General features: G+C 42.3%; 1 protein-coding gene and 1 non-coding gene across 2 annotated transcripts; one reads left to right on the top strand and one right to left on the bottom strand.

Annotated features, from left to right (window-relative positions):
- The first annotated feature begins 38,052 nt into the window (after window positions 1-38,052).
- On the top strand, window positions 38,053-138,456 carry ubl3a (ubiquitin-like 3a). The gene is made up of 5 exons (XM_078222212.1): window positions 38,053-38,745; window positions 111,799-111,907; window positions 126,359-126,445; window positions 135,783-135,860; window positions 136,732-138,456. The coding sequence occupies exons 1-5, from the start codon at window positions 38,719-38,721 to the stop codon at window positions 136,782-136,784; spliced, it is 354 nt and encodes a 117-aa protein (XP_078078338.1). The 5' UTR covers window positions 38,053-38,718; the 3' UTR covers window positions 136,785-138,456.
- trnae-uuc (transfer RNA glutamic acid (anticodon UUC)) lies at window positions 114,963-115,034 on the bottom strand. The gene has a single exon. It is a non-coding gene; the product is annotated as a tRNA-Glu (tRNA).
- Window positions 138,457-144,179: the final 5,723 nt, after the last annotated feature.

Raw genomic sequence — 144,179 nt, 5'->3', positions numbered from 1 at the left:
GTAGCGAGTCACTCTGGGTGGAGCTTAGAAACAGGAAAGGCGCAGTCACTATGTTGGGGGTGTACTACAGGCCCCCCAACAGCCCAAGGGAAGTGGAAGAATGGATATGTCAGGAGATACTGGATAGGTGCAGGAAATATAGGGTTGTTGTAGTGGGAGACTTCAATTTCCCTGGTATAGACTGGAAATCGCTGAGGGCAGGGACTCTGAATGGGGAGGAATTTGTAAAATGTGTACAGGAGGGTTCGTTGGAACAATATGTGGACAGCCCAACTAGAGAGGAGGCTATACTGGACCTGGTGCTGGGGAATGAACCCGGTCAGGTCTTCAAAGTTTTGGTCGGGGAACATGTGGCAAATAGTGACCACAATTCTGTTAGCTTTAGGATAGTGATGGAAAAGGATGAGTGGTGTCCCAAGGGTAAGGTGTTGGATTGGGGGAAGGCTAACTTTATTGGGATCAGGCAGAAATTGGCAGCTCTTGATTGGGAGAGGCTGTTTGAGGGTAAATCCACATCTGGTATGTGGCAGTCTTTTAAGGAACGGTTGTTAGGGCTACAGGACAAGCATGTGCCTGTAAAAAAGAAGGATAGGAAGGGTAGGATTAGAGAACCGTGGATAACCAGGGAAATTGAGGGACTGGTCAAAAGGAAAAGAGAGGCGTATGTTAGGTCCAAGCAGCTAAAAACGGAGGGAGCTCTGGAGGAGTATAATGAAAGTAGGAAAATACTCAAACGGGGAATTAGAAGAGCAAAAAGGGGTCACGAAATGTTCTTGGCAGACAGGATTAAGGAGAATCCCAAGGCATTTTATTCATACGTTAGGAACAAAAGGGTTGTAAGGGAAAAAATCGGACCTCTCAGGGACAAAAGTGGGGACTTATGCTTGGAGCCCAAAGAGGTAGGGGAGATCCTAAATGAATACTTTGCGTCGGTATTCACTAAGGAGAGGGATGTGTTGACTGGGAGTGTCTCGGAGGGGAGTGTTGAACCGTTGGAGAAAATCTCCATTACAAAGGAGGAAGTGTTAGGTTTGTTAGAGAATATAAAGACTGACAAATCCCCAGGGCCTGATGGAATCTATCCAAGGCTGCTCAGGGAGACGAGAGGTGAAATCGTTGGGCCTCTGACGCAAATCTTTGACTCGTCACTGGACACAGGTGAGGTCCCAGAGGATTGGAGGATAGCCAATGTGGTCCCGTTATTTAAGAAGGGTAGGAAGGATAACCCGGGTAATTATAGGCCGGTGAGCTTGACGTCCGTGGTGGGGAAGTTGTTGGAGAAGATTCTTAAAGATAGGATGTATGCGCATTTAGAAAGGAATAAACTCATTAACGATAGTCAACATGGTTTTGTGAGAGGGAGGTCATGCCTCACGAACCTGGTGGTGTTTTTTGAAGAAGTGACCAAAATGGTTGACGAAGGAAGGGCCGTGGATGTTGTCTATATGGACTTTAGTAAAGCGTTTGACAAAGTCCCTCATGGTAGGCTAGTGAAAAAGGTTGGATCCCATGGGATAAAGGGGGAGGTGGCTAGATGGGTGGAGAACTGGCTTGGTCATAGAAGACAGAGGGTGGTAGTGGAAGGGTCTTTTTCCGGCTGGAGGCCTGTGACTAGTGGTGTACCGCAGGGCTCTGTATTGGGACCTCTGCTGTTTGTGATTTATATAAATGATCTGGAAGAAGGAGTAACTGGGGTGATCAGTAAGTTTGCGGACGACACAAAACTGGCAGGACTTGCAGATAGTGAGGAACATTGTCAGAGGAGGATATAGATAGGCTGGAAATTTGGGCAAGGAAATGGCAGATGGAGTTCAATCCTGATAAATGCGAAGTGATGCATTTTGGTGGGAATAATGTAGGGAGGAGCTACACGATAAATGGAAGAACCATAAAGGGTGTAGAGACGCAGAGGGACCTGGGTGTGCAAGTCCACAGATCTTTGAAGGTGACGTCACAGGTGGAGAAGGTGGTGAAGAAGGCATATGGCATGCTTGCCTTTATAGGACGGGGCATAGAGTATAAAAGTTGGGGTCTGATGTTGCAGATGTATAGAACGTTGGTTCGGCCGCATTTGGAATACTGCGTCCAGTTCTGGTCGCCACACTACCAGAAGGACGTGGAGGCTTTGGAGAGAGTACAGAGGAGGTTTACCAGGATGTTGCCTGGTATGGAGGGGCTTGGTTATGAGGAGAGATTGGGGAAACTGGGGTTGTTCTCCTTGGAAAGACGGAGGATGAGGGGAGACTTAATAGAGGTGTATAAAATTATGAAAGGCATAGATAGGGTGAACGGTGGGAAGCTTTTCCCCGGGTCGGTGGTGACGTTCACGAGGGGTCATAGGTTCAAGGTGAAGGGGGGGAGGTTTAACACAGATATCAGAAGGACATATTTCACACAGAGGGTCGTGGGGGCCTGGAATGTGTTGCCGGGCAAGGTGGTGGAGGCGGACACACTGGGAACGTTTAAGACTTATCTAGACAGCTATATGAACGGAGTGGGAATGGAGGGATACAAAAGAGTGATCTAGTTTGGACCAGGGAGCGGCGCGGGCTAATTGTTCCTGGTTTCTCGTTTCAAGGCTTCATTCTACGATCATCTTGCTGGTGCCAGTACAGAGTGAGACTGCGGATAGTTGGGAACCTGTCTCGGGGGCAGGGGATTCATATGGTGTTCGTGGAAGTGGAAATGACTCGGGTTGGGAAGCATTTTCCGATCGGGGCCATTGTGATCTCCTGGACTCGTTTTGATCGCCTCAGGGGGTCGGAGAGGAATTTCCCAGATTTTTTTTTCCCCATATTGGCCCTGGGGTTTTTCACTCTGGGTTTTCGCCTCTCCCTGGAGATCACATGGTCTGGAATGGGGGGGTGGGGGTAAGTTAATAGGTTGTAATGAACAAAGCATCGTAGCTGTGAGGGACAGCTCGGTGGATAGGATATTGGTATGTAGATAGGCTGGAAAATTGGGCGGGGATCCTGGATTCAGGATTCAATCCTGGACCGGGGAGCGGCGCGGGCTTGGAGGGCCGAAGGGCCTGTTCCTGTGCTGTATTGTTCTTTGTTCTTTGTTCTTTGTTAAGTGTAAATGCCAGGTAAACATCATAATTCCATATGCACATAGGACTGAGGAGCAGTGAAGTACTCTAAGCTCTCGGGTATCATATGTATGAAGGCACTTTGTGAACTAAAGTCCAGTTCACAGATCAAAACACTGATGATGAAACTGAAGACAAGCTTGAATCCTCAAATGTGCAAGGAAGAAATGAGGAGATTGCAAGTTTAAGTTTCGGGACATTTTTGAGATTTGTGTTGTATAATTACTGATTTGTTTTCCATTTTTTACATCAACAATGTGCCAAAGCGATTCTACAACGACTCTAAAAGTTATTGTTGAGGTCGAATTGGTAAGAAAGCAACATCATGCTTAAAAGACTTTGCAAAATACTTTAAGAATGTGATTGGTTCTTTCTTGTGAGTGGGAATTTTTTGGGAATTAGTGAAGTATACAGTGTGGAGATCATTTTAACCTACATCAGCCAGCCACTGACAGGATCAAGAGAGGGACTGTTTTAATGTTCTATCTGCTTTTACTTTCCAATGTAAAGTCAAATCGGGCACATTGCATAACAACAACAGCTGCCACTTTCCTGCTGGTTGGAGTTGGGTTAAAATTATCCTTAAGTGTTCATTAGATAATGAAGCAGCTCAGAAACTCAACTAAGCTTCTGGGGACCCGGGTTCGAATCCCGCTACAGCAGATGGTGGAATTTGAATTCAATAAAAACTAGCTGGAATTAAGAATCTACTGATGACCATGAAACCATTGTCGATTGTCGGAAAAACCCATCTGGTTCACTAATGTCCTTTAGGGAAGGAAATCTACCATCCTTACCCAGTCTGGCCTACATGTGACTCCAGAGCCACAGCAATGTGGTTGACTCTTAACTGCCCTCTGAAATGGCTTAACAAGATACTCAGTTCAAGGGAACTAGGGATGGGCAATAAATGCTGGCTCAGCCTGTGACACCCATGCCCCATGAATGAATTAAAAAAAGAGGAACTCCCAAGCTTGAACTGACAAGTGACAGGTAACATTCATGCCACAGAAGTGTCAGGCACTAATCATCTCCAATAAAAAAAGGCCAACCATTGTGCCTTGATCCTCAACAGCATTGCCATTCCCAGGTGATCGCAGGGATATCTACTAGCCGAAAGCTGAAGTGAACCAACTTAACAGAAATGTGGTGACAAGAGCCAGGCTGAGACTGAGTATTGATCAATGTGTGATTCATCTCTTGACAGAATTTCAATCATGCTAACAACATGATTGAAATTCTACATATCTCCCAATAACATGACTACTGAATACTTAAGTCAAGTATTCCTATAGTATAAAAGGAGTACCATAAACTCTGTGGGGTTCTACACTGCCTTGTAGATACCTTGTAGAATGGTATCTACAAGGCACAAGTCAAGAATGTACTGGAATACTCACGTGGATGGGTGCAGTTGCCACTACACAGAGAGATCTCAACACCTTCTAGGACAATGCAGTGTTGATACTCCTGTCATTGGACTTAATATACATTTCCTCAACCACAGGCACACTGTGGATGGACTATCTCATGTTGCAATGAAGCAATCATCAAGCTTACCTCAAAAGCATCTCCTAGCCCCAAAACATCTGCGCTGGGAAACAATCACTTCCAAATCCCCTTTGTTGTCCTGAGTTGGACAAATATTAGCATTCCTCACTGTCAAAAATGTAGGAATTTTCTATGTAACATCATTATGGCGTGCGGCAAAAGGGGACCCATCAGCACATTCTCAGGGTAATTAGAAAGAAAAATGAAGACAGCCTAATGTGCAACCCAATTCCTAGGACAAATTAGAAAAAGAAATGCTTTCTAATTGGCTGCTTTTTTGTGAAAATAATAATAGAATGTTTCATGTCTCATGGATTAATTCATTATTTCTATATCTAACAGATATGCATCCAGATGCAAAATTCAATTTATTTTGGTAATATTGTATGTGTAATTAGTATATTGAATACATTTTGTTATACATAGCTCTTGAGACATTTAATATCTCTGTTAACTTTTTTTGAAAAATTCCTGTATTCCTCCGCGAGTTCTTCCTCTTCTATTCCTAGGAAGCTTCGTCAGATGAGACATTAATCCAAGGCCCCAACCACCCTTTCAGGCAGACAAATATGATCCATGGCTCTACTTCACAGGAGAGTGGAGAATTCCTCCACAGTGTCAGCCACACAGGTGAACTGGTCATTATCATATTTCTGTTTGTGGGATCTTGCTAGGTGAACCTCAGCCATCATGTTTCCTACATTAGAACGGTGACTACACTTCAAAAGTATTTCATTGGTTGTTAAGCACTTTGGAATGTCCTAAGGTCATGAAAAACATTAGATAAATATAAGCTCTTTTGCGATTTTTCTTTCTTTTTTGGTCCCAGTTTAACATCCTATTGATCCATTTTGTGAACTCATAGAATCAGAGAATCCCTACATTGCAGAAGGAAAGCATTTGGCCCATTGAGCCTGCACTGATAACAATCTCATCCAGGCCCTGTGCCCGCAACTCCACGTATTTACCCTGCTAATCCCCCTGACATTAAGGGCTAATTTAGCACGGCCAATCAACCTAACCTGCACATCTTTCGAGTGTGGGACGAAACCAGAGCATCCGGAGGAAACACACGCAGCCACAGGCAGTACAGGCAAACTCCACACAGGCTGTGACCCGAGGCCAGAATTGAACCTGGGTCATTGGCGCTATGAGGCAGCAATGCTAACAACTGTGCTACCGTACCCTAACGTTCCTCCCTGGTTCCCCTGATCTCTCAATGTAACTCTGGTGAAGACCTTCAGAACCCCACCCCCCGCTCTCACCCTGCCACCATTACTCCTCCCCCACTATCCAGCAGATACCTGCCAACTACACCATTTCTCCCAGTCTCCTGCCAAATTATGAAGGGAGTTGGAAGAACCCTATCGAATTTCAACACTTATAGTTTAGTTTTGCTTGGCCATGTATTTATCTTGAATATTCAATGTACAATTTTAAAAATGCTTCAAATCTGTTCAACTGAGATCATTCCCAACAACAAGATCCCATTATTTTCTATTAGTGCATTATTGATACCTTTGAAATTTTTTCTTTAACAAGATATAGGACCTGGATTCCACAGGGTCATTTACATTATTGTTACGTAAATCAGACAGAATGTTCGTTTGCTGATGCTTTCCAATACTGCAAGCAAATCAGGAAACAGTTATGCTTAGACAGCAGAGGAAGCCACAGATGCCAACAAAGACAAATCCTATTTGCAGTTAACAGGAGTGACACAATGTTTTCCGCTGCATGATGAACTTATCCTACTTGGAAACATGAAGGTCATACCACACCACCTCAGCAATTGCTTTGAAATAACCCATGGCCCATTTGGCTCACAGACAATACACAGAAAGCATTACCATCACAGATAGTCCATTCAGATACTGCAACATCCATTGGGCAACCTGGATACCCATTAAAGATATGATGAGGAAGAAGCTGGAGCACAAATCGATCTGTAAACACAACATAGCTAAACCATTCCATATCGATAGAGGCACAGAAACATGAATAATCACCTTACCACAAAAATTACAATGATCCCTTGACTGCAAAACACCTTACATGACACATGCTCCCAAGAATTCAAGATATTTTTAATTCTTTCACAGCATCTCAACATCGTTGGTTAGGCCAGCATTTTTCACTCATTTTTAATTGCCCTTGTGAAGGTAGTGGTGAGCTGTCCGTTTAAGCCGTTGCAGTCCCTGTAGTTAGCACCGCTGCCTCACAACGCCAGGGGCCCAGTTTCGATTCCAGCCTTGGGTGACTGTCTGTGTGGAGTTCGCATGTTCTCCCCGTGTCTGCACTGCATGGGTTTCCTCCGGGTGCTCCGGTTTCCTCCCACACTCCAAAGATATGCGCGTTAGGTTGGTTAGCCATGCTAAATTGCCCCTTAATGTGATAAGATGCGTAGGTTAAGAGTATTGGCGGGGTAAATGCATGGGATTGGGCCTGGGTGGGATGCTCTGACGGAGAGGCGGTGCAGACCCGATGGGCCAAATGGTCTCCTTCTACATTGTAGGGATTCTGTGTGTAGTTATACCCACAGTGTTGTTAGGTAGGAAGTTCCAGAATTTTGACCCAGCCACAATAAAGGAATGGTGTTATATTTCAAGATGGTGAGTGGCTTGGAAGGGAACTTGCAGTTGCCGGTGTTCCCATCTATCTGCCACTCTTGTCCTTCTAGACAGCAGTGGTTGTGGGTTTAGAAGGTACTGTTGAAGGAGCCTTAATGAATTTCTGCAGAGCATCTTGTTGATGGTACACACTGCTGTCAAATAGGTCGTTTTGTCCTGAATAATGTCAAGCTTCTTGAGTGTTGATGCTGCACTCATCCAGGCATGTGGAGGATATTGCATCACACTCCTAATATCTGCCTTGTAGATGGTGGACAGGTTTTGGGGAGTCAGGAAGTGAGTTCCATGCTACAGAATTCCAAGCCTCTGACCTGTTCTTGCAGACACAATGGGCAGGATTTTCAGGCCGTTCCCACCAGCAGGATCTTCCAACCCCACTGGCGGTGACTTCTTGTCAGAGATTCCCCAGTGGCGGAGGCTCTGAACAATGAGACACCCATTGACAGCAGTGGGACTGGAAGATCCTGCCACTGGCCAATGGCAGCTCGCTTCCACAAAACACACAGCGGGGGAGGAAAATCCCACCCAATATTTATACAGCTGGTGCAGTTGAGCTTCTTGTCAATGATAATCCCCAGGATGTTGGTGGTGAGGGAGTTACGATGGAAATGCTATTGAATATCAAGAGGAGATGATTAGATTCTTTCTTGTTTGAGAGAGTCATTGCGTGGCATCTGTGTGGCACGAATGTTACTCACCACTTATCAGCCCAAGCTTGGACATTGTCCAGATCTTGCTGCATATGGACACAGGCTTCTTCAGTATCTGAGGCGTCATGGATGGTACTGAATATAATGCAATCATCAGTGAACATCCCCACTTTTGACCTTAGGATGGAGGGAAGGTCACTGATGAAGCAGTTGAGCCTAATACACTATCCTGAGGAACTCTTGCCATGATGTTCTGGAACGGAGATGATTGACCTCCAACAACGATAACCATCTTCATTTGTGCTGTGTGTGACTTTAAACACTGAAGGGTTTTCCCCAAATTCCCATTGACTCCAGTTTGCTAGGGCTCCTTGATGCCACACTTGGTGAAATTCTGCCTTGGTTTCAAGGGCAGCCACTCTCACCTCAGAGAGAGTTCAGCTCTGTTATACATGTTCAGGACAATGTTGTAATGAGGTCAGCGGCTAACATTTGTCAACAAGCACTCTCACCGTTCCAAACAATACTGATGGACTTGGCAGACCACCAGACAGCACACAATCAGTTTAGACAGCAATATGAGCAGTGATCTGAAAAGCCATGAACATCTTCAAGGGACCAAATGCCACAAGTAATGTCCATTACTGATCCTGCTGTGAATAACAGGGTCAGCTCATTGACATGTTTCCTGATGATGCATAATTGCACATTTTGTGTAATATGAGAGTACTGTCTGGGGGGAGCTTGGAAATTATGTGTGCAGCTTTTGACAAGTCAGGAATGGCTTAATATGGCAGAAGCAGCCTGAAGGAACTAAGTAACAAACTATCTGCCAAACTGTGGTAAAGGTATATGTTATAAAAGGCTCATGTGAACGTGAGCATGGTTTCAAGCATAGAATTTGGCACAGAAACATAATGACGAGAACAGGGTGTTGCAAAGAGGTACAGAAGAAGAGCCAGATATTCAAAGAGCGTAACTTACAACCCCCTTAGGTGAGATGCAGCCAAGAAAAGGCAGATTGCTGTGTGCCCATGGGAGCAACCAGTTTAGAATACCATGTGGTGGGAGGTAGTGGTGGTGCTGTGTGCTAACTTGGTCCCAGAACTTCAGACCATTGAAAGAAAGGCTTCCATTCATTTAGTGTCTTTCATTACCTCAGGGCGTACCAAAGCATTTTACAGCCAGTGAAATGCTTTTAAAATGTAGTCACCGTTGTGGGAAACGTGGCAGCTGATTTTTGCACAGCAAGGAACCCTAAACAGCAGTGGCAGTGAACAGATAGTCAATTGGCTTTATAATGATGCAGGGTATGGGATAAATATTATCCAGGGCACCAGAAGAACAGCCCTGTTCTACCTCAGTGCTAGAGAATGGCTTCGGTTTAATGTCTCATCCATGAAATAGCTCACCTAACCATGCAGCACTCCTTCTCCACAGCACTGAAGTTTTATATTATCAAGATGTTTTAATTTAAGTCTCCGCAGTAGGACTCGAACCCACATCTTTCTGACTCAGAGGCAAGGGTGGTATTACTAAGACAAAGGCTAACACTTTCCGAGATCAAGTTTGATGACCTGTTGAGGGCAAACAGTGTAGCACACTGATCATATCAACATCAAACTCAGCGGTCTGGCAGAATCTGTTGAGAAATGAACAGAGTTTTATGTTTCAGATCAATAACCTTTCATCAGAACTTAGTTCATCAGGACATTATGTAATGATGGAAGCTCAATGGCCTAAAACATTCACTTTGTCTTTCTCTCCACAGATGCTGCCAGACCTGCTGAGTATTTCCAACATTTGGGCCGAGATTCTCCCATCCCACTGCGCTATAAAATCAGTGCAGCAGGCCGGGAGATTTAAGCGGGGCCCAATCCACAGGCTCCACGGTGGACGTCCCATCCCGATAGCATCTCCCAGCGTCGGATTTTCGGCCGCGTCAGCCATGGGGAGGCACACATGTTATTTAAATAGGCCTTAACATATATTTTAAATATAATTAGCAGGCCAGGGATTGAAGTCTCTCCCCACCCCCCAACCCCGCGTTAAAACCTCACCAGTCTCAGCATTTTGACAATCTGCTTGAAAGCACTATTCTCTAAATAGCCCATCTCAGGATGAGGACATTGCCTATCCTTCCTTTTCCCCAAGACAGTTGGGAAGTGTAGTTTTTCCAACTTCTCCTACCTACCTCGGGGACAGAAATCCAGTCCAATATGCCAGTGAGGGAAGTGGTGGATATCAGGGAGTGGATCAGGTGTTGATTGGATCGACTGTTTTGTCCTTAATAATGTCAACTTCTTGTTGTCGCAATGCATCCATCCAAGCCAGCAGAATGTTTTCACCGCACTCCTCACTTGTTGGGGAGGCTTTGGAAAGTCACGGGTGAGCACACAACACCCACCCAGGCCCTGTTCCCGTCACCCCATATATTTATCCTGCCAATCCCTCTAACCTACGCATCCCGGGACACTAAGGGGCAATTTACCATGGCCAATCAACCCAGCCCACATATCTTTGGAGTGTGGGAGGAAACCGGAGCACCCGGAGGAAACCGGAGCACCCAGAGGAAACTCACGGGGGGAGACTCCGCATAGTGACCCAAGCAGAGAATTGAACCGGGGTCCCTGGCACTGTGAAGCAGCAGTGTTAGCCACTGTGCCACCACTTTGCTGATTATTGAGGGGTGGTTGATAGGCTGGTCATTGGCTAAGTTGAATTTGTCTTGCTTTTTGTGGATAATGCATGCTTGGACCATTTTCCAGATGATCAAGTTTTTGCCAGTCATATAGTTATACTTTAACAGCTTAGTCAAGGGTACTGCCAACTCTACAGCCAAGGTGTGTTGGAGCCAAGGCCTTAATACACAGTCACACAGTGGATAGACAGTGGAAGCCACAGGGGGTGAATCAAAATGGCTGAAGATTGGCATCTGTGATGGTGGGGACCTCAGGAGGAGGCGGAGAGCAATCATTCATGTGACATTTCTGCCTGAAGATGGTTGCAAACTCTTCAGCCTTAGCTTTTGCACTCATAGATTGCATCCTACCTATTTTTCAAGGTAAGGGTATTCATGGAGCTTTCTCTGTCCATTGCTGTTTAATTTTCCACCGCTATTCACAACTGGATGTGGAAGAAGTTGCAGAGCTTTTGCCAGCTCCCTGGGTTGTGAGGTCACTGACCTCTGTCTATAGTATGCTGCTTCCGCTGTTTAGCATCCACATAGTCTCTGTATTGTAACTTGGCACTTCATTTTTCAGTATTTCTGCTGCTGATTCTGGCATGGTCGCCTGCATTTTCCGTTGAGCCACGATTTGTCCCCTGGCACGATGATGATAGAGTGAGGGATGTATCAGGCCATGAAGTTACAGATTGTAGTAGCATGCAATTCTCCTGAAGGTGATGTTCCACAGCATCTCATGGATGCTCAGTTTTCTGCAGTAAATCTCTTTTTTAGTGTATTTCAATTGGCAGTACTACATGCTCCAGTGGAGAATATCCTCAGTGTGACAGGACTTGGCCACTCCTGCCAATGCTGTCACAGACACAAGCATGGGTGACAGGTAGATGGATGACGACGAGCTCAAGCAAGTAATTCCCTCATTGGTTCTTTCACCTACCAATCTGGCATCTATGCTCTTCAGAGCTTAGTAGTGTTACTACTGAACCCTCTTGATGCTGGATATTTTAGTTACTCACCCAGAGTAACGTAAAATAAAGTTGTTTCTTCGTCACAAGTAGGTTTACATTAACCCTGCAATGCAGTTACTGTGAAAATCCCTTATTTGCCACACTTCAGCACCTGTTTGGGTACACTGAGGGAGAATTTAGCATGGCCAATGCACCTAACCAACATGTCTTTCAGACTGTGGGAGGAAACCAGAGCACCCAGAGGAAACCCATGCAGACATTGGGAGAATGTGCACACAGTCTGTCCGCACAGACAGTGACCCCATCCAGGAATCGAACCCAGGTCCCTGGCGCTGTGAGGCAGCAGTGCTAACCACCGTGTGGCTTTACTTCCTAAAAATGGTGTTCAAAATGGAGGAGTACTGGGTCGGGTAGGTGATAAACAGATGGCTTCCTTGCATATGTTTCACCTGATGCTAGTCACCGTTGAGAACTCCCATGACTACTCCCTCCCAGTTGTATACCACTGTGCCCCCATTCTGGGGTGGTGCCCATGCAAAAGGAATATGCAGGGAAGGTGATGGTGGAATCCGGTCATTGGCTAATGGGTGTGATTTTGTGATTATGTAAGGTTATTTTATGACTCGTCTGTTGGACAACTCTCCTCATTTTAGCACCAGTAGTCAAGATGGTAGCGACCAGGACTTTGCAGGATCATCTGGGCCAGGTGTGTCTTTGTCATGTCATGATCTGATGCCGAGTTCACAGCGTTCAGTTGGATCCATCCAACTCCACTCTTGATTCTGTTTTTGGGCACATTGATACACTTCACAAAGCAGCTAAGAGTCAACCGTGGGATTGTGAAACTTGAGTCATATACAGGCGGGGCCAGGCAAGGAGAGAGGTTTCTTTCCTTAAAGGGCATTAATGAACCAAGTGAGTTTATAACAACCCAACAGCTTTATGGCTACTTTCCAGCATCAGATTTCCAAATTCATTTATTTTTTCTAAAACTGAACTCAAATTCTCAAACAACTTTGATAGGATTTGAACTCTCTCTCTGGGGTATTAGTAACACTGCTCTACTGTAAATGTGATTTTTATGGCATGTATATTTTCTAGGCCAGTGATAAACAAAAATGTGCAAACAGTGCAAATGAAAACCAGAAATATTTTAATAAGACCTACAGCATTGAAAAAGAGAATAAATGTGTGAGTTTTTCAGTAATAGCTTCTTTAGAAACCTGAGTGTGACAAATGGCCAGCTTCCAATAAACTAGTCCTCTTTCTTTCTGATGCTGATGAACCTGTTATGCATTTCCAATGTAATTTCTGTTCTTTGTGTCATAATTACTCAAAAGGCTTTTCTATTGAACAGACTAAGGTTAAAGGGTCCAATCTCTGGTAATAAGCAGACAGTGTACAAACGTACTGTCAATGTGAGGATGCAAGTCGAGGCTGCAAGCCTGACTATCGTTCAAGTCCATTTCTGATTGTGTGATCTTTTCTGGTGGGCTTTCACACAAAGTACAAATTCCTGCGGGTACATCAACGGCATTGCGAAAACAGCTATTCCATCCTGTCCCACCTTCATCCTCCAGTTCAGGACAATCTCATTTTCTTGGCCTTTCATCACTATGAACAAAAATTCAAGCAGTATTTTTAACATCTCTATAAACCACTATCCTCTTTACAGATAGTAATCCAACTAATTTTATAAAGGTGTCAATTGACCTGAATAATCTATCAGAGTCTGTTCCACACTTCCACTGTGCTGTGGTTAAATGTTTTCTCTTGATCTCTAAATTAATTCTCATGGCAACCAGACTCGCAGAATCATAGAATCCCTACAGAGCAGAAGGGGGCTATTTGGTCCATCTGATCTGCACTGACTCTCTGACAGAACATCTTACCCTGCCCCCATCCCCTTAACCCCATGCATTTACCTTGCTAATCTCCATAACCTACACATCTTGGAACACCAAAAAGCAATTTAGCATGGGCAATCCACCTAACCCGCACATCTTTGGACTGTTGGAGGAAACCGGAGCACCCGGAAGAAACCCACACAGTCACCCAAGGCTAGGATCAAACACGGGTCCCTGGCGCTGGGAGGCAGCAGTGCTAATCACTGTGCCGAAGAGGCATAAGTGAAAAGTTGTTCTCTTGTTGTAAAATTCTCCCAGCATGCATTAGTCTGGTCAATTAGAAAATTACTTTCCATTGAGAAACCTAAGTGAAAGACTGTTCTTAAGAACTGTCCATCATGCAGACAGAAAAACATGGGAAAGAAGATGAAATAAATCAACCTGAATGATTAGATTGATGCCAAGCATAAGAGTAAAAGTCTGTAGATTGTGGGAAGAAGAGGCAGAGTTAGAGCGGAGTTCTCCCATAATTTGTCAGAATTTCAGGCTCTAATTGATAATCGGCGAGTATCTCTCCAGATACACTGCCAAGTTTTCAGACCACATCTTGAGCCATTCTGACAAAAGAAATTGGGGATGTGGTTTATGCCGTCAGTTTGGAGCCTGATAGAGCTGGCAAGGCCGACTCCACAGAAACAGGGCTCCATCTTTAACGGGCACCCCGATCAGCGCTGAAGTTAAACCCTCAACCACCACATTGCCCCTTGGCGCAGGTTGACACTGCCAGGTTGGTACTGTCAGTGCTAACCTGGCAGTGCCAACCTGTGCCAAAGGGCCAAGCCAGGGGGCAGTGCAAGGGCACTGCCTGGACATGTCCCCCCTCCCCCCGGGAGCTATACTTATCTTTGCACCGCTGGGGGTTTCTACTCGACTGATTCACATTTTTAATTAGTTGTAAATCTCATCAACATGACCGGCAAGGTTTGAATATTAATCGTGAGGAGGGATCCTGTGGCGGGGGTCCCGGGTAAAAACATGAAAATGAGGTTCTCACTCTTTATAAGTGTGATATCACCAGCAAGGGGTGTGGAAAATTGGGAAACACCATTTCGCATTTTGAATCATATTGTCTCTGTACTGTCAGCTCACGTCACTGTTCTCACTGGCGTGTAACATGGGCTGAAAATCACCCCCTTAAGATAAGTTGTGTTATAATTTCCATCTTTATCTCATTCACCCTTCTTAGGATAATCAAAACTAGACTGTGGCCATTCGGGACAATGCCTGAAGACATTCCCAGCAGGATAACTCTGTGTTCAAAGAACAAAGAGAACAAAGAACAAAGAACAATACAGCACAGGAACAGGCCCTTCGGCCCTCCAAGCCCGCGTCGCTCCCTGGTCCAAACGAGACCATTCTTTTGTATCCCTCCATTCCCACTCCGTTCATATAGCTGTCCAGATAAGTCTTAAACGTTCCCAGTGTGTCCGCCTCCACCACCTTGCCTGGCAGCGCATTCCAGGCCCTCACCACCCTCTGTGTAAAATATGTCCTTCTGATATCTGTGTTAAACCTCCCCCCCTTCACCTTGAACCTATGACCCCTCGTGAACGTCACCACCGACCTGGGGAAAAGCTTCCCACCGTTCACCCTATCTATGCCTTTCATAATTTTATACACCTCTATTAAGTCTCCCCTCATCCTCCGTCTTTCCAGGGAGAACAACCCCAGTTTACCCAATCTCTCCTCATAACTAAGCCCCTCCATACCAGGCAACATCCTGGTAAACCTCCTCTGTACTCTCTCCAAAGCCTCCACGTCCTTCTGGTAGTGTGGCGACCACAACTGGACGCAGTATTCCAAATGCGGCCGAACCAACGTTCTATACATCTGCAACATCAGACCCCAACTTTTATACTCTATGCCCCGTCCTATAAAGGCAAGCATGCCATATGCCTTCTTCACCACCTTCTCCACCTGTGACGTCACCTTCAAGGATCTGTGGACTTGCACACCCAGGTCCCTCTGCGTATCTACACCCTTTATGGTTCTGCCATTTATCGTATAGCTCCTCCCTACATTATTTCTACCAAAATGCATCACTTCGCATTTATCAGGATTGAACTCCATCTGCCATTTCTTTGCCCAAATTTCCAGCCTATCTATATCCTTCTGTAGCTTCTGACAATGCTCCTCACTATCTGCAAGTCCTGCCAATTTTGTGTCGTCCGCAAACTTACTGATCACCCCAGTTACACCTTCTTCCAGATCGTTTATATAAATCACAAACAGCAGAGGTCCCAATACAGAGCCCTGCGGAACACCACTAGTCACAGGCCTCCAGCCGGAAAAAGACCCTTCCACTACCACCCTCTGTCTTCTGTGACCAAGCCAGTTCTCCACCCATCTAGCCACCTCCCCCTTTATCCCATGAGATCCAACCTTTTTCACCAGCCTACCATGAGGGACTTTGTCAAATGCTTTACTAAAGTCCATATAGACGACATCCACGGCCCTTCCCTCGTCAACCATTCTGGTCACTTCTTCAAAAACCTCCACCAGGTTAGTGAGGCATGACCTCCCTCTCACAAAACCATGCTGACTATCGTTAATGAGTTTATTCCTTTCTAAATGCGCATACATCCTATCTCTAAGAATCTTCTCCAACAACTTCCCCACCACGGATGTCAAGCTCACCGGCCTATAATTACCCGGGTTATCCTTCCTACCCTTCTTAAATAACGGGACCACATTAGCTATCCTCCCGTCCTCTGGGACCTCACCTGCGTCCAGTGACGAGACAAAGATTTGCGTCAGAGGCCCAGCGATTTCATCTCTCGTCTCCCTGAGCAGCCTTGGATAGATTCCATCAGGCCCTGGGGATTTGTCAGTCTTTAAATTCTCTAACAAACCTAACACTTCCTCCTTTGTAATGGAGATTTTCTCCAACGGTTCAACACTCCCCTCCGAGACACTCCCAGTCAACACATCCCTCTCCTTTGTGAATACCGACGCAAAGTATTCATTTAGGATCTCCCCTACTTCTTTGGGCTCCAAGCATAATTCCCCATTTTTGTCCCTGAGAGGTCCGATTTTTTCCCTGACAACCCTTTTGTTCCTAACGTATGAATAAAATGCCTTGGGATTCTCCTTAATCCTGTCTGCCAAGAACATTTTGTGACCCCTTTTTGCTCTTCTAATTCCCCGTTTGAGTTCTTTCCTACTTTCTTTGTACTCCTCCAGAGCTCCCTCCGTTTTTAGCTGCCTGGACCTAACATACGCCTCTCTTTTCTTTTTGACCAGTCCCTCAATTTCCCTGGTTATCCACGGTTCTCGAATCCTACCCTTCCTATCCTTCTTTTTTACAGGCACATGCCTGTCCTGTAGCCCTAACAAATGTTCCTTAAAAGACTCCCACATGCCAGATGTGGATTTACCCTCAAACAGCCTCTCCCAATCAAGAGCTGCCAATTTCTGCCTAATCCCACTAAATTTAGCCTTCCCCCAATCCAACACCTTACCCTTGGGACACCACTCATCCTTTTCCATCACTATCCTAAAGCTAACAGAATTGTGGTCACTATTTGCCACATGTTCCCCTACCGAAACTTTGAAGACCTGACCGGGCTTATTCCCCAGTACGAGGTCCAGTATAGCCCCCTCTCTAGTCGGGCTATCTACATATTGTTCCAAAGAACCCTCCTGTACGCATTTTACAAATTCCTCCCCATTCAGAGTCCCTGCTCTCAGCGATTTCCAGTCTATACCAGGGAAATTGAAGTCTCCCACTACAACAACCCTATTTTTCCTGCACCTATCCAGTATCTCCTGACATATCCATTCTTCCACTTCCCTTGGGCTGTTCATTCGAAATAATTCCACAGTTTTTAGTTTTCAGCAAAGAATGAATTAAAGCTGGTGGAATGCATCTTAATTCAGCAAAATGGGATGCAGGGAGGAGGAAAGCAGAGATTGGGCAATCTTGTCCGTGCCCGCTGCCGCTATAAGTGAGAATGGAGAATTTGGCATTCCAGCAGCTTCAGCAGCATCGGAGAATCCCAGCCATGAACAAGGACAGAGAGTTACAGCAATTGTCTCCTACGAAAGCTATATTTTTATTATCTGCCATTAATAGTTTCTCATTGTGTTTGAACCAGCATAGTTCAGGTCACACAATTATATAAAATCATGGTAAGTTGCTTACTGGAAAATATATGGGATACCCTCCAGCTTATCCCTATTTCCCTGACGGCAGGAAAACAACATACTGCTGGACCACAGTTTCTCTCAGAGAGTCGCTTATCTCTGGAATTCTCTTCCTCAGATAACAGTAAGAGGTCGGGTCATTTGATGTAGTTAGAATTATAGAATCATAGAATCCCTACAGTGCAGAAGGAGGCCATTGAGCCCATCGAGTCTGCACCGACCACAATCCCACCCAGGCCCTACTCCTGTAACTCCACATATTTACCCTGCTAACCCTCTGACACTAAGGGGCAATTTAGCATGGGCAATCAACCTAACCTGCACATCTTGTGGGAGGAAACCAGAGCACCCCAGAGGAAACCCGCGCACAGACAGTCACCCGAGGCCAGAATTGAACCCAGGTCCCTGGTGTTTTGAGGCAGCAGTGCTAACCATTGTGCCACCGTGCCAACCCCAGGGGCAGAGTTAGATAGATTCTTGACTGGCAGGGGAGTCAAATGGTATCGGAGGCAGGCAGGAAGCCAAATAGGGGACAGGCTGAAGGGGCCAAATGGTCTATTCCTGTCCCTAATAGGCTACAAACTATCAGTCAAGAGTTATTTGCTATTGAAACCATATATAACACAGCAAGATATGATAACACTTAAGGCATGAATGAAAACCAGTCTACAAGTTACTATGCCCTCATTCCGATAGCCAATTCTCCTGCAAGCAATGACAGCTTTGAATGAAACAGATGGTTCTTTTCCCTGCCTTTGAAATGTCACAATCGCACGTGTTCTTGGAACCAGGAAATATTTTGCCAGAGTTAAAACCCAAAAATCGGAACTGTGATTTTATCCAAGGAACTTCTTTCATTCAGACTCATTTATTTCGAAGTAAACAAACAATGATGGTGCCCTGGCAAAGTGGGGACGATTTGCAATTGCTGGCCTCCTTCACAAACTACCACTCGATTGAGTTTCACATGAGATCTGTTCATCAAACTGCTCACAGCAACATTTCAATTAGGCCTTTCCAGTTATCAAAGCAACATATTTTGCTTACTTCTGAACATTGCCCCACTGTTAGCACACTGACCACTTCCTGTCTTCTATTCTTGAAACTTAGCAGAAATAAAGTTGCCTCTTTAACTCCAGCTATTTTCAAAAAGCTCTGCAAGATGAAGACAAATGAGAACTTCCTCAGGATTCTCCCAATTGGCTTCAGCAACTTTGGTGAAAGTTTGATGGAATTCCCAGATAAACTAAATACATGAGGTTTCCATTAATCATCTCCTAAGATGACCAATCAGGAGAACTCCCCCTCTTACTGCCCCAAGGATATTACCAGTGGGAAATTCTTATATTAATTATAAACAATGTCAAAGCTTTCAAAAAAGTAAAAAGTTTATTTATTCGTCACAAGTAAGGCTTACATTAACACTGCAATGAAGTCACTGTGAAATTCCCCTAGTCGCCACAGTCCGGCGCCTATTCGGGTCAATGCACCTAACCAGTACATCTTTCAGAACATGGGAGAAAACCAGAGCACCCGGAGGAAACCTACGCAGACAACGTGCAAACTCCACACAGACAGTGACCCAAGCCAGGAATCGAACCCAGGTCCCTGGCGCTATGAAGCAGCAGTGCTAACCACTGAGCTACCATGCCACCCAAGTTCTCAAAAAGAATGAAGAAGAGTTGGAGAAAATGGAATGAACCTAAAATTCAACAAAGTGAAAGGCAAGGAGATAGAAAAGTGAGGTTGGTACATAATTAAATATCATGCAATATTTTTGGAGCTTATTGTTCTCCTGCAGCGAGGCAAGGAGGAGCGATTTGTTGCAGGAGTGATAGGGTGAGAAATTGACCTTTAAATTACATTTTCACGGGCTTTATTTATGTTTTTTTTCAAAGTTTCAAACTGTAAACCGGAAGCGGGGTGTTCTGGGAAGGGTTTTTTTTTTGGAGTGTTTTTTTTTAGCTCGCAGGAGGTTTAAAAGCAGGCTGCACTATTCAGCGGGCAGCGGAGAGTGCAGGGAGCAGAGTGAGAGCTGAAGGGCTTTGGCTCAACGGGCTTAGGAGGAAACGGGCAGAGGCAGGGTAGGTTCTGTTCTTCGTTTTTCCAGTAATTGAAAGAAAGGGGTAATTATGAGTGGGAGGCCAGTTTGTTGCTGTCAGCGTCGGATGTGGGAGTTCATGGAATCGCCTAGCCTCCAGGAAGTCCATATCTGCACCAGGTGTGTCGAACTGCAGCTCCTGAGAGACCGCGTTAGGGAACTGGAGCTGCGGCCCGATGACCTTAGTCTAGTCAGGGAAAATGAGAAGTTAATAGAGAGAAGTTACAGGCAGGTCGTCACACCAGGGCCACAAGAGGAAGACACGTGGGTCACGGTTAGGAAGGGTAAAGGCTACGTGCCAGAGAGTACCCAGGTGGTTGTCCCCCTTAACAGTAAGGGATGGGTGACAGAGAGGAGGGGAGAGAGAAGTAAGTGATGGGATCCCCTGTGTTTGTCCCCCTCCAAAATAAGTATACCGTTTTTGATACTGTGGGGAAGGGGGGGGATGACCCTCCAGGGGTAAGCCACGGTGACCAGGTCACTGGCACGGAATCGGGCTCTGTGGCTCAGAAGGGAAAGAGGGGGACTAGGAGAGCAATAGTAGTGGGGATGCAATAGTTAGAGGCACAGACAGGCGGTTCTGTGGGCGCGAACGAGACTCCAGGGTGGTAGTCTGCCTCCCTGGTGCCAGGGTCCTGGATGTCTCTGAGCGGGTAGGAAGCATCCTAAAAGGGGCGGGTAACCAGACAGATGCCATTGTCCACATTGGTGCAAATGACGTAGGCAGAAAGAGCAGGGAGGTCCTGCGAGAGCAATTCAGGGAGTTGGGTAGTAGGCTAAAAAGCAGGGCCTCTAGGGTAGCGATCTCTGGACTACTCCCATTGCCACGTGCTAGTGAGGCTAGGAACAGGGAGATTGTACAGCTGAACGTGTGGCTAAAGGACTGGTGTAGGAGGGAGGGTTTCAAATTCGTGGATCACTGGGAAGTCTTCAAGAGAGGATGGCACCTGTACAAGAAGGACGGGTGATAGCTAAACTGGGTAGTTGGGTAGTAGGCTAAAAAGCAGGGCCTCTAGGGTAGCGATCTCTGGACTACTCCCATTGCCACATGCTAGTGAGGCTAGGAACAGGGAGATTGTACAGCTATTGCTGTACATTGGTGCAAATGACATAGGCAGAAAGAGCAGGGAGGTCCTGCGAGAGCAATTCAGGGAGTTGGGTAGTAGGCTAAAAAGCAGGGCCTCTAGGGCTCGCCTAGTCCCCCTCTTTCCCTTCTGAGCCACAGAGCCCGATTCCGTGCCAGAGCTAGGAGAGATGGGGGAGTAGCAATGTTGGTTAGGGAGCATATTACAGCAGTACAGAGGGTGGACAATTTGGAAGGGTCAGGTAACGAGTCACTGTGGGTGGAGCTCAGAAACAGGAAGGGCGCAGTCACTATGCTGGGAGTATACTACAGGCCTCCCAACAGCCCACGGGAAGTTGAGGAACGGATATGTGAGGAGATTCTGGACAGTGCAGAAAAAATAGGGTTGTTATAGTGGGAGACTTTAATTTCCCTTGTATAGACTGGAAATCGCTTAGGGCTGGTGGCCTGGACGGGGAAGAATTTGTAAAATGCGTACAGGAAGGTTCTTTGGAACAATATGTTGACAGTCCAACTAGAGAGGGGGCTATACTGGACCTAGTACTGGGGAATGAGCCCGGTCAGGTCATCAAAGTTTCAGTAGGGGAACATGTGGCAAATAGTGACCACAATTCTGTAAACTTTAGGATAGTAATGGAAAAAGATGAGTGTTGTCCTATGGGTAAGGTGCTAAATTGGGGGAAGGCTAACTACAGTCGGATTAGGCAGGATTTGGTGGCTGTTGATTGGGAGAGGCTGTTCGAGGGTAAATCCACATCTGGCATGTGGGAGTCTTTTAAGGAGCAGTTGATAGGACTGCAGGACAGGCATGTGCTTGTAAAGAGGAAGGATAGGAAAGGTAGGATTCGGGAGCCGTGGATAACCAGTGAAATTGTGGGCCTAATCAAAAAGAAAAAAGAGGCATACATGAGGTCCAGGCAGCTAAAAACAGATGGAGCACTGGAAGAATACAGAGAAAGTAGAAAAGAACTCAAACAGAGACTTAGAAGGGCAAAAAGGGTCACAAAATGTCCTTGGCAGACAGGATTAAGGAGAATCCTAAGGCATTTTATACATACGTTAGGAACAAGAAGGTTGTTAGGGAAAGAATCGGACCTCTCAGGGACAAAGGAGGGGAATTATGCTTAGAACCAAAGGAAGTAGGAGAGATCCTAAACAAATACTTTGCATCAGTATTCACAAAGGAGAGGGACATGTTGGCTGGTAGTGCCTCAGAGAGATGTGTTGACCCGTTAGAAAAAATCTCAATTACAAGGGAGGAAGTGTTAGGTTTTTTAGGAAACATTAAGACAGACAAATCCCCAGGGCTAGATGGCCTAGACACCTCAGGGAGGCAAGAGGTGAAATTGGTGGGCCTCTAACAAAAATCCTTGTCTCTTCACTGGACACAGGTGAGGTCATGATGTGGAGATGCCGGCGTTGGACTGGGGTAAACATAGTAAGAAGTCTCACGACACCAGGTTAAAGTCCAACAGATTTATTTGGTGGCAAATACCATAAGCTTTCGGAGCACTGCTCCTTCGTCAGATGGAGTGGAAATCTGCTCTCAGACAGTGCAAACAGACAGAATCAAGTTGCAGAATACTGATTAGAATGCGAATCCTACAGCCAGCCAGGTCTTAAATGTACAGACAATGTGGGTGGAGGGAACATTAAACACAGGTTAAAGAGATGTGTATTGTCTCCAGACAAAATGTTCCCTCCACCCACATTGTCTGTACATTTAAGACCTGGCTGGCTGTAGGATTCGCATTCTAATCAGTATTCTGCAACTTGATTCTGTCTGTTTGCCCTGTTTGAGAGCAGATTTCCACTCCATCTGACGAAGGGGCAGTGCTCCAAAAGCTTATGGTATTTGCTACCAAGTAAATCTGTTGGACTTTAACCTGGTGTCGTGAGACTTCTTACAGGTGAGGTCCCAGAGGATTGGAGGATAGCAAATGTGGTCCCGTTATTTAAGAAGAGTAGCAAGGATAACCCGGGTAATTATAGGCCGGTGAGCTTGACGTCCATGGTAGGGAAATTGTTGGAGAAGATTCTTAGAGATAGGATATATGCACATTTAGAACTGAATAATCTCATTAGCGATAGACAGCATGGTTTTGTACGAGGGAGGTCATGCCTCACAAATTTGGTTGAGTTTTTTGAGGAGGTGACAAAAGCGATTGACGAGGGAAGGGCCGTGGATGTCGTCTATATGGATTTTAGTAAAGCGTTTGACAAGGTCCCTCATGGCAGGCTGGTGCAAAAGGTTAAATATCACGGGATAAAAGGTGAGCTAGCTAGATGGGTGGAGAACTGGCTGAGCCATACAAGACAGAGGGTAACAGTGGAGGGGTCTTTTTCCGGTTGGAGGTCTGTGACTAGTGGTGTTCATGATGTGGAGAAGAAGGGGCTTGGAGCTCCGAAAGCTTGTGTGGCTTTTGCTACCAAATAAACCTGTTGGACTTTAACCTGGTGTTGTTAAACTTCTTACTAGTGGTGTTCCGCAGGGCTCTGTACTGGGACCTCTGCTGTTTGTGATATATATAAATGATTTGGAGGAAGATGTAGCTGGTGTGATCAGTAAGTTTGCGGACGACACAAAGATTGCTGGGGTTGCGGATAGTGATGAACATTGTCAGAGAATACAGCAGGATATAGATAGGATGGAACATTGGGCGGAGAAATGGCAGATGGAATTTAATCCAGATAAATGCGAAGTGATGCATTTCGGTAGATCTAATGTAAGGGGGAGCTATACAATAAATGGCAGAACCACCAGGAGTATAGACACACAGAGGGACATGGGTGTACAAGTCCACAGATCCTTAAAGGTGGCAGCACAGGTGGAGAGGGTGGTCAAGAAGGCATATGGCATGCTTGCCTTTATGGATGAGGCATAGAATATAAAAGTTGGCATATGATGTTGCAGCTGTATAGAACGTTGGTTAGGCCACATTTGGAATACTGCGTCCAGTTCTGGTCGCCGCACTACCAGAAGGACGTGGAGGCTTTGGAGAGAGTACAGAAAAGGTTTACCAGGATGTTGCCTGGTATGGAGGGTCTTAGCTATGAGGAGAGATTGGGCAAACTGGGGTTGTTCTCCCTGGAAAGACGGAGGATGAGGGGCGACCTAATAGAGGTGTATAAAATTATGAAGGGCATAGATAGGGTGAACAGTGGGAAGCTTTTTCCCAGGTCGAAGGTGACGAACACAAGGGGTCACGGGTTCAAGGTGAGGGGGGCAAGGTTCAACACAGATGTCAGGGGGATGTATTTTACACAGAGGGTGGTGGGGGCCTGGAATGCACTGCCAAGCAAGGTGATTGAGGCGGACACACTGGGATCGTTTAAGACTTATCTAGGTAGCCACATGAACAGACTGGGAATAGAGGGATACAAACGAATGATCTAGTTGGGCACATGAGCGGCGCAGGCTTGGAGGGCCGAAGGGCCTGTTCCTGTGCTGTATTGTTCTTTGTTCTTTGTTTGTTAGGTGGAACTTAAGAAGAAAGCTCAGGGACAGTATCTGCACAAAGACAGCAAATACAGCATCTTGACAGCATAGCAACTAGAAAAGGTCACTGAGCAACCAGGAGTTTGATGAATAGGCAATCAAGGAAGCAAATCTCACAGAAGTGACAAGTTTCAAGGGGGCAGATACTGCAGTGAAAAATAACAGAATTTTATCAAAATTAATGCACTTCCATTGAGGGTGCTGGCACAGGCTGGAAACCTGTGATAACCCCCACGAGATCCATGGGGAATCACTGATTGATCTCCCTGTGGGGTCACTGAGTATGAATTCCTCTAATATCAGGCAGCCCAGCTGAAACTCATTACCTGAGCCTTTAATAAGGCAGGCCCAGGACTGGGCCTACTGAACGTCTTGTCCCAGGCAGGTATATCACGATGGTGGTTTTACTTCACATTCTGTAAATAAACAATGTTCCTTTCCAGTCAGGCTTCCTGAGTTATTACAGAACCCATTAATTAAATGGAGAGAGATTGCAGAACTCTGAGGTACAGAGGGATCTGAATGTCCTGGTCCGTGAGTCAGGAAAGGTTAGTATGCAGGTACAGCAAGTGGAGTGTTGTTGTTTAATGCAAGGACAATAGAATATAAAAGTAGAGTTATTTTGCTACAGTTGTACAGGATGTTGGTGAAGCACATCTCATGGGGAATGACCCCAGCCAGATGGTTGACATTTCAGTAGGGGAACAGTGACCACAATTCAGTAAGCTTTTACGGTACTGATGGATAAAGATAAGTGTCGTCCTCAAGTGAAGGTGCTAAATTGGGGGAAGGCTAATTACAACAATGTTAGGCAGGAACTGAAGAATGTAGATTGGGGGCTGATGTTTGAGGGCAAATCAACATCTGACATGTGGGAGGCTTTTAGGTGTAAGTTGATAGGAATTCATGACCGGCATATTTCTGTAAGGATGAAGGATAAGTATGGCAAGTTTCAGGAACCTGGGATAATGAGAGATATTGTAAGCCCAGTCAAAGAAAAAAAGGAAGCATTTGTCAAGGCTAGGAGGCTGGGAGCACACAAAGCAAGTGTGGAATACAAGGAAAGTAGAAAGAAACTTAAGCAAGGAGTAAGGAGGGCTACAAGGGGTCACGAAAAATCATTGGCCAGCAGTATTAAGGAAAATCCCAAGGCTTTTTATACATCTATACAGAGCAAGAGGGTAGCCAGGGAGAGGGTTGGCCCACTCAAGGACAGGGGGGGAATCTATGCATGGAGCCAGAGGAAATGGGTGAGGTATTAACTGAGTGCTTGGCATCAGTATTCACCCAAGAGGACTTGGTGGATGATGAGTCTGGGGAAAGGTGTGTGGATAGTTTGAGCCATGTTGAAATCAAAAAGGAGGAGGTATTGGGGGTCTTGAGAAACATTAAGGTAGACAAATCCCCAGGGCCTGATGGGATATATCCCAGAATACTGAGAGAGGCAAGGGAGGAAATTGCTGGAGCATTGAGAGAAACCTTTGTATCCTCACTGGCTACAGGAGAGGTCATGATGTGGAGATGCCGGCGACATTTCCACTCCATCTGACGAAGGAGCAGCGCTCTGAAAGCTAATGGTGTTTGCTACCAAATAAACCTGTTGGACTTTAACCTGGTGTTGTTAAAACTCTTACAGGAGAAGTCCCAGAGGATTGGAGAATAGCCAATGCTGTTCCTTTGCTTAAGAAGGGTAGCAAGAATAATCCAGGTAATTACAGGCCGGTGAGCCTCACGTCAGTGGTGGGGAAATTATTGGAGAGGATTCTTTGAGACAGGATTTACTCCCACTTGGAAATAAGTGGATGTATTAGCGAGAGGCAACATGGTTTTGTGAAGGGGAGGTCATGTCTCACTAACTTGATCGAGTTTTTCGAGGAAATGACAAAGATGATTGATGAGAGTAGAGCAGTGGATGTTGTCTATATGGACTTCAGTAAGGCCTTTGTTAAGGTTCATCATGGCAGATTGGTACAGAAGGTGAAGTCGCACGGGATCAGAGATGAGCTGACAAGATGGATACATAACTGGCTCGGTCATAGAAAACAGAGGGAAGGGTGCATTTCTGAATGAGGGCTGTGACAAGCGGGTTCCTCAGGGATCAGTGCTGGGACCTTTGCTGTTTGTAATATATATAAAAGATGTGGAGGAAAATGTAACTGGTTTGATTAGTAAGTTTGCAGATGACACAAAAGTTGGTGGACTTGCAGATAGTTATGAGGACCGTCAGAGGATACAGCAGGATATAGGTCGGTTGGAGATTTGGGTGGAGAGATGGCAGATGGAGTTTAATCCAGACAAATGTGAGGTAATGCATTTTGGAAGGTCTAATAAAGATAGGAAATATACAGAAAATGGCAGAACCCTTAAGATAGGCAGAGGGATCTGGGTGTACAGGTACACAAGTCACTGAAAGTGGCAACGCAGGTGGAGAAGGTAGTCAAGAAGGCATACGGCATGCTTGCATTCATTGGCCGCAGCATTGAGTTTAAAAATTGGCAAGTAATGTTGCAGCTTTATAGAACCTTAGTTAGGCCACACTTGGAATATAGTGTTCAATTCTGGTCGCCACACTACCAGAAGGATGTGGAGATTTTGGAGCGGGTACAGAGAAGCTTTAACAGGATGTTGCCTGGTATGGAGGGCATTAGCTATGAGGAAAGGTTGAAGAAACTTGGTTTGTTCTCATGGAATGACGGAGGTTGAGGGGCGACCTGATAGAAATCTACAAGATTATGAGAGGCATGGACAGAGTGGATAGTCAGAAGCTTTTTCCCAGGGTGGAAGAATCAATTGCTAGGGGACATGAGATTAACGTGCAAGGGGCAACGTTTAAAGGAGATGTACGAGGCAAGTTTTTTACACCAGAGGGTGGTGGGTGCCTGGAACACGCTGCCCGGGGAGGTAGTGGAAGCAGATATGACAGTGAGTTTTAAGGGGCGTCTGGACAAATACATGAATAGGATGGGAATGGAGGGATATGGTCCCTGGAAGGGTAGGGGGTTTTAGTTCAGATGGGCAGCATGGTCGGTACTGGCTTGGAGGGCCAAAGGGCCTGTTCCTGTGCTGTAATTTTCTTTGTTCTTTGTTCTAGAGTACTGTGTACAATTTTGGTCTCATTTGAGAAAGAATATAAACATGTTAGAAGCAGTTCAGAGAAGGGTCACTTGGTTGATACCTGGAAACGGGGGGATTGTTTTACGAGCAAAGATTGAACAGGTTAGAATTGTTTCCATTTTCAGTTTAGAAGATTGAGAGGTGATTTTATTGCAACATATAAAATCTTGAGGGGACTTGACAGAGTGAATACTGGAATGATGTTTCCTGTTGTAAGAAAGACTAAAACTTGGGGGCACAATTAAAAATAAGGGGCTCCCGTTTAAGGCGGAGATGAGGAGAAATGTTTTCTTTTAGAGGGTCGTGAATCTTTGGAACTCTTTTCCTCAGAGCGCAGTAGAGGCAGGTTCATTGAATATCTTTAAGGCAGAGGTAGGTCGATTCTTGACTGAAAAGGGAGTCGAAGGTCACTAGGGATAGGCGGAATGTAGATTTGAGGCCACAATCAGGTCAGCCATGACCTTATTTGAATGGCAGAGCAAGCTCAAGGGGCCAAATGGACTACTCCTGTTCCATAATTCAAATTTTCGTAAGTTTTATCTGTGGCCTTTGCCGTGGTCCTATAACTCAGTGACAGTATGAACAACCTCCTTCTCGGTTTCCTTAGCGATCACAGAGGGTGGCATAATATTAGTCCAAAAGTGTCAAAGGGAGAATTTCTACTTAAAGGGCAAGGGTCACAATGGCTTCCTGAGATATTCACCAGAATGGAAAGGAGATGTGAGAAGGCTGTCCTCCTCCATCTGCCTCCACCCACCCCCAACCCAGCTAGGCTTCTGACTCATCCCTGGAGGTTCTGAAGTGGAGTTATTGTAATAGAAGGATGGCCAACCTCCTAAACCAAGCGTACATAAATAAAAGAGGCTGAGGAAGTGAGCAGCAGGAGTGTGGTTCCTGTAGCTTGGGTGACAGCACAAGATCAAGAGGTTCAATGGCCTTATGAGACCAGGTAAGGTGAGGTGGCAAACCCCCACATTTTGGCTTGTCCAGCACAGTACTCCTTAAACCAATGCATCTTGCAGCTGCTCTCATCCCTCTCTGTCCACTCCTTTCCCTAAAATGTCCCAGAACATTGATTTGAAATTACTACTCAGAAAGGGCAGCCAGTAAGCTTAGTAGGTTAGGTGGCTTGCCATATGGATTAGATAATGCCAACAACGTGAAGTTCAGTTGCTGTTCTGACTGGATCTGGCTCCTTGTCCCATCCATAGTAAAAAAAAACATGGTATTTTGACATGGTTCAGCAAATAATTTACCAAATCCTGCAGGGACTGAAGAAGATAATAAGAAATGATACAAAGCATCATATTGTTTTAAATAGCACATATTGCCTAGATATTGATTCAGATATCCATTGTAACGTCTTCTAAACTAGATTATCAATGGGATGGAAAAATTATAACTACAGTTTTGTTGGAACAGTTTAGTTTTCCCTCCCCATTCCTTAAGTTAATGACTAGTACAATTCCAAGGGTATTAATTAGTATCCTCACCCAAAGTGGTTATTCTCCAAAAGTGAGTTAGTTTGTGGGAGAGGGGCTTCACAACCTTTATCAATCCTAACCTTTCAATACTAGACCATTGGATAGATCAAGGACCCATTTTCTTCCTCTATTGTTGTAAAGTGCTTTGAGTGCCTTTCTGGACAAAGGAAGCAACATAAAATTGTAAGAAATTATTATGCTCAGAGAACCCTGACTGACTCTTCCCCAGGGGCGTTAACTTCATTTATTGTCCCACAATGCTGTTACATCTCAGCAAATTCAGAGAAACCCTGGTTTCCTATCTGTACCAGACCAGAAGTTACATAGGTAAATGCCTGGTATGGTACAGATTAGGAAACCTAAGGAGCACCCTAGCTCCTGGGAAGTTTTAAAAATGGCATATCACTATACATCAATAAAAAGAAGCTTTAAGTTGTAAAGGTTGAATCTGTTATTCTATGCATTTTTACTTGATTATTTATTAATCGAAGAATGATTACTATCCATGTAGTAGTTACACAGGATGCAATAGTAATAATATACACTCCCTTAAGATAAGAGTGGTGCTTCAAATGTTATTTATATATAAAGCCTCTGGCCAATTTGTTGAAATTAAATGAAGGCAGAGAACATTTTTGTGGCCAGCAATTTCAAAATTTCTTAGTGTTAAATTAGAACACAGAACATTACAGTGCAGTACAGGCTCTTCGGCCCTCAATGTTGTGCCGACCTGTGAAACCAATCTAAAGCCCATCTAACCTACACTATTCCAATATCATCCAAATGTTTATCCAATGACCCTTTAAATGTCCTTAATGTTGACGAGTCCACTACTGCTGCAGGCAGGGCATTCCACAACCTTACTACTCTCTGAGTAAAGAACCTACCTCTGACATCTGTCCTATATCTATCACCCCTCAATTTAAAGCTATGTCCCCTCGTGCTCGCCATCACCATCCGAGGAAAAAGGCTCTCACTGTCCACCCTATCTAATCCTCTGATCATCTTGTATGCCTCTACTAAGTCACCTCTTAACCTTCTTCTCTCTAATGAAAACAGCCTCAAGTCACTCAGCCTTTCCTCATAAGACCTTCCCACCATACCAGGCAACATCCTGGTAAATCTCCTCTGCACCCTTTCCAATGCTTCCACATCCTTCCTATAATGCGGCGACCAGAACTGTACGCAATACTCCAAGTGCGGCCGCACCAGAGTTTTGTACAGCTGCAACATGACCTCATGGCTCCGAAACTCAATCCCTCTACCAGTAAAAGCTAACACACTGTACGCCTTCTTAACAAATTATCTTCATCTTATAAATTCACCAAAGAGCAATTCCATTGTAGGAATTAAAAAGAGCATGCATTTAAAAAGTGGAGGGATTGTTTAAAACAAACTAATTGATCATTTTGAGGTCACTATTAAATAACATAGACAATAAAGAACAAAGAATAGTACAGCACAGGAACAGGCCCTTGGGCCACCAAGTCTGTGCCAACACAGATGCCCCTCTAATATAATATTTTCTTGCCTCCACAAGGTCCATATCCCACTACTCCCTGCCTATTCATGTATCTATCCAGATGCCTCTTGAACGTTGTTATAGAATCTGCTTCCACCACTTTTCCGGCTGCGCGTTCCAGGCAGTCACCATCCTCTGTGTGAAAAACTTGCCCCTTACATCTCGTTTAAACTTCCCCCCTCTCATTTTCAACCTATGCCCCCATGTAATTGACCCTTTGATCCTGGGAAAAAGACTATCCGTTCTATCCAAGCCTGTCATAATCTTGTAAACCTCTATCAGGTTCCTTCCTCATCCTCCAACGCTTCGATGAAAACAATCCAAATTGCAGCATTATTTCGATGGTATACAATTCCTTATAGATATTCTTTGCAGTCTTAGTACCTAGGCTCTTAGCTGTTTCATTAAATGCATGAGAGAAAATAGTTGTCACACAGAAAACTGTTTTATTGTTTGTCGAAGTGCTATTTGCTGTATAAGTGTTTGCAGTGGTTCAATTAAATAAATTATAGATTTATACAAATAAAGCAATAATTAGTGCTGGTGATGACATTTCTCAGCATCGTGCCAACAGGCACTATGGTTTTGTTCAGTCTCTTTCAAAACAAAGTCACTGCAATTCTTCTCAGCTTTCTTATTTTATCATCACGCTCAATCTTATTGCCCCCAAAGCTTGTCCACAGTCCTCCTAAATCTGCTTTCACCTAAATTCTGCCATCAATTATCCTGATAAAATGTTCCATTTAGTGGGGGTTGTAAATGAACAGTCATTTTTTAAAAATTATTTCGCAGGATGTGGGTAACATTGGCTGGGCCAGCATTTATTGCCCATCCGTAATTGCCCTTGAGCAGGTGGTAGTGAGCTGCCTTCTTGAGCCACTGCAGTCCACGTGGTGTGGGTATAACCATCCACACTGCAGGTGCTATGCTTGTTTTTTCTAGCTATTGTTTACTTCATTTACAAATTCTTCATTTACTACTTTCAGCCTCTCTGAGTTCCACTGTTTTCTGTGTATTCCACCTGGATCTTCTTCAGCTGGAACACTGTCTCCATTTTCACAAGGTTATGATCTGAGTCAGTATCAAATCCCAGCTGGGCCTTCGCGTTCCTAACACTAACTCCCATATCTTTGTCGCACTATCATGTAGTCCAGTTGAATTATTCCCGTATTGGCATACATTTTCTCCATATATTGTCTTCTTTTATGATGTCTAATCTCTGCATCTATTGTTGCGAGTCCTGTCCTTCTGCAAAAATCTACCAGTTTTTGGCTTTATGTCTTTTGCCAGATCACATGGTTCTACTTTTTGTTATATCTTCCTCCTCCAACAATTCTGTCCCAATCTCCCATCACAATCACAGAGCTCTCTGCACTTTCTTGTCCAATTAGTTTTTCAATTCTATCATACATTTTATCAGATCCACTTAACCTACACATCTTTGGACACTAATGGGCAATTTGCCATGGCCAATCCACCTAACCTGCACATCTTTGGATGCCAAGGGGCAATTTATCATGACCGATCCACCTAACCTACATACTTTTGGACGTCAAGGGGCAATTTAGCATGGCCAATCCATCTAACTTGCACATCTTTGGACTGTGGGAGGAAACCAGAGCACTAGGAGGAAACGCAGACATGGGGACAATGTGCAAACTCCACAAAGACAGTCACTTAAGGCCAGAATTGAACCTGCATCCCTGGCTGTGTGAGGCAGCAGTTCTAATCACTGTGCCATTGTGCTTTCTAAGAATTGGATCAGCTTGGAAGAGTAGATTTTTTGAGTCCAAAAGTAAAGTAGATCAGTGGCACTTAGCATGAAGGACAGAAAACAACAGCAATAAAGAGCAAGAAAGGTGTTTTATTAACAAATCCTGATGACATAAGAAAAAGGTGGAAAGGGCATATTGAAGAACCAAATGCAAAAAATGCAAAACCTGAAATGATTGAGCCAGAAGAAAAGAATTCTGCTGACATTGATTTTGTTGGAAGGGGAATTTCACAGTAACTTCATTGCAATGTAAGCCTTACTTGTGACTAATAAATAAACTTTTAGAACATAGAACATAGAACATAGAACAGTACAGCACAGAACAGGCCCTTCGGCCCACGATGTTGTGCCGAGCTTTATCTGAAACCAAGATCAAGCTATCCCACTCCCTATCATCCTGGTATGCTCCATGTGCCTATCCAATAACCGCTTAAATGTTTCTAAAGTGTCTGACTCCACTATCACTGCAGGCAGTCCATTCCACACCCCAACCACTCTCTGCGTAAAGAACCTACCTCTGATATCCGTCCTGTATCTCCCACCACGAACCCTATAGTTATGCCCCCTTGTAATAGCTCCATCCACCCGAGGAAATAGTCTTTGAACGTTCACTCTATCTATCCCCTTCATCATTTTATACACCTCTATTAAGTCTCCCCTCAGCCTCCTCCGCTCCAGAGAGAACAGCCCTAGCTCCCTCAACCTTTCCTCATATGACCTACCCTCCAAACCAGGCAGCATCCTGGTAAATCTCCTCTGCACTCTTTCCAGCGCTTCCACATCCTTCCTATAGTGAGGTGACCAGAACTGCACACAATATTCCAAATGTGGTCTCACCAAGGTCCTGTACAGTTGCAGCATAACCCCACGGCTCTTAAACTCCAACCCCCTGTTAATAAAAGCTAACACACTATAGGCCTTCTTCACAGCTCTATCCACTTGGCTGGCAACCTTTAGAGATCTGTGGATATGGACCCCAAGATCTCTCTGTTCCTCCACAGTCTTCAGAACCCTACCTTTGACCCTGTAATCCACATTTAAATTTGTACTACCAAAATGAATCACCTCACATTTATCAGGGTTAAACTCCATTTGCCATTTTTCAGCCCAGCTTTGCATCCTATCTATGTCTCTTTGCAGCCTACAACAGCCCTCCACCTCATCCACTACTCCACCAATCTTGGTGTCATCAGCAAATTTACTGATCCACCCTTCAGCCCCCTCCTCTAAGTCATTAATAAAAATCACAAAGAGCAGAGGACCAAGCACCGATCCCTGCGGCACACCGCTAGCAACCTGCCTCCAATCCGAAAATTTTCCATCGACCACCACCCTCTGTCTTCGGTCAGACAGCCAGTTACCTATCCAATCGGCCAACTTTCCCTCTATCCCACACCTCCTCACTTTCATCATAAGCCGACCATGGGGGACCTTATCAAAACTTTAGAAAACTTTTACTTTAGAAAAACTAGAGAGTGAGAGAAGAGCAGTAATAAATGAGAAGAAAAACAGGAAACATAGTTGGAATAGGTCAAATACCTACAGAGTTGATTAAGAACATGGGAATAAACTTAGCATCAATGTTTACTAAGTTGTGCAAAGATATTTATTTATCAGGAGAATTGGCCAAGGACTTCAGACAGTAAGGATCACCCAAAGAAAGAAGCAAAAGGTATGCCAGTCTTCTGATGTCTCTACAATTGGTCTGACTGACTGTGTATCAAAGGTTGTGTTGAGAATTATAACAACGAGAATGGGTGGGAAGGCACAAAATTAAATCAGAGACGACCAGTTTGGATTCCAAGGAGGAAGAGGGACAAGAGAACCAATCAGCATCATAAGATTAATGAGTGAACACAGTTTAAACTTTGCATAAGAATTGTATGTTTCTAGTTGTTTCGCAGTACAGAACTTGAATATTACTGAATAAAGAACCAACCATCTAAACTTTCTGTCTTGCACTCATCAGGAAAGATCATAACAAAGTACCAAACTGTAATGGGGAACAACAATTTAAAACTGCAAGAGAAGAGAGTGCAGATTGGTTAATAGCAAGTGAAGTCTGAGTGGTGAGGCATCTCCACATCATGTTGAGACATTGCCATAGAGAATGCAGCATGGAGCAGTTAGTTACCAGCCTTGGTCAAATTCAAGCCAGGCAGGTTGACTCTGATTGGACACGGCATTCCACTGAGGAATGAACCAGACTGTTCTCCAATCTTTGGTTTAGTTGAAAAAAGCACACAGTGTGGTCTTGTTCTTTCTGTCTGTAAAGGACGGGGCTGTGTGTTTGAATATATGTGGCTTCAGATATGTGTAAGTGAGTCACACTAAGGGCAAGACTGATAATCTTAAATTGGTTTTCAGTGTAATTTTTAACACAATCAGGATTGTTTATCAGGTGTTGTCCAATCATGGAATCATATCTAATGTTGGACACGATGAGCCAAATTTTACATTCCTCCCAGACGAGTTCTGAGGAGTTGGGGGGAGCAAAAGTTGCATGGATGCAATTCCCCCCCCGGGATCCCACCTGCCCGACTCAGACACAATTTCATGGTTGGGCAGGCAGGGCCTCAGGTGAGAAACCCACCCACACCACTATTAAGGCCCTTAAGTGGGCACTTAATGGAATTCACACAACTCAATCAGCAAGAAATATACATTTGTATCAAGGAAACATCAGTTGGTCCACAAGTTTCCAGCCAAATTAGCTCAATAGTTAAGATGTAATCAGGCACCAAGATGAACACATAAATATTTATTCAGATTGCATGGAACTCCTGATATTTATCTTGATGTAGTATGGAAATTTAAATCAGCAAACCAAATTGGCACCAATGTTTACTTCCTTAACTAACAAAAGCAAAATTCAAAGTTCCTAACATTGATCTGCCAGGAATAAGAAAATTATATCTCAGAAATATTTGTTAAATGGGCACACAGGGCAGCATGGTGTCAGAGTGGTTAGCACTGCTGCCTCACAGCACCAGGGTTCGATTTCTGGCTTGGGTCACCATCTGTGTGGAGGCTGCACGCTCCCCCGTGTCTGCGTGGGTTTCCTCCGGGTGCTCCAGTTTCCTCGCATGGTCCAAATATGTGCTGGTTAGGTGCATTGGCCATGCTAAATTCTCCCTCAGTGTATCCGAACAGGCGCCGGAGTGTGGCAACTAGGGGATTTTCACAGTAACTTCATTGCAGTGTTAATGTAAGTCTACTTGTGACACTAATAAATTAACTTTAACTTTACTTTAACACTGTCAAGGAAAGGGAACAACAATTTACGAACAAAAGGAGAAAAGAACAATATAAATGGCAAAAGTGGGACAAGAAAATGTTAATCATATGTGATGGAACCAGCCTAAGACCATTAATAACCATTAGATTGAAAGTAATCAAGCCATGAATATTCTTCCCAGAACAGGAAGCAAACTAAGAAAAAGATCAATAGCTAACACCTACTGTTTCTAAAAATAGGTGGTGATGGAAAACAAATTCATCAACTTGGCCCAGTTAGCATCTTTACTTCTGAGTCAGAAGACCATGCATGGATTCAAGCATCGATCCAGGGTTTAAGCACAGAAACTAGGTTGGCATTTCAGTGCAGCAATGAAAGAATACTGGATTGTTGGAAATGCCACCTTTTCAGGGCACCACATTTTAGGAAGAATGCCAAGGTCTTAGAGAGGGTGCAGAAGAAATGTAATGGAATAATACCAGAGGTAAGGCATATTGGTTATGCGAAGAGACTGGGGAAGTTGGGGTTGCACTTCTTAGGGTAAAGAAGGTTAAAGAAGAGAAAAGGGTGTCCATTATTGATGGATAAAATAAGGAGAATCTATTTCTAGTGGCAGAATGGTCATAACCAGAATTCACAGATTTAAGCTGATTGGCAAAAGAACCAGACTCAATGAGAGGAAACATTTCATGCACAGGGAGTTGCTGTGATCTGGAATGCACTGCCTGAAGCTAGCGTGACAGCAGCAACTTTCAAAAGAAAATTGGATAAATATTTGAAGGGAAAGAAATTACTGGTTTCGTTTGAAGGAGCAATGGAGCAGGACTAATTCCAAAATTGCAGCATTGACATGACGGGCCAAAAGGCCTCCTTTTAGGCTGTGTTATTCTACGATTTTAGATGACCCATTAAACTGTCGACCTACTCAGGTAATCATAAATGCCACCACTGCACTATTCAAAGAAGAGCAGAACATTTTCCTGGAGTAGAATTTCACTGCCGACTAACATCAGCAAAATAAAATTCACTGGTCATCTCATTTGTTGTTTCTGGGAGCTTGCTCCACGTAATTAGCTGCCGACACAACAAAAGAATCTGTACTTTTTTAAAAAATGAATGAGGAAATGATAAGGTATTATATAAATGTTTGCTTTCTGCCTTTTGTATGCATATCAAAACAATATAAAAGGTAGAAATTCGCCTCGAGCAATGTTGCAGAACAGACAGTATCATATCAGACCCCCCCCCCCCCCCCGGAAACGCGGCCAATCCAATATCGCCCGTTCTGCTCCACGGAGTGAGTCCAATTTCCATACCGAATTAGATACGTCTTTAAAAAACACAATGCTTAGCAAAGTCTGGCTGAAATTTATTATTTTAGTACAAGAAAATTGTAGGAAAGTAGGGAGACGAGAAAGGCCTATATTAAAACTGACAGACGAAAAGACACATTCTCTGGGAATAATCACGTTACCTGCACACCATTATAGTGATTTGATTTCTGGGGATCTGCAGTATCTTAAAACTCACTGTCAGGCAGCAGACATCCAAGTGGATTTTAGTTGGTACTTTCCACATTCACCCTTACAGTAAGCAGAAATGAACTTCCTGGTCCAACATTAATTATATTTCACATGTGGGGTTCAATTCCATGAACAATAGGCATAAAATAGTGACGAATCCCTGAGACTTATATGTGTTAGTGAAGCAGAACTATTCAGCGTCAAAATGTACAGTAGTTACTGCAGTTGGCTCAAAGCCAAAACATTTAATTTTAATATCTAAAATGTATTACCACGTATTCCACTGGATTACTTTGAAATTGTAACGTCAGCAGAGGTAGCCCAGTTCGTCAGTAATATTTAAATGTTGGCAGCATTTTTTGGGATGCTGGTTAAACACAGTCCTGACACTGGGTTAGTGTGGACTTGGTTTCCACCTAAAGTAATAACAGTGAGGGGCCGGCAGTGCGAGGAAGCCGCTGGTTCAGGTTGCTTCGAGCAGGTGCTGGGGTATATAACCTGCAGAATAAAAGCTCAGCCACTGTGTAGCAACCTGGCATGGCTTGGTGGTGAAAACAGTAAGGTGCAACAAGGTGAAGACGGGACATGTTTCTTAGCGCTAACGCAGAATTGTCACGACGAAGAAGGAGGCCTTTCGGTCCATCGTGTCTGTACTGTCCCGCCGAATGCCCATTTCACCCAGTCCCTGCACATTGTTTCTTTTCAAATAATCACCTAATTCCCTCTTGAACGTCCCGATTGAACCTGCTTACACCACACTAAGGAGGTGCATCATCTTAATGAATACAAACAGACGTAATTCGTCGATGTAACGGGTACAAAACACGGATATTAAAGCCATGAAAAAATCAGTGTCATTATCCTGATACACTGGCCCTTTAAATGCCCACGCACATGCGCAGAGTGAAGGGTCCCCAACCTGTCAATGATGTCTGGAGTGCGTCGCCAATACGTGCTGAATGCTGCATGGCGTTCGCACTGCCCCGTGGGAGTTGTAGTCACATCCGGCCGCCGTCTGCCTGCGGCGAAAGGGTAACCGTGAGCGGCGCGGACTACAATTCCCAAGATGCCCCCTGTGGCGGCCGGACCGGAAACAGCGCAGGGCCCCCGTCGCTGTGCGATCAGCCTTCTCCCCGTGCGCCATATTGGCTCTGAGAGAGAAACATGACAGGACGAGCGGCTGGGCTGGGATCGTCCTGAGGAGAAACAAGAATGAGAACTCAGCTCGGTCGCCTTTCCGGAATATGAAAGGGACGACGTAGAGTTTCTGATTGTGTCAGTATTTAAAGTGTCGACTTCACTGTGAACCGCCAGTGTGCATTTATTTTAAAAAAAGGATATATCCCTGTCTACTCTTCACCCTGCCCCCTCCGCCTCTCTCTAACTTAACGGCGGGAGCAAGTTGGTGCTCGGCTCGCTTCGCAGTTGAGACAATTCGGCACCTTTTACAACTTAAACGAGACTCCGCTTCCCCTCGCCGGGCATCTCTCCCCCACCTTTTTCCTCAGCCCTTTTGGCTTTGCCTCTTAACTGTGAGCTGAGCTGCCACACTATCGAGAAGGTTGCGATTGCCTGAGGAACAGAACTCGTGTGGTTACGGCTCCGAGTTTCTGTTTGTTTATTATTTTTTCCCCCTTTTTCTGGATTGAATTCCGCCCCGTTGCTGTGAAGGAGCTTGGAAACTGAGCGGAGGGAGGCTGCGGATATCCCTGGCAGTGGTTGTCAAATAGATAGACGGACACAATTAAAGATGTCAAGTTGTATACCAGCGGACATGGTAAGAAACATGACACGGGTTTTATATATATATATATATATATATATTCTTCTAACTGTTTATGTATATGTATTCTTCTGACTGTCAGTTCCACTGAGTTCATTAACCGAGACCCTACATCCCACCTCCACAACAGTGGAGGCATTGCAAAACAGAGGCAGTTACTAAATGGTGGTCGCAAAGGAAATGTCTGCATTACATCTCCGAGAGATTTAACTGAAATAAAACAAAATCTCTATTCGTAGCTTCAGTAATGACCATCATTACTTTTCAACTGCTTAAAAGAGCTAGTTTAATTTAAAAGTTAACCGTATACTTATGTTAAAGGGCTATGTTTATGAATGGGAGCTCTCATTTCAAATATTCCGGATCTTATCGAACAGGAGACTAAACTAACAGTAAACAGGGATTCCCGGGGGCAGTTATTTGCGGGGTGCAAATTTTTATTTGTTACTGTGCTTTTGATGGGTGTCGGATAATAATCAGTGAGGGTTTGGCTGAGTTGTGTTTCTTAAAATCCGTAATGTATTCCTAATGCACAAATAGATTTTAGGTACGTATGGTATCGGGATGGCTCCATGTTTGGTTAAGCCAGTAAAATGTAACAGAACCGGTTTTCCTGTGTTCGTCGCCTTTGATACGTAAATTCAGTCTAATTTATCAACCATAACAAGTATGTTTGTTTCATGCACCATTGCAATGACGTTGCAGTTGCCCACACAATAATGGCCCGCTGGTTAAAAGATAAAGAATTTAAAAGTGGATTTTATTTTATGCTGAAGCAACATTTTAATGAAGTGAAACCAATGAGGAAACGAACCATCACTAAGAGTAGTTTCTGAATAATAATTGGCTGCAGACAGATGTTTGTTTCAAGAAATGAAATAAAGATGTATAACCCTAAACTTCCAACTTTCTAAAACAGTAATCACAAGTAATATAGGTGATGGTAATATTTTTAATTGAATATTCTTTCATTAATTTTAACTAGTAACTCTTAATTGTTTGGTAGTACAGAACTTGAGTATTGCTGAAAAAGGTACGTCAAAGCACCAGTTGATGGTGACTGACAGAACATGTACACACATTGCGCATGTTTCAACTAAACAAAATTAGTGACAGCCATGTGTTGACTCATTCCCCAGGACAATGCCTTGACCAACCAGGATCAGAGTCTGACAATGCTTGGAAATTAACTGTCGAGCTTGAAGCAGGCTCGAAGGGCCAAATGGCCTATTGCACCTACTTTGTCTGATTTTTTTTAAATGTCAGTCACCATCAATTGGTGCATTCTCCATGGCAACGCATCTACCAATCAGAGTCCACTTGCCAACTAATTAACACTCTCTCCTCGGACAGTATAAATTGTTGTTTTCCCCTTGATATTGATATTTAGCAATACTGTAACGCTTTTCCCAAGCTGCTTCCTGTGCTATATAGTGTTTTCACAGCTATCCAATATTCTATTCATAACAATGCACAAGCAGGAATAAATGGCATGCAAAAGCCAGAGCAATACATATTTGTACATGTTTACTAGAACAGTTAATTTCGCCTACAGCAGTAGAGTAGCCTTTAATTCTTGATTAGTTACTTGTGAATAGTGTAGTTAGGGAAGAACCTAGTGAGCAATGCAGATAAGGGAAGGTGCCTTTAAAGAAGCATGAATAATAATTTGGCATGGGTTGCTGTCCTTATGAAGAAATATTTGGTACATCCTTTTGTTTGAGAAGATTGCAAAATGTATATGAGCACTTTAGTAACAATCTTTTTTGTATGTAATTTGTGCCAACTTTTGATGTGTTTGGGTGTAATTAACACTGCACTGTAAATTATGCCTCTTTTTCTTGACACTTTTTCACAAACTCTGTCTTTAAGCTAATGCAAATTTCTAACATCATGTTTCACCAATGAGTTATCTCCGTCTGGAAGCATTTCATATCTCAGCCATTCTCGTTGCAAGTGGTTTGTCCTCTTGTTACTGACAGAGAATGCAGCCTCTGCCATTTTAAGCCGAAGTGGCTAAAGAGGGTAACATACTAAAAATGTTACATTTTTGAACAGACTACATAAAATTTGGAAATGGAAATAAGAAGTAATCATGTATGTTACATTTATATTTCCTGTAGAAAAACAACTTGCACTTGAATAATGCCTTTCAATATCTCTGGACAGCCCAAGTGTTTTACAGCCAATTAAGTACTTTTTGATGTGTAGTCAATTTTATCATGTAGGAAATGTGCTAGCCAATTTCTAAGCAGCAAGGTCTTGAAAGCAGAATTGCAATAATCTGTTTCAGTTATGCTGATTACACAATTAGATATTGGCCAGCACACCATGGTTAATAACTAATAGTGCCTTGAGAGTTTTTAGGTCAACCTAAGAGGGCAGACAGGACCTCAGTTTATGTGAAAGTCAGCACCTCTGGTGGTGGAGTGTACTCAATATGTACTGAACTGAGGAGTCTGGATATTGTGTGTTCAAGTCTCTGGTTGAGACTTGAATTGCTAACTTTTTGACTCGGGCAAGAGTGCTTACCAGGGTTTCAAGGGCGATGCCCAGTAATTCTACAGTGCTGTACTGTGCTCAAAGATGTAGCAAGTGGCCCCTTTAAATTGCAGGGTGGTTTCTCCAGCAGCCAGATGCACATTAAAATCACTGCAGGATTTTCAAGTTACTGTTTGTAACCATTTGCCAAGAGACATGCCACAAAAAAAATCAATTCTGTTTCAGTGATGTTGTAAAGAACTTTTAAATCAATAATTGAACTGTAAAGGCAGTGAAATACAGTTTGTTTGGTTTTTGAGACTTGACAATTTCTTACACCAACCTCATTTAGTATGTAAATTTATTGATTATTAAAACATTTTGATTCACTTAGATCATTTGTTAAAGTTCTCTCTTTGGCACAGTGTGGGGATGGGGACGAGAGCGAGGAAAATTTGTCAACAGCAAAATGCCTTTCAATAAGGCAGCAGAGAACTTGGTATGAATTCGAACATTGTTCTTTAGGAGCTAAGGTTGAATGCAGCCTCGAGACAAGAGATTCAAGTGTCTTTCTGATATGTGACGATCCTGTTTTAATTAAGACTGGGCAATTGGAGTCTTTGCTGTGTACTTAGCTGATCCTAATATTATGTCTCCAGACCAATCCAAATAGTTGATCTTTGGGGCCCTTCCCTTTATAGCACTGGCAATTGGAAGACTCAATGTTCCTGGTATGAAGATCAGGCTAAGCTGCTATTATATGTACAGAGCAAGAAAAGAATTCACTAGTAAATGAAAAATCAGTTTTTGGTGTCTTTTAGGGAAACCTGTCATCCTTAGCTGATCTGGCCTAAATGTGACTCAAGCCACATTTGTGGTTGACTCTTAACTGCCCTCTGCAATGGCCTGGCAAGCCACTCAGTTCAAGGGCAAACAGGGATGGACAATAAATGCTGGCCTTGCCAGCAAAGCCCACATCCAAAGAATACATTTTTAAAAAGTGACAAAATACTCAGAATATGGCTTAATGGAGGAGGAATTATAGAAATCTTTGCATTAACTGTACTAAATGTGTTAATTGCATATCAAATGGATGCTCAATTATATTGGTATGGTGGAAAGTTAGTGGAAACTCACCTGTGCTCATCTTAAAGTAGGGTCAACTAGTTTGTGAAGGTTGGAAATATTGTTGAGCATCTCATCCTATTTGTGCTTCTGTTACTTTGTTATAATTACGAAGTGAATGAGAACTTACTTAAATTTCAGTGTCTTCTATATAATGGGTATTTAACATGTTCTGGGATGTATTATAAATCAATAACTTACATGGGTGACATAATGCACATATTAAATATCTGATCTTGGTTTTGCCTTTGTGGATTGTGTGTCACTTTGAGTCACATGTGAGGGGATGAATTTGTAAGCTAAGTGATATTCAAGTGCGACCTCGAAGGAGAGCTATATTGTTGGTTTGCCAACTTTAAGATAAGATATCAAACCAAACTTCCAAGTGGGTATTAAAGATACTATGGCATTTTGAAGAGCAAGGACTTTTCCAATGTGCTGGCTGCCATCCATGATTTTTTTGAATGGTGGGGAAGTCTTGTGGAACCGAGTGGCCTGCTCCTGGTCCTAATTCATACGTTGGTACCATTGCTCCCTCAGTTGAAATTACTAAAAATATAACAGTAATTTTATGCATGGCACATAATCTTGTGTTTTCCTACATAAGCCACTGTGCTTAAGATTTAATTAATTGTGTATTTAGATCTATAAAATATTTTATGGAAAAACAAGTGCATGTTTTTTTTTATCATGCAGCCTAGATTATATTTGAAGTGTTTTTATGACAACCACTTCAGTGTCTTAGTTTCTGCCTATTTGGCATCTTTTTAACCAGTGTTTCATCAAGGTGTAATGAAACGAGGTTCACTGGGAAAGGAAATGTTTTGTTTAATTACTTGACAGCAAAATACAGTGCACTATTTTGTAAAGGGTAATGATACACTCCTGTGTGCACATTGTCTTAACTGATGACAACTAATGAAACTTAATGCAATTTTTTATGTAATTGAGGTTCACCAGGCTTTTCAATTTTGTTGTACGGCTATATTTATTAGTATTGGCACTGGCCTGGAGTATTGCCACTCGACTAATAATCCACAGACCCAGTGCTCTGGGGACCTGGATTCAAATCCCACCATGGCAGATGGTGAAATCTGAATTCAATTAATAACATCTGGAATTAAAAGTCTAATGAGAACCATGAAAACCATTTTTGAATGTTGTAAAAACCATCAGGTGCACTAACATCCTTTGTAACCATTTGCCAAGAGATGTGCCACAAAAAAATCAATTCTGTTTCAGTGATATTCCGGGAAGGAAATCTGCCATCCTTACCTGGTCTGGCCTAAACGTGACACCAGACTCTCAGCAATGTGGCTGATTCTTAACTGTCCCCACATCCCATAAAATAATTTTTTAAAAACCTTATGGAAACCTGTTTACATATAATCTTGCACATATTTTCATTAAAATTGCTTGAGACTCCTGTCCCCTTGTTTCCTGCAACCCCCTTATAAAATGCAAATTTGATAGGGCCTTGCAATACCATACACTTGTGCATATTCTTCCTTTCTCACTGCTTTCTTTTTTAGACAATCTGTATCAACTCTTTGCCAACATCTTTATTGGTTCCTCCACAATAACAGTTAGCATTTATTTTGTTCATTTTAATGTAGCAAAACAACACTCAGCAATTCAAAAAGTGCTAGGATTGGGCACTGATTTGGAGACTTGATCCGGGAGAGGTTTAGAATGGGAGAAGAAGTACCATGGTTAAACACAAGCTATGGTAATTCTGCCTTTGGTACGATGCATCAATAACTTACATGGGTGACATAATAAAGCAACATATTAGTTTCTCTGACCTTGGTTTTGCTTTTATGGACAGTAAACCAGTGTTAGAGTGGAGACAATGTAATGCGACTTTGGGCTGGAGAGGGTTGCAGGGATGGGATGGACCTTGGCCACGGAGGAATTTGTTTTGATGTCATAACTTTGGAAGAGTTGGAGGGTGATAAAAGGCAGCAACATCAGCATTGACAGGTGAAGGGAATTTAGTAAGTGTGACCTCGGATGATTCTCCCCTGTTATTTTTATACTTCACAAGAAGGGCTTCCCCTCCATTATGCAGCAGCTTTCAATATTTTGATTAGGTCAGAAAGCCAATGTGTTTGTCTCAATGTAAGCCTTATGCTGCATTCTCAGGCATCTGTCAGTTTTGCTTAAAGGAATTACTGAAACTGAAGCCAGCTCAAATCCACTTCTGATCGTCATAACCAGATTAAGCACAGCCAAGAACACTGCTGCACATAATATTTTTTATTCATTAAACTGCTTAATTAAAAGTTTTGTCAAATTTTAAGCAGTACTATGCGTTGTGAACATTTGTCCTGTCGGTTTTTACTTTACTGGAGTGTTGTGTCCATCAAGGGGTAGAATCAAGAACTGGTCCAGCTCACTCAGAGGTGTTTCCCGCTGAAGATGGAGTCAAAATTTTAACTTAGTGCGTTCAATTAATTTCTGTAAAAAAAAGAGTATTTCTAGATTTATTTTTTCTCCCTTAGTCTTCACCCACTCTCCTCTCCAGAGAGGTGGATGCTGAACAGCTTAGCTTAGAGCCCCTCTCATAACAGGTCACAGGACTTGTAACTAACCTTTTATTCCTTTCTTCCCCAGGGATGCAGCTGAAACTAGCTAGTATACAAGTTTTATAGAAAGTCATATTGGACTATCAATACAAGTGTAAAATTGTACACTTTTGTTCCTTGTTGGTATGATTTGTGCTTTCAAAACAATTCAGTTAGTAAGTGAGTAAGAATAGAAATAGCAATATACAAAATAAAACTAGAACTAATTTAGCTGCAATTTGTTGAGGACTTACTTGAGTCTGAGTTCCACACAATATGTCCATGGAGTTCCACACTGTCACCATCTGTCGAACATACTTTGAGCTTACTGTCTCAAAACACAGTAATCAATCAGCAGCATTTGTTAATATGAAGCAATTTGTTCAGAAAAATTGCAGTAGAATTGAGTTGGGAAAATTAATGCAAAATATTTTAGTGAAATCCTCTTGGTGAATGAAATATCGAACGTTAATGGGCACCGATTACTTTGTAGTAAAGCAGTGAAATGTTCTTTCAGTATTTTCATAGAATCATAGAAACCCTACAGTACAGAAAGAGGCCATTCGGCCCATCGAGTCTGCACCGACCACAATCCCACCCAGGTCCTACCCCCATATCCCTACATATTTTACCCGCTAATCCCTCTAATCTACGCATCCCAGGACACTAAGGGGCAATTTTAGCATGGCCAATCAACCTAACCCGCACATCTTTGGACTGTGGGAGGAAACCGGAGCACCCAGAGGAAACCCACGCAGACACGAGGAGAATGTGCAAACTCCACACAGACAGTGACCCAAGCCGGGAATCGAACCCAGGTCCCTGGAGCTGTGAAGCAGCAGTGCTAACCACTGTGCTACCGTGTTTTGTGCCTCTAAAGATGCCCTACCATGTCACATTGGTGCAGATGTTGGTATTAAAATGCTTTTGTTTTGGAATCTTCAGCTGTAGTGCAAGTAATTTCTGACTGAAACATTAAAGGGCACATTATTTGGAAAACACTGAAAATGTGACTGGTAGAGGAGCATTGCTTCTGAATCTTGGTAATTGTTTTGTGCAAAAAATAGGCAATGGCTTCAGTTAAAGATGGTGAGAGTTTGCGGTGTTCCAGGTTTGCTGGAATGCTGATGCGACAAAGATCAGTGGCTGGTCAAAGATGGGAGCTCTGCAGAATCTTATTGTTTGAGAAGTTATGCTTATTAGATTAGCTTGCCCAGGTTACGATTTTCTTGTTCACCTCATTGTTTTGCGCAGGGAGTAGAATTGCAAAAGCATTCTAATTTTTAACTGTGGTGGTTGTCCTCAGCTATGCAGCTCCAACTGCTGGAAGGTGGGAAGCCTGCTCCCAGCTGAATTAGCACAATTTCAGCAATTATGTCACATCCCTTTCACCTATGGTACAGATACTGACAGATAGAAATGGACCATTGTCCTTGAATTTGAGCTGTGTAAGTTGTTGTGTTGATTGGCATGCTGAACAAGGAGGTTCTTTGCTTAGTAATATACAAGTTAAAAGTGTCACTGTGCAACTATTTTGATAACTGGAACTTTCCAGTCTGTATTTTGGTTTTTGGTCATTTCTCATTTGCTCGAACTGAATTCTGTTTTTTTTTTAATGTATGGCTATGCATGGGTGATCTTAAACAAGAAATTGACAATTTTTTTTTGATTGTTACACCACGGATAGCCATAAAATAGTCAATAACCTTCTGGCTCCCCAGAGTTGGATTTGGGGAGTACCCCAAAAATGCACTGGGCAATCCCTCTCAGAAGACCCAAGGTAAGACTTTACATGGCAGTTGTCCAGAAGTGCTTTGATTTGATTTGACTTATTACTGTCACATGTATTAGCATACAGTTAAAAGTATTGTTTCTTGTGCGCTATACAGACAAAGCATACCGTTCATAGAGAAGGAAATGAGAGAGTGCAGAATGTAGTGTTACAGTCATAGCTAGGATGTAGAGAAAGATCAACTTAATGCAAAGTAGGTCCATTCAGAAGTCTGACAGCACGGAAGAAGCTGTTCTTGAGTCGGTTGGTATGTGACCTCAGACTTTTGTGTCTTTTTCCCGACGGAATAAGGTGGAAGAGAGAATGTCCTGTGTGTGTGGGGTTCTTAATCATGTTGACTGCTTTGCCGAGGCAGTGGGAAGTGTAGACTGAGTCAATGGATGGGAAGCTGGTTTGCATGATGGATTGGACTACATTCACGGCCCGTTGTAGTTCCTTGCTGTCTTGGGCAGAGCAGGAGGGATACCAAGCTGTGATACAACCAGAAAGAATGCTTTCTATGGTGCATCTGTAAACGTTCATGAGAGCCTAACCTCTCCTGGACAATTGCGCTGCACTGGGAGCCATCTGACAAAGCGAATTAAATTGCTAACTTTGGATGGGTTCTGCCAGTTTTATGCTAATAGTAACTCACCCAGACCAAACTCCGTTCAGGACACACCACACACTCTGGACACCAAAGCAATTAAGTGCGCTGTAAACTTTTGTAATTCCAACGGGACAGGACTTTACGCTGCTGGGTGGACGGTATGGCCCAATATGTTTTACTACAATCATCTGCTGTATAAATAATAAAAGTTCTTCCTAAACATCAAATTAGTCTAATGTTCAGACACAATTTTATTGAAGCCTTTTTTACTGTCTTATTACCTGTAACCATGATTCTTTCTGACTTCAGTATATTTATGACTAACTTTTCAACCAAATCTGATATTTAAAAATGTTTTTACTTTGAAAGCAGCCCATGCTTAGCTACACCTGTAGATAGTTTATCCAAGCAACCAGCTTTATGAACTTGGTTGGTATATGTTAATAAGCGACTTGAAAAGGGAGACAATGCGGTTGACTTGAACCTATAGTCATCCAACATCCAATTTCTAAGCTCTCGCTGCTATCCAGAATTAAAGTTTGACTGCCTCTGTGTAGCTTAGTACAGCACCATATAGTGTATTTGCTTGTGTCTGTTAGCTCCTACTATACTATTTGGAAACCTGTTCTGCAGTCATTGCATCCTTTTTGATTGGTCCATGCCCATCATGTGGTGAAGCAAGCTGCTGATCTCGTCGAAGAAGCATATGACCAATTAACTGCCTGCATCATTTTCAAAGCTATGTTCCTTGGAAAACTGATTTGTAGGAATTCAGCATGAATTGGAGTACACAGAACTTTTGTGAAATAATGATGAGTCATCTTTGGTTTACGTAAGGACTTTATGGTAATAAGTGGTGATCTAGATATAAAAATCAATCAGTAAAAATGACCATGAAGCTGTCAGGCAGTTGTGCAAAACCAACTTGTTCACTAAACGCTTGTAAAGGAAGCATACTTGCAATCCTTGCCCATGTAGTCTTGCCTATATGTGATACCAATCTACATTGTGATTCACTGGTGACCTCAAGTCCTTCAACCAGGAAAACGAGACATGGGTAGTAAATGCTGATTTTGATCTTAATAATGTTTTAGTTCAAAGATTTACAGTTTTGAAAGGAAGACTTGAGTCTCCAAATCTTTATACATGGTGGTTTCTGGCCAAAAGTTCAGATTCTGAGCTGTGTCCTGAATCTAACTTTACCCAGCTACGGCTTTTCTTCTCTAGCCTTGTATCCAAGATCCTTCTGGACACAAGTCCCCTTGCTACTGCCAACTCTTGCTCCCACATCCTGTTCCTTCTTGGTACAAGCCTACCTTTGTCCACTCCAAGGAGATCCTTTTTCTGCTATCCATAATATGTATCTTTTCTTCCTCTCCAATTCATTCCAGCTCAGGCCACATCCTAATTTTTTTTCTCACTCATTTGGCAGCAACTCCTGGATTTCTTCTTTTCTCCTGACCTGTTCTGCTCTGTCCCAGAAACCACTGCCAACTGACCTCTTATTTTGATATATATACACAGTGGGGCGAGGGTTGGAATTAAAAATACACATGAATTGGAGACACCAGAGGAAAATAGACAATTAAAGGTTGAGATCCTTAGAGAGAAGAAAAAAAACCTTTTTATGTTTCATGACCACATGTTCAACAACAAAGCCTATTGAAACAAAGCCGTTGGATTTCTTTTTTAGCTCGGTGGCCAGACTATTTTTTAACTGCTTGTCTGACAGCAGCAATGTGCATTAGTGGTGGCGTCAATGCAATATATTGTGGGAGCATAGCTAGTTAGCTCAGACTCTCGCAATGTCCAGATTGCATTATAACAGCACAATTAACAGGGCCTGGGTGGGATTGAGATCGGTACAGACTTGATGGGCCGAATAGCCTCCTTCGGCACTGTAGGGATTCTATAATAAAAAAAAGTCAACAATGTGAAGAGAAAGGAAAGAGCTTGCATTTATATAGTGCTTTTCACCTCAGCACCTTTCTGTAAAGTGAGTTAACCGCATTATTTTCCCATATTCTCTTTCTGGCAATCAACTAGTCTTCCTTTAAACCAGCTACTTCTTTTGGAACGGCCATTCCATGCATACACAGATTGTTCATAACATTTACACCCAATGAAGTATTTTTGAAGTGTAGTCACTGTTGTAATGTAGGAAAAGTGGCAGCCAATTTGCACACTACAAGGTCCTAAAAGCAGCAATGTGACAATGACTGGATAACCAATATTGCGTAAAGCAGGTTAAAGAAAAAATGTTGGATGGGGCTCCAAGGAGAACTCCCTTGTTCTTCAAGTAGTGTCATAGGATCTGCCCAAGGCAGTTCTTCAGGAAATTGATCTCTTAATAAAACCTTTACCTTTAAACCACAAAAAATGCTGCAGTGGATTGTTTTTCACATAACCCAGATACGGTGCTATTCTGTCTGTAGTTGCATCGTGGTTTTCCCACTCTGCCCCCAATCATTAAACAAAATGCCATGAATAGTCTGTGCCTAAGTGGAATGGATGTAGCTGGTTTACAGGAAGACCAATTCAATGTTAGAGAATATGGGACAATTGTGCAATTAATTCACTTTCCCAAGAGCTGGCTGCAATGTAAAAGCAAGTGTGGATCAATTTGTTTAATGCGTAGTTGAACTACAATGAGCAGGGCTATGAAATCAAGCTACAAACTACAGAACCAGGTGCGTCCTTGTCACTCGTGCTAAGGGATAGGGTCTAGCATTTTTGATGAGTGGCACACTTTGAAGTGCGGCAATTTAATGGCCCAAAGTAACATATCTGTTACAGAATTCATTGTTCAAGCTTCCTAACAAAGTCAAGCAAATGAGAGACATTGAACTTGAGAGCATGCCCCAAACCTGTGGGGTTTCACGCCCTCGAAGGACAAGTGCGGCAGGTACATCATCTCCAACATCTCTCCAAGCCATAAGCATCCTTACTTGGCCATATAATACTATTGTCTCATCATCGCTGATCAAAATGATGGAACATCCAACCTGACAACACAATAGTATCTTCACCTCACAGACTGTAGTGGTTCAAGAAAACAGTGCATCCCTTACCACCATCTGAAGGTCGACTAGAGATGTGCCAGTAATGGCCACGTTTGGTGAATTAATGAAAACAAAATTGATGTTTTAAAACACATGTTCCCTCAGATCTAATTATAGTTATAAATGACCCTAGCTTATACTCATTTCGACCCATTCACTGATTCTAAATTATCAGACTTCTTATCTGATGTTCAATACTGATTGAGCAGAAACATCATCAAAGTAAGTATGGGGAAGGTAGAAGCCATTGAATTTGGGCCTTGCCACAAACTTAATTCCCCAGCCACTGCCTTCATCCCTGTTCCTGGTCATTGAGTTTAAACCAGACAGTTTGCAACCTTGATGTTATATTTGACGTAGGGAAGTTGTTTCCATTAACAGGGGAGACTAGGACGCGGGGGCACAGCCTTAGAATAAAAGGGAGTCACTTTAGAACAGAGATGAGGAGAAATTTCTTCAGCCAGAGAGTGGTGGGTCTGTGGAATTCATTGCCACAGAGGGCTGTGGAGGCCGAGACGTTGAGCGTCTTCAAGACAGAAATTGATAAATTCTTGATTTCTCGAGGAATTAAGGGCTATGGGGAGAGAGCGGGTAAATGGAGTTGAAATCAACCATGATTGAATGGTGGAGTGGACTCGATGGGCCGAATGGCCTTACTTCCGCTCCTATGTCTTATGGTCTTATGGTCTTGACCACGTGCTGATCTACAGACTGCATATCCATACCATCACTAGGCCCTCCTTTTCCACCTCTCTAACATTACCCAACTCCACCCCTGCCTCAGCTCATCTGTTGTAACATAAAGGTGTCAATTTGTTCTTTTAAATTTACTTGGCGTGCTATAATTTTTCTTTATTTAATTGCTCCTTTCATAAAGTTTTTAATTGGAAATCAAGCCTGTGACATGTCCCTATAATGTCAGATAATAAAGCTTTATTTCATTACACCTCCCTTTTTTTCTCAAACTTTTGCTAGATTAGAAGTATGTATAATTTTTTAAAATGTTTTGTTTTAGTTATATGCGGAGATTTGATTTAGATTGGAAATCTTTTTAGAATTTTCATTCAAATGACTCCATGGATGAAATTCTACGGAAGAGTCAATATTTCCCAGGGTTGTTAAGGGATAAGAAGGGAAGTTGAGAAGGAGTGAATTTCTGATTTATTATGAAAATATTCCAATCCCAGGGGATCTGACTCTCTACCGATCTGGTGTGATATTCTCCTGTGATTTATCTGCAGGATATTGGTGCCATGATATGACTTCATTCTGCTTTTATGACTTTCAATTTGAGCAAATTTATTAAGTGATGCTGTAATGAAATAAAGTAGTAACTAGGTAGATTTGATGGAAAATTTAATTTACATTCTTAAGTGGATTTTAAATTGAAGTTATTGTTTTTTGATAACTTGAAGTAGGCATTTCATGGTTATCAAGCTTTTAATATTACATGTTTAAATAAGTGCTAACAATGACATTGTTATAGCTAATTTCTTGTAGCAAAAGTTGTCTAATCAGTGTGAGATAGCTGCCACTCTCAGACTAATGGAATGTATTTAAGAAATAAACTTGCAGGACTAGAGATAGAGCAAGGAAAACTTGACTGACTAGATCCTCTACAGAGAGGCAAGGACTTGACAGGCTGAATAGACTCCTGTGCATAATGACTGTAAGCAGCCCACGCCGGCATCAATTTGAAATTTCTACTTTTAGTGACTTTGAATTTAAATTTTTGAACATAGGTTTTGAACTTAATTTTTAGAAAAGCATAGAGAAATCTTGCTTGAAGTGATTTAAACTAAACCAAGCATAAGCAATTCAACTGATATTTATATAGCACCTTTCACTACTTCAATGATGCAGCCTTCACTGCTTTCTGGGGAAGAGAATTCCAAAGACTATTGACCCTCTTAGAGAATAAGTTCCTTCTCATTGCCATCAAAAAAGAGAGACCTCTTATTTTTAAACTGTGCCCCTAGTTCTAGATTTCCCCCCTTTGGGGAAACATTCTCTCAGCACCTATCCTTTCAAGCCCCCTTAGAATCACCTCTCATTTTCTAAATTCCAATGAGTATAGGCCCAACCTGCTCAACATTTCCTCATAAGACAACCCTTTATTCCAGGAATCAGCATGATGAACCTTCTCTGAACTGCTTCCAATGCAAGTATATCCCTCCTTAAGCAAGGAGACCTAAACTGTATGTATTACGCTAGGTGTGCTCTCACCAAGGCAGTTGTAGCAAGACCCCTACTTTTATACTCCATCCTTCTTGCAATAATAGCTAACGTTCCATTTGCCTTCCAAATTACTTGGTGTATTTGCATGTTAACCCTTTGTGATTAATGTTCAAGGATACCCAGATCCCTCTGTACCACAGTATTCTGCAGTGTCTCTCCACTTAGATATTCTGTTTCTTTATTTTACCTTCCAAAGTCGACAATTTCACATTTTCTCACGTCATACTCCATTTGCCGCTTAAGCTATCTGTATCTCATTGCAGACTGTGTCCTCATAACATGATTTCCCACCTATTTTTGTATTGACAGTAGAATTGGCTATAATACACTGAGCCCTTTCATCCAAATAATTAACAGATTGTAAATAGCTGAGGTCCCAGTACTGATCCCTGTGTTACTCCTCTAGTTACAGTTTGCCACTCTGAAAATGACTGATTTATCTTCACTCTGTTTCCTGTTAGTTAGCCAATCCTCCATCCACACTAATATATCATCCCTAACACCATGACTTGCTACCTTGTTCAGTAACCTTTTGTATGGCACCTTATCAAATATTTTTTGGAAATCCAGATGCACTACATCATCTGATTTCCCTTTATCCACTCTCCTAGTTACATCCTCAAAAAACTCGTAATCAATCTTTTGAACATTATTCCCCTTTCGCAAAACTATTTTGACTCCGCTTGATTGCATCATGACTTTCTAAATGCCCTGCTACTACTCCCTTAATAATAGATTCTCGTATTTCCCACTGACAGATGTTGACTAACTGGCCTATAGTTTCTGCTTTCTGTTTTCCCTCCCTTCTTGAATAGTGGTATTACATTTACAGTTTTCCAATCCAGTGGGATCTTTGCAGAATCTAGGAAATTTTGGAAGATTACAGCCAATGCATCCAATATCTCTGCATTATCTCCTATTAAGACCCTACAGTGCAGTTCAGCAGGTCCAGGGGAAATGTCAGCCATTAATCCCATTAGTCTTCCCAGTATTCTTTTCTCTAGTGATTGTTTAAAGTCCCGTCTTCCCTGTTATCTCTTGATTTTCTATTCTCCTTGGGATTTCTTTTGTGCTTTCTACTGTGAAGACAGATACAAGCCCATGGGCAGGATTCTCTGACCTCTCCAAGTGTCTTTCTCATGGCAGGAGGCGGCATGCCAGCGGGAAAGTTCCAGCCCATGTTAGTGAATGCAGGATCTCCTCAGAATTGTGTATTGTCATGTTTACTTTTTATCCTCTATATGAATGTCGATCAGAGTATGACAATAGCAATCCTGAAGTATGCAGATGATACGGTCCTTATGGCTCTCATAAAGCATAACAAAGGAAACTATAGGATCCCAGCGGAGAAGTTTGTAAAATGGTGTGAAAATAATTCTCTTAAACTGAACAAAATCAAGATAAAAGAACTTGTTATGGACTTAGGAAAAAGCTAGTTAGTGGTTTTGCTACTGTGAAAATTCATGATGTGGTCATTGAGTTAGTTATTAACTACAAGTATCTAGGTGTCAAAGTAGATGATGAGCTAAACTGAAGGGAAATGTGGTAGCCACAGGGTATGCACGATTATACTACTTCAGAAAATTAAAACCTTTTTGCGTAGATCTGACAATTATGAAACTCTTGTATATGGCTATAGTTGAGTGTGTTATTCTTTTTGTATGTCTTGCCTGGTATGTCTCAGGAAAACACAGTAAGAAGTCTCACAACACCAGGTTAAAGTCCAACAGGTTTATTTGATAGCACAAGCCACTAGCTTTCCGAGTGCTGCCCCTTCATCAGATGAGTGCTACATCATGTCTCAGGAAAGCAGACTAAAGGTACAGACATATATATATGTCACGAACAGCTGGGCCCCAAGCACTGATCTCTGTGGTACCCCACTAGCCACTGCCTGCTGCTTAAAAAAAAAGACCCATTTATTCCCCCTCTCTGTTTTCTATCTGTTAATCATTTTTAATCCATGCCAGTACATTACCCCTATTTTTTTGTCCACTAACCTCTTATGAGAGACCTTATCAAAAGCCTTCTGAAAGTCCTAATACACCACACCCATTGATTCTCCCTTATCTGTGCTACTAGTTAAATCCTCAAAAAATGCAAGTAGATTTGTTAAGGATTTGTCAAGAGTTATGAAATATCTCCATGGAAGTCTGCCACTGTTTCTCCATTGTCTTTATCATTATCCCTATTTATCCAGTTCACTTTAGCGAATTGTGTCTTCATGCCCTTGAAATTGCTTTTAATTAAGTTTGACTATAGTTTCATTCCTACATTCCTCATCCTCAAACTGAATGTGAAATTCCAGCATGTTATGAATACTCTTACCTAGAGATCCTTTATTATGAGGTCATTAATTTACCCTGCATAATGACACATTACCAAGTCTAAAATAATCTGTTTCCAGGTGGTTCCAGATGTATTGTTTGAAGAAACTATCTCAAAAAAGGAAACCGGTTATCATAGAGCACAGTATGGTTAGGGGGATTGGTACAATTCTCTGTAGTCATGATCAAAAGTTCTGAAGGCTCTGTTGCCTTTATTTAATTTTAAGACTGTAGTTTCAGACCCATGTTTCTCACCTTCAAACTGAATGTGAAATTCTGGTTTGCTATGATTACTCATATCTAATGATCCTTTCTTATGAAGTCATTAATTTATCCTTTCTCATCACACATTACCACCTCTAAAATAAGCTGTTCCCTGGTTGGTTCCAGAGGAAATTGTTTGAAGAAACTGTCTCAAATGCAGTCTATAAAGGGCCTGTTTATGCTGTATTTTTTCTATGTTCTAAACTTATCCTTCAGGCTACCTTTTCTAATATAATTAATCCAAACTATATGAAAGTTAATATCACCCGCACTTATTGCAGTACTTTTCCTCCAAGCTGCCTTTATTTTTTGATTTGTATTCTATTCTGTAGGTTAGCTACTGTTGGAGGTTATAAACTACTCCCACCAATGACTTCTTTCCTTTGCTTTTTCTTGTGTTCAGCCAAGCTGATTCTACATCTTGATCAACCAAACCAAGATCATTTCTCACTACTGCACTGATCTTATTCTTATTACCAGAGCCATCTCGCCTCCTTGTCCATTCTTCCTGTCTTTCCAAAATGTCAAATACACTTGAATATTCAGGTTACAGCAGTGGTCACTTAGCAACCATGTCTCTGCAAATGCTATCACAATCATACTCATTTATTTCTAATTGTGCTGCCAATTCATCCATCTTGTTACAAATGCTGCAAGCATTCAGATAAAGAGCTTTTAATTCTGTCTTTTTATCATTTTCCCCTGCTGCAGCCTTACTGCTGGTGCAAGTTTGTATGCTGTAGCCCTTTTTGTCACACTCTGGTTACAATTGACCATTTTGCCACCTTTCTCTATTGCCTTGTCCTTTCTCTTTAACTTTCCCAATCTCTCCGAACATGAATCCTCCCTACTGCTATTTAGTTTCAAGCCCTCACTGTAGCCCTATTTATAAGATTCACCAGGACACTGATCCCAGCATGATCCATGTGAAGGCTGTTGCAATGGTACAACTCCCTCTTTCCCCAGTACTCTCGGGTAGCAATCCAGAGATTATTACCTTTGTGGTTCTGTTTTTTAATTTAGTTGCTAACTGCTCATAATCCCTCAGCAGAACTTCTTTCTTTGTCCTACCTATGCCATTGGTACCCACATGGATCCGACAACTGGATCCTCCTTCTCCCCTTCAAAGTTCCTCTCTAGCCCAAGGAAATGTTCTTAACCCTGACACTTGGCAGGCACCATAGCCTTCAGAACTCATGATTTCAACCACAGAGAATACTATCTGTGTCCCTAACTATATTGCTGTTGTCTGTTTTTCATCCATTAGTTAAATGCTAGCTTAGCCAGTGACACCCAAATCCAGTGAAAGACTTTTTTAAAAAATCCTCCCGGTAGTCTGTGCTCTCATCCATACAAACTGCAAGAACATTGAACCTGTCGAACAATTGCAAGGGCTGAGCCTTTTCCATTGCTACCTTCTGGATCCCCATACCTACCTCTCTTGCAGTCATACCCTCCTATCCTTCACCACTGACCAACTTAGAAGTACCTATCCTAAGAGATGTGTAACTGCCTTCTGTAACAAAGTGTTCAGGTAACTTCCCCACCCTGATGCATTTCAGTGTCTGAAATTTGGATTCCAGCTCAGCAACTCTGAGCCAAAGCTCCTTGAGCTACAGACATTTACTGCAGAGGTCACACTGGTGTCCGCCAGCTCCTGTACTACAGCTGTAACATATCATCTCCCCGCCATCTTCATTGTGTTTTATTTAACTAATTAGGTTTTAAGTTTAGAAATATCCCTGATCTTCCCTAGTTATATAATGGAGTTTAACTTGCTAATACATTTAATACAATGCTTCTTTCTCCTCAGTACCAGTTTAAACTTCTGCTTCAGTTTAGAGAAAAAAAACTTAGCAACCTACCTGCTCATTAAATTAATGCCTCACGCTTGCAGTTCTCAGGTCTTTCTGTTACCAGCTCCCTCTCTTGGACACCTTTTTTGTAAAAGCCCAGAATAGCACCTCCTCCTTCACTGCACTGAATTCCCTCATTTACCAAATTCCCAGTTAAGCACCCCCCTCTCGCTGTACTTAGTCAAGCTCCATCTTTATGCTGCTTAATTTGTGCAACTGAAAAGCCTTCTGTATTTATATGAGCTGAAATTCTAGAGACCAGTTCTAAATTGTACTTCATTAGACTGTGCCTGACCTGGAATGAGTGAGACACAGCCACGCACATGTCAGTCGGTGAGAATGTAACATACTCAGTTATGTAATCAAATGTTTGGTTAATTTCTACAACCTTTTCATTTATTTTTCCTTTATTGGACATGCAAATAATTAGAACAGGTACTATAATGTGAATCTCTAACTCTTTTTTGCAAGTTTTGATTTAGAACTTGTCAATATGCTGTTCTCTTAATACATTGATACAAAAATAATGGTTTCACAATTATCAAAACAATTGTCAACAGTTATATGCCTGTATAATTCAAGATCAGTCTCTGTAAGTAAATCCTGGGATTGTGATGGGTGTGATATAAATGTGAGTTTCTTATTTGAATATTATTGCAGTGCCACCTCAGGAAGATCAGCTTTAAATGCTGTGCTCCAAATTGCATTGTACACTTAATTTCTCAGGAACCTGCAATATATTTTTGCCATGTTAGTACTTTGTATATAAGCCAGAGGGAATTAGAGCTGCAGTGCAGAATACATTTTGGGGAAAAACACTAATGTTGAGCTAATAGCATAACTTTTAACTACTAACATTAAATGAATAGTGACGATTTTTTTCAGAGTCCAATCTTGGATCCTAGTGAGATGTAACTATAACGACGGGATTGGTTTGTTAATTCTGAAAATGTTACATTTGTAGCATCAGTGTATTTATCAGTTATGAATAGAAATGTGCAAAAATAAACTTTGCAGATTCACATTATAGCACATGCTCTAATTGTAGTCATGTCCAAATGAATAAAGGGGAAAATAAATGTGAAAAGTTGTAAAAATTAACAAAAGCATTTGACATGTGACAATTCCAGCTACTATCTTTGTAAGTTATCTGGGGTAGTCAGCATTTATTGCTTATCTGGTCAACCTTATAATGCATTTTTATTGCCTAATTAAAGATGGTGTGTCTGATTCCCATGGCGTCCAGATTATTTTATCACCGCTTTCTTACTGGTGCAATGTTTTCAAGCAGTTATTATTTCAGTTGAAAGGACCTGTGATTAATCTCATACTGAGTATGTTCATTAGGTGCAGATTATGAAACTTTTCAGTCTTCAGGTGAACTAGCATGGGGCAGGGGTTAAAATATCCACTGTGTACTTCAGTAATTAAGCACAGAGTTTGATATATCTAAGATATTGTAAGATTAGTGTTTGAAATTGAATTTGTGTGTAATGAAGACATGTACATAGAACATAGAACAGTACAGCACAGAACAGGCCCTTCGGCCCACGATGTTGTGCTGAGCTTTATCTGAAACCAAGATCAAGCTATCCCACTCCCTATCATCCTGGTGTGCTCCATGTGCCTATCCAATAACCGCTTAAATGTTCCTAAAGTGTCTGACTCCACTATCACTGCAGGCAGTCCATTTCACACCCCAACCACTCTCTGCGTAAAGAACCTCCCTCTGACATCCTTCCTATATCTCCCACCACGAACCCTATAGTTATGCCCCCTTGTAATAGCTCCATCCACCCGAGGAAATAGTCTTTGAACGTTCACTCTATCTGTCCCCTTCATCATTTTATACACCTCTATTAAGTCTCCCCTCAGCCTCCTCCGCTCCAGAGAGAACAGCCCCAGCTCCCTCAACCTTTCCTCATAAGACCTACCCTCCAAACCAGGCAGCATCCTGGTAAATCTCCTCTGCACTCTTTCCAGCGCTTCCACATCCTCCTTATAGTGAGGTGACCAGAACTGCACACAATATTCCAAATGTGGTCTCACCAAGGTCCTGTACAGTTGCAGCATAACCCCACGGCTCTTAAACTCCAACCCCCTGTTAATAAAAGCTAACACACTATAGGCCTTCTTCACAGCTCTATCTACTTGAGTGGCAACCTTTAGAGATCTGTGGATATGGACCCCAAGATCTCTCTGTTCCTCCACAGTCTTCAGAACCCTACCTTTGACCCTGTAATCCACATTTAAATTAGTCCGACCAAAATGAATCACCTCACATTTTTCAGGGTTAAACTCCATTTGCCATTTTTCAGCCCAGCTTTGCATCCTATCTATGTCTCTTTGCAGCCTACAACAGCCCTCCACCTCATCCACTACTCCACCAATCTTGGTGTCATCAGCAAATTTACTGATCCACCCTTCAGCCCCCTCCTCTAAGTCATTAATAAAAATCACAAAGAGCAGAGGACCAAGCACTGATCCCTGTGGCACTCCGCTAGCAACCTGCCTCCAATCCGAAAATTTTCCATCCACCACCACCCTCTGTCTTAGATCAGACAGCCAGTTACCTATCCAATCGGCCAACTTTCCCTCTATCCCACACCTCCTCACTTTCATCATAAGCCGACCATGGGGGACCTTATCAAAGGCCTTACTAAAATCCATGTATATGACATCAACTGCCCTACCTTCATCAACACACTTAGTTACCTCCTCAGAAAATTCAATCAAATTTGTGAGGCACGACTTGCCCTTCACGAATCCGTGCTGACTATCCCGGATTAATCCGCATCTTTCTAAATGGTCGTAAATCCCATCCCTAAGGACCTTTTCCATCAATTTACCAACCACCGAAGTAAGACTAACCGGTCTATAATTACCAGGGTCATTTCTATTCCCTTTCTTAAACAGAGGAACAACATTCGCCATTCTCCAGTCCTCTGGCACCATCCCCGTGGACAGCGAGGACCCAAAGATCAAAGCCAAAGGCTCTGCAATCTCATCCCTTGCCTCCCAAAGAATCCTAGGATATATTTCATCAGGCCCAGGGGACTTATCGACCTTCAGTTTATTCAAAACTGCCAGGACATCCTCCCTCCGAACATCTATTTCCTCCAGCCTATTAGCCTGCAACACCTTCTCTTCCTCAAAAACATGGCCCCTCTCCTTGGTGAACACTGAGGAAAAGTATTCATTCATCACCTCGCCTATCTCCACTGACTCCATACACAAGTTCCCACTACTGTCCTTGACCGGCCCTAACCTCACCCTGGTCATTCTTTTGTTAATTGTACTTTGTTAATTGGATAGTATTGGACATGTACTTTGTTAATTGGATAGTATTTCCTGCTATAATTAGGATTTCCAGAGTGAATTTGATTTTGTTGCATTTTTGTCTGTTATGGATCTACTTAGATATGTTAAAATGTATGTTCCATGGTTCAAAATTGTTTACAAGGGTTGTGCGAAGGTGGAATTGAGGTAGACGGCTGACTGTCCTACTTCACCTGTTGCTTGTATTCTTAAAGCCATGCAGGTAAACTGAAAGGAGATGGTGATTTCCCCCTCTTTCCCTTTCAACCCTCCTCAAATCCTCATGTTAACCTCATAACTAGCTTCAGTTGAGTTGTGTACGGGTGGGTTCATGGGGAGGAAATAATTGAAATAGTTGGCATTGTGTGCATGTGCGTGCATATACAAAAACATTAAATACATATGTTTAGATATTCCATTGATATAGCATCTTTAATGTAGAGAAAAGTCTCAAGGTGCTTCACAAATTCATAATCGGGCAAAAGCCATATACTTTTTTACAATCCTAGTTTACTTGAGACCTAAAGTGTTCATTAATAAAGCAGAAGATTAATTTTATGGCTTTGCTGCTGAGCTTAGTTAAAAATCTGTAGGTTAGCAAAAATACCTAATTTGTATGCTGATGTATTTTTTCTTTGCTTAGATATTTAGTGCATGAATTCCTTCTCATTCAGTTATTGGTTTGGTTTCCTACGTGGTTTTTACAGCTCTGTGTTGCGTCTGTGGTGAAATCACATTGACAGGAAGCTAAAGATTAATTTAGTATGCCATTAAAAAGCTGGTTGCACTGTAATGGTATTGTTCATTTGCAAATGTAATGATTTGTGCACTGCTTGAACTAGATTATGGAAATGTAAGAGGTTCAGAGCTATGATCGCTTGAAATGATGAGCATATCTTCTAATTTCAACTTCAACTATACACATCAACTAGTTTTAGTTTGTGTTTTGGGTGAGGCTTGAGGTTCAACGACTTAAACTTTATATTCCTGTTGTCATTCTGGGTGGTGTTAGTTGCATTTATCTTTTGAAATCCAAACTGCCATTGTGATCATGTCCATATTTCAGTGCTTTGTTTGTTCTAACTTCTTGGTACATTCTTGGTTAAACAGCAAGTGCTGATGACTTCATCATTGGGGAAATTGGATGGTGAGAGATGCTGAGTGCATGATGAAAGGAATATGATTAATATTCATCACTTCAGGATACTTCAGTAAACATATCAATTCAGTGATGACATTCCATCGTGCAATCTGGCAAGAACCCTATACCAGTTCTCAAAATGACACCAATAACAGGATTGCAACACTTTTTGTGAACGTGTCAACAGAAGACCAGAAATGTAATCAGAATTCTTTCGCTCTCATAACTCCCACAGCGAACTTGATGGCTAGCTGTTGGATTTATCTCATTTGAATTTTATGGTTTTTGTTAACATATTTTACAGCTTTAAAGAGATCAGTAAATAATAGATTTCTTCCAGTAGTCTGTGAGAAATCTGGACGGGATACTCAAGGTGACATTATTATGTATTTTGTAATGACTTCATCAGATATTGGAGAACTCACTTTTTGGATCAAAGTTTGGGAGAAGTTTAGATGTGTAAACCCAACATTACTTCCTTGGTTAGAATTTTACACTGCTGTTACCATTATTCTGTAATACTGATTTAATTCTGTTTCTTAACTGGAGTATCAACTTGACTCCGTGGAGTACTCTTACCCCGTGAGTCAGAAAAATTCTGATTCAAACCACACTTTGCTTTCCCCTCCATACTACAGACTTGAAAAATGTTGTATTGAGGGACAACACCATTGCCCAAGTAAAAGCAAATTCCTGTGGATGCTGGAATCTGAAACCAAAAGAGAAAATGCTGGAAAATCTCAGCAGGTTTGGCAGCATCTAGGGTCATCTGGACTCAAAATGTCAGCTCTTTTCTCTCCTTACAGATGCTGCCAGATCCACTGAGATTTTCCAGAATTTTCTCTTTTGGTACCATTGCCCAAATGTTTATAAGATGTTGAACCAAGGCCTATTCATGTGAACTTGAAAAATGGCACTGTTTGAAGAACAGATGATGGTTCACCTGTCCAGTAATTATCCCTCAAAAAATACCATCAAAACAGGTTAAATAGATTTTTACTGTTAGTGGGTATTATTTGTACTTTTACCTCGAGTAATTTCCCACTTAACGTTGGCTCACTTAAATTTCACTTTAACATTGTTAATAAAGTAATGTCAAAATATCCATTTAACATTGCCAGTTTCACTTTGATATTGTTTGCCACAGACTTCCTCTTCTGTGACCTGTTTGCTCATGTAAGCTTGCCTTCCATCCCTCTTTCTCCTACTCTTGGCCTTGCTGGCATCCGGCCTCACCTTTTCTACAAGGTGGAGCTTGGTCAATCTAAAAGTATTGTATTGGAGGTGTGTATTTTTTTTTTCAACAACCTACATAACAGGAAATGGGAGCATGAGTAAGCCATTCAGTCCCTCAAGCAGGCTCTGCCATTCAATACATTGTATTGTATATTGTATTTCTTTTATATTTAGTGATGTATTTTATTTTGCAAATTATTTCAGCTGGAAATGCACAATGCTACAAATGTATCTCAACTTGTACGTTTTTTTTTCCGACAAGAAATGGCCAAACGAACCTAACTGGTTTTAACATTGATTTCAATGGTAGTTTATGATTCGCTTCGAGTTGTTTCACTTAAAGTTGCAATTTTCAGGAAAGCAACCACAACTTTAAGTGAAGAGCTACTGCATTATGGTTGTAAAAGCAACACTCGACAGAGGTCTGATTTTTCTCCCTTGTGCCTAGTGTCTCGGGCCACTGTTAATTTCATGTCGTTGGGTGTTAGCATTCTGACAGTAGGTAAAAAACAGCCACTCCAGTGCATTTCCAGCTTAAGTTAAAAACCATTCATTAATGAATTCAATTTCAGGGTAGAGTTTAACCATACAAGGTGGTGTGTGTGGCAGAGACCGTTACGGTCTTTATAGTAGTCTGACACACATTCATTTCTTCACAGTAGTCGGATTGCGAGTTTAGATCCCACTATGGCAGTTTTAGAATTCAAATTTGGTTGCTTAGAAAAAAAAGTAGCATAAAGAGCTGACATCAGTAAAAGTGACCACAGAACTGAAATGTCGTAAATTAACTGATTGATCAATATTAATGTTGTTTCGGGAAGAAAAGCTACAGTCCTTGACCTGACCTGACCTGGCATGCAACAAACTCCAGTCCCCCATCAGCATTTATCTGCCAATGCAAGTGGTCTAGTACAAGGAATAAAAAATATGTAAGTTTACGCGTTCTTGCAACACTCTGACTGTAGTGCTGAAGACCTGTGGACCAAAATTATCTGTATCCCCAGCAAAGATGTTCCAGTATAGCTGTACCACTGTCATATATCCAACAAGGTGAAGATTTGCTCAAAAATACTAGGAGATAGGGCAGCACAGTGGTTAGCACTGCTGCCTGCCAGCACCAAGGACCCGGGTTCAAATCTGGCCTTGGGTGGCTGTCTGTGTGGAGTTTGCACATTCTCCCTGTGTCTGCATGGATTTACTCCGGCTGCCCCGGTTTCCTCCACACTCCAAAGATGTACAGGGGTTAGGTTGGTTGCCCCTATTGTCCCAAGATGTGTAGGTTAGGGGGATAAGTGGCATAATACATGGGGTTACGGGGATAGGACTTGGGTAAGATACTCATTATTAGCCTACTCACCGATGCTAAGGCTTCTACTAGGAGCACTCAGCTTCAGACCTAGATCCAAACATGATTCAGAAGTGCTCTGAGTGTGAAGGTCTTTGACATTAAGGCAGGATCTGACAGAATATGCTGCCAAGGATCTCTAGTAAAACTGAAGCTAATTGGCTTTAGAGGAAATACCTTCTTGTAGCTGAGTCATGTTTGATGCAAGCGATAATGGTTATGGCTGTTGGAAACTAATTATTTTGCCCTTGGATATCACTGCAGACGTTTGTCAGGGTAATGTCCTAAGACCAGGCATTTTCAGTTGCTTCATCAACCACCTTCCCTCCATTGTAAGGTCGTAAGTACAGCTTTTTGTTAATGATTGCGCAGTGTATGACGCAGTCCGTGCTTGCATACAACTGGATCTGGGCAATATCCAGATTTAAATCAATAAGTGACGATTAAGAATTGAGCCAGTAAATAATCATCTCTAACTAAAAAGAGCTGAACCACCTCTTCTTTCATCCGATGGCATTATCATTGTGAAGTCACATGGTAACTGAAAGATGAGGCACTGTCCCTCAAGCTCATGTTGTACTCCATTGCAACAGTGTAGGAGATTGAGAATAGAGAGGTTAGAGTGAGATTGGAGCGGGGATTTAAAATGACAGACAACTAGGAACTCAGGGTTATGCTTACTGACTGCAAAAAGCATTCTGTAAAGCAGTCAGCCAATCATCGTTTGATCTCTCCAATGTAGAGGAGAGCAGTGAATACAGTGTAGTAAATTGAAAGGAGTACAATGAAATCTCAGTTTCAGCTGCCTTTTGAAGTGGTCTACTTAAACTCCGAGCCTACATTGAGTTCATGGCTCCACTGGTTAGGCCCTGAGGTAAGTGCCAACATGAATGGGTCTCTCTATTATGTGCCTCTTCCTCTGATGGATGCATGGAATGTTCATGCTAAAAACAATCGATCTTGCACAAGACTATCCAAGGAGCCCTTGGCAACATTGGATAGTTTGACAGCGGGCAATACAGTGAGTTTTATAAATAGGATGGACTCAACATTGCCAATTTAATTTATCTATTCAGAGCTGTATAACATACAATATATATAATATGTCGTATCAAAGGAAGACAAATGGGCTTTTTTGGATCCGTCCAGAAGGGTTGGAGCCTTATCACCATCTGAAGGATTGACGGAAGGATTTGGCTTGATTTATTATTGTCACATGTATAAGCATACAATGGAAAGTATTGTTTCTTGCGTGCTATACAGACAAAAACATACTGTTCATAGAGTACATAGGGGAGAAGGAAAGGAGAGGATGCAGAATGTAATGTTACAGTCATAGCTAGGATGTAGAGAAAGATCAACTTAATATAAGGTAGGTTCGTTCAAAAGTCTGATGGCAGTGGGGAAGAAGCTGTTCTTGAGTCAGTTGATACATGATCTCAGACCTTGGTATCTTTTTCCCGATGGAAGACGGTGGAAGAGAGTATGTTCAGAGTGGGTGCAGTCCTTAATTATGCTGGCTGCTTTACCGAGGCAGCGCGAAGTGTAGACGGAGTCAATGGATGAGAGGCTGGTTTCGTGATGGACCTTTTGTAGTTTCTTGCGGTCTTGGGCAGAGCAGGAGCCATACCAAGCTGTGATACAACCAGAAAGAATGCTTTCTATGGTGCAGCTGTAAAAGTTGGTGAGAGTCGTAGCTGACGTGCCAAATTTCCTTAGTCTTCTGAGAAAGTAGAATGTCTGGAACGAACTGCCTGATGGGAGCAGGTACGATAGTGGCATTTAAGGGGCAACCAGACGAATGCATGAATAGGATGGGAATGGAAGGATATGGACTCTGTAAGTGCATACAGTTTTAGTTTAGGCAGACATCATGATCGGCGCAGGCTTGGAGGGCCGAAGGGCCTGTTCCTGTGCTGTACTATTCTTTGTTCTTTGTTCTTATGTAACAGCTTCCTAAGGTCAGCATTGACTAAAGATTCAACAGGGCCAGCCTCTTAAATGATATGACTATTGGAACAAGTGAAAGGCTGGGTATTCTACTGCAGCTAGCTCACCACCTGACTCCACAAAACTGCTGCACCACCTGCAGAATGCAAATCAATAATGTGATGGGATATTCACCATTTGCTTGAATGGGTACATCTGCTGCAACATAGGCAATTCGACACCATTTAGGGCAAAGCAGGCTATTTGGCTAGCCTGAACATCCACCTTTTCGCCATGCCATGATTGCAGTGTTCCTATCTGTAGGCTGTACTGCGGCAACAGAACCTTCCATACCCAGGATTTCCACTATTCAGAGTGACCATGGCAGTAGATACTGGGGGACACCAAGTTCCCCTCCAAATCTTACTATTCTGACTTGGACATGTATTGCCAGGTCAAAATCCTGGAACTCCCTATATAACAACATTATGGGATCAACTTCTTGAGCACTGCAGCAGTTCAAGAAGGCACACTATTATCTGGTCAGAGATTGGCAATTGATGCTGACCTTCTGTTGACAAACACATCCTAAAAATGTCTATTGTTTTTAAATCTGTACTGAGTTTGTGTAGCACTGAGCAAGGAATGAAATAACAAATACTGTAATTAGTATGCAGCCCTAACTTAGGAATGCAAATAGAAAGAAATATTTGCACTTCTAGCACTTTCCAGAACCTCCGGATGCCCCAGTGTTCTACAGCCAATGAAGCACTTGAAATGTAAACTGTTGTAATGTAGAAAATGCAGCAGCTAATATTTGCACAGCATGATCCCACAAACAGCAATATTATAATGACCAGATTTCTTTTTGTGTGATGTTGATTGAGAGTTAAATATAGTCTAGATCATCAGGGATAACTCCCCAGGTAATCTTCAAAATAGTGGGACAGCAGGCAGATGGAGTCTTCGTTTAATGTCTCATCCAAAAGATGCACTTTCGACAGGACAGCACTTCTTGTTACTACACTGGAGTGTCAGTCTTGAAGTAGGACTTGAACCCAACGTTGTGACTCAGAAGTGAGAGTACTACTAACCGAGTCACAGCTGACTTCATTAATATCTTTATCTTTTTTCTGTGAACAAGTGGGCACAGTGGCAAGTTGGTTGAAATGTTAACAAATAAATCTTATCTCTACTTTATTGGTTCAGGTTGAGATGACTCCTGTGGCACAATTGAAAAAGAAACAAAGAGTTCCATTGTCTATGCTGCTTCCTCACTCAGCATTCAACTGATTAGATTCACCAGGACGATATTAAGGATGCCAGACTTGTAGTTATGGGAAGAAACCTGAGATGCTACGGCTGTTGGAATAAAGGCTAAGGGAAGCTACTTAAAATTGTGAGGAGTTTTTCTGTGGCGATGTCTTTATGGCCAGGAAATTGGTGATGATAGGTCAGCAGTTTAAGCTTGTGACTAAGGAGAGAGGTTGAAAAGTTTATTTTTACAGAGCATTGTTGGAACATAATTCTTTGTTACAGAGACCATTGTATCTTTTTAAGAGAAATTTTGAAACTTATTTACATCAGAAAAAGATACAAAACTTTGAGGAAGGAGCAGAGCAGCGAGATTAACTTTGGACTGCTGTAACAAAGAAGCATCATAACCAACTTGATCCAATTGATTTCTGGTGTTACAAACATCTATAATCAATTTCAGTTGCACAGAATGACTTTGGCATTTGCCTAGCTAGAATAAGTCGCTGCACACCAAAGACTCATTTTTAGAAATTGGTTCATGGGGTGTGGACAGAGCTGACATAACCAGCATTAACCATCCCTAGATGCCCTTAAGGTGAAGGTGAGTCGCTGCCTTGAATCACCGCTGTCTTTGTATATGTGCACTCACAGTACTGTTGTGGAGGGAGTTTGGCATTTTGACTGGGCAGCAGTGAAGAAGTAGCAATATATTTCCAAGTTAGGATGCAGTGGAGGGAAACTTGTAGGTGGTGATCCCGTGGATCAGCTCTCCTAGGTGGTTGAGTCGCAGGTCTGGAGCACTTCGAACCGTATAAATATGACAAGTTCTTATGTTTTGCCATTTCACTTCATTCCTATTCTGCGTCTTTTTCCTAAGGACAACCAGGCATTTTAAGATGACTTCATACCAGATAGAAGTTTCAAGAGGTGGAATTAGAGAGAAAAGCTATGGATGCTTTCTGGTGGTTGCTCCTCAGTGGCACTTGAAAATGCACCAGGCAATTTATTCCAAGTTGCAGCAGGTCAAGAGAGGCAGCACAGTCATTATTAGAAAACAAAGGCACCTGTGTATTCTCCTGCAAATCCTGTATTATGCTGCATGGTGATTTTGGTGAAATATGTTTGTAACAGTCACAAAGATTCAAAAGCGATACAGCTCTAACTTGAATGCTGCACCTTTTCTCATTTTAAGCAGTGACTGCTGATGCATAGAATTGGATCTAACAGTCTTTAAACTGCGCTGATGGGTTTTATAAAGAAATTATATATTCTGCTGAATTGTTATATGTTACTTAGCGTCACAAAAGCACTTATTGATTGCTGCCCCTGTTTTGCACTTTGCAGTTGCTGATCAGCCTGAAATGGACATTTTGTTTGCAGATTTTTAATATGACATGGAACTCCCTCCCAGTGACACCATAGGCAGGATGTTGCCCATCAGTATTTGATGAAACTATATAAAATCTTTTTCCAGCATAATAAACATTGCTATCTGCACCAAATGTCTTTTAATATTTTTTCCTACGTAAGGAAAATAAAGATCCTAATTATAAAGTTGCTCCTTTAACAATTCCTTTTGAAACCTGTTAGTTGCATTAGGAACTAACAAAGGATACCCAGAAATTATCACCTCTTCCCATTTTTTACATCTGTGACAGTCAATTCTGACAGTGGATTTTAGTGTCTTTCAGTTGACCCCTGCAACAATCCTCTTGACACTGAAATTTGCTCAGGTCTGCTGCTGGCTGCACGGATTTGATTAGATTATTGTCGCATATATTAGTATACAGTGAAAAGTATTGTTTCTTGCATGTTATTCAGACAAAGTACATAGTTCGTAGAGAAGGAAAGGAGAGAGTGTAGAATGTACTGTTACAGCCATAGATAGGGTGTAGAGAAAGATCAACTGAGTGTGAGGTAGGTCCATTCAAATTTCTGATGGCAGCAGTGAAGAAGCTGTTCTTGAGTCGGTTGGTACGCGATCACAGACTTTTGTATCTTTTTCCTGACAGAAGAAGGTGGAAGAGAGAATGTCCGGGGTGTGTGGGGTCCTTAATTATGCTGGCTGCTTTTCCGAGACAGTGAGAAGTGTAGGCAGAGTTAATGAATGAGAGGCTGGTTTGCATGATAGACTGGTCTTCATTCACGATCCTTTGTAGTTCATAGAAACATAGAAAACTACAGCACAAAACAGGCCCTTCGGCCCCACAAGTTGTGCCGAATATATCCCTACCTTTTAGGCCTACCTATAACCCTCCATCCTATTAAGTCCCATGTACTCATCCAGGAGTCTCTTAAAAGACCCTATTGAGTTTGCCTCCAGCACCACTGACGGCAGCCGATTCCACTCACCCACCACTCTCTGTGTGAAAAACTTCCCCCTAACATTTTACCCGTACCTACCCCCCAGCACCTTAAACCTGTGTCCTCTCGTAGCAGCCATTTCCGCCCTGGGAAAAAGCCTCTGAGAGTCTACCCGATCTATGCCTCTCAACATCTTATATAACTCTATTAGGTCTCCTCTCATCCTACGTCTCTCCAAGGAGAAAAGACTGAACTCCCTCAGCCTATCCTCATAAGGCATGCCACTCGATCCAGGCAACATCCTTGTAAATCGCCTCTGCACCCTTTCACCCTTTCAATCTTTTCCACATTCTTCCTGTAATGAGGCGACCAGAACTGAGCACAGTACTCCAAGTGGGGTCTGACGAGGGTCTTAAATAGCTGCGTCATTATCCCGGACTCCTAAACTCAATCCCTCGATTGATAAAGGCTAGCACACCATACGCCTTCTTAACCACCTCCTCCACTTGAGGGGCCGATTTTAGAGTCCTACGGACCCAGACCCCAAGGTCCTTCTGATCCTCTACCGTACTAAGAGTCTTTCCCTGTATATTGCACTCCTTCATTCCATTTGACCTGCCAAAATGGACCACGACGCATTTATCTGGGTTGAAGTCCATCTGCCACTTCTCCGCCCAGTCTTGCATCCTATCTATGTCCCTCTGTAACTTCTGACATCCCTCCAGACTATCCACAACCCAACCAACCTTCGTGTCAACGGCAAACGTACCAACTCATCCCTCCACTTCCTCATCCAGGTCGTTTATGAAATGACAAACAGCAAGGGTCCCAGAACAGATCCCTGGGGCCCACCACTGGTGACCGACCTCCATTTAGAAAAAGACCCATCTATACACACACTCTGCCTCCTTTGGATCCCATGCCCTCTCACTTTTTCTAGAAGCCTTGCATGGGGGACCTTATCAAATGCCTTGCTAAAATCCATATAAACCACATCTACCACTTTCCCTTCGTCAATGTGTTTAGTCACATTTTCGAAGAACTCCACCAGGCTCGTAAGGCACAATCTGCCTTTGACAAAGCCATGCTGAGTATTCTTGAGCATACTAAACCTCTCTAAATGCTCATAAATCTTGTCCCTCAGGATCTTCTCCATCAGCTTACCAACCACTGAGGTTAGACTCACCGGTCGGTAATTTCCTGGGCTATCCCTATTCCCCTTCTCATCCTTTTACTCTTCACATATTTATAGAACGCCTTAGGGTTTTCCTTAATTCTACTTGCCAAGGCCTTCTCATGACCCCTTCTGGCTCTCCTAATTTCCTTCTTTAGTTCCTTCCTACAAGCCGTATACTCATCTAGATCCCTATCTTCGCCAAGCTCTCTGAACCTTTTGTACGCTTTCCTTTTCTTCTCAACTAGGTCCCGCACAGCTTTCGTGCACCACGGTTCCTTTAACCTACCAACTCCTCCCTGTCTGCTCGGAACATTGTCCTGTAGAACCCTAGACAGACATTCCTTGAAAAACTGCCACCTCTCTTTAGTAGATTTCCTTCCAATTTACTCCTCTAATTTGCTGCCTTATGTCTTCATATTTCCCCTTACTCCATATAAATGCTTTCCTAGCTTGCCTGATCCTCTCTTTTTCCAATGCAAGCCTAAAGGAGATAGAGTTATGATCGCTATCCCCAGGATGCTCTCCCACTGAGAGATCTGACACCTGTCCAGGCTCATTGGTCAGTATCAGATCAAGTACAGCCTCTCCTCTTGTAGGCTTGTCCACATGCTGTGTCAGGAAACTCTCCTGAACACACATAACAAACTCCTCCCCATCCAATCCCCTTACCCTAGGGATATTCCAATCTATGTTTGGGAAATTAAAGTCTCCCATCACAACAACTCTGCTATTATTGCAACTCTCCAGGATCTGTTTCCCTATCTGCTCCTCCACCTCCCTGTCACTATTGGGCGGCCTATAAAAAACTCCCAGCAAAGTGATCGGCCCCTTCCCACTCCGAACTTCCACCCACAGAGACTCTGTAGACAATCCCTCCACAGCATACACCTTCTCTACAGCTGTGACACTATTCCTGATCAGCAGTGCCACTCCACGCCCTCTCTTGCCTCCCTCCCTGTCCTTCCTGAAACATCTGAATCCCGGCACCTGTAGTATCCAGTCCTGTCCCTGAGACATCCAAGTTGGGCAGCACGGTAGCACAGTGGTTAGTTGGGCGGCACGGTAGCATAGTGGTTAGCACTGCTGCTTCACAGCTCCAGGGTCCTGGGTTCGATTCCCGGCTCGGGTCACTGTCTGTGTGGAGTTTGCACATTCTCCTCGTGTCTGCGTGGGTTTTCTCCGGGTGCTCCGGTTTCCTCCCACAGTCCAAAGATGTGCGGGTTAGGTTGATTGGCCAGGTTAAAAATTGCCCCTTAGAGTCCTGGGATGCGTAGGTTACAGGGATTAGTGGGTAAAATATGTGGGGGTAGGGCCTGGGTGGGATTGTGGTCGGTGTAGACTCGATGGGCCGAATGGCCTCCTTCTGCATTGTCGGGTTTCTATGATTCTATGATGATGTCTCCGTAATGGCCACCACATCACACTTCCAGGCATCGATCCACGCTCTGAGCTCATCCCCTTTATTCGCTATACTCCTGGCATTAAAGTAAACACATCTCAATCCTTTGGTCTGAGCTCTCCCCTTCTCTATCCCCCGTCCATCCTCCCTCTTGCATCATCTATAACCCTTCTCTGTTTGCGAGCTAACTTCCTCACTCCCAGTCGCCTTGCGGTCTTGGTCAGAGCAGGAGCCATACCAAGCTATGGTACAACTAGAAAGATTGCTTTCTATAGTGCATCTGTAAAAGTTGGTGAGAGTCGTAGCTGACATGCCAAATTTCCTTAGTCTTCTGAGAAAGTAGAGGCGTTGGTGGGCTTTCTTAACTATTGTGTCGGTATGGAGGGACGAGGACAGGTTGTTGGTGATCTGCACACCTAGAAACATGAAGCTGCTGATCATTTCTACTTCGTCCCCATTGATATATTCAGGGGCATGTTCTCCACTATGCTTCCTGAAGTCGATAACTATCTCCTTCATTTTGCTGACATTGAGGGAGAGACTATTGTCGCACCAGTTCACCAGATTCTATCTCATTCCTGTACACTCGTCATTGTTTGAGATCTGACCCACTCCGATGGTGTCATCAGCAACCTTGAAAATCGAGTTGGGGGAGGTTGCACTGTTGCAAATATGGATTCTGTCCCTCTTCCTTTAGTGACCGTGACAATTGATTAGATGATCCTGTGTATTTCTGCCAGAGTCCCAATAGATGTTTAGAGTTCATAGATTTTGTATATTTAAGTAAAACGGGCAAAGGTTGAGAGGTGATTTGCCTTCACTGTTGAGTTTTGGATTGTTCCTGGCTTCTTAATCTTTGACTGATTTGCCTTACACCAGACTGATGCGCATATTCCACAATGGGACGAATGTAGACTTTATAGTGCTTAAGACAGTTCTGGGGCTGAAAACATTCTGCTCTCCACAGGGAATTTGTACATGATCATAGAAATCATAGAAACCCTACAGTACAGAAAGAGGCCATTCGGCCCATCGGGTCTGCACCGACCACAATCCCACCCAGGCCCTACCCCCATATCCCTACGTATTTTACCCGCTAATCCCTCTGATCTACGCATCCCAGGTCACTAAGGGGCAATTTTTTAGCATGGCCAATCAACCTAACCCGCACATCTTTGGACTGTGGGAGGAAACCGGAGCACCCGGAGGAAACCCACGCAGACACGAGGAGAATGTGCAAACTCCACACAGACAGTGACCCAAGCCGGGAATCGAACCCAGGTCCCTGGAGCTGTGAAGCAGCAGTGCTAACCACTGTGCTACCGTGCCGCCACGGATCAAATTTACCTAATGTCCTGTTGTCGCTGTATCGGGCCCAAATTGTACTCTTTTGGTATTAATTTTATTAGTACCTCAATTCTCTCAGCCTATTTACTGTGTTTGCTTCTTCTGGAGGACAACATGCAGTCTGGAATTTCTGGAGTTCACCGGAATTCCACATTTCTTGCCTGTTCCTCCCGATCATCCAAGCATCTCTAAAGCTTCTCTGATACTAATTCTGAGCTCTTGGAATATACACAGTAGTGAAATTATCACAAATATATGTGCAAGTTTCAATCATTGGATCTGATGTTGGAATGCGATTTTTTTGTAAATGAGAAATAAGAGTGGGTTGAGAATTGAGACTTGATGAACTCCTGCAAAGCCGATGGACATTTTAGTGCCCACTGAGACCAAGGAGACCCTGCTTTCTGACTGGTCCCCAGGCAAAGTTCCCCAAATTGTTTTTATCCAAGACGAGATCCCTCAATTTGTTAAATTCAGGATGGGATACCGCCAAATTGTTATGACCCAAGTGAGGGAGGATGAACTGACTCCCTTTCTTTATTCAACCCCACCTGTCATTCACAACAAGATTAATCTAAAAAGGGTCCCTACCCATGTGGATACCTTTTCCTATCCCAATATATTTGTGTTATATAGGAGCCAATTTAACCAGGCTTTTTTGAATTAAAGAGTGAGTTTATTTGCTACTGAATGGGAGAAAATGATAAAAATGCTTGCATATACATTTGGACAGATTAGAAATGAGAATTGAGCCCAAAAGTAGTTTTAAAAAAAAATTATGAGTCAGCCTTTGACTTGTCCATGAGGAGTAGATGGTGGAATGTTGCGACCGTTGCAATTTGTGATTCTAATAGTACTGACTTCAAGTGACTAGTCGCCTTTGAGATGCCAGTGTTCTGTGGTTTAGCTGCCCTGCTTCCTTTTCAGCTGTGGCTGTGCTGACTTAGCTTGTTTCAGCAATCAGAGAGAGGGTTATCTGTGAATCTTGTACACAGGTTTACTGCTGTCTTTCCTCCTGTGTCGCACGTTAGCACACCCAGTACTAGTTGACAGAAAGTTTTGCAGCTGGCCTTTCTCCCAGTTTTTGTATATTCCTGCAAGGTGAAAATGCACAAACCAGTCTGGAGCATTGCTAACAGGATATGATTTTTGCTGAGTTGATTATCAGGTCCCATTACCTCCACAGGAGATTGCAGTTAATTTCTGCATGGCTTTTGTACTTTTGATGTATCCTTGTCTGGAAACGGGGTGTGATTCCATTGTCTCTCCTTAATATCACCCACTAGCAGTTCAACCAGTGACTGAATTTAAACTCTCAGCCATCTTTGACTTGTGTGTCCATTTTTAAAACCACAGGTCTTAATTCGAAGTTCAATATGTCCACGTGTAATTGTTTTCCCAGCATCTTGATACCTGTGAGGAAATTCAGCATTCATGACATTAGTTCATTGAGGAGGCTGAGTTGGGAGATTTTATCATTGTCCACTTTTCAAACTTTCTTGAAAACTATTTTGTATGGGCAAATAATATTCTCCAACATGTAATTGTTAAAATCAAAAAATCATATGCTCGATAGTTGTTGCAAATTCTGGAATTCCTCCTTTCCAGAGCCCTGCCTGGTCTGAATGGATGAAGTATTATTCCGTGAGGTATTTTATTACACTGGTCCTTTGAACACTGCCTACAAAACACTATTGTTTTTCATAGATTTAGTAGAGGTATTTTATCATTGAATATCCCTTTCTCATTGGAACATGTATTGCTAATACTATAAAATCTAGAAAGGAAGCCAGTTTGGATATCAGCAATAGTTTTGATAACGTCCCATTTATTACATGTAATGCATCATTCTTCTATTTTGAACAAGTCATGATATTTTAAAATTCATTCTTTGGATGAGTGTCACAAGCTAGGCCCCCATTTATTGCCCATCCCTTATTGTCCTTGAGAAAGTGGTGATGAGCTGCTGCCTTTAACTGCTGCATATATATTTCCAAGCCAGAATGGTGGTTGGCTTGGCGGGGAACTTCCAGGTGTTGATGTTCCCATGTGTCCACTGCCCGGGCGGCACAGTGGTTAGCACTGCTGACTCATAGTGCCAGGGACCTGGGTTCGATTCCTGGCTTGGATCACTGTCTGTGCGAGTCTGCACGTTCTCCCCGTATCTATGCGAGTTTCCTCCAGGTGCTCCGGTTTCCTCCCACAGTCCAAAGATGTGTGAGTTAGGTGCATTGGCCATGCTAAATTCTCCCTCCGTGTACCTGAATGGTGCCAGGATATGGCAATTAGGGGATTTTCACAGTAATGTCATTGCAGTGTTAATGTAAGCCTACTTGTGACACTAATAAATAAACTTTAAAAATTTAGTGGGTTTGAAAAATGCTGTCGAAGGAGCCTTTGTGAGGTCCTACAGTGTACCTTGTAGATGACACACTGTTGTCACAGAGTTGATTATAAGGGAGTGAATATTTGTGGATGGGGTGCCAAACTTTGTCCTGGATGGTGTGAAACTCCTTGGATATTGTTGGAGCTGCATTCATCCAGGCAGTGGAGAGTATTCCATCACACTCCTGACTTGTACCTTGTAGATGGCAGTACAGACTTTGGGCAGTCAGGAGGTGAGTTACTTGCCACAGGATTCCTAGCCTCTGACTTGCTCTTGAAGCCACGTGGCTAGGCCAATTCAGTTTCTGGTTAATGGTAACCCCAGGGTGTTAGTAGGGGATTCAGCAATGGTAATGGGATTAAATGTCAGGAGGCATTGGTTAGATTCTCTGTTGTTAGGGATGGTCATTTCCTGGGACTTGCGTGGCATGAGTATTACTTGCCACTTGTCAGCCCTGGATATTGTCAAAACCCTGCTGAATTTGGACATGGACTGCTTCAGCATTTGCAGAGTCGTGAATGATGCTGACCATGGTGCAATCGTCAGTGAACATCCCCACTTGTGACCTTATGATGGAAGTAAGGTCACTGATGAAGCAGCTGAAGATGGTTGAACCTAGGACACTAGGAACTTTATTCTTTTGGTACACGGTGAGGTTAAGCCCTAGGGAGCTGAAGCATTCATTTGGATATACTTATGTCTGAGGGAATGCACATTTAAAACTATTTTGATTTCCTCTTTGTAACTGCTGACCTGCATCTTATTGTCAGGTCAATGTCTTGAATGGATGTAAATCCTATCTTGCAGTTCTTTGTGTGTTCTGTTTGTACCAGATATTCAATAAGAATAAATAATTTGTATATAGTTATGAGAGGAGTGCAAAATGCATCCGACAACACTGAATTCCTTTCATCTTGTATTTCTTTTGTTATCTAACTGTAAAAGCAAAACTGTTTAATTAGCGGTTTCGGTTTATGTTCTGGTTTGATCAGATGGGATGTATATACTCCTGTTTTCCTTAATTATTAATAAGCCATTACCGCTGTGAAATATTATGGGAAGAGTGACAAATAGCTGAGTAGTCATGTACATTTTTGGAATCTTTGCCAGAAGAGAAACTGTTTGGTTTGGAGTTAATAGAAAAGTGATTACATATCATACTTTCTACACTTCTACATTTGGTGTCCCAATTTTTATGGTAATGGTTTGAAAATATTTCCTTACCATTCATGTACTGTGCAACCCCAGTGGCCATTCCTAGAGCTTGGTGTGCATGGAGCACTGATGACCTTGTCTCCTTTCAAATGGCTCCTGCATCTTATATTACACTGTAGTCTGTGTTCAGGAAGTTGCACTGATTTGAAATTTGATCTCAAGATTTTGTGGCTATTACAGGCACAGCATCTTTCTTGGGAAACTAAAGCTAAAGGAGAACAATAATTTGGCAGGTTCAAGGGTAACTCCTGTATGCAAGGGTAGGACCACATCTCCATACAGCTGTTTAGGATTTTTGCTTCCCACTTTCTGGGTTTCTTGTACAGGAATTGTCTCACTGTTGATATAGTCAGAGAACAAAGGTACTTGGATTTTAACTACAAATTAGTTTAAAATTTTGTTTTGTACCTTATGTACTTTATAATGGCACCACCCAAACACAAAATGGTGGAACATGACTTCAAACCCACATACTGTTCAATTCCCTTCAACTTATTATATTCTACTTTGCTGTATATAAAATTATGTAAATGTATATTCTGATTTGTGTCATAAGAGGACTATGTTATACTTCACAACACAATAAGGAGGCCAGTTCAAGGTGCCCCTGTATTGCGCAGGTAACAAAACCAAAGAGTGGTGTGTTCCATGTTTTCAAGTCAATAGGATAAATATGCAGTTCCTTTTAAGAGAGATTTCTGATCAGTTTTGTGATCACACTTGGTTTGAACCTTTTTGAAGTGTACATGTGAGTAGAAAGTATCTGGAGCACTTTGGAACCTGACTTTCATTGCATACAACTACAAAATTAGAGATTGTTTAAAAATTAGATAACACATGAACCTTGGGGGAAAAAATAATCAGAATAAAATGATTGGGCAGCCACACAAATTAAAATTGTCTGGTGTTGTGCATATGTAATTATCTTGCGATGGACATCTGATTAATATCGATTTGGCAGCTTGCAGTTGGGCATTTGAAATTCGGAGGATCTGAATCTGCAGTGAAGAAAATAAAACATGGTTCTGTTTTCATCAGCTCATTAACAACTGACTTATTTGCCATCAATGAGGAATTAATAATTCGCAAAATTAAACTTGAAGCGTTTTCACCAGCTGAATACAAGTTCTGTTTTAGTATTCTGAAAACATCTTAGGGCACGATCTTACCAAAATAATTCTAAATTTATTTATTAGTGTCACACGTAGGCTTAGATTAATACTGCAATGAAGTTACTGTGAAAATCCTCCAGTCACCACATTCCGGTGCCTGTTCGGGTACACTGAGGGAGAATTTAGCATGGGAGGAAACCGGAGCACCCAGAGGAAACCCACGCAGACACGGGGAGAATATGCAGACTCTGCTCAATGACCCAAACTGGGAATCGATCCCGGGTCCCTGGCGCAGTGAGGCAGCAGCGCTAACCACTGTACCACCCCATCAAAAAAGTCTGAAAACGGGTGTGTTTCGCACAGGTTGTTTTGGGCGAGTTTGGCACTGCAATCTTACCGCACTCTTCTTTATAGCAGGGAGTTTCGCATCGTTTGGGGGGAGGGAGCCTAAACTTACCACGGAAACCGGCTTCAGAGCATTGCGCACTGCACCCCAATCTCTTAGTGAACTGGGCGACCTCCTGCCACCCATGGACATCGGACCCCCTCCCCCACATCTGCAACGGCATGTCCTTTCCCCCACTAACATGGCTCACCAGCATCGGGACATCAGGAGCCTCCAGATGAGCCCCTGGTGGGCCCCCTACATTCCCCCCTTGGGTAGCACCGCCTGCAACCACCTCCTCGCATAGCCCACCTCCATTGCATAAACCCTCTGCATCCCCCCTTGGATAGTCTATCCTGCACTCACTTTGCATAGCCCCCCCCCCCTTTGCATACCCACCCATGCACCACCCTTGCATAACCTCCTCTTCATAAACCCCCTGTTATTGTGCATACCCTGCACGGTCACAGCCACAGCCCCACTCAGGGCACACCCCCGGCACACGTCTGGTGCACAACTGGATACTGCCAAGGTGCCATGTGGACACTGTCCGGCCATGCCGCCAACCATCTGGGGGCTTCAGTGGCCTCTGATTTCCCCCCAGCGTGGCCATCACGTCTGGTCTCCGCTGGTGGAGACCAGTAGTGATTCTCGCCGGCGTGAGCTCAAATCATGACATTAATTTGCAAACCAGCTTTGCTCCCTTTCTGGATGCAAAGCTGTTTCCCCCCCCCCCCCCCCCCCCCCCCCAGCAGAACAGGGCTGGGAGTTATTTGTGCGGTGCCAAACCGGCTGTGAACCTGATTTCTGGTATCGCATGCAATCTTACCGGCTTGCCTCACCGATCGACCCTTAAGCTGGTAGGAATAGTAGGGCTTAGTATCCTGTACTGATGTGTTTGCCATATTGTAAAACATGCAGTAGAAGCATAAAGTGCTGGAACTACTCAGCTGGTCAGGCAGCATCCGCAGAGAAAGAGTTATCATTTTGGGTCAGCTTTTCACCTAGAACATGTCTGAAGCTGTTGCTGTGCATATTTCAGTTCCTCGATGCTATTTGAAATAGGGAGGGGCACTTACGTGTGAACAATAATATATCACGTCAGCAAATAAAAATACATGACCAAATTTTAGTTAAATCTCGTGTGTTTTTTCCTTGTCTAGTTTGCTTTTTGAAATGGGCATGCTCAGAATTGTCGCTGAGTGTCTCAACGTGTAAAGAGCAACATATGGCGTCAAATTTGAAAACACTTGCCTCTTCAAAATTTCTGGAAAGCTATAAACCACAAATTAATACCTCTTGGTGTATTTTTAAAATAATTTTGGTGGCATAAAATCCACAATTGAAAATACTTCACTAAAGTACATTTCTAACTATTGTGCAACATCTCTCTTTGTGGTGTCTTTGCCGAGCCTGATTTGTCATTGTGACTGGCATTTTCTCGATTGATTTGCACAAGCTTCCAAACAACAAATATATAATGAATGACGTTTTGCATTTTTATAAAATTCAAAATAAACCTTGATTATCGGCTAAAAACTTCAGTATCCTGACACATCCAAAAATACAATTTTGTAATGTAGCACATTTTTAAGAAAACAATGAGCGCTACTTGTTTTTCAGTGCCTGTAAAATTTATAGCTAATTCATTTTACATAAATTATTATTGATTAGAATAAAATAGATTTTTTTGGTGAAATTATTCATTTTCCTACATTTTCTAATTGCTTTATGCTTCTCTGGTCAGTGAGTACTTGGGTAATTTGATAAGTGCACTGTTGTGATTTCATTTCCACAAGAGTAACAACTTGAATTTATATTGTGTGCCTAATGTAGCAAAACTAAATTAATTAGACACCAGAGCGCACAAATAGATATTAGAACAAATGACCAAAAACTTGTTTTTATGGACCATCCTTAAAAGAACAAGGGAGGAAAATGAAGGTTTACAGTGGGAATTCCAAAGCATAAGGCCTTGGCAACTAAAGTAATGGTTGTTGTTGATAGAGTCATACAGAGGGCAGATGAGGGGATGATTGCAGTGCTGCAGGTGGGGGGGGGGATAGATAAAAGGAATAAATGCAAGCTTAGGTGAGAGGGGAGTGAGTTGTGGAATTTTCTTCACTTGCCTAAATGAACAATTCAGAAGCTTGACATCATCCATGAATACGCAACTGATTTGATTGGCACCCCATCCACAGCCTTTAAATATTCAATGTCATTGGCACACCTTGACTGTTGTGTATCCCTACAAGATGTGCTATAGCAACTCGCCATGGCTCCTATGACAACACCTTTCAAACCCATGAACTCCGCCATTTAGAAAGGCATGGACACAAACACATGGGAATGCCATCCTCTGCAATTCCTACTACAACTTAAAGTCACTATCACTAGGTCAAAACCTGGAGCTCCCTCCCTAACAGAATTGTAGGCATACCGACACTACATGGACTGCAGTAGTTCAAAAAGGCCACTCACCACAACCTTCTCAAGGGCAATTAGGGATGAGTAATAACTGTTGTCCTTGCCAGTGATGATCACAACCCATGAACAAATATTTTTTTAAAATATGTATTAGATGACCAATATTAGATTTGAGGATTTCGTACTGAAAAATTTAGCCTTTCTCTTGCCAATTGATATCAGCAGCAAGCTTTCTAAACAGGATATAGAACCTTCTTCAGTGGTCTATCATTTGGCATTGTCACATCAGAAGAGCACCAACCTTGAATATAGTCTCCCTACCACCTTTGGTGATGAGAGGCAAAATATAATGCCCTGTCTTTCTCCTTAGACTATTCTCATTAGTTCAACATTTTTTAGGAATTATACTGAATTCTCACCCTGAGGGGGTTGCTCACTATGTTGTCTCAGGGTGAGCAGAATGATTGACAGTGGCATTGTGTCTTCTCCAAATGTATCAACATGCTGCTTGGAAAATTGTATAAGATTGCAGATGGGAGAAAATATGCAGCTACTTGTTTCTCGTTTGAATGTGTTTCACAGGATATTGATGTCCAGGTAGTAAGTTCTGCTCTATCAGTTCTAGAATTATTGGTTAGATGGCAATCACAGTGAATATCTTTGGTTATAAAAACATAACATATAAAATGGGAGCAGGAATATACCTCAAGCTTACTCCACCATATAGTGCGATCATGGCTGATCTGCCTCAACTCCACTTTCTCTCCCACTCCCCATATCTCATGGTTCCCTTAGATATCTAAAATACATCTATCGCAGCCTCAAATATACTCAACTATGGACTATCCTTCAGGTAGACAATTCCGAAGATTCACAACCCCCTGAGTGAAGAAATTTCTCCTCTACCTTTTGTGGGTTGTGCATGAACCCTGAAAGACTATATGTTATGTCACTCACACAAAGACACCAAGGTTATAGTCCAAGAGAATAATAAACTTTTACAAATTGTAAATGAACAAATAGTTCATAGCCACATGTCTGGAAATGCCAGGCAAAAGTGATGTTTTCACTCCAAAAGGATAGTTAACATAGTTTCTATAACTGTAGTTGTATATTAGGGATTATTGCAGGATCCCCTCAAAGGTATAGATGTAGGTCGCAAAGTTAGTCCCTTTGTACTTTCTCCTTACCAGGAGGTCAATTTTCTTTACAGGTGGACTTGGAATAGGAAACAGGCTGGGAGATCTTTTAGTAGTAACAGTCTTCAGGTTTAAAAAGGCGATGGTCTGCGGCCTTTTCTGCTGCTGATGTTCTGCAGCTGGTGGCCAGTATAGCCTAACCGAGTTTCTCTGAGTCTTGAGGTTAAGTGCAATTTGTTTTCTGAAGACAGTTTTGGTCACATGATCAAGTTCTGTTGTCCACCCAGAATGATCTGGAAGTCCAAAGCCATGGCTACACATTGGTGTAATGGATGAGTTCTTCAGGCTTACTCAGGTTGAATTGGTTTCTGCCCAGCTCTCATTGTGGCGGTTCAAACCTGGGATGGAATTTTCCTAACCCGGCGCCGTGGGAATCGTAACAGGCAGGACACGGACCATGCAACGGTCCATTAATCCCAGGCGAGCGCAGCTGGAAAATCCCACCCATGGAGTTTAGACTTGGGTTTTTGGTAAATTGCAAACAATGGCAAGTGTAAATTCTCTAGATAGAAATTATCTGCAAAGGAGGCAGTTGTGCAAGTGAATTATCTACTATGTTTAGATTAGGCTCCAAATGAGAGGTCAGCCATACAGTGAATATATTGTAAGCTTTCACATGTACAGTGAGAGGCAAGCTTAGTACTTGTGAGACAATAATATAAAATTGAGAGACTGAGAGAAACATAGAAACTAGGAGCAGGAGTAGGCCATTTAGCCCTTCCAGGTCAATATGATCATGGTTGATCCTCTGTCTCAATACTATATTGCTGCTTTCTCCCCATATATACTCCTTGATGCCAGTAAAATCTTTTTAAAAATCGATGTCTTTCATGAATGCATTCAGTGACTTGGCCTTCACAGTGTTCAATGGTAGAGAATTTCTCAGGCTCGCTACTCGTTGATTGAAGAAATATTTCATCATCTCAGCCCGAAATTCTCTTGCCCGTGTGTGTCCCATTGTTCTAGATTGCCCAACCAAGGAAAACATCCTCTGTGCATCTAGTCTGTCCATCCCTGTTAGAATTTTATGTTTCAATCAGATTTCCTCAACTTTCTAAATTCTAGTGAATACAGGCCCTATCGAATCAAACTCTCCTCATAGGATAGTTCTACTAATGCCAGTATCAGCCAAGTGAGCTTCCGTTGCACTCTATCTATGGCAAGTATATCCTTTCTTAGATAGGAAGATCAAAACTATTCACATTACTCCAAATGTTGCCTCACCAAGGTCCTGTATAATTGCAGTAAAACATGCCTACTTCTGAACTCAAATCCTCTCGCAATGGAGACCAGTATACTCTTCACTTTCCTAATTTCTTGCTGCACCTGCATCTCCACTTTCATTGACTGGTGTACAAAGACGCCCAGATCCCTTTATATATCCGCACTTCCAATATATCACCACTAAAAAAATACTCTTCTGTTTTCCACACCAAGTGGATAACATTTAGCTGCATTGTACTGCAACTGTCATATGTTTGCCCACTCATTTGTCTAAATCACCTTGGAGCCTCCCTGCATCATCCTCGTAATTCACAATTCTGCCCAGTTTTGTGTCATCAGCAAACTTGGAAGTATTAAATACTCTGATGAAGAGTCATCCAGACTCAAAGTTAGCTCTTTTCTCTCTCCACAGATGCTGTCAGACCTGTTGAGATTCTCCTGTGTTTTTTTTTGTTTTGGATTCCAGCATCAACAATAATTTGCTTTTGTATATATGTTGTGTTGGAAATGTTACATTTGGTTCTCATATCTATATCAGCTGGGGCTAAAGCATTGATCCCTGCAGTACCCCACTAGCCTGCCAGTTAAAAAATGACCCATTTATTGCGCCACTGTTTCCTGTCTGTCAACCAGTTCTTGTTCTGCGCTAAAACATTACCCCCTATGCCATGTGCTTTAATTTTGCCAACTAACCTCTTATGAGGGATTTTATCAAAAGTCTTCTGAAAGTCCTAATGCACCGCATCCACTGGTTCTCTGTTATCTATGCCACTAGTTGCATCCTCAAAAAACACCAGTCGATTTGTTAAGCATGATTTGCCATTCATAAACCCACGCTGACTTTGCCCAATCCCGTTAATGCTTTCCAAATGTCCTATTATCATGTCTCTAGCATCTTCTCCACTACTGATGTTGTACTAACTGATCTGTAATTCTCCCTTTTTTTCTCTCCCATTTTTAAATAGTGTAATCACATTTGCCGCCCTCCAATCTGTAGGAAGTGCTCCAGAATCTAAAGAATTTTGGAAGATGACCACCAATGCACCCAATATTTCCAGGGCCATTTCCTTTAATACTCTGAGATATAAATTATCAGGCCCTGGAGATTTGTTGATCTTTAATTCCATTAATTTTCCCAGCACCTTTCTCTTACTAATTCTGATTTCCTTCAATTCTGCCCTTTCACTAGACTTTTGATTCCCTAACATTTCTGGGAGGTTAATCATGCCCTCTGTAAAGACAGAATTAAAGTTTATGTTCAATTGTTCTACCATTTCTTGTCCTCAATTTCCCTGGCTTCTGACTGTAAGGGATCTACATTTGCCTTTACTAATCTTTTTCTCATCACATATGAATACAAGTTTTTATCTTCAGTTTCTATGTTCCCTGCAATTTTATCCCTGTACTGTATTTTCCACCTCTCGGTCAAATATTTGGTCCTCTTGCTGAATTTTAAAATGCTCGCAATCCTCAGGCTTGCTACTTTTTCTGGCAATATTATGCACTGTCTCTTTAGGTTTAATATTATTGCTCATTTTTATTTGTAAGTCATGGTTGAGCCACCTTTCCTTTTTTATTTTTGCACCAGACAGGAATGAATAATTGTAATTCATGCACAGGTTCTTTAAATATGAACCATGAAAAGGAATGCAGGGAGAGAGGGGGAACAGCATGGGAGGGGAGGTAAATTTTATGAAAGGGAGAATGGCATGTCTTGGGAAGTGTGAAATAGTTATGGCGTGGGAGGGATGGGATGGGGCTGATAGGAGAAGGATGAAAGGAATGGCAAGGCATGAATGGTGATTTAAAGTACTGTCACAATAAAGATAATTTTGTCGCAAATATTTTGCAGGTGTCTTCTAAAAATAAATATTCACCATGCAAGCTTTTGAAACAACTTTGTAATAAATTATTCAGTTAACCTCACTTTGCCAAGTAATACAAGACTTGTATTTAGATGGATTCATGAAACATAATTGATCACTGTGAGGCATTTTCTAATCCTAAAAAGTACTTGTGTGGATACTTCAGAATCGTCAGAAAAGCTAATAATTTATAATGTCTAGTTGCTATCTATCCCCTCACTGCCCTCCTGTAATTTTTCCCATGAATAACATATATATTTCCTCATCTCCAAAAATATCATTTATATTCTGTACTTTGTTTTGATATATCCTGTCCATATAAATTGATGTACATTACATGTGAGAATGCCATTACTTGGAAGAAAGACCTTGCTAATACAATGAGGAGTTTCAATGTACATTGATGCAGCCTGACATGGTTTAGGCCTCTTAGAAAGAGGCCTAAACCATGTCATTACAAGCTTCATTTAAACAAACAAAAGAGCCAGATCTAAACACGAGTTTAACTTGCACAACCTGCCTCCTTCGTATTGCAAAATTAGGTCACTAAAGGTTGAATTAGACAGATTTTTGATCAACAGGGGTTATGTGCGGCAGAGGGGACAGGAAAGTGGAGGTAAGGCCACGGTCAAATCAGCTATTGTTTTATTAAAGGCGGAACAGGTTCAAGAGACAAATGGCCTCCTACTGCTCCTGTTTCTTATGTATACTTTCTATGTGTTAAGTGCTGGCCTCGCCCACCAACTCAGCTCACTGACCAATCAAAAAGTGCAGTCAGGCAGAAAGCCTTGTTATTTAAGATTGACATCTCCCCAACGAGAGGTTTTCAAAAAATGCAGCATATTTGTTCGTTTCCTCATGTCTACAAATTAATGATGACTCATTCAACTCATTGAAGTGATTTTCTTTCTTGGTATTAGTCTCAATATTGTCTGTTGGTACTGTAACCCCTCGTATAGCTAATCATGCCATTCATATAAGAATTTTGTGCCGTGTTGATGTTAATATCTTCCAATTTCTTTTGTAAAGTCAGCTTTGTATTTTGTATCCTAATGAAAACTAAACAAGTTAGATATCTAAATGACAAATTATTGACAAACTTTTGATTCTGTACATTTCCGATTCTACTTGATCAATAGTAGAAATTTACAAAGCTAGGGCTGGATGGTAGTGAGTTAGTATATTGACTTTTATTTCTTCAGTCTGAGTTTAAATTTGGCCCAGGGTCTATCTGGAATACTACATTCAGTTCTGACCAGACTTCTGGAAGATTGTATCGGCTTTGGAAGGGGTACAGTGCAGATTCACCAGAATGATACTGGGGCTAAAAGGGTTAAATTGTGAAAACGGGTTGCAAAGATGGCACTGATTGATATCTTTGAATGCAGAAGATTGAGCTGTTGAAAATAATTAAGAGATTTGATAGATTAGAAGAACTGAGTCCAGAACATGAAAACTAGAGCTAGGCTAATATCAGGAGTGTGATCAGAAAGATCATCTTCATACAAAGGGTTGTGGAAACCAAAAAACAATCCATTAAGGCTCTGTTGGTTGTAAATGATAAAACTTTGAATGATGTTTGTTAGGTAAGGGTATTAAAGGGTTATGGAATCAAGGTGATTGGAAAGAGTTGTTGTACAAATTTGCTCAGATCTCATTAAATGGCAGAACAGGCTCATGTCCCTATGAAATGAGATTGGTTATGTTAATGTACTTGTAGGTAGGGATTGACATACTAATTTAAATACTTGTTTGAAGCCACAAGAATGCTTGCTGTGGAAAGACACACTGAAGCACATTGTGCTTCATGGATATTTTCCTACATAAAATGTGCTATTAATATGAGTAGTTGTAGTATTGATGCTTCAGAAATTGCAGTTCAGTTCCAATTTCAGAACAGCAATGTTGAAGCAGATATTTTACACATCGGGAAAACTGCATCTCAGAATCAGGACTAAGATTAGAACTTAAATGATTTCTGCACTTTTATATACCTTGCCAGATTACGTGCTGCTTGTATTTAGACTAAACATGGTCATCCTCAGTAAGTTATATTGGGCCATCTAGCCCATTGCGACTTATCTAAATAAAGTTCCTGGTTGTCAAAGGGAGATAATCAAAATCAATGGGCCACAACTTCTGGGACACTCAGCATCGGATTTAGGGCGGTACCCAAAAAATGCACTCAGGAATCCCTCTTGGAACCAGGTCTTCATTTGCATGGTAATGGCCCAGAAGCGCTAACTTCCCCTGGTCAACTGCGCTGCACTTGAATCATCCAGAAAGCGAGTTAGTCACTAAATTTGGATGATTTCGCCAGGGTTGCACTAATAGTTACTCGGAGAAAGTTAGAAGAAACAAAACCTATTTTCTCCGACACTGATTGCCACTCTGAGGAAGTTATGACCCAATATTATCCCACAGGCAAGGAAAAAAAATTAAGTCCTAAATCATGGTAAGACATTTTAACCATTCCCAGAGGCTGTTGTAGAGTATAAACCTGTCACGTCAGAAGGGAAACACAGCATGGATGTGATGAAATCAAAGAAAAAGTACAATTGAAAAATGACAGGATCCCCAGGCTGAGCATTCTTGGAAATGAACTTTTAAAAAAACTTAAGTTAAGCCATTCTGCATAAAAAGCTGAAATAAAACAAGCTGTGTCACTTTATTCTTTTAAAACATCCATTATCTTCTCTCGGGTCCCTGAGCGAAGGGTGCCCAAAATCTGAAGGGGCCTTCAGATCGAGGTGCTACTCGCACCACAACACCACCCCACCCACCTGAGATCAAGAGTGGTTTCATCCAGACTTGAAACGTTAACTCTTGTCTCTCTACAGATGCTGTCAAGCCTGCTGAGACTTTCCAGCATTTACTGTTTCTGTTTCAGATTTCCAGCATCCACAATAATTTGCTTTTATCTTATGAATAGCATAGTTCACCCTGAGATAGTACTAAGGGCAGGCGAAGGAATTGGTTGCTAGGAAATAAATTTGAAGTGGGGGCAACAAAGACCATTGCATTGCAATTCCAAGGTGAGTAACACTCATGCTACTCTGCTCCAACGTTGCAGTTCAATTCCAATTTCAGAACAGCAATTTCTGAAGCATCAACACTACAACTACTCATATTAATAGCACTGATGGATGTACACAGTTTTCTATGATTGGAATTGTGTCTGAATTCTAAAGTTTTTTTATGTACAGTTTTTCAAAATTAAGGTGCATCACTTTTATTCAGATAGATGTTTAATCCTGAATTTTTGTTATTGCTTGTGCAGTTGCAAGTTTTGGAGAAATCTGAATGGATTACCATTGTTTTAAAAAACAAGAAAAATTAGCATTTTATATATAGTGCTTTTCCCGAATACTAGATGTTCCAGCACACAATGCAATAGTGCCATGGAATACACCAAACATGGCAGCTGCTGTCTATGTTTATGGTCTCAAAGAAATATGGCACCTCTGACAGTGTAGCATACCCTCAGTACAGCACTGGAGTGTTAACCTTGATTTTTGTGCTGAAGTGGGATTTGATTCTGAGACCTTGTGACTGAAGGGTGAGTGCACTATCAACCAAGTCCCAGCTGACAAAAAGGCATGTACTGTCATGGCTGTTTTGTTGACAATGGGGAAATGTTAATACACTGTATCCTCTCAAATCTGGAACTCTGAAATCCACAAATACCAGTTGCCTGAAATTTGTTTTGAGTGCACATGCTCCAGGGCTGGCCACTTGTGACTCTGCATCTCTCCCAAAGAAAGCTGTGACCCCTATGTTACAGATTACTACCCCATCTCTAAATCTCCTTTCTTCTCGAGTTCTTGAAATCATTGTCAGCAATGTTTAAATCCTCCAATCAGGTTACTTCCCATGCCACAATATGGAAACTGCACACCAACGTCATAAATGGCATCTAAGTGGCTGTAACAAAGGTATTTTCATACTTCCAACATATCTGTAGCATTTAATATGGAATATTCACACCATATTAATCCAGTGTTTCTCCATCATTCAGCTACATGGGACTGCACTCATTTGGTTCCATTTTTAATTATCTAATTGTATCTGGAGAATTGCCAGCAGTGGCTTCTCGTCCCACACCACACTCCTTGGTGGCTCCTTCTTCAATTTCTCAGTACACGCTGCACCTCGGTGACATCATCCAGAAACACACTGTCAGTTTTCACATGTACACTGACTACCTCATAGCCACCTCTGGCAGAGACTTTGGACAAATATTTTTATCTGTTTCATGGTAAAAGACACCTGCAACATCCCAATAATAGTAGAAAATCAGGGGTCAAAAGGGAGGGAGGAACTTAAAATAATCATCATCTCTCGAGAAAAATTACTGGATCAACGGTGGCAATTCCTCCGGAGCTGATGGCCCACATCCTAGTGTCTTAAAAGAAGTCCAAGGGTGTGTAGGTTAGGTGGATTGGCCACGCTGAATTGCCCCTTCGTGTCCCACGATGTGTAGGTTAGATGAATTAGCCATGATAAATAACATGGGGTTTCAGGGATAGGGCAAGGGAGAGGGCCTGGGTGAGATACTCCGTCTGAGAGTCGGTGCAGATTCAATGAGCTGAATGGCCTCTTCTGCACTGTAGGAATTCCACAATTCTATGTTTCTAAGTGGCTGTAGAGATAGTTGATGCATTGGTTGTAATCTTACAAAATTCCCTAGATTCTGGAAAGGACCCAGTTGATATAACCTATTCAAAAAAGGAGCGAGACAGAATGCAGGAATTTACAGACCAGTTAGTCTGCCATCTATCGTTGGGGAAATGTTAAAATCTATTGTTAAGGAAGTACTCTCAGTATGTTTATAAAATCATAATCCAATCAAGCAGAGTAAATATAGTTTATGAATGGGAAATCACATTTGTAAAAAATAGAATTCCTTGAGGGTGAGACAAACAAGGTGGATAAAAGGGGGACCAGTAGATGTAGTAAGGTGCCACAAATATATTACTTCATAACATAAGCACAGCAGTCATGATGTTGGAGATAAAATTGATATGGATAGAGGATTGGCTAAATAGAGTTAGGATAAACTGTTGTTCTCAATTTGAACTGTAATTAGTGGGTTGCCTCAGAGGGTTATGCTGAGATCTCAACTATTTACAACTTATATAAATGACTTGGATGAAGGGACTGACTATTCTAGCCAAGTTTGCTGCCAATACAAAGATAGGTAGGAAAACGAGTTGTGAGGAGGACACAGCATCTGCAAAGGGAAATAAATAGGTTAAGTGGGCAAAAAGTTGGCAGATGGTATATCATGTGGGAAAATGTGAAATTATCCATTTTGGTAGGAAGAATAGAAAAGCAAATATTTAAATGGGGTGCTGACAGAATGCTGCAATACAGAGGGATCTAGGTGTCCCCATGCGTGAATCAAAAATGTTAACATGCAGGTACAGCAAGTATTTAGGAAGACAAATGGAATGTTGGTATTTATGCAAAGGGATTGGCGTGTAAAGGTCTTGCTGCATTTTACAGGGTGAGACCACACCTAGGGTACTGTGTACAGATTTGGTCTCTATTTCGGGAGAGATATACTTGCATTGGAAACGGTTCAGAGAAGGTTTGCGAGGTTGATTCCTGGGAAGAAAGGATTGGCTTATGAGAAAGGGTTCAGCAGGTTTGACCGATATATACACATTGGAATGTAGGAGAATGCAAGGTGATCTTATTGAAGTATAAGATTCTGAGAAGGCTTGACAGGGTGGATGCTGAAAGAGTGTTTCCCCTTGTGACAGATCTAGAACTGGGCATTGTTTCAAAATAAGAGATCCTATTTAAGATGAGGAGGAGGAGTTTTCTTCTCTGGTTGTGAAACTTTGGAATTCTCTAATCCAGAGGGCAGTGGGGGCTGTGATTGAATATATTCAAGGCTAAGAAAGACAGATTCTTGGACTATAGGGGAGTCTACACGGGGAACTGACAGGAAAGTAGAGTTTAAGCCACAATCAGATCAGTTATGATTATATTGAATGGCAGAGTAGATTTGAAGGACTGTATATCCTATTCGAGCCCCTAATTCTTAATTTGTGTCCTTCCACTGTCTTTAAATTGTCTGACTGCTTGCCCTATTTGTAGTATTGGAAAAGCATGAATTTTCTCTGATTAAATATTGGGCAAATCAAAAGCACTCTGTTTTGTCCCTGTTACAAACTCTTTTCCCTAGGCCTGACTATATCCCTATCCTTTGACAACATTAATATCATATTTTGTCCCCAAGGTGAGCTTTCAAACACCTATCTGCACTATCACTGAGACCGACTGTTTCTAACTCCGTAACATTGCTCAACTTTATTCCTGTCTCAGTTCCTCTGCTGCAGAAATCCTTATCCATACATTTGATACTTCCATAAACTTGAAGTCATCCAAAATTCTGCCCGTGCCTTAAATTACACCAAATCTTTTATGCTATGTCTCAATCCCTCCAAAATTATGCTTGGTTTTGACTGCCTAAGGAATGCTATAGACAATTCAGTGGTATTCTTTTATAAATTTTGGACATGACATGTGCATCCTACACGCACTAACTTCTCATGTCACAAAAGTGCAAAAGCCCCATTATATTTCAGCGTAATGTATTGGTTTGAAATGATTGGTGCTGAATGTACAAATCAGAAGCAAGGTAACTAAGAACTTGATGAACAGCTAGAACATTTCTACCCATTACTGCACAAGTGCAATTTTCAGAATCTGTAGCATATATCAGTAATTTTGAATTTAATTAATAGCTGGAAGATGATGAATTTCCATTCTGTTTGTTCCCAGCTCCCAACCAATTTCTAGATTCATTCTGATTCATCTAATTTATGCAAACAAAATTGCATGATTTCAGGAAGAGAATCAAGCAACATTGTTGCCTTTTAAGACAAACCATCTTTCCAGGACCTGTGGTAATCATATGATCTAATCTAATGCATACAGCAAACAGTAGAACCAATTGCAAAACTTTCCCAAATCAGGTCAAGCTTTGTTGGGTAAATTACATAGGCCAGAAACTAAGCAAATACTGCTTTAACCCCAGATTCCAAACTCCCACCATAAAACTCTGCTTAAATTCTGCTCTCTAACATCTGCAACTGCTGATCTGAATTTGCACTTCCACACATTCATTGAGTTTTGTTATTCCATAACAAGAAAGAATAACATAGAATATAGAAAAGCTTACAGCACAAACAGGCCCTTCGGCCCACAAGTTGCACTGAACATGTCCCTACCTACTAGGCTTACCTATAACCCTCTATCTTACTAACTTCCATGAACTTATCCAAAAGTCTCTTAAAAGACCCTATCGAATCCGCCTCCACCACCACTACCAGCAGCTGATTCCACACACCCACCGCCCTCTGAGTGAAAAACTTACTCCTAACATCTCCTCTGTACCTACTCCCCAGCACCCTAAACCTGTGGCCTCTTGTGGCAACCATTGCAGCTCTGGGTAAAAGCCTCTGAGAATCCACTCTATCAATACCCCTCAACATCTTATACACCTCTATCAGATTACACCTCTATCAGATGACCCCTCATCCTTCGCCTCTCCAAGGAGAAAAGACCTAGCTCTCTCAACCTACCCTCATAAGGCATGCCACCTAATCCAGGCAACATCCTTGTAAATCTCCTCTGTACCCTTTCTATGGCTTCTACATCCTTTCTGTAATGAGGCAACCAGAACTGGGCACAGTACTCCAGGTGGGGTCTGACCAGGGTCCTATACAGCTGCAGCATTATCTCCCGATTTTTCTAAACTCAATTCCTCTATTGATGAAGGCCAGTATTCCATACGCCTACCACAGCCTCCAAATTAAGTTTTTTTTTAAAACTGTGAACGATCAGGTTTATAAAACTGTTTTAGTAAGTATTTAATTATTGGAAGGCCTCCTTGTTCTTTGCTACTACTTCATTATCAATTAAATTATTTGAAGATCTGCTTCAATCTGATTGTTACAGACTCTTTCAGTTTTTTCAGTTGATGACATGGCCAGTTTTAAAGTTATACATTTTGGTGTAAGACATTTCATAGCAGTATCTTTAATTTATTCAATTAGTATTTTCACACTTGTGGATAACTTTTCACAGAAGTCTAAAGGCCAAGCAGACAAGTGTGTTTTTTGAATCATGTTAATGTTTGCAACACGCTATCACTGGTGCAATATCCTGTCTGCATTTTTGAACAACTAAATTTTCATTTTTCTGGCTCCAGGTTTAAAGAAAAACAAAAATTGCCTCAAATACAGATTGAGTAACCTTTATCTGTAAATCCAAAACTGAACACATCCAAAAACTATAACCTTTTTGAACCTCATCCAGCGTTAGCACAGGAAGTCTAAGTTGTTTGTCTGCAATGTTTACCTTGCGATTTTTGTGATGAACAGGTCAAAAAGAAACTTTTTACAGGTGTCCTGTATTTATTATTCTGTGATGCATCTTACTTTTCTAGCCATTGTATGTCCTTTCGCCTATAGCTATCCTAAGCTATTGTAATGCATGTTTATAAGCAGTATACGAAAACTGAAAATATCTGGAACCTGTAATGTAATTGGCCCCGAGGGTTTTGGCCTGTATACCAGTCAGGAAGCATCTGCACGAGAGAGACAGAGTTAACATTTCAGGCCAATAACCTGATGAAAGGATATTGATCTGAAACATTAACTGTTTTTTCCTCCATCAATATTCAGGCTGCTTTGTGTTTCTAGTATTTTCTGTTTTTATTTTGCGTTTCCAGAATCTGCAGTATTCTGCTTTTATGTTAAAGAAGAATGAACATATTTTGGATTTTAATTAAATATTGCATTTTCTAATGTAACTTTCAGTGGTTCTATTTTAATATTATGAAACTGATTAAAAAGGTTGTGCGGTCAGATAATTCCAAATATGTATTAATTGAAAACCTTAATCTGACCCAATGCTATTTGCCAGAGTATGTTTGCAAGATAATAGATGCATAGTTAATTCCAAATTGCAGTTGTTTTATGATTTAATCTGATTATTGAAATAATTTTAAATAGTACATTAAACACTCAAGCCCCAAAACAAAAATGGATATAAATCTGTAGTATCTAAGCTGTAAAATTAAACAAGTGGCCAATTCAGTCTGTGTTCTTTATCTGCACTGCTATGATAAACACAACCAAAGGTTCTATTTAATTTAGGGATAACCTATTTGTAGATCCATACAAGGCAAAATCATGGTTCACCTCCTTGCTAATCTCCTGTAAGAAGATTATTGAACCTTGGATAATGTACCTTTTTTCTGTTGGAAGCACAATTGTGTTTTGAAATGCTTTAATCCATTTAAGTACTCTGAAATGGAGAGGAGTATGTTTTAGGATCAAAAAATGAGAGTAAATTGTATTTCTGGGAAACTTGGAATGGTTGTAGGAGAAATACATCTGAATATTTTTAATCAATTTTTTTCATGTTTATACTTCGAACCTTTTTTCCAATTATTTTGAGTTAAAAGGACAGTCCAAGCTTATTACTTTGCACTCTGCATGTATAACTGTTTATAATGTGGGTGGTATGGTGGCACAGTGGTTAGTGCTACTGTCTCATATCTCTAGGGATCCGGGTTCAATTCCAATCTTGGGTGTTTGTCCGTGCGGAGTTTGCGTGGATGCTCCCCGTGTCTGTGTGGGTTTTCGTCGGGTGCTCTGGTTTCCTCCCACAGTCCGAAGATGTGCAGATTAAGTGGAATGACCTTGCAACCCTAAATTGAAGTGAGCAGTAAAGTGAAGTGTATTCATAATGTACCCATAATGTTTTTAACGTTCAAATAGAATTCCCTGACAATTACAGAAGTTGTTGCTTATGGCAAACACCCTCCGTGTTAGCAAGAGGAAATCACTCAACATTCGGGCGTGTTTCGATTGCTAAACAGTTTATTTCACACCAGCAGGAAGACAGCCACTGGCTCACTATGTGGCCTCTTCACCGAACAAAGAAAATCATCAAGTTTTATACATTTACTCCCAGCTGGACACAATCTAATCATGACAGTTATTGATTACATACATTACATATAGGTCCAATAAAATTATTAAGTAGGCTGTGTGAACAGCTCATGATGTGGGGATGCTGGTGTTGGACTGGGGTAAGCACAGTAAGAAGTCTCACAATACCAGGTTTAAAGTCCAACATGTTTATGTCAATGGTAGCCATGATGTGGAGATGCCAGCGTTGGACTGGGGTAAACCTGTTGGACTTTAACCTGGTGTTGTGAGACTTCTTACTGTGAACAGCTTATGAACCGTTCTGGACCATCCCAAGACATTTATCAAGCACCTTATCAACCATCCCAATGAATCTCTTAGGACGTTCTTATCTCTGACTTACCTGTTTTCCAGCAGTCTCTCAAAGCAGCTACCTGTGTGCTGATACCAGAGGCTCTGTTAAGCAATGGTCCATGACTGTGCCTTTAATGACGGAATGTGGTCAAGTAACTAAACCCCATGATGCTTAACAGTTAGTAACATTCCATTTTCACATAGGACATACGGATAAATAAATATAACACAGATGTCTCAGCCCTGGCCCACTCTAATAGTCAGAATGGCATTAACTGCTGTAATGTAAAGACACTTACTAGGGTAGTAGAGAGATACTGATGTTTACCCCATTACCAAGTAGCTTAAACTTGTCAGTAAACACACCAAATTATATCGTTCCTTCTATTTTGCATTGTTGAATATAGAATACAACTAACCAAGTGCACAGCATTTTAATGGCCACCTACAATTCTCCTATGAAATGAAAATGCCGCATTTATACTTGCACTGTTTGCTGCGGAAGTTTCAAGCAATAGCCAATAACTTGTCACGATGCAGTAGAATAACTGCTGACCTTGCAGTGTTTACGGCGGGGTGTTGTGGAGGATGGTGATGGTCAGGCTGGGTATAGAGAAATTGTTGGATTCCATTGGTGCATTTTTACTAGTTGCTAAAGCTTTGTGTTGAATAGAGTTGGCGTTCTAAATATGAGTAAAATAAATGATTTGAGAAAGTGGCATTGAGTATAAGAATTGCATGAGATTCCACAGACCAAAGATGTGCGGGTTAGGTGGATTGGTCATGCTAAATTGCCCCTTAGTGTGAGGGCAACTAGCTAGGGTAAATGCATGGGGTTAAGGGGATAGGGCCTGGTTGGGATTGTGGTCAGTGCAGACGATCGGCCAAATGGCCTCCTTCAACACTGGAGGATTCTATGATAGAACTAAATTGGAAATCTGGATGGTTCAATTCCAGATTTAAAATCATTTTGTACTTCTAAACACAATCCGGTGAAAAATAAAATCCTTTGACACTGATATTCATGTCGTAGCATTTCACAATACAAAACTGACCATCAACATTCCTGCCCCGGCAATGTGCAAGGTTCAGCCCAAGGCATCTGCTTGAATTGTTTTGTGTCAGCACAATTATGCAAAGCAGTGGAATCCCCTTGACTTTTCCAATCCTGTGTTACAATGCGGTGTGATATCATTGTGATGGCCCTGCATTAGTTAAATCTGTTTGTTGTAGATTTCCTTTACTGTGGGTTTCATTTGAATCGGCATATTTGGGATACAGTATTCAGAGATTTAAGGTGATGCAGCAAATGATCCAGTGAACCTTAAGTCTGAGAAAGGCCACGAGTACTTGTGATTTAGCACTTGGACACGATCACTGAGTCAATAATTAAGCCACCCTCTCCAGATTATCTGTTCACTCATCAACAAGATTCTTATCTTACAATTTGGACCTGAATTACATAATAAAGTATGCAATTTCAATGATCTTTTTAACAATTAGTTGTCATACTCTGGCTAGTTAATGTCATAATTTATTAAAAAATGCATGAAGAACACATTTTGTAACTGACATTGTGGATTTATGTTTTGACTTGCTTTACTATTGATTTGATTTACTATTGTCACATGTATTAGTATACAGTGAAAACTATTGTTTCTTGCGCACTATACAGACAAAACATACTGTACATAGAGTAGGAAAGAAGAGGGCAGTATGTAGTGCTGCAGTCCTAGCTAGGGTGTAGAGAAAGATCAACTTAATGTAAGGTAGGTCTGTTCAAAAGTCTGCTGGCAGCAGGGAAGACACTGTTCCTGTGTCAGTTGATATGTGTCCCCAGACTTTTGTATCTTTTTCCTGACGGAAGAAGGTAGATGAGAGTATGTCCAGGGTGCATGGGTTCCTTGGTTGTACTGGCAGCTTTTCAAGACAGTGGAAAGTGTGGACAGAGTAAATGGATGGGAGGCTGGTTTGCATGATGGACTGGGCTTTGTTCACGACCCTTTGTAGTTTTTTGTGGTCTTGGACGAAGCAGGACCGTACAAAGCTGTGATACAACCAGAAAGAATGCTTTCTATGTTGCATCTGTAAAAGTTGTAGTGGACATGCCAAATTTCCTTAGTCTTCTGAGAAAGTAGTATATCGTCGGCATGGAGGGACCAGGACAGGCTGTTGGTGATCTGGACACCCAAAAACTTGAAGCTCTCGACCATTTCCACTTTGTCTCCGTTGTTGTAGACGGGCATGTCCTCCACTGTGCTTTGTGACGTCGATGACTATCTCCTTCGTTTTGTTGACATTGAGGGAGAGATATTGTCATTTCACCAGTTCACCAGATTCTCGATCTCTTTCCTGTACTCCGTCTCATCATTGTTTGAGATCTGATCCACTCCGGTGGTGTCATCAGCAACTTAAAAATCAGGTTGGAGGGGAATTTGGCCACACAGTCATAGGTGTATAAGGAGTATAGTAAGGGGCTGAGGACACAGCCTTGTGGGGCATTGGTGTTGATGATGATCATGGAGGAGGTATTGTTGCCTATCCTTACTGATTGCCGTCCGTGTGTTAGGAGGTCTAAGATCTATGTAAGATCATCCTTTTCTTCTCTAATGAATCATGCTGCTTCTCTTTTTTTATCCTCACATTTAATTTACATCCCTAATCCTCAGCCTAAGCCATCAGTGTTCTCTTCCTGAATGCCCTACTGCAGCCATAGTCCTGAATCTTGTACACACCCACTTTTACCCCGTGCGTCTGTTAGCATTCCCCAAAGGATCCATTAAGATGCTTGTTGCAGTTTCCTTACAAGCATCTTCAACTGTTTCATTTTTTTTCTCCGTCTCAGAGTGCCTACTGAGGACTTAACATCAACTCCCTTCTGTCCCATTCATCCCACTTGTGAGTTACCATTTAGACACTAGGGGAAGGATTTTCCAGCCATGCTCACCTCAAGGCCGGAAATTCCCTCCCGAGGTCAACAAACCTTTGCTTGGTCCACTGAATTTTCTGTCCTCCCCGCTACGATTCCCATGGTGGGCGGGAGGGAAAATTCTGCCCTAGCACTGGATAATTACAGCCAACCACTTCCGATTATCTGTTCACTCGTCAACAAGATCCTTGCTATCTATGACCTTACTGCATTTGATCAAAATCACGTACTGACATTTTTCTTTGTATTATCTCTGGATTTTGTCCCACAGGCACACAGAATTCAGACAGTATTCTATTTATGCATGATAGTGGTTGTATGCCAGTATTACATATATTATTGACATTTTATGGGATCTGTAAAAAAAAACTAAAGGTGGTTTGTTTGGGTGTGCTATGGGCAAGTTGTTCAGCCAAATTGGATTAAACAGTTTTGAATTTGCTTGCTCATTTTTTTTTAACCAATGTTAAAAAGAGACAGAAACAATATCTTAACCCAAATTTGAAAATAGCTAGCTGAAATGTCTGGGACAGTTTCCACAGCAGCAGGATAAAAGATAAAGTAATTTATTTGCATACGGGTTATTTCTTAACCTATCTGTGTTTCTATCTAATCAGGAAATGGGAGCACAAATTTGCAAGTAATAAAGAGTTAACTATTTGTTATGGGTCTGTACAGTTAGTGAACTGAGCAGATGGATGTCAGATTAAATTTAATGTGAGCAATGTGAGACAATATATTTATATATTACAAACATCACACACACAGGAGGGGTCAGCAACAGTTCTGTAAAGCAGCACTTGCTTAGCAATAACCTGCTGTCTCATGTTCGATTTGGGTTCCACCAGAGCAACTCAGTACTTGACCTCATTAAAGCCTTGTTCAAACATGGACAAAGGAACTGAACTCCAAAGGTGAGATGAGAGTGACTGCTCTGACATAAAGGCTGTATTTGACCGAGTGTGGCATCAAGGAGCTCTGGCAAAACTGGAGTCAATGGAAATAGAGGGAAAAAACTCTGCTGGTTGGAGCCATACCTAGCACAAAGGAAGATGGCTGTGGTTGTTGAAGGTCAATCATCTCAGCTACAGGACATTACACAGGAGTTCCACAGGGTAGAATCCTAGATCTGAAAATCTTCAGCTGATTCATCAATGATCTACCTTCCATCATAAGGTCAGAAGTGGGGATGTTTGCTGATGACTGCAAAATGTTCAGTACCATTTGTGACTCCTCAGATACTGTAGCAATCCGTCCAAATGCAACAAGACCTGGACACTATCCAGGCTTGGGCTGACAAGTAGCAAGTGACATTTGCACCATATGTTGTATGGTTCAGTTGTATGGAGAATTAGAAAATCAAAGGTAAAGGAGAGGGTAGGAGTGCGGATTAATGATGAGGACTTTCAACTAGTTAAAGGAGCCGAGGGCTCAGAGGTTAGTAAAGTTTCCACACCACGTAATAGAACAGAGTATAGAAGGTGGCAGGAATCTAACCTCAGGCAGAGTAAAAAAGGTGACAAGCATGAGAAGGGAGGTGGTCAACACAGTGCAAGGAGATGGTCTGGGGAAGAATAACCAGCCTGTGACAGGAAGGGACAGAGCATGCAAACAAAGGACTGCACTAACAAATCGACTCCAGGTAAGAAAGCCTAACATAAAGACACTTTACCTGAATGCACGTAGCATTCGAAACAAAGTGAATGAGTTGACGGCACAAATCAGTACAAATGGGTATGATCTAGTGGCCATTACTGAAACGTGGTTGCAGGATGACCAGGACTGGGAACTAAATATCCAGGGGTATCAGACAATTCGGAAGGATAGACAGGAAGGAAAAGGAGGTGGGGTAGCTCTGTTAATTAAGGATAACATCAGGGCGGTAGTGAGAGACGATATAGGCTCTAAGGAGCAAAATGTGGAATCAATGTGGGTGGAGATAAGGAATAGTAAAGGGAAAAAAGTCACTGGTGGGCGTAGTCTATAGGTCCCCAAATAATAACTTCAAGGTGGGGCGGGCTTTTGGTTTCAGATAAAGCTCGGCACAACATCGTGGGCCGAAGGGCCTGTTCTGTGCTGTACTGTTCTATGTTCTATGTAAATAACAGATGCATGTAAAAATGGAACAGCAATAATCATGGGGGATTTTAACCTCCATATTGATTGGTCAATTCAAGTTGGACGCAGTGGACTTGAGGAAGAGTTCTTAGAATGCTGTCGCGATAGTTTCCTCGAACAGTACGTTACAGAACCTACAAGGGAGCAAGCTATCTTGGATCTGGTCCTGTGTAATGAGACAGGTAAAATTAATGATCTCCTTGTGAGGGATCCTCTTGGAATGAGTGATCACAATATGGTTGAATTTCTAATACAGATGGAGGGTGAGAAAGTAGGGTCCCAAACCAGTGTCCACTGCTTGAACAAAGGGGATTGCAATAGGATGAGGGCGGAGTTGACTAATGTAGACTGGGAACACAGACTAATTGGTGGGACAGTTGAGGAACAGTGGAGGATTTTTAAGGAGATTTTCTCAGTACTCAGCAAAAATATATTCCAGTGAAAAAGAAGGAATGTAAGAAAAGGGATAACCAGCCATGGATAACTAAGCAAATAAAGGAGAGTATCAAATTAAAAACCAATGCATACAGAGTGGCCAAAATTAGTGGGGAACTAGAAGATTGGGAAGGCTTTAAAAAAACAAAGAACTACTAAGAAAGCAATAAAGAAAGGAAAGATAGATTATGAAAGTAAACTAGCACAAAATATAAAAACTGATAGTAAAAGTTTTTACAAATATATAAAATGGAAAAAAGTGGCTAAAGTAAATGTTGGTCCCTTAGAAGATGAGAAGGGGGATTTAATAATAGGAAACGAGGAAATGGCCGAGGCCTTAAACAAGTTTTTTGTGTCGGTCCTCACAGTGGAGGACACAAATAGCTTGCCAATAATTGACGGTCATGGGACTGTAGGGGGTGAGAACCTTAAAACGATCACTATTACTAAAGAGGTAGTGCTGGGTAGGCTAATGGGACTAAAGGTAGACAAGTCCCCTGGTCCGGATGGAATGCATCCCAGGGTACTAAAAGAAACGGCAGAAGTAATAGCAAATGCATTAGTTAGAATTTATCAAAATTCACTGGACTCTGGGGAGGTAACAGCTAATGTAACGCCACTGTTTAAAAAAGGAGGTAGACAAAAGGCGGGTAACTACAGGCCGGTTAGCTTAACATCCGTAGTTGGGAAAATGCTGGAATCTATCATTAAGGAAGAAATAGCAGGACACCTGGAAAAGAATGGTTCAATCAAGGGAAAGTCATGTTTGACAAATTTACTAGAATCTTTTGAGGATATAACGAGTGCAGTTGACAGAGGGGAACCGGTAGATGTGGTGTATTTAGATTTCCAGAAGGCATTCGATAAGGTGCCTTACAAAAGGTTGCTGCATAAGATAAAGGTACACGGAGTTGGGGGTAAAGTGTTAGCGTGGATTGAGGATTGGCTATCTAACAGAAAGCCGAGAGTAGGAATAAATGGGTGCTTTTCCGGTTGACAATCAATGACTCGTGGCATGCCGCAGGGATCGGTGCTGGGGCCTCAACTATTTACCATATACATAGACAATCTGGAGGAGGGGACCGAGTGTAGGGTAACAAAGTTTGCGGATGACACAAAAATGAGTGGGAAAGCAAATTGCGTGGAGGACACAGTCTGCAGAGAGAGTTGGGTAGGCTAAGTGAGTGGGCAAGGATCTGGCAGATGGAGTATAACGTTGGTAAGTGTGAGGTTATCCACTTTGGAAGGAATAATAGTAAAATGGACTATTATTTAAACGGTGAAAAATTACAACATGCTACTGAGCAGAGGGACCCGGGGGTCCTTGTGCATGAATCACAAAAACTCAGTTTGCAGGTGCAGCAGGTAATCAAGAAGGCAAATGGAATGTTGGCCTTTATCACGAGAGGGATGGAGTATAGAAGCAGGGAGGTCATGCTGCAACTGTACAGGATACTGGTGAGGTCGCACCTAGAGTACTGTGTACAATTTTGGTCCCCTTATTTAAGAAAGGATATATTAGCTTTGGAGGGGGTACAGAGAAGGTTCACCAGGTTGATTCCAGAGATGAGGGGGTTAGCTTATGAGGAGAGATTGAGTAGACTGGGCCTGTACTCATTGGAGTTTAGAAGGTTGAGGGGAGATCTTATAGAGACATATAAGATAATGGAGGGGCTAGACAGGGCAGAAGCAGCGAGGTTATTTCCACTTACAATGGAAACAAGAACTAGGGGCATAGCCTCAAAATACAGGGGAGTCAATTTAGAACAGAGTTGAGGAGCTGATGTTTCGAGTCCAGATGACCCTTTGTCAAAGTTTTGACAAAGGGTCATCTGGACTCGAAAAATCATTTATTTTTCTCTCCTTACAGACGCTGCCAGACCTGCTGAGATTTTCCAACATTTTCTCTTTGGGTTTCAGATTCCAGCATCCGCAGTAATTTGCTTTTAACTATAGAGCAGCATTTGGAAAGCAGTGGTATAATCAGACAAAGTCAGCATAAATTTACGAAAGGAAAATCATGCTTGACTAATCTTCTGGGATTCTTTGAGGATGTAACTAGTAAAGTTGACCAAGGAGAGAGAACCAGTGGGTGTCGTTTATTTAGACTTTCAGAAGGCTTTCGACAAGGTGTCTCAGCAGATTACTATGTAAAGTTAAAGTGCATGGGATTGCGGGTAGTGTCTTGAGATGGATAGAAAGCTGGTTAGCAGAGAGGAAACAAAGAGTTGGAATAAGTGAATATTTTTCTGGTTATCGGGCAGTGACTAATGGGCTAGCGAGGGATCTGTGCTAGGACCCCAACTGTTCACATTATATATTAATGAGTTGGATGAGGGAACTAAATGTATTATCTCCAAACTTGCAGCTGATACAAAGTTGGATAGGAGGGTGAGCTGTGAGGAGGATGCAGAGAAGCTTCAGCGTGATTTGGACAGGCTGAGCGAGTGGCCATATGCATGGCAGATGCAATATAATGTAAATAAGTGTGAGGTTATCCATTTCGGTAGCAAAAATAGGCAGGCGGATTATTATTTGAATGGATATAAATTGAGAGGGGTGGGCTCTCATCTCAGCAAGACATTGGTGTCCTTGTGCATCAGTCACTGAAAATAAGTGCGGGGATAGCAAGCAGTAAAGAAGGCAAATGGTATGTTGGCCTTCATAGCAAGAGGATTTGAGAATAGGAATAGGGATATTTTATTGCAATTGTATAGGGTGTTGGTGAGGCCACCACCTGTGTGCAGTTGTGGTATCCTTATCTGAGGAAGGATGTCCTTGCTATAGAGGGAGTGCAGCGAAGGTTTACCAGGCTGATTCCAGGGATAGTAGGACCAAGACAGTTAGGATTATATTCATTGGAGTTTATGTTCATTGTATTCATTGGAGGCGATCTCATAGAAACTTATAAAATTCTAATACGATTATGCAGGGTAGATTCAGAATCATAGAATCCCTATAGTGCAGAAGGAGGCCATTTGATCCATTGATCCTGCACCAATAACATTCCCACCAAGGCCTTACCCCTGGAACCCCAAGCATTTACCCTGCTAGTCTCCCTGACATTAAGGGACAATTTAACATAGCCAATCAACCTAACTCGCACATCTTTGGACTGAGAGAGGAAACCGGAGCACACGGGGAGAAAGTACAAACTCCACACAGACAATGACCCAATGCTGGAATTGAACCTGGGTTCCTAGCGCTGTGACAGCAGTGCTAACCACTGTGCCAGTGTGCCGCCCCAGAAAGAATGTTCTTGATGTTGGGGGAGACCAGAACTAGGGGTCATAGTTTGAAGATAAGGGGATAAACCTTTTAGGACTGAGGTGAGGAGAAGTTTCTTCACCTAGAGAGTGGTGAATCTGTGGAATTCACTACCACAGAAAATAGTTGAGGCCAAAATGTTGTGTGATTTCAAAAAGGAATTACATATCATTCTTGGGGCTAAAGGGATCAAGGGGGGGAAGGCAGGATCAGTTTATTGAATTTGGTGATCATCCATGATAATGAATGACGGAGCAGGCTCCAGGGGCTGAATGGCCTATGTCTGCTTCTATTCTTTATGTATATTTCGATGTAACAGAATCTGATCATCGCCCCTTGATTTAATGGCATTACCATTGCTAAATCCCCCACTATCAACAGTCTGGTTGTTATCATTGACCAGAAGCTGAACTGGACTAGCCTTATAAATGCCACGGTCAGAGACTAAGAATCCTGTGGCAAGTAACTCACCTCCTGACTCCCCAAAGTCTGTCTACAAAGCATAAGTCAGAAGTGTGATGGAAATACTCTCCAGTTGCCTGGATTACTGCAGCTCCAAAATCACTCTGGATGCTTGACACCATCCAGGAAAAAGCAGCCTGCTTGATTGGCAGCACAAACATTCATTCCATCCACCACTAACACACACTGGCAGCAAGCTGTACCATCTTCAAGATGCACTGCAGGAGCTCACCAAAGTTCCTTAAACAGCACCTTCCAAACCCTCGACCAATGCCATTTAAAAGGACAAGGGCAGCAGATACATGGGACACCATCACCTGTAATTTGTCCTCTGAGCCACTCACTATCCTGACTTGGAAATATATCACTGTTCCTTCATTGTTACTGGATCAAAATCCTGGAACTCCCTCCCAAACAGCACTGTGGATGCACCTATGTCACATGGACTACTGCAGTTCAAGAAGGCAGCCTACCACCCCTTCAAGGGCGGTTAGAGAGGGACATTAAATGCTGGCCTAGCCAGCAAAACCCAGTGTTCCTGCAATATATCTTGAAGATGGTACATCTTGCTGCCAGTGTGTGTCAGTGGTGGATGGAATGAATGTTTGGGGTGCCAATCAAGCAGGCTGCTTTTTCCTGGATGGTGTCAAGCATCCAGAGTGATGTTGGAGCTGCAATAGTCCAAGCAACTGGAGAGTATTTCCATCACACTTCTGCCTTGTGCCTTGTAGATTGTAGACAGATTTGGGGAGTCAGGAGTCGAGTTACTTGCTGCAGGATTCCTAGACTCTGACCATGGTATTTATAAGGCTAGTCCAGTTCAGCTTCTGGTCAATAGTAACAACCATTGAATGACTTTTTTAAAAAAAGGACTCGGAGGTTCCTGCTGAGTCCAGCAGTCCTCAGAGTGTCGGTGACCTTGGCAGTCACTGCTTCCATCTGCTGTGGGCCAGAATCGGGGCTAGGCTGACCAGATGGTGTAACCCAGCCTGCTCTGAAGGTAGATCCCACCGAGGTGTGTGGTCCTGCACTGGTGGAGAAGCAAGCAAATGCACTGACAGCTCTACATTTAGTGGGTCCTCTGGATCCTCTGAGGTGGGCTGGGGGCTGGGGCTGATGGGCTGCCGGTGTGTCTCCTCCTCTTCCTGCTGGTGGCTGTAATAGAGAGAAGAGATGGTTAGTGATCGGCTGGATAGTCACTTACAGTAAAGACCACTCAGTTTCGACAGGTGGGTGAAGACTAGTGGATGGGGCCTCATTATTGGAAGGTGCTGATTTCTCCATCAGCGGAGGAACGGTCCCTGTTTTCGCCAGTCGGCTGTGCCCCCGCTCCTGTTACAGAGGGGTGAAGAACTCATGACAGTCGTTGACTGCCAAGAGGAATTCCATAAATGCCTTGTTGTTGAACCTGGATGCACAGCATTTGTCTCCTCTTGGGGCCATTCTCGTGTTTGCACATCAAGTTTTGGGATGCAGAAAAAGAGTGTGTGAGGGTGCTATTTAAATATGGCACCTGGAAATACAATCCAATAAGGTAACAGAGCAGATGAATCTGCCTGTCCCGCCACGAGGTATTATGTGCAGTTCATTCCTCACGTACGGATGAACCTGTTGTCGGCAAGGTTTGAAAATACGGTGAGGGGGGAATAGATGGCAGGGGCCCTGTTAATTAAGATTCATTTAAATTAGGTTGTCTCCCTATGTGGGCATGAACCTTGTGACATCACTGGCAAGGGCCGAGGAACATTGCAGAATGCGATCTCTCCGGAGAGAATAGCATTTTCTGATTCTCCAGATTTTCAGCCTGTGTCGCCGTTCTCACTTTTGGCAAACACGGGTGGAAAATCGCCCCTGTGAGCTTTCTGCAGGTCACAAAGTTAGTTACTTGTACTCTTATTATCAGGAGGTCAGTTGCTGTATTTGTGTATCCAAAATGGAACAGGCTTGGAAACCTAATGATTTACAGCTTCTGGTTCTTCAGGCATAATTGTTATTGCCCTTTCTGCTGCTGTCTCTTTCTACAGACAGCACTTCAAGTATTACGAAGGGATATTAGGGCAGCATGGTGACGCAGGGGTTAGCACTCTAGCCTGATAGCGCCAGGGACCCAGGTTCAATTCCGGCCTTGGGTGACTGTGTGGTGTTTGCATGTTCTCCCTGTATCTGTGTGAGTTTCCTCTGGGTGCTCCGGTTTCCTCCCACAGTCCAAAGGTGTGCAGGTTATGTAGATTGGCCATGGTAAATTACCTTCTAATATCCAAAAGTTGTGTAGGTCATGTGGAATAGCTAAGGTGAATGCATGGGGTTGCGGGGAAGTGGGCCTGGGTAAGATGCTTTTCGGAGAATCGATGCAGGTCCGATAGGCCAAATGGCCTCCTTCCGCACTGCAGGGATTCTATGATTCTATATCTATGAAACATCATTGCCTTACTCCATGGTTCTTCAAAATGACAGTTCGTCATCCAATAAATGGTGGTACTCTTGGATTGATTTGCCGCATCTTGGTTCATCCTGACGGGCAGTTACTACGATCCCCTTTGTTTTAAAAAGACCCCTTCAATTCAGGAATATCTCTTGAGGATTTCAGGATGAGTGCAGTTAAGGACATTTAGTCTGGACACTTGAAGGAAGATATTACTGCCACGGAGGGAACATAGGAGAAGTTTGCTAAGTTGATGTCATGGATAAGAAACTCTAGTTATGAAGAGGGACTAGAGTGTGACTCTTTTAATTGGAACCCAGAAGATTGAGTGATGATCTAATAGAGGTATTCAAAATTGCGAGGTTTTGATTAAATAAATCAGGAAAGGATATTTTCATGATCAGTATTGCCGGTGGGTGGGTTGTTGTGGGGGGGGGGGCATATTTAAGATGGTTATCAGAAGAACCATGGGAAAAGTGAGAATGTTATCACAAAGTTGTTAGGACAACACCCTATCAGAAACATTGATGGAGTCAGAATCCATAGTTACTTTCAGAAGGGAAGTGAATAAATAATTGAAAGATTTGAACTGTATGAGTGGTAACAAATGAGACTTGGTAATTAGCTCTGAGAGCCTGTGCAAGCGCAACATACCAATTGGCCTTATTATTTTATAACAAACTTGTTTATAGAAAACACTTTGGGGGGAGCGTTCCCGCCCGCCTGCCATGGGCACCATAATGGGCAGGGGGCGGACCATGCAAAGGTCCATTGACCTTGGGTGGGATTTTCGGTTTTGGAGCAAGTGTGGCCAGAGAATTTTGCCCCTAGTCGTAGAAACATAGAAAAACTACAGCACAAACAGGCCCTTCGGCCCACAAGTTGTGCCGGACACATCCCTACCTTCTAGGCCTACCTATAACCCTCCATCCTATTAAGCTCCATGTACTCATCCAGGAGTCTCTTAAAAGACCCTATTGAGTTCGCCTCCACCACCACTGACGGCAGCCGATTCTACTCGCCCACCACCCTCTGTGAAAAACTTACCCCTAGCATCTCCCCTGTACCTACCCCCCAGCACCTTAAACCTGTGTCCACTCGTAGCAGACATTTCCACCCTGGGAAAAAGCCTCTGAGAATCCACCCGATCTATGCCTCTCAACATCTATTAGGTCTCCTCTCATCCTTCGTCTCTCCAAGGAGAAAAGACCGAGCTCCCTCAGCCTATCCTCATAAGGCATGCCACTCAATCCAGGCAACATCCTTGTAAATCTCCTCTGCACCCTTTCAATCTTTTCCGCATCCTTCCTATAGTGAGGCGACCAGAATTGAGCACAGTACTCCAAGTGGGGTCTGACGAGGGTCTTATATAGCTGCATCATTATCCCCGGACTCCTAAACTCAATCCCTCGATTGATAAAGGCCAGCACACCATACGCCTTCTTAACCACCACCTCCACCTGCGGGGCCGATTTTAGAGTCCTATGGACCCGGACCCCAAGGTCCTTCTGATCCTCTACCGTACTGAGAGTCTTTATATTTATATTGTACTCCTTCATCCCATTTGTCCTACCAAAATGGACCACGACGCATTTATCTGGGTTGAAGTCCATCTGCCACTTCTCCGCCCAGTCTTGCATCCTATCTATGTCCCTCTGTAACTTCTGACATCCCTCCAGACTATCCACAACCCCACCAACCTTCGTGTCGTCGGCAAACTTACCAACCCATCCCTCCGCTTCCTCATCCAGGTCATTTATGAAAATGACAAACAGCAAGGGGTCCCAGAACAGATCCCTGGGGCACACCACTGGTGACCGACCTCCATTTAGAAAAAGACCCACCTATACCCACTCTCTGCCTCCTTTGGGCAAGCCAGTTCTGGATCCACCGGGCAGCAGCCTCTTGGATCCCATGCCCTCTCACTTTTTCTAGAAGCCTTGCATGGGGGACCTTATCGAACGCCTTGCTAAAATCCATATAAACCACATCTACCGCCTTCCCTTCGTCAATGTGTTTAGTCACATTTTCGAAGAACTCCACCAGGCTCGCAAGGCACGATCTGCCCTTGACAAAGCCATGCTGAGTATTCTTGAGCATACTAAATCTCTCTAAATGCTCATATATCCTGTCCCTCAGGATCTTCTCCATCAGTTTACCAACCACTGAGGTTAGACTCACCGGTCGGTAATTACCTGGGCTATCCCTATTCCCCTTCTTGAAAATAGGAACCACATCCGCAATCCTCCGGCACCTCTCCCGTCTCCATCGACGACGCAAAGATCATTGCCAGAGGCTCTGCAATCTCCTCCCTCGCCTCCCACAGTAACCTGGGGTACATCCCATCCAGACCCGGCGAGGGTAGGGCCTGGGCGGGATTGTGGTTAGTGCAGACTTGATGGGCCGAGTGGCCTCCTTCTGCACTGTAGGGATTCTTTTCTTGATCAACAGCAATGAGTAATGAGAACGTTTATTAAGTTTTCTTTAAGGATTGTTTCAGCAATATGTTTCTTACCCTCTTGAGCAATAGCCAGGTTATTTAAATATTAGAGTTTGATATACATCCACCTATTCAGTGTGTTACTTAAGATATTGTAGCAGTCTGCTATGGTGGAGTTGTAAGGCCAGATAATTGGATTGTTACTGACTGAGATTAATTACTGCAATTACAAGTTGAATGGTGCAAATTGAGGCTCTTATCAGTGACTGGTAGATGGTTTTGAATTTATAATGAAGTGATATTTGATATGTGTTGACTAAATTTGGGTGTTGGACTCTCTTCCACTGGTTTTTGACATTCCTCATAGTAAATGAGAGCTTATGCTCTTGCTATTGGGGGCTGAAGTGAAGGGGGTCACTGCAGCTACATAAGTATACTCAGAGAAATTTGTAAAAAATCACTTTAAGAGGTGGCGGTGTTTTTCGATTGGTTACTTGAAATATGTTCCCTTTATGCCATCTTTCCTTCTTTACAAAATATTTCCACCAATTCTTGGAATTAACAAAATATTCTACAAATACATGTTTAAATCAAAACTTTAATTCAAAGCCCTATGAATTGGCAGCCATGCTGTTGATCATGAAAAGAATCCCGACAGTGCAGAAGGAGGCCACTCGGCCCATCAAGTCTGCACTGACCACAATCCCGCCCAGGCCCTACCCCGTAACCCCACATATTTACCCCGTTCATCCCTCTAACCTACGCATCCCGGGACACGAAAGGGCAATTTAGCATGGCCAATGCACCTAACCCGCACATCTTTGGACTGTGGGAGGAAACCGGAGCACCCGGAGGAAACCCATGCAGACACTGGGTGGCACGGTTGCACAGTGGTTAGCACTGCTGCTTCACAGCTCCAGGGACCTGGGTTCGATTCCCGGCTTGGGTCACTGTCTGTGTGGAGTTTGCATATTCTCCTCGTGTCTGCGCGGGTTTCCTCCGGGTGCTCCGGTTTCCTCCCACAGTCCAAAGATGTGTGGGTTAGGTTGATTGGCCATGCTAAAATTGCCCCTTAGTGTCCTGAGATGCGTAGGGTAGAGGGATTAGCGAATAAATATGTAGGGATATGGGGGTAGGGCCTGGGTGGGATTTGGTCGGTGCAGACTCGATGGGCCGAATGGCCTCTTTCTGCACTGTAGGGATTCTTTGAACGTGCAAACTCCACACAGACAGTGACCCAAGCCGGGAATCAAACCCAGGTCCCTGGAGCTGTGAGGCAGCAGTGCTAACCACTGTGCTGCCGTGCTGCCCTTGGATTCCAGAGGTTGTATGCTCAGGTTAATGGGTTTAGGTTAGTGCTGTAATTTTCTAGCTTTAGGTCCCTTACTTCACTTGGCAGCCTAGGCTCAGTGATGGCAATCTCACCTCTGAGTCAGTAGGTTATAAATCAAAGCTCCACTCCAAAGACCTCAGCATATAATGCCAGCTGACACTTTCAGTGCAGTACTGAGGGAGTTCAGCACTGACAAAGTTGACATATTTTAGATGAGGTATTAAATTAATTCCTCAGGCGTTCGTAAAACAAAATCCACTGACTTTTCCAAATAGAAGCAGGGGAGTTCTACCTGACATCCAGGACAATATTTATTGTCTTGACCAACATCACTAAGAACAGGTTATCTTGTTGCTGTTTGTGGAGCCTTGCTGTGCCCAGTTTGGCTGCTGGGTTCTCAATGCAACAGTAACTATGAATTGAAAGTGTTTCATTGCCTGTAAAATGTGTTTGGGATGTCCTGAGGTCATTATAATCACTATACAAATGCAAGTTATTTTCCCTCCCTTTTAAGTGTTCCAGTGGCGAGTCAAGCTGACTGTATTTTGCATTCACGAGCTAGAGGCACCTTGTCTCCTGAACGTTAATTTATAGTTTGTTAATTTGGAATATTCATTGCAATTCTTCGGTAGTATGGTCCAATGACTTATCATCTGGTGTTCCTGATATCTAATGGTTCAGTAACATTAATTTTGAGCATTGAATGACAGCTATAGTTTGCTTCTCAGTGCTGTATTGAAGAGCTGTCTTTTCCTTTTAAACAGATTAACTTGCGACTCATTTTGGTGAGTGGAAAAACGAAGGAATTTCTGTTTTCACCCAATGATTCAGCAGCTGACATTGCCAAACATGTGTACGAAAACTGGCCAATGGGTGAGTGGTTGTTTTATGATATGACATTTATCTGTATGGTAGCCATTGAATCAAAGCTGGTCCCATTTTATAACTCTGCAGCACCACCCCTCACAGAGTGTCCCAGGCTTTTCTGTAAACATGTTTATCTTCACACTTCAGCGAAATCTATTTTCAGGAGGGTGATATCCCTGCATCTTCCCTTCACTTTTGTGAGGTAAACCAGTATTTCGCTCTAGGTACTCTGGGTTCTGTTTTTATATGGGAACTGCTGATAGCAAACTCCTGAGATTGACTTTCTTATCTCAACCTTCAGTACTGTCGACCCATATTTTCACACCTTTTGGGATGTGGAAACCGGGTTGTGAACACTAAGGAGGTGAGGAATGAAACCTATTTTCCTTCAACTATATTCATATAGTGAAAAACATCTTGCATGTATTTAACCCTGTTGTAATCTTTATCGTACCCAGGGCAGGTCTTAAATAGCTGAAAAATAAGGTATCACATCTATGGTTTGAAGGCAATGACATATTTGTGTTACCATGAAAAAGACTTGATTCTGTATATTTCTGTAGTGATGGCAGTCTTGTACAGGTTATTTATAACCTGCAGATGTTTTTAATGTAATAGGCAGATTGAGTTCTTAAAAGGCTACTGGTATTTCTAAAGATTCAGTTTTACAGTACATCACAGACATAATAAAACATGAAAACACATTGTGGAAGGATCAAAAGAACGACAACACCATAGTGCATTAGAGCTATAAAATGAATCAAAACCTCAGCTAGTAACATCAAGAGGTTTTGTTTTCCTTTTCCTGTAGGTCAAAGCTAATCTCCAGTAGCAATATAATTTTTCATTTGTATTTGATGTGCATCGCTGACATCAAATTCCATCCACATGGAAGAATTGCTCTTATGAAGTACCTACAAGAAGTATTTCTAAATTGCTTTACCTGCTCTTCAGGGCCAATGCTCCCACAGGTAAACTAAGTGCTCACCTAGGGCAGCAGGATTTGGGGTTGGTGGGGTGGTTGGTGAAAATCTGCTGGCTTTTTTTAAAAGCTCAGAATTGAAATCTAGTGTTCTAAACAAATCAGTGCCATATTTTGTCATCAGCACCCAAGGGGGAAGAAACTCCAACTCCAGTCATCATAAGACGTTGCCACACAGCGATAGCACATCCCACACTGCCACCAAATCAAATTCAAACCTCCTCAAACTGAAATCCCAGCTAAGAGGACTCTGACTGGGATTTTGGCAGGCTGGGATGCAATGTGATGTTTGGGGCTTGAATTTCATTGAGATTTTGGGCATGAGTAGCAAGCATTCATCCAAACGCGATTGGGCATGAGTGGGGATGCAGATCACTTCACTTCTGATCTGGGTCAGTGATTTGTTTTTAAGGTGTACTGCAAATGTTCTCACGTTATTTCTACAAATGACTGACAGAAAGCTAAACAAAGCTTTATCCATAGCCTGCTCGTTGTTCAGGTGTGTTCACACAACTGGGTTGGGGTTTGGTTTTCTAATGTAGAAGCTGTGCACACCCATGTTAACCTGCTCCCCAAGACTCTGACAAAGGATCATCCAGACTCAAAACGTTGGCTCTGTTCTCTCTCCACAGATGCTGTCAGATCTGCAGAGATTCTCCAGCATTTTCTGTTTTTTGCCCCAAGGCCATCCCTGGGTATCTGAGACTTGCCTCTCACTGGAACCTGCTTTATGCCTTGCTGCCAGCTTTGTTGTCACTTCCGTGATGTCACTTCCATCGATGTTTCTCAGAATATTTGGGAGAATGGTTGTCAGGATGAAGGTTTGCGTGGGGTGGGAAATACCCTTCCATCAGCCCTGTTCTTCAGATAATGTAGCAAAGTTCTCATCAACTTTGATATGTTAGGAAAGTCAGTAACTTAGTCCTTGCCAGTGAATCAGAACAAACTGTATCGAGGTAGCATTAGACTCCTTTTATACATGTTTTATTAATAACTATAAAGATCTGGGATGGGATCTATTAGGTTCAATTTTGAAAAATTTTATTAATCACTCAGTAAAATTTGTTGTATAATATATAAATTTCACAACAATAAGAGTGCTATACTATTCTCGGAGGATATGTTCAGTGAAAGGCTTAAAGTATGTTACGGCTGCAAACCGTAGCAGCTGCAACAGATAACCACATCTGTAGGAACAATTCATTTTTAAATTTTCCACATTAACAGAGTGCCTCAATCACTGGAGAGGTCAACAATACATTGGCACAATGTTCCAGACCGGAAAGCAATGTGCATTCATAGTTGTGAAAATAATCTGTAAGCAAAAAATAAATTTGTGATGGCTTTGTCTTAACCAAATCCTTTCGGTACAGAGAAGATGACCAGTTGCAAAAGTCATGTCATCATATAAAATCAAATTTTGATAAAGATAGTGTGACTGCCTTAATGAAATGGTTGAACAATGTTAGTACTATCACAGTAGTTATAAGAAAACACACCTTTTGAAGAGCTGTAAGAAATATGATAAACTATAGAGCCAGTAGAAAAGCTGTGAACTCTCTTCTACTTATTACTAATTTTTTTTCTCTGTGGCTCCATATCTGTCGCGCAATTTGTTTTAAACTATTTTAGAGCCAATGTTTCCTCTCAGATCTAGCCTGCTATTTTTTTCTGCCCATTTAGGATCATAGAATCCCTACAGTGCAGAAGGAGGCCATTCAGCCCTTCGAGTCTGCACCAATTTTCTCAGAGAACACCTTACCCAGGCACTCCTCCTCCACTCCACCCCCCCCCCCCCCCCCCCCCCCCGCCCTATCCTCATAACCCACACATTTACCCCGCCAATCCCACTAACCTATACATCTTTGGACATTAACGGACAATTTAGCGTGTCCAATGCACCTAACCTTCCCCTCTTTGAAATATGGGCCGACAAAACCGAAGCACCCGGAGGAAACCCTCGCAGACACAGGGAGTACGTTCAAATTTCACACACATTCACTCAAGGCTGGAATTGAAACCAGGTCCCTGGCGCTGTGAGGCAACAGTGCGAGCCATCGTGCCACCCATAAATGTGGATTCCAATACTGGGAGTCAAACCCAGGCCACCTGGATGAAAACCAGGAATCCTAACCTCTAGACCATATAGGACCATTTGGCAACTCAGAATTTAAGTATGTCTTGCACTCACAATTCAGTTTACTTTTTCATTATATCTGAGTGTTGAAGAGATCTGTAATTTTACACAGTCAGGCATTGTGATGTCTTTTTTTAAAACCTGCTAAACTAAAAAATAAAAAGCCATAACTGTACATAATTATATGGTATTAGGTTGTGTCAAATGGGAATAATCATGACAGCATATTTTCCATCTTCACTGTATATACTGAACAAAAAAAGTGAATTATAAATACAAAAGTTTGGAAATAGGTCAGACATGGTGTGGATGGGGTAACATACATTTCAGGCCAGTGATCTTTCATCTCAACTGGAAAATGTTTCTGATGTGTAACAGGTTTTAAGCAGTCCTGGAGGCAGGGGAAGGGGAGAGAAAAACTAAAGAAAAGGCATGTGATGGGGTGAAAGGCAGAAGTAGTAAAATGAATAGCAGAACCATCTTTCCAAACAAGTGGGAAAGTGGTTGTGATCTGAAATTGTAGAACTATGTTTTTTTAATTTGTTTGTGGGACATGGGCATCGCTGGCTGGCCAGCATTTATTGCCCATCCCCAGTTGCCCTTGAGAAGGTGGTGTTAAGCTGCCTCCTTGAATTGCTGCAATCCATGTGCTGTAGGTTGACCCACAATGCGTTGCGAGGGAATTCCAGGATTTTGACCCAGCGACTGTGAAGGAACAGCGATATATTTCCAAGTCAGAATGGTGAGTGGCTTGGGGGGGAAACTTGCAGGTGGTGGTGTTCCCATGTATCTGCTGTCCTTGTCCTTCTAAGCAAAAGTGGTCGTGGGTTTGGAAGGTGCTGTCTAAGGATCTTTGGTGAATTGTTGCAGTGCATCTTGTAGATAGTACGCACTGCTGCTACTGTTGAGTCCTGAAGATTGATGAATGCTTAATGGAAAGATGAGGTGCTACTCCTCGAGTTTTCTTTGAGCATCATTAGAACAGTATAAGAGGACAGAGAGGTCAGTGTGGGAGCTCAATGGAAAATTAAAGTGGCAAGCAACTAGTAGCTCCAGGCTTACAAACTGAACGGAGATGTTCAGCAAAATGATCATACAATCTGTATTTGATTCCCACACACAATGTGTGGGGGAGATTGTATTGTGAGCAATGAATATGGTATAAAATTGATAGACTTGCAAGTAAATTGCTGCCCCACATGGAAGGAGAGTTTGGGAAGGGAGGAGGCAAAGGGATGATGATGCATCTGCTGCACTGCATAGGAAGTGGGTGATGGTAGAGTGGACTAGGGTGTACTGGCCCATTTTGAATCCTTAGACTGGAGGGAAGGTGAAAATACATTTGGTGGCATCGCATTGGAGATAAGTGAATGTGAGGCTGGTGGAATGGAAGGCCAAGACAATAGAAAGCATTCTTCTTGTGTTCTGGGAGAGAGGGAGGGGAGGAGGCCAGGGCAAAAGTGTGGAAAATGAGATAAACGTGCCTGAGGGGCTTGTCAATGGTGGAGGGGAATCTTCAGCTGAAGAGAAAGGAAAATGTATAACAAGCAGTGGTGTGGAAGATGGCATCATCAGGACAGATGCAGTGGCAATGAAGAAACTTGAAGTTCTTGTAATAATGGATGTGGGAGGAAATGTAATCAAGTTAGCTGTGGGGGTCTGTGAACTTGTGGTAGACATATATATTGTAAAAGTATTGCAATCATATTTTGCAGCAAAAGCCATAAAGAACAGAGAGGATATTTCTCCCCTATTGCTTATCACATTTTTAAGCTCCTCATGAGGCAAGCCTACATTCACAACAGATAATACCAATAAAATATATGTGATGTATGGCTGCTGGAGTACAGAATTATTTTCAAGTACTATATATTAGAATCAACAGATTCAGTGATTTGCAGGGAAGCCTGACCTCAGAATTGGCTTCCTCCATCTTCTTCCCAACGGAAATGTGAAACACATTAGCCTTGTACCCAGGTAAAAATGCTAATTAACTGAGAGACTAACTCTCTTATTTTAGAAGTAACCTCTGATAGGCAGCAGTTCTGTGTGGTCAGTTGAAAGAAAGGCTGCTTGGTTTTATGAGCAACCACATCTGGATGTGGGAGGGAGATGGTCTCCAGTCGAAGAAACAGATTCTGCAGCTTTCTAAGGATTCTGGGAGGTTTGTCCTGATATGGCCAGGATGAAGAAGAATCAGAACAGGTTTTACAGCTGGTGGTGCACTTAACAAACTCTCTACAAAAAAAAAAGGACAGTGCCTGGAGACGGTCACTCCAAGTTACTCGGCAAACCAAAGGTATGAACACAGTGGAAGCTAGGAGCATCAGTGGACTGTTTGCTGTAAGGATTGTAATTCCTTGGAGAGTGTAGTTTCTGTAGGTTAAAAGTATAAGTTGCCTACAAAAAGAAAACGGTGACTAGTCAACTGTGTTTTATTTTAGTCGTTTCTTAACAGTAAAAGATTTAACAGGAAATCACCTTGTGTAATTTTTTCAGCCAGTAACTGGAAGTTTGAATCTCTTTTAATGGTGCCTTATGGAAATCCTAACAGGGTGGAGCAAAGGACAGAAAACACTCGTGGCAACAGTTCATAAGCCCCCGTAATAATCATAGTGTTAACCAGTCTGCGTATAAATCAGTAAATTAAAGGAGCATGTAACAAGGGTAACGCAGTAAAGACTTGATGTTCATTTGGCTAGGCAGAGGAGCTTGGAGGATGGTCCATACAGTACATTCAACAGACATTCAGAACAAGAAACCAATGAGTGAACAGGCTATTTAAAATTTAGTCTTATGTTTATAAATCTTGTGAAGGATCCTCTGTGGAAGAGTGATCATAATATAACAGTACAATATCATAGTAAGCTTGAGAGTGATGTGGTTAAGCCTGAAACTGGAGTCTTAAATTTAAATAAAACCAATTACAGAAAGTTAGCTGACTTAGATTGGGAAATTGGATTAACAGGTTTGACAGTGGATGAGCAATGGTAAATATTTAAATAATTCATAATTTTCAACAAATATACATTCCTTGAGGAATAAACACCCCAGGCAAAGTGATCCGTCCATGACTAATAAAAGAGTTTAAGAATAGTATTAACATAGAACATAGAACATAGAAAGTCACAGCACAAACAGGCCCTTCGGCCCACAAGTTGCGCCGATCACATCCCCACCTCTAGGCCTATCTATAGCCCTCAATCCCATTAAATCCCATGTACTCATCCAGAAGTCTCTTAAAAGACCCCAACGAGTTTGCCTCCACCACCAGCGACGTCAGCCGATTCCACTCACCCACCACCCTCTGAGTGAAAAACTTACCCCTGACATCCCCCCTGTACCTACCCCCCAGCACCTTAAACCTGTGTCCTCTCGTAGCAACCATTTCAGCCCTTGGAAATAGCCTCTGAGAGTCCACCCTATCCAGACCCCTCAACATCTTGTAAACCTCTATCAGGTCACCTCTCATCCTTCGTCTCTCCAGGGAGAAGAGACCAAGCTCCCTCAACCTATCCTCATAAGGCATGCCCCCCAATCCAGGCAACATCCTTGTAAATCTCCTCTGCACCCTTTCAATGGCTTCAACATCTTTCCTGTAATGAGGTGACCAGAACTGCGCGCAGTACTCCAAGTGGGGTCTAACCAGGGTCCTATAAAGCTGCAGCATTATCTCCCGACTCCTAAACTCAATCCCTCGATTAATGAAGGCTAGTACGCCATACGCCTTCTTGACCGCATCCTCCACCTGCGAGGCCGATTTAAGAGTCCTATGGACCCGGACCCCAAGGTCCTTCTGATCCTCTACACTGCTAAGAATGGTACCCTTCATTTTATACTGCTGCTCCATCCCATTGGATCTGCCAAAATGGATCACTACACACTTATCCGGGTTGAAGTCCATCTGCCACTTCTCCGCCCAGTCTTGCATTCTATCTATGTCTCGCTGCAACTTCTGACATCCCTCCAAACTATCCACAACACCACCTACCTTGGTGTCGTCAGCAAACTTACCAACCCATCCCTCCACTTCCTCATCCAGGTCATTTATGAAAATGACAAACAGCAAGGGTCCCAGAACAGATCCCTGGGGCACTCCACTGGTCACTGACCTCCATGCAGAGAAAGACCCCTCCACAGCCACTCTCTGCCTTCTGCAGGCAAGCCAGTTCTGGATCCACAAGGCAACAGCCCCTTGGATCCCATGCCCTCTCACTTTCTCAAGAAGTCTTGCATGGGGGACCTTATCGAACGCTTTGCTGAAGTCCATATAGACCACATCCACCGCTCTTCCTTCGTCAATGTGCTTGGTCACATTTTCAAAGAACTCAACCAGGCTCGTAAGGCACGACCTGCCCCTGACAAAGCCGTGCTGACTACTTTTGATCATACTAAACTTCTCTAGATGATCATAAATCCTGTCTCTCAGGATCCTCTCCATCAACTTACCAACCACTGAGGTTAGACTCACCGGTCGGTAATTTCCCGGGCTGTCCCTGTTCCCTTTCTTGAATATAGGGACCACATCCGCAATCCTCCAATCCTCCGGAACCTCTCCCGTCTCCATCGACGATGCAAAGATCATCGCCAAAGGCTCCGCAATCTCCTCCCTCGCCTCCCACAGTAACCTGGGGTACATCCCATCCGGTCCCGGCGACTTACCAACCTTGATGCCATTCAATAGTTCCAACACATCCTCTTTCTTTATGTCCACATGCTCGATCCTTTCTGTCCTCCGCAAACCAGCAGTACAACCACCCAGATCCCTTTCCACCGTGAATACTGAGGTAAAGTATTCATTAAGCACCTCCGCCATTTCTAACGGTTCCGCACAAACTTTTCCCCCTTCACCTTTTAAGGGTCCTATGCCTTCACATCTCATCCTTTTACTCTTGACATATTTGTAGAAAGCCTTGGGATTCTCCTTAATCTTACCCGCCAAGGTCTTCTCATGACCCCTTCTCGCTCTCCTAATTTCCTTCTTAAGCTCCTTCCTACATCGCGTATACTCCTCTAAATCCTTAACACCTCCTAGCTCTCTGAACCTTCTGTACGCCTCTCTTTTCTTATTTACCAGGTTCATCACAACCTTCGTGCACCACGGTTCCCGTACCCTACCAACACCCCCCTGTCTCATCGGAACGTTGTCATGCAGAGCTCCAGACAAACATTCCTTGAAAATCCTCCACTTTCCTTCGGTACTTTTCCCCAAGAATGCCTCCTTCCAATTTACCCGTCTAATTTCCTCCCTGATGACACTGTATTTCCCTTTACTCCAGAGAAACACTTTCCTAGCCTGCCTGACCCTATCTCTTTCCAATGCTATCGTGAAGGAGATAGAATTATGATCGCTATCCCCAAGATGTTCACCCACCGAGAGATCCTCCACCTGTCCAGGTTCATTAGCCAGCACCAGATCAAGAACAGCCTCTCCTCTAGTAGGCTTATCCACATACTGTGTCAGGAAACTCTCCTGGACACACCTAACAAACTCCTCTCCATCCAAACCCCTAGCCCTAGGGATATTCCAATCTATGTTTGGGAAATTAAAATCTCCCATCACGACAACTCTGTTATTCCTACATCTCTCCAGGATCTGTTTCCCCATCTGCTCCTCAACATCTCTGTTACTATTGGGCGGCCTATAGAAAACACCCAGCAAAGTTACCGACCCCTTCCTATTCCTAACCTCCACCCACAGAGATTCCGTAGTCAGTCCCTCCACGGCGTCCACCTTCTCTACAGCCGTGACACTATCCCTGATCAACAGTGCCACTCCCCCCCCCTCTCTTGCCTCCCTCCCTGTCCTTCCTGAAACATCTAAAACCTGGCACCTGAAGCACCCAGTCCTGTCCCTGAGACATCCAAGTCTCCGTAATGGCCACCACATCACAATTCGAAGCAGCAATCCACGCTCCAAGCTCATCCACTTTATTCACTACACTCCTGGCATTAAAATAGACACATCTCAGACCTTCAGCCTGAGCACTTCCCTTCTCCCTCACTCGTCTAACCTCCCTCTTACCCTGTCTACATTCCTTATCTATTTGCGAGCTAACCTCCTCGCTCTCAGTCCCCTCATTTCGATTCCCTCCCCCCAACCTTTCTAGTTTAAAGTCTCTCCAGTAGCCTTAGCCAACCTTCCCGCCAGGATATTGGTCCCCCTGGGATTCAAGTGCCACCCGTCTTTTTTAAACAGGTCACACCTGCCCCTAAAGAGGTCCCAATGATCCAAGTACCCAAATCCTTGTCCCTTGCTCCAGTCCCTCAGCCACGCATTAATTCTCCACCGATTCCTGTTCTCACTCTCCCGCGGCACAGGCAGCAATCCCGAGATTACTACCTTTGCATTCCTCTTTCTCAGCTGTCTACCCAACTCCCCATATTCTCTTTTCATGACCCCTTCCCTCTTCCTACCGATGTCAGCAGTACCTATATGCATCACGACCTTGGGCTCCTCTCCCTCCCCCTTCAGGATTTCTGGGACTCGACCAGAGACATCCCGGACCCCTGCACCAGGGAGGCAAACCACCATCCGAGAGTCCCGTCTGTGTCCGCAAAAACGCCTATCTGACCCTCTCACCGTAGAGTCCCCAATTAGCACTACCCTCCTTTCCTTACCCCTTTGCACTACTGGGCCAGGCTCAGCTCCAGAGACACTGCCACCGCTGCTTCCCCCAGGTGGGCTGTCCACCCCAGTAGTACTCAGACAGGAGTACTTATTATTAAGGGGCACATCCACCGGGGTGCTCACCATCACCCGAGCTTTCTCCTTCCTCACTGTTACCCAGTTACCCTCCTCCCGTGGTCCCGGTGTGACCACCTGCCGATAGCTCCTGTCAATGACCTCCTCACTATCCCTAACCCGGCGAAGGTCCTCGAGCTGCAATTCCAGTTCCCTAACATGGTCCCTTAGGAACCGCAGCTCAACACACCCAGCACAGATATGGTCGTCCGGGAGGCTAGGAGCCTCCAGGACCTCCCACATCCTACATTGGGAACAACATACTGGCCTGACAGTCATAATTGCCCTTTTAAACACAGGGAAAAAAGTGAATGAAGATTATTCCTCTCTGTTCCAAATTATTTCTACCAAGGTACCCGGAGAAAAGTAACTTATAAATAAAATTTTTTAAAAATAAGAAACTCACCCCTGCTCGCCCTTTCTGCCTAAGCCCGATGAGCCAAAGCCCCTCAGTTCTCACTCAGCTCCGTCTCACTCCGCTGCCCGCTCCCAACGCTGCCCGCTAGACAGTGGGACCTGCCTTTTAAACCTCCTGTGCACTAAAAAAAAAACTCAAGAGACCCTTCCCAGTAAACCCCGCGGCCACTGCCGGTTGCGCGCCAAAATTTAAAACTAAATTAAATAAATAAATAACACCCGCGGAAAAGTACTTAAAACTAATTCTTACCCCAAAAATCCTGTCACCAGTCACAGCTCTGCCTTTCTCCACAGCAACAAGAGGACTAACCTCCCAACTAACTGACTTATATAGAACTTTTGACCCTTCCCAGTAAACCCCGCGGCCACTGCCGGTTGCGCGCCAAAATGTAAAACTAAATTAAATAAATAAATAACACCCGCGGAAAAGTACTTAAAACTAATTCTTACCCCAAAAATCCTGTCACCAGTCACAGCTCTGCCTTTCTCCACAGCAACAAGAGGACTAACCTCCCAACTAACTGACTTATATAGAACTTTTGACCCTTCCCAGTAAACCCCGCGGCCACTGCCGGTTGCGCGCCAAAATGTAAAACTAAATTAAATAAATAAATAACACCCGCGGAAAAGTACTTAAAACTAATTCTTACCCCAAAAATCCTGTCACCAGTCACAGCTCTGCCTTTCTCCACAGCAACAAGAGGACTAACCTCCCAACTAACTGACTTATATAGAACTTTTGACCCTTCCCAGTAAACCCCGCGGCCACTGCCGGTTGCGCGCCAAAATTTAAAACTAAATTAAATAAATAAATAACACCCGCGGAAAAGTACTTAAAACTAATTCTTACCCCAAAAATCCTGTCACCAGTCACAGCTCTGCCTTTCTCCACAGCAAGGATTAAAAGAGACTTACAATGTTGTTAAAATAAGTAGTGAGCCTTCGGCTTTGGAAGAGCTTTAGGAAGCAGCAAAGAATGGACAAGAAATTGGTAAAGAAAATAGAATCTGTGATTAAACTAGCACGAAAGACAAAAACAGATTGTAAGAGCTGTTAGAACTATGTAAAATGGAAGAGATTAATGAGAGTGAATGTGGATCCCAGGAGAAATTATAATGGGAAATAAAGAAAATTGTAGAACCTATTGTTGAGATTGTGGTGACAGGGCATTTGGGATATCACATTATGAGTAGATAGTGTAAACGCAGACTTATGAAAGGAAAACTGACAAATCTGTTAGAACTTTTTGAGGGTGTAATTCAAGGAGGTAAAAGGCAACCAATGGGTGTAGTGTTTTTGGATTTTCAAGGTGTTCAATAAGGTGCCACACAAGCAGCTGTTGTACAAGATTAGGCTGCATGGGATTGGGGGCAATGTGAATTGAATTGGCTTGTATTCTCTGATGTTTAGAAGAAGTGATTTCATTAAAATCTAAAATTCTGATCCCTTGAAAGGGTAAAAGCTGAGAGGCTGTTACCTTTGGTTGGAAAGCATAGAACATGTGGTAGGATCTTCATAGCCTCAAGATAAGGGGTTGGAAATTTAGGACTGAGATCAGAAATGTCTTCATTTGGAATTTTCTACTTGTGGATGTGGCAGTGGAAGCTCAGTTGATGAGCCAATTCACAGAATCACAGAATAGTAATAGCACAAAAGGAGGCCATTAGCCCATCTTGTTCATGCTGTCTCTTCAAAGGAACATTTCACCTCGTATCACTCCCACTGCCTTCACACTGTAGCCCTGCATGTTCTTCTTTTTCAAATAATCGTCCAATTCCCTCTTGAATGCCTTGATTGAATCTGTGTCTCCCGCCTGCCCCCCCCCCCCCCCCCCCCAGTCAGTACATTCAAGATTCTAACCACTTGCTGTGTGAAACCATTTTTTCCTCATTTCACCATAGTTTATTTTGCCAATTCAGGGCTATGATTGCTACATTTTGGAAAATTGATGGAATTGGGGGACATGGGGATAGAGCAGGAAAGTGGATTTGATACAGAAGATCAGCCATGAACTTGTTGAATGGTCTCGCAGGAATAAGGGGCACTATGGCCTACTCCTCTGATTTCTTTGATTCTTTCGCAAATAGCTACATAGCAATGATGGATACTACATTTATGGTTCTCAAAATTTGATTGAGTTTTTTGAAGGGGTAACCAAGAAGGTAGATAGATGAGGGCAGTGCAGTCGACGTTGTCTACATGGACTTTAGCAAGGCCTTTGACAAAGTACCGCATGGTAGGTTGTTGCATAAGGTTAAATCTCACAGGATCCAGGGTGAGGCAACTAATTGGATACAAAATTGGCTTGATGACAGAATAAGAGTTTTAACAACACCAGGTTAAAGTCCAACAAGTTTATTTGGTAGCAAATACCATTAGCTTTCGGAGCGCTGCTCCTTCGTCAGATGGAGTGGAAACGTACTCTCAAACAGGGCACAGAATTGTGCTCTCAAACAGGGCCTCATCTACCACTTGATGACAGAAGCCAGAGGGTGGTTGTAGAGGATTGCTTTTCAAACTGGAGGCCTGCGACCAGCAGTTGCCTCAGGGATCAGTGCTGGGCCAACTGTTATTTGCTATTTATATTAATGATTTGGATGAGAATTTAGGAGGCATGGTTATTAAGTTTGCAGATGACACCAAGAGCGGTGGCATAGTGGACAATGAAGAAGGTTATCTAGGATTGCATCGGGATCTTGATCAATTGGGCCAGTGGGCTGATGAATGGCAGATGGAGTTTAATTTCGATAAATGCGAGGTGATGCATTTTGGTAGATTGAACCAGGGCAGGACTTACTCAGTTAATGGTAGGGTGCTGGGGAGAGTTACAGAACAAAGAGATCTAGGGGTACGTGTTCATAGTTCCTTGAAAGTGGAATCACAGGGAGACAAGGTGGTGAAGAAGGCATTTGGCATGCTTGGTTTCATCGGTCAGAACATTGAATACAGGAGTTGGGATGTCTTGTTGAATTGTACAAGACATTGGTAAGGCCACACTTGGAATACTGTGTACAGCTCTGGTCACCCTATTATGGAAAGGATATTATTAAACTAGAAAAAGTGCAGGAAAGACTTGCTGGGATGCTACCGGGACTTGATAGTTTGACTTATAAGGAGAGGCTGGATAGACTGGGATTTTTTTCCCCAGAGAGTAGGAGGCTTAGGGGTGATCTTGTGGAGGTCTATAAAATAATGAGGGGCATAGATCAGATAGATAGTCAACATCTTTTCCTGAAGATAAGAGAGTCTAAAACTAGAAGGCATAGGTTTTATGGGGAGAGATAAAGAACGGTCCGGGGGGCAATGTTTTCACACAGAGGGTGATGAGTGTCTGGAACGAGCTGCCAGAGGTAGTAGTAGAGGCGAGCACAATTTTGTCTTTTGAAAAGCATTTAGACAGTTATGTGGGTAAGATGAGTATAGAGGGATATGGGCCAAACGCAGGCAATTGGGAATAGCTTAGTGGTAAAAACTGGGCGGCATAGTCAAGTTGGGCCGAAGGGCCTGTTTCTATGTTGTAAACCTCTATAACTCTTAAAATGTTGTTCTCTACATATACGCACATTGTACTTTAATAACTAAGAAAGAACAGTTGTGATTTTAGAGGGTCAATGGATTTAGTTAGGATCTAGCAGCAGCAAAGCTAATAAACCTACTTTTCTATTCTCAGTCAGATGGGACTTATAGGGCTCATCAAGAAGCTGGTAAGATTCAGTTGTGTATTAAAATCCAATCACCTAGGAAAGTGAACATTAACTTTGCTTTCAAACACCAGAGAACTACTGCCCAGCATTTGCTGTATTTTTTACTGTTTGAAATAACTGAATAAAATACAGAATTAATTCCATTATACATTCCTTTACCAGATGACTAGCTTATTCCAATGTAATGTTTTGGTTACAATTGTACACTTACCTAAACTGTTTCAGGAAGGAGAAGATCTTCAGTCCATAGAGTCAACCTACATGCAATTTTCCCTTGTTGGATCTCTAATTCTAAATTGCATTTACTGATGAGAACCTGTCTGGTTGCTTCTCAAACCCATTTAGATTTTTTGTTTCATTATGCATGCCAGTATGTTCACCACCTCTTTAGAATAACCAGAACTTCTGCATGCCTTTCCTTTATGTTGTGTTGTCCTCAATTTAAAAATGCCACTTTGTATTGTTCCTTCAGATTGGGAAGATGAACTGGTCAGCAGTCCAAGCATTCTTAGGCTCATCTACCAGGGGAGATTTCTACATGGAAACGTAACTCTAGGAGGTAAGAAAACTAATCTGTATATGGCATTTGAGAAAGTTAGAAATTAATGAAGGTCACGTGGAATTGATCATTCTTCAGTATTTTAAATACTGACTGTCAGCATGGAGTTGTCAAGTCTTTGTGAAGTTAATCAAATAAAATACTTTTAATTTCATACTTTCATCAACTGATCCTTTTTGTGACATTCTGTTGCCCCTGACCACCACTCATAATTTTTCTTTAATCTTCCCAAAGCATTCATTATGGGCGGTTCGTTCCTCTTTCTCCTCTGCGATCTAATTTCATGGTATTATTTAATGCTTTCCAGTGCATCTGCAATGGCTTTTCTGGCCCCTCAGTCCCTGTCATTTCTTGTACATATGCTGCCTCACAAATATCACCTCCAACAATGGAATAAGATTTCATGTGTGTTGTACCACCTAGCTTTTTCCACCACCTCCAGCAACCTGTTGTGCAGGTGTCTGGCATTGTCATGAACCAACTAAAACTTCCTCCTGGTAAATATTGAGTATGATTAAAGCCATAAGAGTTCTGTTCTCACTAAAAACTCGTCAGAATAGCTCCTGCTTCCTTAACCCTTCCTAATTGTTGTTTTAAGATAACCCTTAACCTGTTCGACTTGTCTTAATCATCCCGGAGCTTCAAACCCTTCCATTCTTATCACCAACAGCTTAGTTCTACATCCACAGCATTGTTTCTCTCTTTCTTCCTTAATTACTCCATACTTAACTACTTTGATCTTTGCACAGCCCTGCTGATCTCCACTCTACATAAACATTAAATCATCCAGAATACCTGTTTGCATCTTACCAGTGTCAAGTTGCAGCTGCGTATTGCCACTTACATTACCATCCATCACACCATCAGTGGATTGATTTCAAATTTCCCTTCCTCTATCCTTCTGCCATCTCACTGCACCCTATCTTCCTAGGGGAATTTCACAGTTACTTCATTGCAGTGTTAATGTAAACCTTACTTGTGACTAATAAACTTTTAAAAAAACTTTAAAACTATCTTTTTCCTCTCCTTAACCCCAGCTCACATTCCAAGTTTGAACTGATGTTCATTCTTCCATCCCTCTCCTCTCCAACACCATAACTGATAATGATGGAGCATTTAGCCATTATTGTCCTGTGCTTGGGAATTCTCCCCTAGTCTTTTGCCTTGCTTCATTTTTTCTAACTTCAAAGGCCTCCTCAATTCCTATACATGTAACCTTGGGTGGGATTTTCCTCCCCTCGCGGCAGCGGGAGGCAGTGTGCCGCATGCTTGCGGTGGGATCTTATGGTCCCACCACTGTCAATAGGGTTTCTCATTAAACGCACTCTTCGCCTGGGGGGTGTGCCATCGGCGGGACAGTAAGATCCCTGCCGATGTAAATGCCAGAAAGGTTTTAATGCTTAACTTTGCTCGCCATTCATAACACTGGCAGACTTCATGTTTGAATTACCCCGTCTCCTGTGAAGTATACTAAAATATTATGCTGCGTTAAAGGCATTTTTTTTTTAAAGTTTGCATTTATTACCCATTGAGGAGGTGGAGATAGGACTTAATTAAAGTTAAGTAGTGCAAAAAAATCAACAGGATATATGGGCAGAGTGAGGGCTTTTTGATGTATATAAATATATATTTTGGAATATAGAATAAAATATCAAAATTTATTGATGGTACCAAACTTGGAGGAGTGACAGACAGTGAGGATGATACCAATCGACTGCAACGCAGGATAGTAGAGTGGGTAGGTAAGTGGCAGGTGGAATTTAATGCAGAGTAGTGTAAGGTACTGTATTCTGACAGAAGGGATAGGGAAACCAGGCTACAAGGCTGTGCTCCTGCTCCCGGCTTACAAGCAAAAACTGAAACAGTAGAATCCATTAAAGAAAGTCATGCAATGTTGGTGTGAAGATTCGGATGATCTCCTACGGGACTGCTTAGAGTCAGTAGACTGGTCAGTATTTAAAAACTCTGCGACCAGCCTGAACCAGTACGCCACTACAGTAACTGACTTCATTAGTAAGTGTGTGGAAGACTGTGTGCCAAAGAAGCAAATCCATGTTTCTCAACCGGAAACCATAGATGAACAGGGATATCCACTGCTTGCTGAAGTCCAGGTCTGACATGTACCAAGTCAGGCGACCCTGACCTATACAAGAAAGCCAGCTATGATCTACGGAGATCCATCAAAGATGCCAAAAGACAGTACAGCACCAAGCTAGAGTCACAGGCTAGCCACATGGACTCCCGCCGACTATGGCAAGGTCTGTAAGGCTACAAGATAAAGGCATGTAAAATCGCCAGCACCAATGCACACCTCCCCAATGAGCTCAATGCATTCTATGCTTGTTTTGAGCAAGAGGACAGCGAGAGCACACCTTCCACCCCAGAAGCGTCGGACGAACCTGTATCTGAGGTCACCATTACAGACATCAAAGCAGCCTTCTCGAAGGTCAACCCGCGGAAAGCGACTGACCCGGATGAGCACTCAGATCCTGCGCAGATCAGCTGGTGGGGATATTCGCAGACATCTTCAACCTCTATTTACACCAATCTGAGGTCCCTATATGCTTCAGATAAATGGGGCTAATGGGATCGAGGGTTACGGGAGGAGGGGGATCATATTGAATTCAGTGATCAGCCATAATCAAAATGAATGGCAGAGCCGGCTCGAAGGGCTGAATGGCCTACTCTTGCTTCTGGTTTCTATGTTTTTAAGAAGACGACCATTATCCTGGTACCAAAGAAGAGCCAAGCAGCATGCCTTAATGGCTATCATCCAGTGGCTCTGACTTCCATAATTATGAAGTGCTTTAAAAGGTTAGTCATGACATGAATCAGTTCCACCCTCCCGGACTGCCTGGATCCACTACAGTTCCTACTGCTGCAACAGGTCCACAGCAGGCGCCATCTCCCTGGCCCTGCACTCAACCCTGGAATACCTAGATAACAAAGACACCAATGTCAGACTCCTATTCATCAACTACAGCTCACCTTCAACACCATTATTCCTGAGAAACTCATCACCAAACTCCATGGCCTGGGGCTCGGCTCCTCCCTCTGCAACTGGACCCTGAACTTCCTAACCCACAGACCCTAATCAGTAAGGATAGACAACAACACCACCTCCACGATCATCCTCAACACCGGTGCCCCACAAGCTGTATTCTCAGCCCTTCATCCAAGACTGTGTGGCCAAATTCCCCTCCCAAGTCGATTTTCAAGTTTGCTGATGACACCACAGTAGTGGGTTGGATCTCAAACACTGATGAGACCGAGTACAGGAAAGAGATAGAGATTCTGGTGAACTGGCGCGATGACAATAACCTCTCCCTCAATGTCAACAAAACAAAGGAGATTGTCATCGACTTCAGGAAGCGTAGTGGAGGACAAGGTGCTATTCTTCAAGGGGCTCTGCTGGAATAGTGCAGGAGGCCAAGATCAGAGGGACTGAAGTGGAATAGAATACAAAAATGACAACTGATGGAAGCAGTGTGTTGAGTACAGAAAAAACCGAGGTATTCAACAACAACAAAAAAAAATAAAGAACCCAATGTGAGAGTTGTGGCCAAGTCTGTATTTGTTGCCTTCTTTCCATTCAACTTCCTGAAAAGATTCCACTCCCTTCTCCCAATCTTTCCATCTGTCACATCTACTTTGACAACATTATATTCCACGCCAGAAATTCTGAAAAATTTTCAGCTGTGGATTTCCACCACCTTCAACACAGGCACCTCAACCACATTCATCCTATTTTCTGCATCTCTGCCCTTCTTTCTCAGAATCATGATGGGATCTGCTTTGTCCTGACCTTCTGTATCACCAGCCTCCATATTGGACAGATCAACTTTTGCCATTAGTATCACTTTTTTGATCCCATAATCAAAAACCCCTTTCAGCATTCTGAAGGCATCAAATCCCACTCCAGGGTCACCCTTTCTAAGTTGACGTTTGACTGCTACATTGACTACAGCGATTTTTCAGATGCGAGGTGTCATTGGCTGCCACGTTTCTTAGGTTTCAACAGACACATCATCACTATCTGTGAAAGTGAACGAGATACAACACTTGCCCACTCACACCATCCCATATTCCTGTCTAGGGCTTCAAAAGCTTTAGTTAAATGATTTGCTTGTGCTTGTACTGGATTCACTCCTAAAGAATCTCATTGTGCATCTAGTATGCTATATTCATGAATCGTATCAAGGGGCGGAATTTACCCAAAATTACAGTGTGTTAGATCAAGCGAGAAACTCGCCAGCTTCACAGAAAACCTTTCTCGCCTAATTTAGCATCCTAAAATCATTGAATCCCTATAGTGCAGAAATAAGCCATTCGGCCCATTGAGTTTGCACCAACAACAATCCCAGCAAGGCCCTATCCCCGTAACCCCATGTATTAGCCCTGCTAATCTTCCTGAGACTTAATGTACAATTGAGTTTGGCCAATCAACCTAACCTGCACATTTTTAGACTGTGGGAGGAAACCAGAGCACCCAGAGGAAACCCACAAGGACACAGGGAGAATGTGCAAACTCCACACAGTCACGGGACGGGACCTAAACATGTCGGCAAACCCAAAGTTGCATATAATGTCCCCCCATGGAGGTCAGAACCTCCGCCCCTCACAGCACCAAAATTGTGGCGCCCTCCCTCACAGTCATCGGGGCACTACCCCTCCCTCCCCACTCAAAGTGCAGTCTTCAGGGCTTTTCCCTTTTCTACCCCAACCACACAAACAGTAACTTAATTGTAACTTTCACAGTAACTTTGTTGCAGTGTGAATATAAGCCTACTTATGATCAATAAATAAAGTTTAAAAAAGGAGGGTTACTCCACTGCTGGAGGAGGGTTACGCCCCCACCCCCTCCTTTGCCAGAACCCCCTTAATACTGCCCCTTCATGTGTCCACTTGGAAATTTAAAAAAAATTTTTACTCCATCCTGGAAGTTACAAAGCAAACGCTCAGAATAGACTGGGCAAACCCAAATCCATTCCTTGCTTGCTCCAAAATCCAAATTCAAAGCCGAATCCAATTCATGGTCCCCACAAGAGAGACAAACAAGATCCAAGCTGACAAGATAAGGCATTGCACCCCATCTTGGGTTTGATCCGACCCTTGATCTTAGCCAAAAGCGATTTGCCCACTTGGCACTGCCTCCAGGAGACAATGCCTAGACTTATCCTCAACCCGCCAGGTGTCCAAGCATCTCCACGCCCTTGGTATGGTCATCGTGACTGGTTTTTGCTGTTGAAAACCAGTAGTGCTTTGTGCCAGCATGACATGCCACCAGTGGGGGAGGATATGTCGTGGGCAGACGCTTTAATTATATTGAAATTTATTTAAGTTAATGAAAATCAGGTTCACCCTGATCACATCACCAGCGGGGATGGGGAAAATCTCAAACCGAGATCTCGCCAGCACAAATCCTTTTCTGACCCTCCCCTGAGATTTAGTGGCCATTATGGGATTTCAGTCTACGGTGAATAGGGGCGGTAGATCATGCCCAAGTTCTCCTCTACATCAGAGAGACCAAATGCAAAGTGTATAGTTACCAAACAGTGTTCCTTCTAAGCTGCTTAACAGTCCATTAAGTTCCACAAATAAAATGATTACAGCCCCACATATCCCGATGATTAAATGAGGTTCAATGTCACTCTAGCCCACAGGCAAGCTGGTACACTCGCCCACGACAGGAAATGAACAGAAAGAGAGCCAAAACTAACGTGATTAATCAGGTTGAATTGACAGTCAAAATTTGCTCATGTCAGTTTCTGAAGCCTGAAGTTCTTATGTTTCCTGTGATCCATTCACGAACCCTCTCATTCCCCTCGTCCCTTCCGCTCACTTCTTTCCCCCCCGACACTCCCGCTCACCTCTTCCTCCCCCTCATCCGACTCTCCTGCTCAATACTGCCCTCCCGCTCACCCCTTCCCATCTCCCCCCCCCCGGACACTCCCACTTGCCGCTTCCCCCCCTGACCCTCCCGCTTGTATGTTTTTGCAGAAATAAATTGCAATAATCTATAAGTATTTTAAAAATTCTAGTCACAGCCTGATTACAGTTTTCCAATACCCCAATTTTCCTTCACTATTCTCCGAGTGAATATCACTGTTCTAACCAGTGGATATCTGCAAGTTTGTAGCCCATATTTTCCTTTGATTGAGTCTCTGAAAAGTGCTGTCTAAACCGTGAATTCAGTTAGACAAAGACTGATTCCCAATTAAGACATTAGTTATTTTTCAAGTGCAGCCATCGTTCTGCATTAAAATGCAGAACACAAGAAATACGAGATTGAACTAGGTACAAAGCGGGCGGAGGAAGAGAGAGCAAGATTGGGAATAGATTCCTTAATAATGCCATTAAACAATTATAGCATTAATTGTGCACCAATAAAGCAAAGTCAGTAACTCCATGTTGCTGTAAATACATTTCCAAAAAGCAGAGAAATTTCTTGAAAACAAAGGCAAACAATTGTGAATTTAGAACAAGGACAATGTAGTTCTCAAAGTCCTATTGAAGCCTCTCCACCATCCCAAAAACCATTCAGGAAACAGATACATAGATATGCACTGTATGGACTGGGCTTGTACCAATTCAAACTTATTAGTCATTAAAATCATTATTTGTCATAGTGACTCTGTCATATACAGTTTATTGTACCTTTGCTGGCATGAATCCTCTTCGTCTACCTCTAAATGTAGTCATACATTCCAGTCTGGATGAAATCATACAATTGAACCACTAATGGGAGTAATTTGAAGATTTTTTTTTTTACAAACCTGCTCAGAATTTTTATAAGGCATAGTTAAAGCCAAAGCTGTGGTTTTCAAGACAGGACAAAAAGAAACATTTCTAAACAGCAAGTTTGCAACTGCTTCCAATTTAGGACTGGTGTAGCTTCCTCACAAATCTGGGTAACGTCAGAAGCAACTTTACTCGGTCAGTCACAATCACTGATCAACAGGGTTCCGCTGTTCATTAAACTCTCTCTTAATATGTTGTTATGTTTTACCCCTAACATTATTTAGCACCCTCAGGCGCAGACTGTTCATTCCTGAACATTTATTGATCTTAAATAGTAGAGAAGAAGTAGAACTTCATGTTGGGATGACCAAGCAGATTGGATAACCACTTTGTGACCAATGTTCCCTGTTACAAAACAAAATCTTAGGTGTTATCTTTATCAGGTTTTTCTCATCCATGAATTTTGTTAGGTGCAGCAGTACCAAGGTAACGAGCGGATGTGTGCCACCAGTAGAAACAAAAAAACCCTGCATGTAACATAACCAAAAGAGAAAATGCTGAAAAATCTTTGACAAAGGGTCATCTGGACTCAAAACGTCAGCTCTTTCCTCTCCTTACAGATGCTGCCAGACCTCCTGAGATTTTCTAGCATTTTCTCTTTTGGTTTCAGATTCCAGCACCCGCAGTAATTTGCTTTTATCTACATGTAACATATATTTTTTAAAGGTCATCTTAGAAATGGAAGAAGAATTGACACAGTAACATACTGGTCCAATGTTAAATTTATCACAGCAACATTTGAACTCACAACCTCTTTAATAAAGTTTTAAGTTCAGTACCATTACCACTAAACTACCATACATGAGAGAGATTTGTTCATTTTTTGTTTGTATTTTCATCATTTGAAAATAAGTTACAAGCTCAAAATAGAGCGATGGAGAATTGATAGAACAATGTGCAACTTTTCTTTCCAGCTTATTGAGTGTTTTCTTAAAACTGCTATAAATAGTGAGGAAAATAGCTGGATAATTTCTTCACATCGGATATAATCAGGCTGAGGTAACATGTCTCTGAATTTAGAAATAGGTTGCCTCTGGGGGATGAAGGTCAAAGAAATACTGCCCATATAAATTAAGTGAATATTGAAGTGGGAAACTACATCAGGGAACTGTGGGAGAGATCACTGTGATGAGGAGAGGATGGAACAGGGAGGAGGTGGTGAGCAAGGGAAGGAGGCGGCAAGCGAGAAGCAAGAAGGAGGCGGCGGGGGAGGGGGGGGGTCATTATGCAGGAGAGGGTCAGTGAAGAGGGAGGTGCTGGCGAGTGGGAGGGAGGCTGGAGAACAGATAGCTGTGGGCTGCTTAGTGAATACTATGGGTTAGAAGGTGTGTGCACTGCAGTAAAAGGAAGAGGATGGAGAATTGCCCCACAACTGTACAAACCAAATGAATTTAATCAATTATTTTTCATTTTCACTTTTTCTCACTCACACTTTCTCTTCCCCTCACTTCAGTGTCTCAGTCATTCCTTTACTGTCTGCTGAAGTATTACTAGAAATGTTAGAATTCTACCGGGGTGCCACAGCGTGTCACTGCCCACGCTACCATCTGGCTGATTTACAGCACGTGCATTAATGTCAGTACTTTCTGTAATAGAGTCTCTGATCTCAGCTGTGTCCCTACAGGAAAGAAAACAACAAAAAAACTGAATTATACTTTGATCTGTTTATCGTACTTTGGTTGGACATTTTTCCAGTAATACAGTGGCAGGAGGTCCTGCAAAAGAATCCAAATTGAAACCCCTTAAAGATGCAAAAGAAATCGAAACTGAGAATGAACCAAAAATATTTAACCTAATTAGTTGCCTAGAAGTATTCAGCAGAGAAAAAATATTGGTAGCTTCATATTTGTACTTCACTGATTTAATTGATATGCTATCGTGCTAAAATTGTATAGACTTTTTGTCAGGTCTAACTTTTAATAAGTACTGTGTTCAGCTCTGAATGATAAGATGCAAGAGAAACATCCAGTTTTGAAAAGCTTGGTGTCAGAAGACTGAGTTACGAAATGAAGGTTGTAACAATAGACATTGCTATTCCACCTGTACCCATCCAGGCAAATAGTGAATCATTTCCTGGCTCTCGAGTCTTGCAAATGGTGAAAAGGCTATGAGGATTTGGGAGATGAGATACTCCTTGTAGTAATGGCTGGTACACTTCAGTTTCTGTGACTAACACCCAGGTTGCTGGTGGTGCCATTGAAGGTCAGCAAGGTGTGACTGGAAGTCTGTGGCACAAATGTAACCTGCCACTTACCACTTGAAGTATGTATGTCATCCGGGTCCTGTTGGAGACTGAAATGTACTGCTTAAGCATTAGAGGATGAATTAGTCACAGTGAGGGATGATGGGGCAGGATGAATAATGTTACAGAAGTCAAACAAAGTGAACATTACTGGAAATAACTTGGTTTGTCTTGTTTGACAAATTTAAATCCATTTTGCTATGTTTTTTTACACCAGCTGTAGGTTTGAAGGCAAATTAGATGAATAACTGATTTTAGAATGTTTGATTATAACGCACAATGTTTTCCTTACAGCATTAAAGCTTCCTCTTGGTAAAACTACTGTGATGCATTTGGTTGCAAGAGAGACATTGCCAGAGCCAAATTCCCAGGGTAAGTAGCTTTAAAACTGGACTTTTCTTTTTGTTTTTAAAGAGTTTGTTTATAATTTACAAATGTATTTATATAGGGAAAAGGGTATACAGGCTCTTTCTGTCCTCGAGTTGCACATGACAGATCCCACTTTTGAGCAAGAGCAGGGAGATATCTCAGGATCCTGTGCAACATTTATCCTTCACTCTACATCTCTCAAACAGATTATCTGGTCATTTGAACACATGGTTATTTTTGTGACCATCTACTTTGCAGTTCACAAGTTGGTCACCACATTTCATTCCTGACACTTGGAACGAAATGCCTGAAATTCTATATATAAACTAAGACCCGCCATTGTTTTAGTTGATATTTCATATTAAAAGTACTGCATATGACATGCACAAGGTAGCTTATGTGTCAGAGTCCTGCCATCTGCGTTGTAGAACTGTAAGGCATGGATTCAGACTATAATTATGCATAGAGATCTATCTTAACTGTGAAGATACCAAGTGCAACACGGACCTTCAACTTGGAAAGAGTCTGCCACTCAAAGCTGTTGTTTAGTATGTGCTCAACAAAAAAATGTCTGAGGGTTGCATACCTGTTCTTACCTGTTTTTAAGGCAAGGATAGATAAATTTTTGAACAGTAAAGGAATTAAGGGTTATGGTGAGCGGACGGGTAAGTGGAGCTGAGTCCACGAAAAGATCAGCCATGATCTTATTGAATGGCAGAGCAGGCTCGAGGGGCTAGATGGCCTACTCCTGCTCCTAGTTATGTTCTAATGTAGCTAGTGGGGATTGTATAGAAGTCAAAGCCTTTCCAGAGAAATTGAGAGGATATTTTTCATGAATTTGATTCTCACCAAAACTTTTCTTTAATATCTGTAGGTCAAAGGAACCGTGAAAAGACTGGAGAGAGCAATTGTTGCGTGATTCTGTAAATACTTCCACTAACTGCTAACCGTGATGTAATATAGTCCTTGTCATTCATGCTGCTGGTATAGAAGAGAAGTAATGTTGCTTCAAGGACCTTTTTTTAAAACAAACCTGATTGTTCATGAAAACAAAATTTAAAACTGGAGCATAACTGTTTTGATTTATTTTAAAGCTGTTCTCTGTTGTCGTGTTCATTTGTTTCTTTCATTTTCTGAACGGTATGCCTTCGACAGTTTCTGTATTTATATATTATATATATATACATACATATACACAGACAGGCAAAATTTAACAGAACAGTTTCACACTATGAATCCATTCTGTTATCACCGTGCTTTGTAGAATTGAAAGATGTACATCATGCTTTTTTTCGGGAAAAAAAGGATCTTTTTTAAACCCAGCCACTTCCTGGAGGAAAGTCACACTGTTAATTGCAGTGTCATTGTTGCTTTGTTTAACCGGATGATGAAGCCAGAATTACTAAAAGATTAAATTATATTAAAGACTTGGTAGATAATTGTGAAATGATTTTCATTCTTCTAACCCTCTCAAGTTCCATTGCCATTAAAGTACGAATATGTCCACTGTTAAATAAAGTGGATGTGCCTGTATTTTGATAGTTTGTAGATTTACTTTCAAAGATTCTCTCTTTCTCTTTATGCACTGTTTTAACGTGGCATTACCTGTATCAGCTTAATTTGTTGTACCAAGTGAATACTGCAGCATACACCAGTGCATTTTGTAGCCTTAATGAGAGAGGGGGAAGCTTTGAAGCATTTCTTTCTCGCTGCTGTGTACCATTTACTGTATTTGTGGTAGGAAGTCCAATTAATCATCTCATCTGTATCATTTCTGTTGATCTTATAACCTTCCCGTTGACTATTGGGCTTATTTTTAACCAAGTGCAAATTTTAAATCTAATGTGAGGAAGTCACTCATTAATCATAAGCACATTATGTTCATTTTCTGTACCACAATTAACTATTTTAGTACTTGTAGTAATTTGCTTTTCTGTATTTAGTGCTTGCAATTGTACAAAAGATAGGGAAAGCGAATTATCAGAAGGACCTAATTTGTTGTGTAGGTTGGCCTTCCCTTTCCTTTTGTATAAATTACAAATGATATGCTAATTAAAATCTAGAGAATTTTGCACAGCACTGAAGCATGAGCTACTTTCATCTGAACCTGTAAAAAAAAAAAAAGTTTTTATATTTTTCAGTGGGGGGTGTTTCTTCCCAGCTGAATTACAGATGTGTAGAATATATTTAATAAGAATCTTATACAGTACATGAGTATAGAACTTATTAACAAGTATAGATTTGCTTGTAGTATAATAGAATATACCATGTAAGTAACATTAGCAAATTTAAAAACGTCACAGGTTGACATTGTGTTCTGTATCTAATAAAAGCATCTGCCCAGATTGAACTCAATGGTATATGTCATAGTTAGGTGGACATGATATACCCAGTAATGTTTTTTTTCTTTTACCTGTGTTTATTGCTTTTAAAATGCTTTACATGCTATAGTTCTTACGAAATATTGTTCATATTGATCAGGATCAAATTTGTATAGAGCTGAGTTTTGCAATGATTGTAAATATCACTGAACATTTTCTTTCTGCAACCTGTACTGATAGATACTTCTGTAAACTAAATAAAAGAATATTGCAGTTCATGCCATGAATCTCACTGGCTATTATTTCCATCTACAAACTACCAGATATCTGTTAAATAAGCTGCCTTCAAAGATTTCTCAGAAAAATCAAACTTGATTCCAGCCAGCTTATTGATTTGTTTACAGTTTTGAAAATTTTTATGCTCAAAATGTCACTGTTGACAAGTGAAATAATTTTGCACCATGTCACAAAGACTCTTCAGACGGGTACACAGTAAAGGTCCACATTCCATTCCTGCCATACCACTCTATATGCCTTATTCTCAACTTTTGAATGCCACCAGTTTCATCCATTAAGTGCGGCCTTGTTATTTCTTTTGTTAGCTATCCTTGATGATTCTACATTGAGCCAGTCAGTGCCTTGCCCATGAAGATATAGATTCCGCAATTATTTCACATTGTTCCAGATTCATATTGCTTATGAACACACTCCTATTAGGCTGTTAATAGCAGAATGCCATTGTCCATTTCTATTCCAACAATCCTTGTTATTCTGGATTAATAATCAATACACAGTATATTTTTTTATTTGAGACCATTAATGACATATCATGATTGTCATCAAGGTGAACTATCCCTCCTAATCCTTCTCAACCTGTCTGCAACAACTGACATGGTTGACCATTCCATCCTCAGCAATTGAACCATAACCCCTCTACTTTCATATTCCATTCCCCTCGCAATAAATCATAATCTATTAATTTTCCTAATTACTTTCTGTACCTGCATACTATTTGCAATTTATGCACTCGGACACCCAGATCCCTCTGCAGCTCAGCTCTACAATCTCAATTTAGAAAATATGCTACATTTTATTCTTCCTGCCAAAAGAGACAATTACACATTTTCCCACAATGTACTCCATTTGCCAGATCTTTGTCCACTCATTTAACCTATCTATATCTCTTTGTCACACCCTTATGTCCTCTTCACAACTCATTCCCTACCTATTTTTGTGTCATCAGCAAATATAGCAATTATACCTTTGGTCCCTTCATCCAAGTCATTTATATAAAATGTAAAAGATGGAAGGGCCCAGCACTGATCCCTGTAAAATACCACTCGCTACATCTTCCCAAACAGAAACTAACCCATTTATGCCTAGCCTATTTTCTGTTAGCCAATCTTCTATCCATGTCAAAATATTACGCCCTACACTATGAGCTTTTATTTTCCACATTAACCTTTGATGTGGCACCTTAGCAAATGCCTCCTGGAAATCTAAGTACGGGACATCCACCAGTTCCACTTTATCCACTTCATGTTACTACAAGGAATTCCAATAAATTTGTTAAACATGATATCCCTTCCACAGAACCACATTGACTCTGCATGATTGCCTTGAATTTTTCCTAAGTCATCTGCTATAATGTCTTTAATATTAGCTTCTAACATTTTCCCTATGACAGATGTTAGGCTAACTGGTCTGAAGTTTATTGCTTTGTCTCCCTTTTTGAATAACTGGCTAGTTTCCAATCTAATGGAACCTTCCTTGAATCTAAGGAATTTTGCAAAATTAAAACTAACACATACCTATCTCACTAGCCACTTAAGATTGGATGAAGTTGGGAGTTGTCAGCCTGTAAGTTCAAGTTGCTCAGTATCCCTTATCTTTTGTTCCCCTCCCTTCAATTTCCTGATGTACGGTTATTTCTGGGAAGTTATTTCATGGAATCATTGAATCATAGAATCTCTACAGTGCAGAAAGAGGCCACTTGGCCCATCAAGCCTGCACCAACAACAATCCCACCCAGGCCCTAACCCCATGCATTTACCCTGCTAATCTCTTGACACTTGGGGGCAATTGAGCATAGCCAATCAACCTAATATGCACATCTTTGGACTGTGGGAGGAAACCAGAGCACCCGGAGGAAACCCATGCAGATACGGGGAGAACGTGCAAACTCCACACAGTCACCTGAAGCCGGAATCAAACCTGATTCCCTGGCGCTGAGGCTGTAGTGCTAACCACTGGACCACCATGCTGCCCATATTTATATCTTCTGTTGTGAAGGCTGATGGAAAATACCTGTTGAATTAATCTGCATCTTATATTCCATTATTAATTTCCTGTACTGACTTTCTATAGGACTGATGCTCACTTTGTTAACTTTTCTTTTTTTAAGTATCTATGGAAACTAATAGTATCTGACTTTATATTTCTAGCTAGATTTCACTTGTACTCTAATTTTGCCCTCAATATTGATCTTTTACTCATTCTTTTCTGTTTTTTTTAATATTCTGTGCAATCTATTGACCTGGCACCCATCCTTGTACAATTATATGGTTTTTTTTCTTTAAGTTTAATGCTATCTTTAATTCTTTAGTTAACCATGAATGGTGGGTCCTCCCCTTGGAACTTCTCTTTATCGTTAGATTGTATCTATTACGAATTCTGAAATATCCTCTTAAGTATTTGCCACTGCCTTTCTATTGACCTATCCCGTAACCTAATTTGTCAGTTTGCTTTTGCTAGCTGTGCTTCAATGCCCTCATAACTGCCCCTTTTTAAGTTTAAAATATTGATCTTAGACCCACTCTTCTCCCCCTTAAACTGAATGTAAAATTCAATCAGCAATCAGAATAGCAACCAGCATTATCAAGGACCCCACGCACCTCAGACATACTTTCTTCCACCTTTTTCCATCAGGAAAAAGATACAGAAGTCTGAGGTCACGTACCAACCAACTCAAGAACAGCTTCTACCCTGCTGCCATCAGATTTTTGAATGGACCTACCTTGCATTAAGTTGATCTTTCTCTATACCCTAGCCATGACTGAAATAATACTTTTCACTGTATACTAATATATGTGGCAATAATAAATCAAAGCAAAAAAGGTTTAATTTTCTGAGGTGTGAGTTGATATTCCTGCTCCCAGATCTCCCTAGTAATAAATCTCATGCCTTTACCACTGGTATCTCCTTCATAAATTCTAAAGTTTGTCACTGCGGCAAGCTTCAGTTTCCTGCCCCTAGGGTTGTCCATTCCCTCTGATCACATTATTAAATGTCACAATTTAAGTTCTAACCTCATGTCACACTGCTTTTGCACTGTAAGTACGTGCTTCCACATAGCGTGAGTCTATATTCAGAGCTGTTGTCAAGCTGTCAGCTTTTTGTGGATGGGCAACGTTTTGTTTTGTAAATTGGGAAGTTTCTGTCCTGTTTAGAACACAGGCCAGTATGGAACCGGGGCCTGACAAAACAGGCAATAACCCGCTAGTCATAAAATGTGCCACTTTATCACTGTGACAACAACAATGCAAACCAATAAAGGAGGGACAAAGCAACATGACGACAGCTAATGGTGATCACCCCATAGGTCAGGAGCCAAAGTACCAGATAATCTTCTGTAAGGATCCAAATCAGCGTCAATGCAAACTTTGGTTCCATCTTCTCAGACATGTTGAAGTAAATCTAATTTCTTTCAGCAATTGCACACCATCTGCCACAAATCAACAGGATCCTTTAGAGTCTTTGCATGAAGGCAGTTTGGAGTTTCCTGGTATTAGACACTTCACTGTTGTTTTGTTTCTCATTTGTTTGTGAAATGTGTGCATTGTTGGCACAACCAGCATTTATTTTCTATCCCTAATTGCTCTTGAGAAAGTGGCGATGAGCCATTTTATTGAACCACTGCAGTCAGAGTGCTGTTAGAGAGTTCCAAAATTTTGACCCAGTGACAGTGAAGAAACAGTGATGCAGTTTCAGGTCATGACGGTGGGTGACTTGGAGGTGGACTTGCGGGTGGTGGTCCCAAGCGCCTCCTGCCCTTGTCTTCCCAGACATCAGGGGCCATGGTTTTGGATGATACTGAAGTTTGGCAAGTTGCTGCAGAGCATCTTGTAAACTGCATATTGCGGTGGAGACGCACCAGTAATGATGGGTTATCGTTAGTACAGTAAGAAGTTTAACAACACCAGGTTAAAGTCCAACAGGTTTATTTGGTAGCAAAAGCCACACAAGCTTTCGAGGCTCTGAGCCCCTTCTTCAGGTGAGTGGGAATTCTGTTCACAAACAGAACTTATAAGACACAGACTGTGAGTCTGTGTCTTATAAGTTCTGTTTGTGAACAGAATTCCCACTCACCTGAAGAAGGGGCTCAGAGCCTCGAAAGCTTGTGTGGCTTTTGCTACCAAATAAACCTGTTGGACTTTAACCTGGTGTTGTTAAACTTCTTACTGTGTTTACCCCAGTCCAACGCCGGCATCTCCACATCATGATTATCGTTAGTACAGCAGTGACCTCTTAACTCCCAGAAGTGTCTGTGTGGACAAGCCTAAAATTCCTCTTGATGAAAAGGAGTATGGGGGGAATTTTCCCATCCTACCCGCCACGGGAATCATAGCGGGCTGGGGGGGGAGGGGGGCATGCAAAGGTCTGTTGACCTTGGGTGGCTTTTTCCAGTTTTGGCAGCGAGTGTGGCGGGAAAATCCCACCCCATCTCTTTAATGAGGCACCAACAACAAGAGCGAAATGTGAGGTTTAAACTAGCAATTTCTAAGTGTTCTAAATGTGAATCTGAATTTATAAAGAAATAGCTCTGAGCCCTGATATATTACTAGGGATTGTTGCAAAAGCAAAACCATCCTCCACCAGAGAAAAAAGGTCCTGTAGACCTGGTGTAGCAGTACTGGTGAAGAGACCTCGGATAAATCTCCTGATCCTTAATTGACAAATCATAAGTCTCAATGTATACATGGTATTCTCCAGTAGTGAGAGGAGAACTCCAGCTCTTGCAAGCATATACAGAGCATGTAATTAACTTACCAACTTTCAAATGTTGAGCACATTATGGGTGTTGCACAAGTAATGGCTGATGAGGTTGATGACTCCATCTTCTAAGCTCATGGTCCTCATTGAATGTGAAGCAGGGCCTTCTTTAGACTACGATGTGCTTATGATGTGCACACTGGACTTCTTGTCTGGCCTTTCCCTTTAACTGGCTATTTGCTCGTGCAACTGAGCCATAATAACATAATTATTATCAGATAATGAAGCAGTCTGTGCTTGCATACAGCAAGACCTGGACAACATTCAGGCTTGGGTTTGTAAGTGGAAAGTACCTTTTGTGGAACACAGTTATCAGGCAAATGACTACTTCCAATAAGGGGAAATCTAACCACCTCCCCTTGAAATTCAACAGCATTGCCATTGCTGAACCCCTGCTATTGACATCCTGGGAGATCGCCATTGACCAGAAACAGAACTCTTCCAGCCACATCAATGCAGGTTATTAGCTATGGAGTTAAATGTATTTTGTTAGGAATTCAGATCCTGTGTAATACTTTTTTCTTTTGTGCCAAATCTTTGAAATTGGTTCTAAATACAAATATAAATAGGTTCCAAACTAAATGCCAACAAAATTGAAACCGTAACTATTCTTTCCCAAAAGCACCTACTCTACCCTCAGAAAGACTGCTTCCTCTTAAACTAACGAGGGGGGTGTGAAAACTTGGCACTCTACTGAATTCTGAACATATTTTCCCCAAATTTTATCTGTCACTAAAACCACACTCTTTCACTTCCACCCAGGAATGTTTTTTGCCACCTCTACCATCGAAGCTTTAAATCGTATCTTTATTATCTCGGGCTCGTACCTCTCCAATCTCCCGTTGCCGCATTTCCCACCACATCCCCCCCATCCCCTGCCACCCCACACACACACCCTCTCCCATCCCCCTATCTATAAATTATGGGTCATGTACCAAGACTGGCTCCT

Source organism: Mustelus asterias, chromosome 10 (assembly GCF_964213995.1).
Source record: "Mustelus asterias chromosome 10, sMusAst1.hap1.1, whole genome shotgun sequence".
NCBI classification, from domain to species: domain Eukaryota; kingdom Metazoa; phylum Chordata; class Chondrichthyes; order Carcharhiniformes; family Triakidae; genus Mustelus; species Mustelus asterias.
This window is presented reverse-complemented; position numbering and strand designations above follow the sequence as displayed.

Excerpts from the sequence above, each read along its gene's own strand:
- ubl3a (XM_078222212.1), top strand. The coding sequence starts at position 38,719 with ATGTCAAGTTGTATACCAGCGGACATG. Across the intron at positions 126,446-135,782 it reads TGGAAACGTAACTCTAGGAG|CATTAAAGCTTCCTCTTGGT; the intron begins GTAAGAAAACTA and ends TTTTCCTTACAG. Across the intron at positions 135,861-136,731 it reads GCCAGAGCCAAATTCCCAGG|GTCAAAGGAACCGTGAAAAG; the intron begins GTAAGTAGCTTT and ends TAATATCTGTAG.